Source organism: Mugil cephalus, chromosome 17, assembly GCF_022458985.1.
Source record: "Mugil cephalus isolate CIBA_MC_2020 chromosome 17, CIBA_Mcephalus_1.1, whole genome shotgun sequence".
Classification (NCBI taxonomy): domain Eukaryota; kingdom Metazoa; phylum Chordata; class Actinopteri; order Mugiliformes; family Mugilidae; genus Mugil; species Mugil cephalus.
The window spans coordinates 20,772,667-20,891,885 of record NC_061786.1 but is presented as its reverse complement, the minus strand read 5'-3'; the positions used below and the strand labels follow the sequence as shown (position 1 = coordinate 20,891,885).

General features: G+C 40.0%; 9 protein-coding genes across 32 annotated transcripts; 3 read left to right on the top strand and 6 right to left on the bottom strand.

Annotated features, from left to right (window-relative positions):
* Positions 1 to 1,334: 1,334 nt before the first annotated feature.
* jade1 (jade family PHD finger 1) lies at positions 1,335 to 16,543 on the bottom strand. 15 transcript variants are annotated; one of them, XM_047611667.1, is made up of 13 exons: positions 16,343 to 16,543; positions 15,391 to 15,510; positions 14,820 to 14,902; positions 14,534 to 14,653; positions 14,007 to 14,074; positions 13,173 to 13,330; positions 12,570 to 12,754; positions 10,964 to 11,175; positions 9,544 to 9,711; positions 7,561 to 7,677; positions 5,431 to 6,045; positions 3,938 to 4,055; positions 1,335 to 3,314 (listed from the first exon to the last, which is right to left on the bottom strand). In XM_047611667.1, the coding sequence occupies exons 3-13, from the start codon at positions 14,866 to 14,868 to the stop codon at positions 2,209 to 2,211; spliced, it is 2,916 nt and encodes a 971-aa protein (XP_047467623.1). In that variant the 5' UTR covers positions 14,869 to 14,902; positions 15,391 to 15,510; positions 16,343 to 16,543; the 3' UTR covers positions 1,335 to 2,208. The 15 variants fall into 15 exon arrangements, with proteins under 15 accessions (XP_047467623.1, XP_047467626.1, XP_047467625.1 ...); XM_047611670.1 differs by having other exon boundaries at positions 15,395 to 15,510; XM_047611669.1 differs by lacking the exon at positions 16,343 to 16,543 and adding an exon at positions 16,188 to 16,285.
* A 1,750-nt stretch (positions 16,544 to 18,293) lies between these two features.
* Positions 18,294 to 23,285, bottom strand: asmt2 (acetylserotonin O-methyltransferase 2). Its single transcript, XM_047611264.1, has 8 exons — positions 22,915 to 23,285; positions 22,027 to 22,201; positions 21,712 to 21,841; positions 21,500 to 21,568; positions 21,304 to 21,422; positions 21,065 to 21,202; positions 20,052 to 20,174; positions 18,294 to 19,961 (listed from the first exon to the last, which is right to left on the bottom strand). Exons 1-8 carry the CDS (start codon positions 23,020 to 23,022, stop codon positions 19,750 to 19,752), a joined length of 1,074 nt encoding a protein of 357 aa, XP_047467220.1. The 5' UTR covers positions 23,023 to 23,285; the 3' UTR covers positions 18,294 to 19,749.
* A 2,582-nt stretch (positions 23,286 to 25,867) lies between these two features.
* pgrmc2 (progesterone receptor membrane component 2) lies at positions 25,868 to 32,817 on the bottom strand. The gene is made up of 3 exons (XM_047611939.1): positions 32,446 to 32,817; positions 28,653 to 28,808; positions 25,868 to 26,106 (listed from the first exon to the last, which is right to left on the bottom strand). Exons 1-3 carry the CDS (start codon positions 32,786 to 32,788, stop codon positions 26,009 to 26,011), a joined length of 597 nt encoding a protein of 198 aa, XP_047467895.1. The 5' UTR covers positions 32,789 to 32,817; the 3' UTR covers positions 25,868 to 26,008.
* Positions 32,818 to 34,902: 2,085 nt separating this feature from the next.
* On the bottom strand, positions 34,903 to 63,129 carry larp1b (La ribonucleoprotein 1B). 7 transcript variants are annotated; one of them, XM_047610613.1, is made up of 20 exons: positions 62,333 to 63,129; positions 60,453 to 60,514; positions 57,910 to 57,966; positions 56,761 to 56,992; positions 54,944 to 55,108; positions 52,927 to 53,043; positions 52,666 to 52,834; positions 50,539 to 50,683; positions 49,551 to 49,728; positions 48,631 to 48,827; positions 48,171 to 48,245; positions 47,624 to 47,986; positions 42,700 to 42,814; positions 42,291 to 42,460; positions 41,836 to 41,942; positions 41,311 to 41,471; positions 41,055 to 41,199; positions 39,675 to 39,784; positions 37,948 to 38,075; positions 34,903 to 36,500 (listed from the first exon to the last, which is right to left on the bottom strand). In XM_047610613.1, the coding sequence occupies exons 1-20, from the start codon at positions 62,688 to 62,690 to the stop codon at positions 36,204 to 36,206; spliced, it is 3,351 nt and encodes a 1,116-aa protein (XP_047466569.1). In that variant the 5' UTR covers positions 62,691 to 63,129; the 3' UTR covers positions 34,903 to 36,203. The 7 variants fall into 7 exon arrangements, with proteins under 7 accessions (XP_047466569.1, XP_047466571.1, XP_047466570.1 ...); XM_047610615.1 differs by having other exon boundaries at positions 56,767 to 56,992; XM_047610614.1 differs by having other exon boundaries at positions 42,700 to 42,811; positions 62,333 to 63,128.
* A 1,167-nt stretch (positions 63,130 to 64,296) lies between these two features.
* Positions 64,297 to 72,810, bottom strand: LOC125023391 (phospholipase B1, membrane-associated-like). 2 transcript variants are annotated; one of them, XM_047610622.1, is made up of 16 exons: positions 72,568 to 72,810; positions 72,400 to 72,437; positions 71,066 to 71,156; positions 70,907 to 70,965; positions 70,757 to 70,824; positions 70,035 to 70,078; positions 69,750 to 69,870; positions 69,594 to 69,645; positions 69,446 to 69,526; positions 69,028 to 69,093; positions 66,963 to 67,054; positions 66,635 to 66,716; positions 65,682 to 65,783; positions 65,503 to 65,598; positions 65,331 to 65,402; positions 64,297 to 65,256 (listed from the first exon to the last, which is right to left on the bottom strand). In XM_047610622.1, exons 1-16 carry the CDS (start codon positions 72,620 to 72,622, stop codon positions 65,143 to 65,145), a joined length of 1,233 nt encoding a protein of 410 aa, XP_047466578.1. In that variant the 5' UTR covers positions 72,623 to 72,810; the 3' UTR covers positions 64,297 to 65,142. The 2 variants fall into 2 exon arrangements, with proteins under 2 accessions (XP_047466578.1, XP_047466577.1); XM_047610621.1 differs by having other exon boundaries at positions 64,297 to 65,402.
* A 580-nt stretch (positions 72,811 to 73,390) lies between these two features.
* Positions 73,391 to 77,251, top strand: LOC125024091 (dr1-associated corepressor). Of its 2 annotated transcripts, none has more exons than XM_047611766.1 (6): positions 73,391 to 73,543; positions 73,879 to 73,951; positions 74,334 to 74,427; positions 74,780 to 74,896; positions 74,986 to 75,085; positions 75,833 to 77,251. In XM_047611766.1, the coding sequence occupies exons 1-6, from the start codon at positions 73,502 to 73,504 to the stop codon at positions 75,857 to 75,859; spliced, it is 453 nt and encodes a 150-aa protein (XP_047467722.1). In that variant the 5' UTR covers positions 73,391 to 73,501; the 3' UTR covers positions 75,860 to 77,251. The 2 variants fall into 2 exon arrangements, with proteins under 2 accessions (XP_047467722.1, XP_047467723.1); XM_047611767.1 differs by having other exon boundaries at positions 73,411 to 73,528.
* Positions 76,506 to 82,055, bottom strand: LOC125024090 (activator of 90 kDa heat shock protein ATPase homolog 1-like). The gene is made up of 9 exons (XM_047611765.1): positions 81,840 to 82,055; positions 80,380 to 80,570; positions 80,116 to 80,198; positions 79,909 to 80,026; positions 79,582 to 79,673; positions 79,366 to 79,494; positions 79,142 to 79,243; positions 78,982 to 79,033; positions 76,506 to 77,475 (listed from the first exon to the last, which is right to left on the bottom strand). The coding sequence occupies exons 1-9, from the start codon at positions 81,917 to 81,919 to the stop codon at positions 77,303 to 77,305; spliced, it is 1,020 nt and encodes a 339-aa protein (XP_047467721.1). The 5' UTR covers positions 81,920 to 82,055; the 3' UTR covers positions 76,506 to 77,302.
* Positions 82,056 to 87,846: 5,791 nt separating this feature from the next.
* On the top strand, positions 87,847 to 96,773 carry cdca4 (cell division cycle associated 4). Of its 2 annotated transcripts, XM_047611290.1 has the most exons (3): positions 87,847 to 88,014; positions 93,571 to 93,708; positions 94,027 to 96,773. In XM_047611290.1, the coding sequence occupies exon 3, from the start codon at positions 94,036 to 94,038 to the stop codon at positions 94,984 to 94,986; it is 951 nt and encodes a 316-aa protein (XP_047467246.1). In that variant the 5' UTR covers positions 87,847 to 88,014; positions 93,571 to 93,708; positions 94,027 to 94,035; the 3' UTR covers positions 94,987 to 96,773. The 2 variants fall into 2 exon arrangements, with proteins under 2 accessions (XP_047467246.1, XP_047467245.1); XM_047611289.1 differs by lacking the exon at positions 93,571 to 93,708 and having other exon boundaries at positions 87,848 to 88,014.
* A 4,929-nt stretch (positions 96,774 to 101,702) lies between these two features.
* LOC125024262 (SERTA domain-containing protein 3-like) lies at positions 101,703 to 105,769 on the top strand. Its single transcript, XM_047612028.1, has 2 exons — positions 101,703 to 101,857; positions 102,744 to 105,769. Exon 2 carries the CDS (start codon positions 102,748 to 102,750, stop codon positions 103,555 to 103,557), a length of 810 nt encoding a protein of 269 aa, XP_047467984.1. The 5' UTR covers positions 101,703 to 101,857; positions 102,744 to 102,747; the 3' UTR covers positions 103,558 to 105,769.
* Positions 105,770 to 119,219: the final 13,450 nt, after the last annotated feature.

Below are 119,219 nucleotides of genomic sequence, written 5' to 3'. Positions count from 1 at the left end.
CCCCCTTAGAAAAAAACAAAATAAGTTTAATACTTGAAAGCCTTGTGTATTTAAACGGGGCAAATTTAATGTTTCTGAGTTTTTTTCCTATCGGTATCAAAGTAATTTTGCCAATAAACACATTAACTAACTCCACCTGTGTGTGCTACTAATTTATTTATTTTTTTGGGGGGTGGGGGCTGGTCTGGTCTGGTCTGGTCTGGTCTGGGTGGGGGCTACATGTCTAAGTAACATCCACATGAATGAATGTCAGATCCATAAGTTTCCCAGCAGAACAATGAATTGTCCTAAATTTATTTAAATGTTATTGAACTTCTCCTGTCAGTGGTCATAATGTTGTGGCTGATCGGTGAAAACCAGCTCTTCAACTTCAATCAGAACCAAACTTATTTAGAGTTTTTAAGTGTTTCTGGTTCAGCAGGAGGGATTTCATTGGTTTAGAAATAATAATCTAAAACTTAAAATCTGACGCCTTAAAGCAAAATAAATAAATAAATAAATAAATAAATAAACTTTCTGGACATTTTATTAGTTACAATTAGTCAGAAATGTCTTTTTACTCAAGCATCTTAAATAAATGCTTGTTATAGTGCATATATTTTATATTTAGAGCTTCTTTTATACTTATACAATGACACTTCAATGCAGATTGTTATATTTCCTGTTAGATCGCGATTAATTTATATCAATGTTTAAAAAAAAAAGAAGTTAAATAATAAGTTAAAAATAATTATCCAAGTCTCTGTGCGTTAAAAAGCTTTTATTAACCTCCTGAGAGCCTCATCCGGGGACTTTGGGTTCTAGTTTAGCGGCAGCTTCTTATTCTGCTTCATTTAAACGTGTTTTCCTTGTACGTGGGCGCTTTAGTGATGCCACCTAGTGGCAGCAACTGGTCATTACACTAATCGCTGTAAACACATGATACCGGGACAAAAGTGGACAAGGTACAAAACCTCATCAAGTTTTACATCTGGAACATGTTCATTTATGCTTATTAACTTCTGTAGTTTGATATTACGCTAAAATTGAACAGATTCTATCAATAGTAACGAGCTACAACGTCGCTAATTAGCAAGTTCTCATTTAAAGATGGTGGGAATTGAAATTAATGGTTTTATATTTTTTTACACTGTGTCCACATATTAAGACAAACTCTTTTTTATAAACTACTTATTCCTGTTCAAAGATGATGTTTAGTGTTTGTCCTACAAATCTCAAATAACTAATGGAAAAATTAAAAATATGTTAAAGTTCAGGTATTAATTAATATTTGCATGTTAAATAAAAATCCAGACACAGATTATTTATGTCCTCCAGAGTTTTTATTTCATTCCTCTTTAAGACAAAAAACAAAAAAAAAAACATTTTGCATAACAGTAGTACAGCAGCGGCCGAGGGTACAAAACGCTTTTTTTAAATTTTTTTTTTTTATTATTTGACTTGTTTTTAAATTTCTCAGTGTAAAAATAACTCTACTCAAACCTCCCACCTGTGCCGTCCTCTCGTAGTGCAAATAAAAGTTAGGCACGTGATGGATACGATCGCAGTCCAGTTACATCTATCTCTGAGTACAAATTCCTTTTTCTGCTTCCCCGCTTCATAATCCGTTAAAGCTCCGCTTGAAGACGTGGTGATTCCTTGGAGGAGGGGGGGGTCGGGGGCGGTTTGACTTCCTGGTGAAGCTCGGTTAATTTAAAAAAAAAAAAAAAAAAAGGACACGGGGTGTTTCTGCTTCAGCTTCTTCGACTAAGTGCAAACCGACTCTCGGCTGAGTTTTTAATACTATATCCAAAAAAAGAAATGAATGACACTGAAAAGCTTCTGGTCCCAAGCGACGACGACGATCACGGCTCCGCCCCCACGATGACGCTCGTAAGTAACTAAGCAAGCAGTTTTTTTTTTTTTTATTATTTTTGTTTTGTTTTTTTCTTAAGTGGCAACTTGACATTTCCTCTACGTCAAGGAAGAAAAAAAAAAAAAAAACTAGCTCAAAAATCAAAAATAATAAGTAAAATATTTCCCACTTTTACATATGTTACAAATAAAAAATAAATATCAGCTCTGTTTTGTTTGTTTTTTTTTTAATCTAGGCCATTTTTTTATGATTTAGAGAAAAATAAAAAGATACAAAACGTTCTTTTTTTCCCCGACTCGACGCAGTGCAGCTTATTTTTCTTTTTCCTGTTTATTTTTTTTTTGAAAGTGTCATCAGGAGGCGAGGACTCCTCGCCGGATGATGTCGGAGCCGTAGCGGCGCCCGAGAGACGAGTCTCCTCTCAGCTGGTGGGAGTGGCACCGCTTCAGCGTCTCCAGCTCGCCGTCGCCCGCCTTGGAGTCGGCGGCGAACTCGTCGCTTTCCATCCCCGTGCGGAGCCGCGTCCTCGGGTACGACGGCTCCGGCGTGTTGGTGAGCGGCCGGAGCTGAGGCTTGCGTTGCTCCGACGCCGCCTCCTCCTCCTCCGGGGGCTTCTCGCTCCTCCGGGGGATCCTGAACTTGCCCCAGCTCCTCAGGTGTCCCCCCGCCGCCGCCGCCGCCGTCGCCGGCCCGTTGGGGGCGTGGGAGGCGTCCGCCTGCGTCCTCCTCAGCCAGCCGTTGGGTTTGGCGTCCGGAATCGCGCCGGCTTTGTTGCACTTAGTGTTGCTGCTCACGTCCAGAGACGACACGTTCCTGCGGATCATCCCCCGCTCCAGGAAGAAGTCGTCCGTCTCAGAGTTCCTGATGTCCACCAGCCTGATGGACACCGTCTTCTCCAGGTGTTTGGGCTCCGGCCTGGTCTTCACGACGCTGGAGGGGAAGCTCTCCGCGGCCTCGCTCCGCCTCCTCCGCCGCCGCTGCTCCTCCTGCTCGTGCTCGTTCTCCTGCTTGCGTCCTGCCTCCTGCTCGGGCGCCGGCGGCGGCGGCGGCGGCGCCTCCCTCCGGGGGGTTTTCCTGCTCTCGGGTTTGTGCGGCTTCGCGTCGGACGTTTCCTGAACGGTCTTCGGGGGCGTCGCCGCCTCCTGGTGGCCGTCGGAGCCGTGGGTGATTTTGGCGTCGCCCGCCGCCTCCGTGGCCGCGGCCTCTTTGACCCGGGAGCTCCGGGCGTCCTTGGTCTCCAGCGCTTTGCTCGGATTGTCCTTCTTGTGGGCGTGCGGCGAGTCGGTCGGAGCTCTCCTGTCGCTGCTTTTCCTCCTCACCTGCTTGGAGGAGCCTCGCTTGGTGGTGGTGGTGGTGGTGGAGGAGGAGGAAGAGGAGGAGGAGGAGTTGGAGTGGGAGCCCTGAGAGAATAACGAGTCCAGAGAGAGGAGCTTCTCCAGATCCTTCGCCGATGGGTCGCCTGCAACAAACGAGGACAGAGTCAGGGTCATATCATTTATTTAAGGGTTTTCAAATTAGAAAATGAAGAAAAACTGCATCAAAAATATCCACAGAAGTGCAATAAATGCGAGACACACTTTGATCCAGTTCAAGGTGGAGCTAACAAATTACATTTTTCTCTTAAAGTGCCTAATATTTATAGCATTTGAGTAAATAGTTGTGATTCATGTAAATAAATTATAGAATTTGTTTGTTTTCATAGTTTTGAATATATATGCAGTTATGTCACCAAATTATTTCCAGAAGATTATAAGTTGGTAACGTAGCTCATAAAGAAATGGATCGATCCATTTATTTATTTTAGATATTTGTTAGATATTAGATTTACATATATATTTTATGTTTAGTCATTTTTCATACATTTCCAGACTTGGTAACTTATAAAATCTAATTAAATCTAAATAAAATCTAATTCCACACTTTCCCATAGTTGCATAGAATAAATAAACAATGTCTCATGTTTCACCACTAGAGGGAGACAAACTCCACATGTGAAACACAGACCCACCTCCTTCACTCCAAATATCACTTTATTCATTCATTCATTCATTCATTTATTTATTCAGGAGCCCGTTGTCTCACCTTTGAGCAGCTCGTGGTCGAGGAGTCGGACCTGGTGCTGGAAGATCTGCTCCTGGACTTTCCACAGCGAGCGCTTCATCTTCTCCCTCCGAGTCACCATGTAGGTCAGGTTACGGACCTGAGGAGCAACAGCAGAAAAAAAAAAACTTGAGCCCACTTCAGCTCCTCAAATATGCTCAGCTGATGCTTTTATCCTGTTGTGCCACATCATTAGGTACACCAGTGAAAATGAATGCACTGTATTACAGCAGATTCAGCTTTGAGGCTGTTGTCAGACGTGTTTCTATCATTGTGACGACCTCCTTTTAGGACTAAGTAACCACAGCGACATCTTTCTGACACAGTTTCAACGTAAACTCAACATCATAACCTGCAGAAATGAGCATTAAGAGCGTCAGTTTTCACTAGTGTACCTAATAAACTGGCCAGTCCCTGAGAACTGACCACGTCTGTACTGAAAGGAGCATCGCGTGTTGTCTGTGAAGGTTTCAGTCGGGGAATATGCACAAAATGACTGGTGGGGAGTTTGGTTTTTATTGGTGAGTCAGTGGGTGGAGCCCACCTGAAAGTCACATGACCAGGGTCCGTTAACGAGCAGCCACTCGTTAAACAAACAGATAAAACTCCCCTCCAGTCATTTAAAGCTCGGATGAAACACGACTTCAGGACTCTGGCTACTTTCTGACTAAATCATTAAAGTATTTAAACAATGAACATGTTCAAAATGGACACGAGCATCCAGCAAACAGCATCCTGTTTGTCGTCTAGTTTCACACATCAGTGTCACACCTCTCACTTATTTAAAACACACATCTTCAACAGGCACAAATCCATAAAACATTTGTTTTAAAAAAGCAACGCATGTTGGTTTATACTGATGCACTAGATCTACACATCTACACCGTGTCTGCGTTGTTCTGTTATCATTTAAACGACAGGATGCATCTGATGAGGTCTGAGTAAAACAAACCTGCACTTTTCTGGGAAGGTTTTAAAATAATTTTAGACTCGTTTACAGAGAATTAATCTCAACTATGTTTAAATAATGTTCATAATGCTCAAACTAATGAAGCTAATGAGGTTTTTGTTTTGCTTTTGTGTGTAATAACCTGCTAAAGAGAAGTAGCTTCATGTTTTCTCTTCACGAACTAGATTATTATTTCTTTTGTTCCTTTTTGTTTTTGTTGTTGGAAGTTGATGCAACTTCTACTTGTTTTTAAAATAAAGATCAAATCAAATCAAAAGTTAAAGTCAGACTAAGGCAGTAATTAGTTTTGTTCACATGCATGTAAACATAATGACATAAGTTAATCATATATATAGTGGATGCTAGTGTTCATGTGTCTCTATTTCCTTTAGTCATAATCTTCCACCTCCTGTGCTGCTGTAAACATCTACAAGTGAGAGTAGTTTTGAGTTGAGCTCAGCGTTTTATTTAAACAAACACGTCATCCCCTCCTGTTTGTCCAGACCCGGTCCGGGCGGAGACCTACCCGCTCCAGGTCCTGGCGGAGGTGTGTGAAGAGCTGCAGGCGTCGCAGCAGCACCTCCTGCTCGCGGCGCGCCAGGCTCTCCTCCTCGTCCTTCTTGGGCGTGAGGAGCGGCTGGTTGAAGTTGGCCTTGCGCTTCAGCTTCCAGTACTGGTAGACGAAGTCCACCACGTCCCGCGGCACCTTCAGGCGGCCGGCCACCTCCTCCACCCCCACGAACTGGTAGAACTCCTCCTCCATCTCCTGCAGCTTCAGCTTGCGGAGGCTGACCCTCTTCTCCTGCTGCCGGCTGCTCAGCGCCTCCTGGTCGCCGGGCGCCCGGTCCATGAACGGGCGGACGGCGAAGGAGGACGACGACGAGGCGGCGTCCTCCCCCGCCGCTCTCACCCGGCCTCTCCTCCGGCCCTTCTTGTCTCTGACGGCCTCCTTCTCCTTCTCCTTCTCCTTCTCCTCCTCGGCCCCCGAGTCCCGGGACTCGTCGCCCTCCAGCCCCGAGTGTTTGGGGCAGTACGACTTGAACTTGACCTCGTCGTCCTCGGTGAGGATGGTGTTCATCTCCAGGCTGGCGTGGAGGCCGCACGTCACGTGGAAGGCGGTCCGGCAGTTCTTCGCCGAGCACTGAGTAAAGGAAACGCATTTAAAATAATAAATCGATTACGAACATCAACACCAGGGATTCTGCAGGTTTTAGGTGAAATTTAATTATATTTGGGGTCGATCTGATCAGGAACCGTTTAAAGTCTTTAAATATATATGATTAACTTTTTCTTTTTGGCTTCATTCGGACACAGACAAGGACAAAATGTATGTTATTATTCTTGATAATAGTATTTGATACCAAATGTTACAGAGAACAAATCTCTTTCCAATTTAAGGTCAATTTCATCAGTGAGATTTTATGGTGATCTATCACAGAGTTGTGTTAAAAGTATTCTGGATAAATAAACCTGGGATTTATTTATTTTTTTGTTGTTTAACTGTGATAATTTCCTGGAAATTTAAATTGCTGGTATCCAAATGACACCAAAGTCAAAAAGTATTGGGAAAAATTGAAGGTAACAGGAGGTTTACAACCTGTTAAATTCAAAATAACATAATAATGACACCTACACCCCGACACCTAGATCAGGTTGTTTCTTTTTGGACGTTTGATTCAGGCCAGAGACGTTTGAGATGAGATTTCTTTTAATAAACTCCATCCGTCCAAACCTTGTTTTCTACGCACGTGTTCTACTAATAGTTGTATTTCCTAAAAAACTACGAGGAACTAACTGTGAATGGACGTAAGGATTTAAGACTTGACTAATTGTAATTTAAGACCTAGAATGCACAAAATGTACAATTTTGCATTGACCTACAACTGTATTTTAAGACTTTTTAAGGCTTAAATTGGGATGATCACATTTCAGGCTATTTAAGAATCCGTGTAAACCGTGAATACAGGCTATTTATGTTGTTCACTAATAAAAATGGATTTTAAATATGGAGTTCCACTGTTTAAAATCCAATTTTTATTCTGTTAGTTTTTTTTAGACCATGGAAATTTAAAATTATTTTAGTTTATTATTATTTTATATTAGAGTCAAAACTGGAAGGAAACAACTCCAGACATGAACTAGCTAAACTTTATAATCTATGTACTTTACTATACTATAAATTAGCTGTATTCTATGATACTTTATTTAATCCGTCTCTACAACGCCACATATCGTTCTTTTTCTATGTGCAGACATTTCATATAGTTCATAAATAGTTTTTAAATCGCTGTGATAATAATTCATGTGTCAGAGAGTTAAACAATGAACTGAAAACTATTTACTCTAAGTTGAAGGAAAACACTAAAACGAATCATTTTTGAAGCTTTCAACTAAATGTTTACACACATTTTAACCCGTCAAAAACACAGCAAACACATAAAAATATTATGTATATTTTATAGGTTTCTTTTATTACGTTATTGCCAGAAGTCTCATAGTTGATGGAAAATATAACCCAGCTTTGCCTGATGCGCTGCTGAGCTGTCAAACCAACACGATTTAACTTCTCCATGCACTTGTTTGTGCAGAGCGGACTCAGCGTCCACATCCCTGTGATATCACGTGTCATGAAATGAGTGTGAGACGCCAGCGCTACCTGTATGCAGGCTCCCGTCTTCTCTTTGCACAGGCAGCAGATCAGGGCCCATCTGTTGCTGGGGATGTGCGACACGTTGGTGATCGGCTCCATCTTCTCCGGATTCCCGATGCTCACCTGCAGAGAGATAAATAAATACAAGAGCATCAACACAGGCCCGTGAAAATAAAACCTACAGTCAAATTATCCGTCTGGTGACACAGTCCTACAAACAACCAGATCCTTTTTCCTTGCAAACAAAGACCATTTATCATTTATCACTCTCTGCACTTCTCACCCCGTATCAAACCTTGTTTGAGCCTCACTTTTAACTTTTAACACATTTCCAACTCATTTAAAAAAAAAGGCTAGAGATAATCCAAAGTTTACCTCCAGAATGTGTGTATGATGCACCAGACTGTCCATAAACTAAACCATAAACCATGCAACCTCATCACAATCTTCCTTTTTTATGCACTTACAGCACCAGGAACAAAAACAGAGGCTAAGGTGCACAAGCTTCAGAACCGTCTGCAGAGGATCAAGGATCTGGACTGAGCTTGATGAGAAATTTAAAATGTCACGTTCCATCTCCATTTTCAGGAAAACACTAAAAATTGCAACTCCTATCAATGTGTATTATATTAAATCTGTTATTGAATATTCACTGCACCAACAAATCAAATCTACTTAGATGTTGTTGGATAATTTGTTCCCAAAAGAGCGACTTCAGACCAACTGTCCCCTACAAACGTTGAATCAGGACTCATGAATGCTGATTCGTGTCATGTTAGTACCTTTACAGAGGAGCCGTTTAAGGCAGCAATCAAGATAAAATCTAACCTATTATCAGCGTTTGATTTGATTACAAACGCCCCCCCCCCCCGGGCCTCTGATTAAAGCTGCACTTTGGACGTTTGGATTTGTTTACGAGAAGGAACAAGGATGTTTTCTCTGACATGAAACAGGTTGGAATTATCTTTCATAGCTGTTTTCATGTGTTGAATTAGAACACGAACGTATGTTGTTGTTGCTGCTGCTGCTGTTTGGTTCTTTGAGTTTCTCCAGGCTAGTGTTGCGGGTCGGCGGTGCCGTCTGTGCTCACGGGGGGAACACGAGGTCTCTGGCAGGATGATGGATGGACTGTGGGGGGGGGGGGGGGGTTCACGGGGCCCGGGAGGGGGGGAGTGTGTTAGTGATAAGTGCTCTGGAGATCTGGGATCATATGGACCAGAGTGCGTCACGCTCCTGGGTGTTGGAGTTTACATCCGTCCCTCAGCGGACAAGGAAACACCATCCATGCCACTGTTGCTATGCAACGGACCAAACAACCGCATCACCTTGGAGACTGTGCTGCCAACTACTTTTGTACTTTTGTTCATACGTTTGTCCTCTTATTTCAGTTTACTAGATAATATTTATATATTTTTATTTAATTTTAATCTAATCTTTCTTTTTACTTGTGTTTTTTAAGAGTAATTTTGTTATATGCAACCAGGTGATTTCCACTGTGGATCAAAAAAAAAAAAGTCTGTCCAAGTTATTTTGGGTGATTTTCACTCGACATTAGCGTTTGTGTATTAAATCAGACGATTGTACTTTAGCTACGCACACTTATTCTCTAGTACTGGAGCGTATACAAAAAGTCCTGGAATTTGAATCTAATGGGTTTATTTAGTGAAATGCTTACTGCTAAATATCATTTAGCAGTTTCCATTTCCAAGGGAATTTAGGTGGTCAAAAATATTTTTATATTGAGCTCAAATGTAAATTTCAATCAATTTTTAACCCACTCAAAAAGTACCGTCTCTCCCACAGCTGTCTTCGCTGGACCAGTCTCACGTGTCCCAGGAACAGGTGGACTGAATGTTTTGCTTAATGAATTTACCATTCTTTGTTTTACTTAAATATATTCTGATGAGAAGGACCCAAAGAGATGGTGTCTGATCATAAATCAGCTTCTCGTTGCACCAAACAGCATTTCTAAAAAGTCAAGACTCTCACCTCTGGAATCCACAAGGCACAGCTGACGTGGACCCACTTGGTTCCGCTCCGCGTCGGCTTCATGGCTCCTCCCTTCTTGGGACACAGCTGGCACTTTGGCAGGATGCCGAGGGCGCAGATCCGACACAGCCAGCTGCCCTTGGGGACTTTCTGGATGCCGTAACAGGCCTGTGGAGAAACACAAACAAGAGCGGAGACGGTCAGTGGGTTTGCATGCGCAGCTTAAATTCGACTTTCTGAATGCGGTCATTGTCCCAGTTTACATGAAACGGAGTAATAACTGCTGGGAACATGTCGTCCTCCTCCACACTAGGTGGCGATATGCGTCTTTTCTGCGAGTTAACACGGCCCCTGAAGCTACTTATGGTGCAGATAAGGTGGCGCTATCCCTCAGGTGGTTCTTCTACCAGCTACGTTAACTTTCTTCTTCTGTGATGTTTTTATTCCTGGGTCATAAACCAGCCCAGCGGTTGTGGAGCGTACGCACACAGTTAAAGTCCAATTAAGACGTAAACATGCCGGAGAAAATCGATTTCCAATCGCAATTATCTAGGTGTCTTAATCGGATAAGGAAAACTCTGATTTAAGTCGGAGTAACGTGTTTACATGCACTTAATTTGTCCAGTTAAAGTCAGATTAAGCCAATAATTCTTTTTTTTTTTTTCCACGTGCATGTAAACGTACTGAGGGAGCAACAATCTAAAAAAATAAAGACACAAAGAAGGAGTGCAGCAAAACCGAAATGTAACACAAGTCGTTAACATTTTCACAAAAATGAAACTGTAGATTAATCTCATTAAACCTTCAATGAAATATACATTATACGATGATTTTTAAACATAATTTCTTCAAATTTGTCTTTTACTGGTTGTTTCGCTACCTCTTAAATCAAAACACAATTCCAGGAAGTCACAGATTTTACCTGGCGTCTAATATGGAAGCTCCATTTATCATATAAAAATAGATTTAAAGCTATTTTACTACTTTTTTACTCACACATTTGGTGACATTTCTCCTCCTCTTAGTACAAATAATATGGTGCGATTACGGTAATTTGACTTGGGCTTCTCCCAGAAGGTTATTATTATTATAACATGCAGTAAACTGTAGTAATTTTGCAGGTATTTTGGAAAAAAAATGGCATTTTTATTGTCAAATTAAGCAAAAAAGTGAAATTTCTTGACTTAGAAAAGCATTTGTTGTTGCATTTCAATTATTTCTTTTTATTTGGTACTAGTGCTGTTTTATTCCAATCGGCTAATAGCTAATAATTAAAGAGAGAGAGAGAGAAAACAGGAATCCATTAACACAAGAAACAAAGTGCAAACGGGTCAACTGATCAACACATTTTAAAAGAGGAAAACACTGTATATTGATTAAACAAGTGTTTATCAAACAGCCTCGTGTGTCGACCTCTGACCTGGTGAACGCAGATGTTGCATTTGTCGCAGAAGACCATCTCGTTGTTGTCCTCCCCGTCCGGCGACTGGCAGACGTCGCACACCACGTCCTCGTCGTACTCGATGCCCAGCCCCTCCTCCGTCTCCATGGCGTGGGTCATGTTGTCGTGGCAGCAGCGCTCGAACTCCTCCATCACCCGCTCCATGGTGAGCTCGTCCAGCGGCGGCATAGCTGGAGAAATTAAAAAAAATAAAAATAAAAATAACAGTGGTTAATGGGCGTAATCTGACTTTACAGAGCTGCACGTTTCAATTTAAACATCAGTGCTTCACGGCGAGGTGAGAAGAGGACATCGTTTTTTTTTCCCACAGCCGACAGTTTGGAGACAAAAATTACAGGTTCACGCCCGTAAGTCGTCAAATCTTAGACTGGAGGCGGCAATTCAAGGTCAGAAAGATGCGGTCGAAGCTACTTCAAGATACAATACGAGAGGTTTTTCTTGGAACACAAACTTGAAATCAAAACATTCTGGGAGACTGAATATAAACTACAGATCGATCAATCAATCAAACTTTATTTATAGGGCACTTTCCATACAAAAGATGCAACCGAAAGTGCTTTACATAAAAACAAAACAACAAAAACAAGAGACCACACACGTATGGAAACACAAACACTCTGAAGATGAGGAAACACGAGATAAAAATACCCGTATAAATTATAATTTAGTAATTACTTAAAGGATAAAAATAAATAAAATTCAATTAAAAGCCACTAAAAAGGTAAAAATAATAAAAATAAGTTAAAATTTGTTGAAAGCCAGACTAAAAAGATAAAATGATTAAAAAAATTAATTAATAACCGGACTGAAATGAGAAAAAAAGTAAAAAAATAAGTAAAATTTAGTTAAATGTTAGATAAAAATAAATAAATAAATAAAATTCACTAAATGACCAGACTAAAAAGGTAAATAAAAATAAAAAGGTAGGTTTTTAGTTTGCTTTTAAGACATTTTTTTGCCCCTGATCTGATCTTTTAATAATCAGTATCAGCTGATCTCAGTCTCGATCAGATCTGAAATAAACCAGACTTCCTCTCCTGTAGACAAATGCTTTTCTTTTATTACTTGTTGCTTGTTACTCTCTTTAGCTTCTCTACTCCAGAAACATATTTAAAGCAACCTAGATTTGAGAGATCCTACACTGATTCACAAAACCCTTGGACCGGTTAAATATACGCCACATCCTGCACCATTTCGTTAGAAATCTTTCTGCATCTCATTTTGCACAACAAATCTTGCTTTTACTAAAACATCATCGTCCTCAGACCTTAAAGCTGATTAGAAGGACGACAGAGAAGAGCTGAACGAAAGCAAAGATGTATGAGACATAGTGGAACGAGAGGTTATAATTCAGTCTCTTGAACCAATAACAACCTTAGAGTTGTGAAAATTTGATTTAATCCATAACTTTATAAACTGATATTGAATTGTTATCTAATTGATTCAGTAAATATCCAGCACTACCACCAACAGACGTGCAACTAAGAAAACTATGGTCAAAGGTTTTAGTGGATTCAAGTTAATTGCATCCGATTAAGATCCAAGCAGCTGTTCAGTGACTCACCCATCACTGCAAACTCCTCGTTTATGATCTGCAGCCAGGCCACGTCCTCCTGATTCAGGTCGTAGCGGCACATCCCGTCTGCCAGCGTCCGGATGTCCACGTATCCCAGCGCCTCGGTGCCCGACGTCCGGATCAGTTTCTTTGGTTTGACGAACATGACTTCTTTTCCTTTCTCCGCCAACACCCTGCACAGCACAGACATGGTTATATGTTAAATAGAGATGCATTTGGGTCGTGAAATGCCCTAAAACTGCCATATTTTTTTGTCCTCTTATGCTTTTACTTTGATAGGTGTGACAGGAAGTGAGCTCCTTCAGCGAAACCAATGCACAGCCTCAGTTCAAAGTGTAAATTAACCCCATTTCTAAATAACCTACAGCCTAGTTTGACATTTCTGTCTTATTGACAGGCAGATGCATATATCTGTAGTGCGCTAACATCAGCTGATGCATTGATCTCGCATGCAAAAAGTCCCTATAACAATAAACAAATGGCCATCGGAAACATTTGCACACGATTTTCTGGATTTGCATGACTCGAGCACGTACAAAGCAGTGACTTGAATGAATTTGGGGACTTTTAAAAAGCTTAAAGTTGCCCCACCTGGTGACGGGCTGCGGGATGGACTGGGGGCTGACGGGGACCTGGACGCCCTTCTCCCACTCCTGCCTCCACGGGTCAGCGAGGACGTAGTAGTCCTCCGGGTTCAGCTGATACGAGTCGTGCACCTTCATGGCTGTGATCAGGTCCGTCCTGAACACCTGCGGCACGAAAAAAAAACACCCAAGAGTCAGCTAAACACTTTTTCTGCAGTTAGAAGCTGCACATATTTTTTTGCTCTTGGACTTTAGAATGAAAATACAGTAGACGGATTAATTTATTGAGTATGTAAATGTTTATCCAGTCATATGAGTGTTTATACCTCGAGTAAACATGAGTCCCAGTTTAAACTTCTGCACATCTAACTATAAACTTTCCTCGCTTGCGTGATAAATTAAAGGATTATCTTATCTTCAGCTACATTTGTACATACTATAAATCAACACATGGGCCCATAATCACCCATACATTTAACACCCATGTATTTTTCCATGGTGATAATATATCTCCACGTCTGTAACAGTAGGTCAACACACGGGAACCGGCCAATTGGGGCCCTGCTTTGTCATTGTTTTGGTTTAATTTGATTGGCTGTCGGATCGAAGGGAGTGTACAGTGGCCTGCAGGGACCAAGTCCACAGACGGACAGACTGTGCAGCAGATAACAGCAGAAACGCTTCCATCTCAGAGACCCACTATTTAAAGTGTGACTCCCAAGATAGAGGGTCTTTTTTATGAACACATAAATAACTACATATAATAATGAGCCATTTTCCAAATGACCTAATCACATACTACACATCCTTAAAGAGTTTAATAAGTTTGAGAGAGCCGTACCTCGGATGGTTTCTGTCCCGTCCCCCTCCTGGTCTGAGACGAGTGTTGGGACCAGCAGGTGGAACTACCTGGAGGAGGAGGAGAAACGCCACAGAGCGTTAGACGTCTCCGCATTTTCTTCTTTTCGTCTCGTTCCTGCCGCTCTAATGAACAAACTACACACCCTCTAAAACAACACTTGGGTTTCCCCCGCGCTCGAGGGGAATTTGTTTAAACAGTCAAAACGGTGCAGCAGACATTTTCTGTTTTCAGTTTCATTTTTGTAGAGGATACAAATTTGACTCACTATTTATAATTTATTAATTAATAAGTGCATGGACACTTATATCAACTGTTGCAGAAAAAAAACCCCAATTTCCAATAAGCGCTTTGGGTTTCAAAGTTCAGTCATAGACAACTTACCCTTTGCTCTTTGAATGATGCGGTAAGTTCCAAACTTTTGAAATGTAGAGATAAATGCAACAACCAAACAGTGTTTTTGACATTATTCACCGAGGGTCAGATATGAACCCGTCCATCTGTCTGACCTGCCAGAACGTCACTGTAGAAGAGCCTCCTGTCCCTATTCTGTCTCCTGTCGCTCTTCGTCTGCTTTTCCTGTATCACTGTCCATCTGCTGCCTTTCTTTGACTGTCTCAGTCTCCTCCCTGAACATGAAGTACACTCTTCAAACTGCATTTCACATAATAAAAGCAACTCCAGTTCAAAAGAAGGGCTCTGCTAGTTACAGTAGTAGCACTGTACTGACCTATTTCACATCTATATTTGGTGCTGGAAAGAATGAGTCAGCAGAGTACAATATCTTTTGCTTACTTCCATTGTCCGAGTCATCGCTGCTGCTGAGGTGCCTGCTCCTCTTCATTGTTGTCTGTCTGCGGGGCTCCGCTGGGAAGACACTTCACAAACAACACAGGACGTCAGGCTGCAGAATATGAGCAGCTACAGGATATAACAGGAGTGATAAAGAGAAACGTTTAACATTTGGTGCTAAGATAAGAAGTACTGACTCAAAGACTCGCACATTAAAAAGAAAGTTGAGTCTATTAGCTGTAGTTAGAGGATGATATATCATATATTTACACAATTAACCATAATGAAAGCTTGTAGTGTAAATAAACTAACACTTACAAGCATTATAAACACATGTAACTGTTAAATACTGCGATCCTGAATCACTGACATTTCTAAACAAACAGATCAAACGAAGGAAAGCTCCACGATGTCCTTACACAACAAACGCAGCAAATCGACCATGTTCCAGTCAATATTTATATTAAAAAAAACACGTTGAAAATGGCGAAAATATCCGCTCTTCACAAGAGTGGGAGACGACAGTAAAACTTCTACGTGTTTATGAAACAAATCTGACAGCGCACACACACACCAACCAACTCTGCAGGGATGTGTACACGCCACAGCCACTGCTCCAGCGATGACAACAACAAGTTACCACATGCAGCACAGGCCGGAATCAACACCGCGCAGAGTTATGAATCATCCCACGCTGTGCAAAACACACAAAAAAAATAAATAAATAAAAAAATAGAAGCACCTCCGAGGATTTTACCCTCTTGACAGCTGAGAAATATCTCGGGGTTTTGCTTGCACGCTGAGCAAAACGTGCTTAACCCTTAACACTTAGCTAGGCTAGGCTAAAAGCAGGCAGCAGAAACTAGCGGCTAACTCCAGGCTAACAACTGCCTAGAACAACCACTCTTTAAAGTGTTACTCCAGCAACGCATACACACGGAAACATAACAAGAATTCCGCGTTTGTTATGGTACAATTGCATTTTAAACCCACACAGCGTTTATTTTGTTTAAAGCTAAGTTTTAGGTGGCTGCTATAAGCATGAGTGCTAATCTCCTGTTGCCGTTATACAACATTCGGGCCCACGCCCGGCGCCTCAACCATAAATGTTGGTTATGTTTATTTTTTTTTTTATTTATTTGTCCGACAGATAAATATGCGCCACTTTAACTCTAGAAACCAATTCATACTCGTAATAAATTTAGCATCGCCACCTAGCTTGTTAGCTGGATACCACGGTTTGTATTTAGCATTAGCCACCGCTGCTAACGGTACGCTGGCTCCTCTGGTGCACCCCCTAATTACACCCCACAGCCTCGCCCAGCTATCTGTCAAAGGTTAGGGGTCAGTCATCGATTCAAACAAACTCACTGGAATCAACGCGAACGCGTGAATTAAAACCATTAATTAATGTGAGGGCGTTGTTTCGCTGTGTTTGCGGAGAACCACTGGCTGAGGGTTAATCTTTGGCGCCATTTTAAATGACGATGTCGCTAAGTGCAACCGCACCACAAACACAAACTCACTCAAATGCCGCGACAAGAAGAAGCTCCTGGAAGATACGAACACGCTTCAAATCCGCGCAGTTGGGGGGTGAATTGCAAGAGTACGCACGGAGCACGACAGGCCGATGAGAGCCGGTGGTTGAGTTTGATGTGAAGCGCAGGTTTTTTTTTTTTTTTTTTTTTTTTTTTGAGCCGTGAGTTCCGCTTGACCCGCATTCCACATACACAAACACACACGGCGGGGAGGCGGTTACCCTGCACCGCCGCTAGGGGGCGAGAGACGCCCCCGTGAACCAGCAGCGCCACCATTAATATAACAGAGAAAGAAAAAAGTTTCCACAGATACAAAACAAAAACACCGGAGCGTAAAGTACGAACTTTAACATCATTTTCTTAAACTTAGACAGACTTTAATGATCCACGAGGGAAATTACTTGGTCACAGTAGCTTAGTTGCACATAAAAGAAACACTCAGAATAAAGTTAAAGTTAAAATAATGTTAGATTATTTTTTTTTAAAAAGTATTATCTAGTAAAATAAAATAGAAAACACATCAAAACATCAAACACATAGAAAAAAAATCTAAATATGTACAGAATTAGTATTAGTATTATTAGTGTTAATTTGATTTTGATCTGAAGTTTATTTCAAATATGAAAAAAATATATAATATTAAATAAGAAAAAACATTTAAACATAAGATACATAATACATATTCAAAAAGGAGTGGAAGAAGTATAATTTATAAACTCCAAAAGCCTTCTCCTAGTCTAAATATGCCTGCTACTTACAGATAAATAGAATTTCTTTCTTAAGTTGAATCGGATAAAGAAAAATCTAATTTACATATTCACATAATACAATAATATTAAACATATATCCATATACACACACATATTCATAATATGTGCATGATATAAACATACAGCTGCACATATGTACAGTACGTACACTCACACACATACGAAAAACTAAAAAAGAAGAAGACATTATAAATAAAAATTTACAGAAGTCATGGACAGATGACGATGAGAGGATGTAAGTTGACTATAAACAGGAACTATGCTATAATTTAACGATAGGGACATTTGCAGACAGTACCGTATAGAGTATGCACAAGCCAATATGCTGATTCTGTAATGTGGTATGTGTCCACCATCTGTGAAAACTACACTTTCCAAACCTTTTTATGCTCCTGTGTACACTGCACATTAGAGATGTGATACCACTACTTTTCCTTTCAATCCAATACCATGTAATATCAAAGCTAACGTCCTGATACCTGGAGTTGTGTATTTCTGACCTGTGGAGCTCAGTACTGGATCACATCTGCTGTCATGGTCTCATCAACCTGCCCAGTTTTCATGGCCTCCTGCAGTCACACACTCCCACCTCACTTTTCCAACCTGCCAACCTCTGTCATGTAACATCATCATATTCTACATGTTTGCTTTGGTTAGATGTTTGTTTATCTCGTTCCTCCTGCTGTTCTTCTTCTCTACATTTACATTCTGTACCCAGTCGGCTTTAGGCAGATGGCTTCCTCCATATGAGCTTAAGATTCCGCTCGAGGGAGATTTCCTCATCGTAATCGTCGCATTCATGGTTGCTCTGGAGGCTTCAGGCTGCATTTTCTTTTCTTTTTTTAAATCCCAGTTGCATATTTCATACTTGTGCAAATAAATAATGATTTAGAAATTTTCCAGAAATATTATATTTCACCATGATTATGACCAAGAAATGTTCAGAGATAATTCACAGAGTTGTTCATTACTTTCAACATCACATTGTTTTAGTTATTTTAGGCAGATGTAATCATAAAGCTCGTTAGTACAATTACATGTTTCTAAAAGACAACTCACATATTTTATATTTACCCAGACACGTATGTTAAACGTTGCATGTTATACCAACTTGTTCCAATGTGGCGTTTACTTTGAGGGGAAATATTAAACAATGAGACTTCACACTGTTTATATTACAAAATTAAACTTAAAGAGATGAGCTATTGCAATAGGACATATGTGCTGATTCAGTTTTTATCTGTTTCCGTTTCACATTTTCATGTTTTTTCTTTACATCTCATTAGTGAAGCACATGCAACTTAAATAAAGAAACAGTGACTCCTTCTCTCACACTGTTTTATAATCACCGGTCAAACACATCAGCAGCTGTTAGAAACTGGGATTTAAACTTGTCCCGTTCACATTTACACACGTCACAGAATAAGATCATCAAATGTAAAATGGTGCAGAGACGATTCAAACATCGTTAAAACTGAAACAAGGGTTAATCTGAGGGTGAACCTGAATTTATCACAGTGAACGAGAAAGCACGAACATTTACACCGAACATCAAAACACATCGAAACACTGAAGTTTTGTTTTCCAGCTTAACGTAACTTAACAACTAAAGACTGAGTGATGAAAATGATTCATGATAGTTGGTTTAACTCTCAAACACCTTTAGCCAATTTCATTTCATTCTTCTCCTTTCATGGATAATTATATTCACTTTTCATTGTGTGTATGTAGAGATATTCTGGCTAAATGTCTTCTAAAAAAATGTATACTGTGTCTCAACAGTGAAATTCTATCTTCTTTTAAATAGAAATTACAGTTGTCTAGTAATCATAGAGATGTGTTGTAATTTAAAATAACTGGATTAAGAAAAATCTAACACAAGATTATGAATATAACATGTTCTTCTTCACTATTAATGTCACCAGTGCAATATTTCAGTTAAATTCATGTCAAAATGTTGACTACATAATGGTTAACAAATATCGCTGCAATATTTTACTGTAGAGAAGTGATTAATGACTTCAAACAACATGTAAGTAACACTACGTATAGTCAGACTAAACTTAGTTACTGAACTGTGATTTTTTTCCCCAATAAACATCAGTTATTAGCTTCAATAGCCACATATGTATCACTACAAAGTATATCAAGTAAGTGGTAGTATTTTAGTTGCAAATGAGGAATAAAATGAATTTAAAACCAGCTGCTCATTAGCTTAGCTTAGCATAAAGAAAGGAAAAAGGTCGCAGTGTACAACAACACAACACACAATGTTAGACTGGATGTCTTATTGCTAAGCTAAGCTAATTGACTCTAGAGAGTTCCATCAATCTTTTCATTTAACATCTCAAAAAGCAGAAAAATCCCTTTAATCTGAATTAATTCTTCTTATTTGATCCAATTCTTTACAACTGTGCAGAAATATGTGACTATTACCCAGCAGCAACTTAATCCACAGAATGTTTGCATCAGTGTGATATTTGAAAAACATGTTGATCTGAAGACGTCACTCAGGTTGACCACAACACAAACCGGAGATCTTTGTGCAAAACAGTTTTCCAGTTTCCACAGGTTCAGTTCTCTTAACTCTCATCTAGACTGTTGAGAGTCTGGGTCCGTCCGAGCTCATCTGACGGCCAAGATGGCGTCGTAGGACTTTCCGGTCCGGCACACCTGCACGTTGTGGAAGCCGGCCTTGTTGAGCATGCGGGTGTACTCGGACGGCGGGCGCTCGCGTCCCTCCATCTGCACCAGCATGTTGAGGGAGAAGATCTGAGCCATGACGGGACCTCGTCTGTTCTCAAACAGCAACGCTTCCACCAGCAGGACGCCACCGCCTGGGAAGAACAAGAAGACGACGGACAGTTTAAATATAATGGAGGAATAAAAATCCTTTCAGATTTTCATGTAAACAAATAGAAACTCACCTGGTTTACAGGCGTCGTGGATCTTCTTCAGCAGCGTCAGGCACTTCTCTTCATGCCAGTCATGGATGATTCTGGCCAGAACGTAGAGGTCAGCAGCAGGAATTTCACCAGTGAAGAAATCCCCTGCGTATAGTAGATGTATATTTAAAGTAGGGCTGAGCGGTTTACTGGTTCATACTAAAAATATATTTTTTTTTATTATGATATCAATTTCTAATATATCGGTGAATTTGATTACACAGCGATTCTAAAGACACATGGTGAAGATGGAAAGGTCCAAAAAATTACGTGGCAGAGCTGAATGTGAAGACTTGTACTAAATAAAAGGTGCCGTGTCGGTTGTTTAAGGTTTTTTTTTTCAGGGTGACCAGATGTCCCAGATTTCTGGGGACAGTCCCTGTTTTGGACGACCTGTCCCCCAGCTACAGCTGTCACCCAAAAATGTCCTCTATTTTAGCATTTAATGCGTGAAAAAAATAAATAAATAAATAAAAACGTTGCACACAGACTACAGTTATTACGGTAGCCAGTCGCGCTGCTATTGACATTAAGACACAGCAGTTTATGAATAAATATGTTAAAATAAATTAAACTATAACCGTCACTGTTTCTTCATTTTATCTTGGTGACATTTATTTATTTATTTTTATTTCTGAGCTAAATGTCAGTAGTCAGTGCTAACACGGAGCCATGCAAACCTGTTGTATTACTATCTGTTTATGGGATTATTCTACAATATTTACTCATCATCACAGTAGAATAGTCCATCCTTAGTCAATCTACTGCATTAATTCCTCTCTCAACCAGTAGAAAAATGTTGTGAACATGTGATTATGTGTGAAAAAGTAATTTAAAGCATCAAAAACAAAAAAATAAATACTAAATGGATAAATAAAATAGAATAATGTGCCATTAAATAACATGATAAAATAATATTTAAATATTATGTAAGCATTTACTCATTTATTTATTTGAATTTTTTTGCTTTTTTTTTTTAGTTTTCAGAGTCTCACCGGTTTGAAACACAACGGCGTCGTTCTCCTGAGAGAAATGTTTCTGAGCCGTTTCCACGACCTGCGGGAGGTCGAACACGGTGACGGAGGACGAGGGATACGCCTTCGCCATCTCACGGGCCAGAGCACCGGTGCAGCCTGGGAGTTATACGCAGCACGCGTTTAATTGACTTAATTTAGCATAAAGGCCGAAAGCAGAAGACACGGATGGTTAATGCAGCTACTTTGCAGCCTCTCACCCCCGAGATCAACGATGGTCTGGAAGCCGGAGAGGTTGAACGCCGTCACGATGTCGTGACCGTCAAGAACCCACGAGGAGTTCATCAGACCCATGAATTTCAGCATCTCCTCCTCCGACCTGCGTGGGATGTCACAAAGAATCAGAGGCAGAGTGACGGAATTACACAACAAAGCATCTGAAGCAACAACACCGACCTGTAAATAGCTTGGAAAACCTCCTCCGGTGGAAGCCCAAAGGTCTTTTCATTCTGGTTCTTCCCCTCCCTGCAAGACGGAGAATAAATATTTATAGTTTATGGACGTGAAAATGATGCAAAATGAGTTTGGCCTTAGTCTTCTATCAGTTTTCTCTTCCATCTACCCTGAATAATCTTATCGTCTCCACCATTTGATGCGAACTCACTGACCTGACGGCGTCGGCCATGTTGTTCCACAGCGGGTAGATGGTCTGCGATTGGTAGATGATCATGTCGTGAAGAGACTTGGTGCTGCCTTTAGCCAAGTAAAGGTTTGCCACGTCGCTGCTGCTGTACAAAGCTGCTTCCACAAAGACATTAAAAGTAAAGGATGCAGATGGTTCATGGTCCATCTCTTTGTAATAATAATAATAATATCCCACAAGAGCGGAGGCTGCAGATGAGTGCTTATTAGAGAGTATGCATGCAGGTGTCCACATAGTTATGGTCATGTATATATGTTTAAACCGAGCTAAACGTTCTCACCTGTTCCGTCTGTCTTCTCCACCTCCAGGATCTCGATGCCGACCAGAGCGTCCAGCAGCCTCTCCATCCCGTCCACGCTGGTGCCCAGCTCCTCGGCCACATGCCGGGCGCTCAGGGGATCCTGGGACTTCAGCAGGAGGTCAAACACTCCCAGTTCACAGGCTGAAAATATCACCTGTGAGGAGGGACATGGCGTCACGTCAAAACCCGCCCTTTAGAGATGGAGTCGGCTCTTTATCTTCAGACCAGCAGGAGGTTTGTTTAGGATGTTTCCCTGTTCCCGTAATGAAAGCTGAAAGATTACTCTGTTATTTATGAATCGTTTGCCCCCAAAAACCCACAAAAGCAGATAAAGTAAATACATTTGCGTCTCTACAACCAGGCCTCATCTTCATCTACTGATGATGAAGGTCACGGGAGGCGATGGAAATCTCCAGAGATCCTCTCCTCAGATCAGAGCAGCCACTAAATAAAATAAACCTCTGAAGCAAAACTAATTTCCAGATGTATTAATATTCATACCTATTTGTTGCGAAATGCAGGATTTTGAAGCTTTGATGAATAATCTTCAAATAAGATCCAGAATTATTGATTTATCTACTATTTTTTATCAACTTCTGATTAATTTGTGGTGGAAAAATTCAAAATATGAACTCCCTTGTTAGTTTTCTGTGATGAATAGAATTAACTGTTTGCTTGTTGGTCACAATTCACTGATATTGATGAAGCAAAGCTTTATGAAGCTAATTGATTAAATGACTGGTAGAGGTGGATAAAAGCGTTTATATAGTTTAATGATATAAATCTATGCTTGCAGCCACCATCCACGCATCACTGCAGACTGAGACTTCATTTCTCTACAGAAATAAAAAACCCACTAGCTGTTACCTTTGACACCCTAAAGCCGTTGAAATACTCCAGAAGTTTGAATGGGTAGTCCAGCTCACTCTGGGATAGATGCTCTGCCATGGCTGCACGCTGCACGGACAAGCGCATCCAACACAAAAGCGCTCAGACCCGGAGGAATCCGTGCACGAAGTCCAGTTTTTAGTGAATGGGGATAAACCTCGTTGTTTGTGGATTTGGACGGGAAGAGGATGTGGGCAAGTTGAGAGGATGGGAGTTTGCTAAAAAAAAACAGGCAAGATGTCGGTGGAGTGCGATGGAGCCGTCGCTGCTGCTCCTCTTGCTGCTGCTCCTCCTGCCGGGGTGAGGTCGGTGTGAAATGGTCGTCGGGTCATCAGATGATAGGACGCATCCCTGCTGAGACCGAGGGGTCTGGCTCTGGCTCCACGCAGCGTGGAATAGACGGCGAGCAACAGCAGCGACACGGAGCAGGCGCAGTACCAGGTTCATCCGCAGAGGCAGAGGGGGCGCTGTTGAGCTGCAGTTGATGATGAGAGGTTTATTTTTGGTTTCTTCCTCTCTGGAATGATCGATGCAAAGTCCGTCATTCTGTCGTAAATAATAATAATAATAAAAAAATATGAAATGCAGCGCTTTTGGAGGTTCATCTAAAACAAGAACAGATAATGTGACGTGTTTTTTTAAAATAAATGTAATAGTTGAGTCTATATTACGCTTCTTTTGTATCGTTTTAATATTTTCAATAAATTCATTAATTTTATGGGAATAATTGAAAAAAATAACGTTTTACATGTGGCTAATAAAATCTAAATTATCAATTTCCTTATATAGGCTCATTTTTTTAATTTTTTTTTTGTTCCTTATTTAGAAAAAAATTACATAATTTCCTCAGCTTTTCAGGCTTCAGCTCTTTTAAATTCTCTGTTCTGACCAAAATCTTAAAAAGCACAAAAATATATATTACAAATCATGTAAAATAAGCCTGTTCAGGGATATTTTATATATTTTTTCTAATCCTAAAAATACGTAGATGTGTAAAAATATGTATATATATTAAATGGTTTATCATATACATTTATATTAATATATTCTGTGCATATTAGATGTTTTACTTCACAATTCACAAATGTTCTTCAAATATATGACTGTGTTGATTCATGCTCACTTAATTACAAGAATTATATTAACTTATTGCAAATTCTTTTGGTTTTAAATCACCTTAAACCAGCCCCAGTGTCTTATTTTCTAATAATATTCTCACAATCTTCCATTTTTCTATCTTTTACTGATCAGGTTTTTACAAAACTTTTTGACAGTGTTTTTTTTAAGCTTTTTTTTTATTATTATTTTTTTACTTTGCCATGCGTAATAGAACTGATAATAAGTTCCATTAATTGAACCGGTAAATGCTTTTAATCCCCTATCAACCTTCTTCCTGGTAGAGACTCAATCACGCCGTCACAGACAGCAAATAAAATTCCAGACGTCTTCAATTATTAACCAAATCGATTTATTATGCATGAACAAATCCCTTCCTGCCTCTGTCAACGCAGACACGCACACACACACACCCAACATTTAAATACATGGTGGGAAAGTCGGCATAGCTCACTTTGTTGCTGCACATGCTTCAATAAAATGATAGACATATTTACAGGATAAGCAATGTCTCAGAAAAAAATATTCTCAACGACAGCTCCCGGTCCCGCCCTGCAGCACTTTTTAGCAACACTCCTTTTTTTTTTTTTTTTTTTGAAGTTCACCCACATTTAAAAAAAAAAAAAAAAAAAAAAGTTCAGAACTGAAAGAAAAGAAAAAAAAAAAGACACAAAAATGGGGGTTTTGGCCAATACGACATAGCATTATATGTATATGAGAGTTCATCAACTACATAAATATGGCAGTAACACTGAGTTATTTGTACGGTCTATTTACAGAGTGTGTGAAGTGGGGAAATATTACAGTCTGTGCTGGACGACTGACGCGACGTATGCCTTCTTTGAAGTCTGGGGGACCGAGTCTAGGACAAAAATAAAACAGAAACAAAAACTGGACACCTCCATCCCTCTGCTCACCTCCTCTGTTTAGACCGGTCGGGACCGACACGACAAACAAAATAAGGCACAATTAATACTTGGACCATTTGTCAGGGGGACTCTACAGACTTGCAGCTGGCTTAGTGAGGCATGTAAACAATTGAGTCGATTGATTAGGACTAGGCCATGTCACCTTCCCTTTGTGTTCCCGATCAGTGATACAGTCCATCTGATGTGATTTGAAACAGGTTTCATATGGCGAGGACCTTTAACCCCCCCCCAACCCCTCACTTCAAATCCCTTCGAGAAAAAAAAAAAAAAAAACAAAACAAAGAAAGAAAAAGGAAATAACCCCCCCCTCCCCTCCTACTATGCTACTCAACAAATACAATCACATGGTGACAAACAAAGAAAACTAGTAGTGCATACACTACAAACACAACAGGAAAATGCGACGCCACCTGCCTCTCGCCTTTGGTTTGGCCACAGCGCAGCCCTCTCAACATTGGGTGGTGGGAGGGGGGGGGGGTAATTCGACCAGAAGCAGAAACGTTTGATTGAGTGATTGATTGATTGTTTGATTGATAAACTGTCTGAAGCTGAAGCGATGTGACTGAACCAAAGATAAAAAAAAGAAAAGAAATAACAGATCTGTTTCCCCCATCCCGACTTTGCCGATCGTCTCAGATTGCCACGTTTTCTCCGAGCAAACTCCACCGGTCGCTTCCCACCTCTCAACTAAAATATTTTTGTTTTGTCTAAATGGCACGAGCCCCCCTCCTCCGCCCCCAGACACGTTCGCTCCTCGTCAAAAGGTCTCCGACCGCTCTCTGTTGGTGGTAATATCTTGGCGGGATGAAGAGGGAGGGAGGTCTGGGCATCGCCCTTCCAGAACAGCCGCAGCACCGGACACATTTTTGTGGGGGGGGTGGGGGGGGGGGGGGGGGGGGGGGGGCAGGAGAAAGGGAAGATGGATGGGGGCAGGAAGAGGAGGAGGAGGAGGAGGAAGAGGAGGAGGTCGGGGGCGGTCTGTCGCAGCTGTTTGGGGCTCCTGGCTTTGGTTGGTGTCATGGAACCGCTCAGTCGTGTTTCAGGTGGTCCTTGATGTCTTCCTCGTCCGTGTACTCCGACGGCTCGTCTCCCGGCTTCAGCAACCTCCCAACGTAATCGTATTTTTCTGGAGAGAGGAACACGCACAATTATTTCAGAGCTCAACACACGGAAGACCAATCAACCAATCAACCAACTAACCAATTAACTGCCAATCAATCATTCAACCAATTAACCAATCAATAAATCAATCAATCAATCAACCAACCAGTAAGTTAACCAACTAATCAACCAATCAATCAATCAATCAACCAACCAGTAAGTTAACCAACTAATCAACAAACCATTCAATCAACCAACCAACTAGTCAACCAAGTAACCGCCAATCAATCAATCGACCAATTAACCAACCAATTAATCAATCAACCAACCAACCAACCAACCAACCAACTAATCAATCAATCAATCAACCAACTAACCATTAAATCAACCAATTAATCAATCAAGCAACTAGTCAATCAATCAACCCAACAACCAACCAATTAACTGCCAATCAATCATTCAACCAATTAACCAATCAATAAATCACTCAATCAACCAACCAGTAAGTTAACCAACTAATCAACCAATCAACCAATCAATCAACCAACCAGTAAGTTAACCAACTAATCAACAAACCATTCAATCAACCAACCAACTAGTCAACCAATTAACCGCCAATCAATCAATCAATCGACCAATTAACCAACCAATTAATCAATCAACCAACCAACCAACTAATAAATCAATCAATCAACCAACTAACCAACCAACCATTCAATCAACCAATTAATCAATCAAGCAACTAGTCAATCAATCAACCAAACAATTAATCAACCAACCAACCAACCAGTTAATCAATCAATTAATCAACCAACCACGCAACCGACCGTCACATTCTGATTCTTTGTCTGACCAACGTTTCAACAAACTAATTAATATCTAACATTTATTATCTCAGGACATTTTTTAGCTTGAAAAATGAAAGAAACAAGTATGATTAACTGATATTAACCAAGTCTGTAACTTGTCTGTTTATTAATTCCCTTTCATTCCCCTTCATTATTTTATTCCACCTCACAGACAAAACTAAAATAAGCTGAACTTCTTTGGGTCTGTGCTCTGGATAATCGTCATTTGAACGTTAAATAATCAGATGTTGAAGAAGAAAAAGGCAAATCCACATCCTGCGATGAAATGGTATTAACTTATTGTTTCACCTTCGTCTGACTCAATAAGCAGCGACACACGCCGAGTAATTTACAGACGTCTTCTTACATGATTCAATTCAATCTGACGCTGCCAACTAACAAATCTGCTCCGTGCAGCTTTAAACGGTTACGTGACGGGTCCAGAGACTTTCATTTGAAGCGAACCAAGCCCTTTAGTCAAACAGAAGATTTAGCTCACATCTGAGGAAAGTTTGGAAATTATAAACTGTGTTACACCGAGCGATTAAAGAGTAATCCCTGAATTATGACACTTTGGTTTTTGTTTTCTCCCTGCTTCAGTCTGTTTTTAGTTTTTACTGCATGCCAGCTTTAATCAGGGTCATTCCAGAGTTTGAATTGACTGCACATTTCATTTTCTTTTGGAGCTAAAATCGTTTCCTAATAGTAAAAATGTGCCACACTATTTTTTTGGGTTATGAATGTAAATATTCAGTTGTATGAAAAGAAATAACATAATTACATGTTTTATTTAAGTCACACAACATCAGAAAAACCTGAGGTGGTCAATGTATTAGCTGATATTTTAGATTGTGCTGGATTTTATTTAGCATCATGCAAAAGCACCAAGGACTGCAACTAAAATATGACTTAATTAACTGATTATTTGTTTGACCTGTGAAGTGTGAGAAGAACTGCATAACAAGAAGAAATGCAGCTGGAAATCTCATTTTCTCTGGGTCAGCTGATTGTTCCTGCTCCTTCCTTGACACAAGTCACCGTTTGTGCAGCCGGGTCTGTTTTATTTTAAAGCTGCATCTGAAACATCACTGCAGGAATTAGCGCTGATACATCACCTGAGGTTATTTTCTTTCTGAACCAAGGCGTTTGTTCCTCATCTTCTTTTCTACATTTACTAACCCGTCCATCGTTTGCTCTGTCTATAACCAGGAGTTCCCAAAGTTAAAAGGGATTTCTGTAAATCGCAGAGGAAGTTTACAATGAGACGTGAAAAACGTGAGAATGTGAGAAGCTGTAATGGAGATTAAAAACAACGATTAATGATTTGTCTGTTGTTCTGAATTGATTTTGCTCAATAAATAATAATGTAATGCAGAATAAAACCCGACCTCCGTCTCTTTACAGGCTTTTACCTCATGTTTTGTGGAGCAGAATGCAAAAATATTCCGGGTTAATTGATGTGAACACTGTATTTAACTCGTCTAAACACAGTTTTAAAACTAATATTCAGGTTTTGGACTCAGGTTGAAATAATTAAGACAGTCTGGGATGACGTTAACTGTGTCCTGATAAACTGTTAATGAGTTGAAAGGGTATGAAAAGCAGCTGCAGCTTCACAGATGAGCCCCATCTTTATTTCTTTTGCACTCAGCCGCTCGGTGAGATAAGTAATAATCGCAGCCGTGCAACCTGAGCCATGATCAATATCCCGAGGAGCATTTACCCAGGAACTGCATCTCCCACTCCCTGACGCTCTCCATCTGTACGGCGGTGAGGTCCGACAGGTCGTCGTACTCGTCCCTCAGGGCGTCTTTCTCCAGGCAGAAGGTGGCCAGGCCTCTCGAAGCATCCCGGCCAGCGAAAATGCCGTAAGGACCGTCTGAGGAGTGAAAAAAACAGAGCGGCAAAGGGTGAACAGGAGCTAATCGATCTGCCCCCGCGTTGTGTCATTAAAGTTTCACATGGTGTCAAACTGCTTTTACCCAGGAAAAAATGCGTGAAAAGTGGACGGGTAACGTTTCAGTTAACTCAGCTCGGACGTGCATCATGTGACCGTCTCACATTAGAGACGTCTCAGAGAGACTAATGAGCAATAAAAGAGTTCACGGAGGGACGCCAGAAACATCAGACATGCTTTCAGTTTCCTGGAAGGAGGTGATTGTTTGGCTGTTTCTAATACTAGATAAGGAAGTCAACGGTTTCTGGTCATGAATGGTCGTAAAAGTTTGCGTAACAGTTTAATTACATATCAAACTGAAATGGGAAAGAGAACTGGGTGCGAATATTTCTGAAGATGACAGGCTGCATATAAAATAAATCACAAACTTGGAGGTTATATTGTTGGATTCTTTATCAAACCAACAATTAGAGATCATAAACTTTTGGGAAGAAATGTGCAAAAAGAAATGTCTTGTTAGCAGCCTGTAAGAAAGCAATCTTTCTTTTGAAGCGGATGAGGAAGTGCTACAAGCCATCGACGCAAAATAACTGGCTGAAAATTGTGACAGAAAAATGTGTTATGGAGCAACTGACTCACAAGATAAGGACCCAAGAGGAACGACGCTGAGAAAAACGGGAGAAATTGACTGTTTACACGTCGAGGACAGGACACACTGACCCTAGAACCAAACACACTGCAGAGACGTAATAATCCAGCTTGTAATTTGTCTGACGTTTGTATTTTTTGTTCTGTTTTTGTCAACGTGTCTATGTTGCGAAAGAAAAAAAAAAGCAATAAAGAGAAAATATCAAAGAGATCTGACAATTAATCAGCAGAACATTCATCATTTTAAGCAGAATCTCAATCATTCACCAGTTCAAGCTGCTCAGATCTGATGATTTATCGCTTTTTTTTTTAAATGACGATATATTTCACTGAATATGATACAGGCTGAAGACACTGTTTGAGCATTTTGTTCGTTTAATAACTAAATAAGTCAACCAAGCAAATAACGAAGTGTTCAAACTAGCTTTAAACATGTTTAACATAAAGAGGAAAACTAAACTTCCATCGAAAGCAAAAACAAACAATGAATGATTCAGCTTTCGCCTGTTTGCAAAATAGACTTAATAACACTTAATAAAAACAACATGTAATAGGATCTCAACCTTATAGCTGATTAGCATAGTTCTATAACCAATTAAATGGTTTATTATTGTAGTTATCAGTTTCCCCCTTTGGGTTTTTTGGACTGTAGAAGAAATATTCTGACACTTGTTGCTGCACTGTCATGTGACTTTTATCAATATAAATAATGTGAGTGTTGTGCTATTGAGTGTACAGACGATGCGTAAGACTCGCTGATGCATCAAATGTCTGTGGAAAGCGTTCAACCACTTAGACGAAGACTTTAAAAGCCTAAAAACATCCCCACAGCATGATGCTGCCACCTCCATGCTTTAGGCTAGGGATGCAGTGTTATGATAGCAGCTACTCTGCTGTCCGAAAAGCAAATTTGGACTCTCCAAAATGATTAAATATGAGCTTTGTCTGGTAAATAACACGAGCAACAGATGAATCACATATTCACATGACATAATTTTAATTAATTGGTATCACTCTGTAGAAATCTTTCACTCAGTTTGTTTTTTGCAGAAGACAAGAAGCCAAACTATGCTGACTGTGATTCAGTCTATAAAACTTTGTGAAGAATACTTTTCATAAGCTCTGAATCTGACTTTAATATCCTGTTGATGTTCATTCTCACAAATCTGTCAAACAACCCTCCAGGCTTTTCCCCCCTCAAGTTTTCTCCCTGTTGAAAAAACTTTCGCCATCTTCCAACATGAACATCATCTGACTAGCATGTGAAAACTCTGCAGGCCTAAACGGGGGCGACTGTGAAGGCCAAAAAAAAAATAAAAATTTAGCTCAGTCCAGAGTTGAAAGCGTCGTTAAAGAGTCCACGGAGCACCTTATCGCCCTCGAAGATTAGATGTGCTCCCAGCTTGCACAACCAACAGGGATTTTCACAGATAAAGCTGCAAATGCAAGTTATAGCGAAGCCTGGATGACGCTGCTGCGGAGCAACGCTGATGTTTCCCATTTATACTAGGAATCGTAGCCTCTTTCTAAGAGCTGTGACTCGTAACTCACAACTAAAGAATGAACTACGTCTGAAATGTTGGAGGGCGTCACCTGTAAACGACAACAGTCTCTAGACTTGTGCAAAATGTCAAAAATAAAAGACAAATGCTTCATTTTGTCTGAGAGCCATTGCGAAATAACTTCTCAAACTCCGGAAAACATCTTGAATGATGTTTCCTGCCATCTGATTGATCAGATATCTGTAAATCGACACAGACCCTCCTCTGAAACGCCGTCCTAATGTGGTGAGGTGGACAGATTCAGGCCGGCTTGGCTCTGTCCTGCCGGGTGTGGAATAGCAGACTGACACATGAGCCTGCTGAGAAAAAAAGGGTCTGAATAATAATAGTTTATTACGAGATGACAGGCGACTGTGCCAAGTCGGACAAAATGCTGAGTAGCCGCACAGACGTGTTTTTTTTTTTTTCCAACCAGATAAAAAAAAAGGGGGCGTGTAAACCCTGAAATAACCTGAGTCAAAGTAAAATAAGAAAGTAGAGTTTATCCAATTAGGTTCTTCAGTTTTAAAGGGACTTGTATGAAATTAGAGGTTTAAATAGGAAACTTGCTTGACTGGAAACTGGTGCAAATAATTTCCACACTTTTTTGGATGCAAAACGAACCGCAAACATAAAATAAAAAAAGTGCAACACTTGCCATTTAATATCCGTAGCAATGTTTACTATATATTCAACGTATTAGAGTGAGATTAGATCAGTTTCCGGCCACGAGAAGAGTTCATTGAGTGGTCTTAAACGTTGCATAAGAGTTTAATTACAGCTGCAAATATTTGACAAATAATCAGCAGGACATTCATCATTTTAGGCAGATATCTCAACCATTCACCAGCTCAAGCTCTGCTCATACCTGATGATTTATTGCTTTTTAATTTTAATGACTGAACTTAAAGCAAAATTAAACGTCTTGTCAAAACTCAACAAGTGCAGTTTCGTTTGCAAACGCTTTTTTGGATATAAACCATGACCTGGATGACTGAGAACCTGCACTGACATAAAATTTAAAAAGTGCAATACATGCCAGTTAACATCCTGAGCAATGCTGACTTTATATATTTCACATATAAGAGAGAAATTGGATCATTTAAGGTGAAAATCTTCGTGCAAAGTTTTTATAATTTGATGCACGTTCAGTCCAATAAGTAGCCTGTTAAAACTCAATATACACAATATAACTTTATATTTAGGTGTTTACGAGTGTGGTGTGCGTGTAATGTTATGGTTAATTGTGTTTAAAAAAAAAAAAGCCCAAAGAGGAGCGGGAGTTATGTAGCAGGTAGCAGCATCCCATTCAATAACACGGGGAGCTAACTAGGTAGCTAAGCTAACCAGAACGGTTTGCGCCCAAATTCTGGTTCGGGACAAGTCAGCTCTCAGCCGAACGGTTCGCCTTACACACCCCTCCGACTCACCTTTGCCGTAAAACTTTTTGCCGCTGGTCACGTCGAATATTTTCATGTTGACGGCCATCAGGATGCGCGGGTTCTGGAGCCCGTCGTACTCCCGCAGCTGCTCCAGAGTCAAGTCCCGTCTCCTCATCCTGGGAAGCGCCGAGGCCTCGTCGCCCTGGGCCGCGTCGGCCCCGAGCCGCCTGCCCCACCGCCGGTACGCCGCCAGACACACGGCCGCCACCACCACCAAAATACTGACGTTCAGCAACATGGCGCCGAGGCCGAGCCCGTCCGACTCCTCCGCTGCCCCCTGCCCGCCGCTAGTGTCAACTGGTCCGCTCGAAGTGTCTCCATCGTCCGCCATACTGCACGGTTAGCGCCGACTACCCGCCCCTGGCCAGTAGTGGTGGGCGGATCGATCCAAATATCGGTAATATCGATACCAAACGACGGTGTCGATATAGATCGATACCAACGTGGTGAGACCGATACTTGGACTTTTAGACTTCAGACCAGAAGTGTCAAACTCATTTTAGATCAGGTTTGAATTTGAATTGATTTGATTTTCTCAGACCAACTCCAAACGTTTCCCTTGGTTTTAGTGCAAATAATAAGTACGTTCATTTCGTGAGGAAAAGAAGTGAAATTTCTTGGTCTTAGTGTTGCATCATATCCACAATGTCTTTTTTTTGCTCAAATTTATCCCATACGAGCTGTATGTCTGACACTAGGAGATTTGTTTCCACTTGACTCTACATATATTCATCACAAGAGAAGTTTGGACAAGACAAGATTTCTCTCTTGTGCGACTAAAGTGATAATTTCATACACTTTGTTTAGAAAACAAAACAGAAAAAAGTGAAAGGAAGGGAAATATGTCTTATTGTCATTTGTTTCTTTCATTTGTTTAATATAGCACCTTAAAAGCAAAGAGCATTTGCATCAGATCAACTTATCAATTTATCAAAGAAATAAAAAGTTATTAAAACCCAGAGTGATGAGGTGAAAACATAAACAGATCAAATGCATTTAACATCCATACAGACTAAACATTAATTTATATTAAAAAAAAAAAAATTATTTAAATTCATTCAGATTGATTAGATTGATTGATCGATACCAATGCAATGAGATCGATACTTAAGTTGCAATTTATCTCTAGTACGACTGAAGTTTTCAATCTTTTTCTATTTCTTTAAGTTTCTTTAAGTCTAATTTATGCTGTACAGTTTTATTTTATTTTTTTTACTCTTATTTAAGTCCTGTGTTTTTTTTTTACAAGTGAGCAACGTGACCGGAGTCAAACTTTGCCCAAATTGTAAACTAGATTTTAATTGATTAATAATCCAAAAGGCAAATGATGATGCCTACGTCTAAATTTGTTTTAAAAAAGTATCGAGATCGGTATTGGTATTTACTTGGTATCGGATCGATACCAAATATAGCGGTATCGCGCGCCACGACAAACCAGACGCCACGTTCACGTCCTAGAGGAAATCCGTAAACCCACCAGTTGAGCTAATGTTGTTTAGATCAGTGGTTCTCAGCTGATGTGGCTTCGGGACCCATCGTCACCCCTTAACCCTTTATAAGGTCGTCTGCTCATTGAAATGCCTGGAAATTTACAATTTTAACCCCAGTATGTTATTGTAGGGCCTCACAAGACTGTTTTTTTACTGATTTACTGAAGATTAATCGATACTGTAGCGTATTTGTAAATCTAAAACATTTGAAGCAATACAGTAATCAATCAACTGAGAGTCCAATATACATCCCTCTGTTCTTGGAATTCAATGGAAAACAAAACAGTAAAGCAGTTGTAATAATTTGTATGAATTTAACATCGTAAAATTATTCGTTTTAATGTTTTGACATAAATGACATCTTAGAAGTTTGCTCGCTTCTTCTTGAGTAGCGAGATTTACGGGGTTACATGAAGGCAGCAAGTCACCCGCCTACCGCTGGCTCTGAGCATGTGTTGGGTCATTTTTGTCCACTCATCGGCACCCGTAAACCTAAAATTACCTAAAATGACCCCGTACTTCTGGTATTTTCTACTTTTTCCTTGTATTAACAGATGATTTACACGTTCGTATTATGCTCATTTGTAATTTAAAACCATAATAGAATTTGCATTAAGCAATTTTATAAAGGTTTAGCTTCATTTTGTTGAGACTTTTAGTATCTGGACCAGAGGTTGTGTTTGTATTTCACTTTGAACTTGTTTACATTTTTGTTCAACTGATATTTGCATACTTTTTTTTCACATTTTCCACCCGTTTGCTTGCCTTTATTTAAACAGATAAGCGGTAACTCGCACAAGGTGGCACAAATTTGGCTGAATAACGCCAGCAGATGAAGTTGTGTTGGGAGTAAAAAACCTGTTGATCGGGCTTCGATGACACACCCAGACACAGCAGAAGAGATGCTACAAGGTCGTGAGAAGCGCAAGGAACAGACCACACAAACACGAGTTCATACAATCAACTGTTATTTTATATTTTTTTGCATTTTACAAGTCATTAAACATGCACTGCTTTATCCTAAAACACACTCAAAACCACGCTACCAATAAAACAAATCACTTCTTTAAAATCAAAAGAATAATTGAATAGCAAATGATTTTTTATAGTATTTACATTTTTTTTTCTTTTAAATTCAACTCTAAAAATCCTCTTTTAAGTCCATCGATGAAGTAAAAGGAAAGTTAACGATTCAAGTGCTCTAGAGCACCAAGCCTCAAACATAATGTGGTGAAATCTTCAAGCTAAAATATACTGTAGTTTTATGATGCTAGCTCACACCCATAATTCCAGCAGAAACATCTTTTTTTTTTTTTTTTTTTTAATATCATAGTCAAGAGCGAAAGCCATTAAAAACTGCAACGATTACCTAAGACTATTCCATCAATCAAGTAAATGGAAAAATAAAAACAATAAATTATACTACCTCTGGGGGTACAAAAAAAAAAAAAAAAAAAAAACGGGACTGAAAAGTAAAGCATCCCAGTTAAATTTGTCATAATTCTGCAGGTTTTAATTAAAAACCAACACTGTAGTCGAGCTGTCCCGTCAGTCAGACTGAAAAAACACGTGTTATGGACCAGCAGCTTCGGGGGGTCAGTCCTGTCAAATTCATAAATGCAGCCGTCAAACTTGATTGTCACGATGAAAACTGAAAGAAAGAACCAGCGCGTGGCGTCAGTTTTAAACACGTTTAAGCTCCAAATAACCAACGAGGAAGACTTTGAAAAAAGAAGTTTTTGGATAGTTTAGTCACTGACCGCACTCCTGACGTCCCGGTGAGTAAAATTAAGGCACGCAAGACCAAATGCAGTATCTCTTAGTATCTTGGCAAAACCAGAATCACAGTTTAACAGCTCGTCACAGACCGGAGCAGTTTTTTTTACATCTTGTAGCTTGATACTCGATGAAGAGTTTGGCATCTGTGAGAATAAAAAGGCAAAAAAAAATGCAAGGAATGCATTTTTTTTTTTTTTTTTTTTTGTATGTTTGTTTTTGTAAACGTTAGGAGCGGTCAGAGCGAACACATTCACTGCCTACGCTTGCTTGCTTGCTTTAAAAATGAAATGCACTGATAAAAACAATCAACTTTAAGTCAACCGCGCTCAGTCTCTCTTCAAACTCAAACAGTTTGCAGCTGAAAAGAGTGAACGCTGAGCTGAGTGGAGGAGGAGGAGGAGCCGCCGCCGCCGCCGCCGCCGCCTCGCTCTGCTTCTCTTCAATCCAAACCCGCACCAGGAGGAGGAGGAGGGGGCTTCATTTATTCGTAGAAACGCTTTCCTTCTTCCCGGCTCTGGCGTCGGTCTTCTTCCCCTGGGGGGCGGCGGCTGCTGAGGCTGTTGCTGTTTTCTGGGGGTTATCTTTGGGCGTGGTCTGTGTGGTGGCGGCCGAGGCGGCGGCGGCGGCGGCGGCCGCTTGTGAAGCCGCGGCGGAGGATTTGGAGGCCTGCGTGGGCTTTGAGGTAGTGTTGGAAGGATGTCGCCGACGTCTCCCCTCGTCCCCGGCCGAGGACGAGTGACGTCTTCTCCTGCCTCCCTCCTCTCCCATCGGGGGCTGAGGACACAGAACACGTCCCGTTAAAACACAGCGATGATTACGGTCTAAATGCTTATTTTTAATGCATAATAAGGTGTTTACAACATTTTCTACTGGTTGAAGCGGAACTATATTACTGTTATATTGTTTTATATATATATAATAATATAATTCCACACTAGTAGTAAAACAGGTTTTCATGGCCCCAGAAAATGACGCTGTTTACAAAGAAGAGCCACTAATGATTCTAATGAAGTGAGGAATCAGAATTCAAAGACTTTTACTGTGTAAATTTCACAAACATCTTTTAGAAAACCAACACGTTTTAAGTTTCGAACTTAGCTTTGAGTTTGATTTATTGTATTTATCAGTGTATTACTCTAAGAAACTCATAAAAGCAGAATGACCCATAAATAACGACGACTCCAGATTTGTTTTAGAGCAACAAGAGCAAGTAAATTAGGAGACAAGTGCAACAAACGAACAAGTGCGATTTGTTGATGCATTGATGTCTGCTGCTTGTGGACAAATTAGGAATAGAAGCTATTTTTGCTTGCACTTGATTTTGCTGCGGGTCAGATTCGACCCTCTGGTGGGCCGCTTCGGGCCTGCAGGCCGTATGTTTGACACCAAATAAACTGTTTTATTTACGACTTTCAGGACAAAAATAAAATATTGTGCAGCCATTTCACCCAGCAACGAGAAATACCATTTTCTGATTGGCCGAAAGTTCGCTGGCTCAATAAGCAGACTTCTGTTGCCTCTTTCATTCATATATTACAAATCTCTTTTATATATATGTTTATGTCGTCACTTCTCACAGCGAGAACCCGGCATGAAAAGTAGTGCAACTTTAGCAACACTTGCACAAAATGGTTGTTTGGTCGATTTTTGGAACCGAAAATAAATAAAACTGCTCATCTTTATCACACCTGAAACTGAAAAAGGAAAACGGTCCAATCTCAAACAGTGTCTCGTGTAATCAATTACATCTGTATATTAAAAACGAAAAATATAACAGGATTCGGTGTGAAACGGTATTACGCCCAGGTTTCAAATCTTTTGCAGAATGGTGCATTATGGGTAGTTTTCATGTTCATTTACAGTACGTCTTTAAGAGATTAGTGGCGTAGTGAGCTCTGAATATAAAACCAATGGAGATGCAAAGTGGGTGAAGTATGTGAAGCAACAGATACAGCTGATGACATAAGACCCAAAAATATTTTAGTAATTTTTCTGGTGGGACAACGAGCACCAGATAAAATAATTCCTAGAGGATTTGACTCGTTCAATAATAACTCAGCTTAGCAACAAACTAATTTCCCCTCGAGAAAAACTCTGAAAGACACGAGAAAAGACACTTGAACGTGTCTTTGTCTTTCCAACATACGAAGCTCCTCAAACCGCATCTGCGGTTGCTGCGAGAGGAATTGCAAACATGTGGCCACACCCAGCGGAGACTCACCACCACCCTGAAGTCCTCCAGGTTCTTGAACTGGGAGAGGTGTTCTTGCAGCTTCGGGTCGATGGGCTGGTTCTTCATCTTCGAGTATTTCAAGAAGGCCCAGAACTTCTCAAGTCCGTACAGCTGACCTGGAGCAACATTAATAAATAAATGAATAAATGAATAAATAAGAACAGAGCACAACTGTGTCAAATTACATTTAATCACATAAACCGACTCATCTTGTGTTTGTAACCTTAAGTGTTTCTGAGCTGCGTCTAATCAGCTCTGAGTTGGACGTCAGCCGCGTACAGAAGACATCAAATGTTGCGTTTAATGGCAAACACATGCAAAAACTAAGAGACTTTTTGAAGCTTCTGCGGAGACGTCGCAGGAAACGTGAGGGATAGAAGCAAAGCACCCGTTGGTCACATGGTGCCATTAGATATTTGTTTTTATAACCTGCTGCCAGGATACGAGTGTCATAACGCATCTGGAGTCGGTCAAAAGTAATAAACAACTGGAGGGTAATTTGATTTCTGTTATTTCATTTTAAAAACCCCTGACAGACTTTTTTTTTTTTCTTTTGTGTTCAAAGTGAAGTATTTCAGTGGATTTCACAGAGTTTAGTGCGCACACATGACGTAACCTCCCTCTGATACAAGATCCATCCAACATTCGACTCCGCACCGAAAAACAACTCAAGTGGAAGCAAAAGGGCCGAAGCCTTTTACTGGCAGCTCTCGCTTCTGCTTCGCTGAGTCACCCCTCCATGTTGAAATAGGTTGAGAAACTCATTTAATCCCTCTTTTTTTTCTCAACAGTTTAGCTTAGAGAGAAACTAGAGCTGCAGAATGAACTTCTAGGTCGGGTTAAGTCGGCTTTAAGAGCTTTCCTACGCCGCATATAAGGTGGCATGTTGCTCTTTTGCAAGACAACATCTGCATTTTCAGTTACTGTGTCGGACATCGTCGCAGCCAACATGTTTATTTTAAGGCGGCTCATTAAATAGTTGTTCTAAAGCTGTGACTTACTTATTTGACGTGTCTGGGACTAATATGAAGACGCCTTTGTTTTAGAGTTTAAGTCTAATCAAAGCTCTTATTGGCTTCTTTTACTTTTTATTTGTTAAAGCCTCCGTTTCAATTATATTATTAATACATTTTCATAAACTATATATCACCCGTGCACCATTACCTGGCACAGAAACTGTAAAAAAATCACTTTGTGGGTATTACTAATGTTATTTTAAAGGCTGTGATTCTTGGAAAATGATTCTAAAACGTTGACGACTCATCATGCACTAGGGGGCGTGTCTTATTTTTTCATCCAATGAGACGCTTCCTTAAATTTTAAATTCTATCAAAGTGGACGCTATTACCATACGTAATATATGTTTAGAGGACCAACGGAACATGATCATCACTGGATATAGATTAATTAAATCTAATTAATTTTTTTTAGTGCATGAAAAATCAAACTCAAAAATTAGGAATTATCCCAAAAACTTGTGTTTTACAACATTAAAATTGGGGAAAATTAATCAGCTAAACTTGGATATAGAGGTTTAATTAAAATCAAGTATGTTAAATCAACCTAATTTGGACTATAGAAGCAAATTTAAGTAGAATTACTTACAAAAAACCTTTAACGTCTCTTAGTTTTTACTTGTGTTTCTGCAACAACACCCAGAGTCATGTGACTTTTTTAGTTCGGGGCCAGGCTGGTTTCTTTCAGACGTTCATTACCTTTCTCAAAGTCTCGGAGGGTCTCTTCCTGAAAGTCCTTGAACAGATCTAACCTGAATCTCTTCTCCAAACCGTAGCTGTAGTATCTGAAGAGACACTCCAGTCCATACCTGCAGGGCGATAATCAAACATTCACCTGACCTCACGGAGATTCACAAATCTGGATATTATCTGAACAGGATATTATGCGCTGTCAGTTCCGCGTCTTTTAATCAGTCACTTTCCCATGTGGCTTCAACATTTCACAACAGAGAGAGGTTTAATCACAGGGATTACTGACAGTTTTATGTGCAGCCGACGGGAACCAGAGGAACCGGTTTCTGGATAAATTGAGCGGATGAACGCTGCCGCCGCCGCCGCTGCACGAAAGTCTTGACAAGGCTGCGACGCCCTCAGACTACACTCACTCTCACTTCAACATGTAGGGCTGAGCCACCTACTTATTTAGACAAGAATGTGGGTTTGGCAGGTGGGTGAACGCGTCTCTGGCAGGAACACAAATATGTTACAGAGACGCGAGCTTTTCAAATTAACCCTCTGCTGCTGAACAATGGCGGTTACACGCTTCTGTGGCATCAACTCAAAAAAAAGTTTACATAAAGACGAGTGAGTAATGTTTAACAAAGTAGTCCTGGGTGCTTTCTTTATGAGCTTTAATAACATCTGACTCCTTTTCTTTGTATTTGGTTAATTTAATTGGCAGAGTCAACACTCTGTGTATAAAGTTTATCTTTTATAATCCCACAGAAGCAGAAGCCGAACCTTGTTCAAACACCAGCGATTGAAATGACTTTTCAATTTGTCAATGAACAGAGGAAAAAAAAAAGTTACCAATCTGGATATTTTTCTGCTTTGAAGTCACATAATTGAAAATATATACACCACCGGTTCAAAGTTTTAGACCCGTTTGTCCCCATCAATATATAACCTAAAATATAATATTAAATTCCATTTGTTCCAGTTCATCTCAAACCAGCTCCATGTGGTTAAAGTCTAGAGACTGGGCCATGGTCCACTCCATGTTTTAAAGTTTTCCATCTTGTTTTTATCCTGAGGTAGTTCTGGTAGAGCTTGGACTAAAGTTTTGGGTCATTATCTTGTTCTAGGATGAAGCTCTGACCAACTAAACCAGAGGAGACTGTTCTAAAACCTTTGACCGGTAGCGTGGCTCATATTTCATATCCAAAAACATCCAGCTATGAAGTTATGAACCTTATAAATCAACCATATAAATATCATCAAGTTCAAATAAAATACCAGAGATCTGCAACTAATAATCATAAGTTAAGTAAGTATCCAGCGACTCGAGAAAAGGCCAGACCCCATAAACGTGTCTGCACGGAGCTCAGCACTTGAAACCTTCTCCAAAGTCTCACCGACCTGTAATTGTCTTTGGCGTCTTCCACCGCGCACTGTTTGAACTCCTCGTACATCTTCCTGTTGAAGTTGTCCCTGAGGAAGAAGGACCAGAACCTGAACAGGGTGTTCATCTCCTGAGACTGGCCGATCCCCAACCGTTTCCTCTCTGAGAGCACAGAAGAAGAACAGCTTGTGATAAATATAATTATATATGTATGTAAGTGGAGATGAGCTGTGACGGGCATTTTCTGGCAAAGCTTTTCCTTTCTCTCCGTACCGTTGAGGCACCTTCGGCGGTACTTGTGGTATCCCTGCTGGGTGAAGCCGTTGTCCCTCAGCAGCTCGTGGGATGGATGCCAGAACTTGGGCAGAGACTGGGGGGTGCAGCTATAACCTCCGGACAGCGGCGCCCCCTCTGACGGAGACGCATTAGAGCTGCTGTGGAAGGACAGAGGAGGAAAAGACATTTAAACCCTTGATGTAATCGCTGCTCGTAATATGCATGGATTTTGAGTCAAGTTTGGGAAAATAAACAACTTTTGTTTGTAAGAAAGTATAGATGCAGAAGCTACGGTGGCCTGGAGGTTCAAACCGTTTTGTAGAAAAACGTTTTTTTCTAAAATGTGAATTTGTAACAGTTTGTAATGTCGGTTTGCGCCACCTGTACCTCGCCGTAAGAACCCGATTAGGACATGCGCTAACTGAAGTCACCGACGTGTTTCACAACAAAGAGAGGATGCGAGGGTAAACCCTGGCGAGGTGAAAGGAGGAAGTGCCCTTTTTTTGAGGAAGCTTTACTGACCTGATGGACGCAGAACGCGGCCGGTGTTCACGGGAATCCATCACCCAGCCGATGTGGGCCTCCTGAGGAGGGTTCGAACTGTGGCGGGTCTTCTTCTTCCTCGGCATCTGGGAGGAACGAGGAGGACGGGACGTGGTTTAAATGCAAAACTGGTTACGTACAAGAGGCTTGTGCTGGCGGACATATTGAAGTTTAGCTGTATTTTTAGCTTAAAGAGAGAAAGTAGTGGCGTCTAAATGCACCTTTAAACAACGGCAAGAAGTATTTGCACCTTTTTATACAATGCAACCATGCAAATACACATGCAAAGCAGATAACAGGCAGGATTTATCTGCATGTAGTTGAACACACAGCCTGAACACAATGAACAGCAGGAAACCGGTTAAAATAAATAATGACGACACAATGAAAAAGAAAAACTCCAAACAGCGAGGACAGAGAGACCGCGAGCTCACCTGTCCGTCGATGGCGCCGCTCTCCTTCATGACCGGGTAGAAGCGCGGCGTCTTGTTGGGGTCCTGGCGCCCCGGCGTGCGAGGCGTTCGAGGGGTTCGGGGTTGGTGAGCGCTGGGCGACTCCGGCACCGTCGTAGGCAAAGAACGAGCCAGTTCTACCCCGCTGTCCACTGAGAACATCGACCGCACACAGAGACATGATATTAATGCACATTTACTTATTATAAGACGATACTCTACTAAATATATTCCCTGTATTTATAATGATGTAACAGACTGGTTAAGTCCTATTAGATAAATTCTAACAATAAATCACATTTGTTAAGACACAAATCCTCAGTAATTATTCCATAACTCCACAAATATAGAGGTAGAGGTTTGGTTAAAAGCACAGGAAGCTAAAACACACCTGGCATAGGAGGAGGTGGGAGTTCCTGGTTCGGCTCAACGGGAACTTTAGGGGTGAGTGTGTCGAACTCATCTTTACTGATGACGTTCAGCTTCTTGAAGTTCTCCACTTCCTGCTGGGAGACAAAGACACAGAGTCTGATGTAATAGTTTCAAGTTTAAATTTATTAAATGCAACAACAACAATCAAAGCCTTAAACACATCGACTGTGTTTATCTGCGCAAACATAGGATTTATTTAACAGATCATATTCACATTTATTGGCTTAATCAATTATTTACGTGTTAATTTCTTTAATTTAACAGCACTTTAATAAACTTTAATGCAAAATCAGACTTTGTAAATGAAAAAAAAAAGTGAATATTTATTTGAACAGAGATTAAATAAATGTTTCCTTTACTGAACCCAATGACTTTATTTTACTTTGGAAATCATAATTCACTCTAGTTTGCCTTCTTGTAGAGGAATAAAACAGTCAAAATTCAAAAATGAATAAATAAATGACCCAATAAATACATTTAAATGCTATTAAATGCCGCAGATATATTTAAATATATATATATGTGCCTGCTTTAATTAATTTCTGCTTCTGTATTTATTTCACTTTGAATTATTTCTAATTAATTTATGTTAAAGTGTATATTTTATTTATTAATGACTTTATTTCTTCATTATTTTCATTTTGTGGCTTTGCTTTCTCATATTTTCCTCAAAGAGTATTTATCTATTATTCTGCGGTGCATTGATGGAGTATTAAAGCGTGTCACCGGGTCAACTTTACACCTACTGATCGATCGACGTCAGAGTTTTAATGGTGTACGAATGCTTTTATTGTGTTATATATATATATTAACTTCTTTTGGTTTATGACACTACGCTGTTAGTGAAAGATCGTCGTTGCATCACCTCAGCCGTGCACTGGTTGTGCAGAAATCTCCACTATAAAACAATCTAATCTGCATTTCGCCACTCGAGATATTAAAGCGCGGTGACGCGACCTCTCTGCCGTTTTCTCCGTCGAGGCCGTTTCGACTGATAACAGCGCGACGTGCTGGTTAAAAATATTTGATACGCCGGCGGCTGCAGCCGTGCGGGGAAAGACGGTGTGTGTGGGACGGAGCGCAGATGTGCAGCGGACTTTAAACTTTACACGTCAGCGTCACACGGAGAAGAGAAACCCGCAGGTGCAGCCGATGTGTGTTCAGGCGTGACATTTCCCACATGTGGCAGCTTTCTGACAACCCTTGAGCCCAGAAGGCGCTGACGAGGCTGAAAAACTGCAGATGACGAGCAAAGACCGGCTGGAATCGCTACGTGTTAGACGAGCATTAGCACCATTTATCGTTAATGCACAACTTTTGTGAAGGCAACAGCTAAATTTTAAAAAATCAAGCTTTCATGTGTAGAGGGATTTTCGTGCAGATTGACACTGAAGATGACTGCGGCGTTAAGGTGCATTAAAGGAGCTCTTGCCGAGTCTCGGTCATGAATAAGTACGAGCACGTCCGCTCTATTTTTGGAGATGTGGTGGCAGGACGCGAGAGTCGCTGATGTCAAACATGTAACAGGTTCAAAGGTCAACAAATGGCAGCTTGTCTCACTTCCCCACTTCAAACCTCTGACCCGTCACTTCCCCTCTCGAGTACATGAATTACAATTCATCGTCATTCTGCTCCAAATGCTGCAGAACCGGAGACGAAAATATCGATTTCCTGAGTCAATTCCAAATCACAAAGTTCACGATATTTCAGTTTTTTAAAAGTATTTCTGCTCAGTTATGAAAGAGAATTTTCCAAAAACCAATGTTGTCACAGGTTCCAGAGATTATAATTAACATATGTATTAGTTGAAACCCTCATTTAATAATAAATCATGAGGATTAAACCACATAGAGTCAAGACATTCATAAGAATATATCATTGCTTTGAACGAGTCCTTTTGACGCAGTTGTGAAATAGTCGACACTAAATAAATATTTTAAAGGGTTTTAAAATTGTATCTTTTAGAAAATTGTTCTCAGAAAATGTTTAACCCTCATGCCCTTTCATCTTTTCTTTTTTTTTGATAAATTAGTGGTAGTTCTGTTTTTTGCTATCAAATTTGGCAAAGGTATGTATTTATTCATTTATTTTTTTTAGCAAATTTTGATCATTCAAACTCCCTAATTGTTACCTTGTTATCATTAAGGGACAAAAGTGTTTTATTACATAAATATTTTAAACCACTTCAGTACTGATCACAAACACCAGGGCTTGTGACATCACAAATTATTCGGGGAAAAAAAAGAAATATTTTCGATAATCTAAATGCAAAGTGGATTTTTATTGGGGAGGATTATTAGAGCTTTGGACACTTAGTCAATGTTTAGTAGCAACATGGATTTTGATGTATTTTTATTTATTTATTTATTTTTTGCAGTGCCAAACTTTTGGTATTTGTGATTAGTACTTAGGTGGATTAAAATAATTATGTGAATCAAAAAAATTTAAAATCAGGTTATGATGGTTAAATAAATGCCAAACAAATCTAAACCTCTGATTCAGGGTGTGATACCAGCAGAGAATCACTGCCATCAGCTGGCCTGTTTCATAATTATTATTATTTTTACATTTAATTTGTGCATGTTTTCACTTTACACTCTAATGCTGCACATTCATTTCACTAAAACAAACTTTAATTAAAAAAAGACTTTTAGACTGGTTGTTTAAAATTTGTCTTGCAAGTCTGCAGCAGGACGTAGGAAATAATCTACATTTTAAAGTGAATTTATCTCAGGACTTTACGACTTGATATTGAATCTGCTGATGAGTCAGAAAATCTAATTTAGTTTACATTAACACAGAAAGCGCCTACCGCCATGAGTCATGAGAACTATGTAATACTATAACTGCTGTAAAACTGGGCGGCATATTTACCCAGTGACATCAAGAACTACTACTACATGAATCTGCTCCTCGTATGAAGTGATGTTGTGTAACGCTGCGTGACCTATAACAACGTGTCTCAGCGTGCAACGTTTCTGCACGGGGCAACTTTTCCCAAAAAAGCAGGTCGCTTGGTTTTTTGGGAAGCAGCTGCGTGACACACATGTATATATATATATTCCTGAGGCTCGTACAGTGGGCGATAAATAGTGCGTTTTATTTTTGGTCTGCCACTACACAGCGTGAGGTTTTAACAGCTCTGTCACAAAGACTTTACGACCCAGCGCTCAGATTTGCCGACAGAGATGAGCCGCGAAAGCTTTCCGTGCTGCAGCATCACAGCTGAATGATGCAGAAACTGTGAAAAAAAAAATGCTGCACAACTTTTATGATGCATTTTCTAGATGAAAATATGAACACATAACATATGTAACGTAAAGTAGTTGAAAAGGATTATGCGTTTAAATCAAAATGTCCAATAACTATAAAAGTTTTCTGGACGCATGATGAATTCCTCCAAGTTTAATTCGAGGATACAGTTTTATTTTTCTTCTACATCACCGTACCCAGTGTCAATGTTAGCTTAGCTTTAAGACTGAAGCCTGTCTAAATTGTAAGTGTTGTAATTACGTTTACAAGAACAACAAACACGAATCATGTCAACCTCCTCTGTAAACCGACTTGCTCAGACGTGACCTGCTCCCGGCGTTACACATGTATTCCAGTATTTCAGTGCGTCTCAGCGAAAGGACTCGCTTCGACATGATTACAGATGAACCAAACTGACTTTTTTAATCAACTTCCAACCCCAGGAGGGAAGCACGGTGGACATTTGGAATAAAAAAGGTCAAATATTTGCAATTGCTCACCTCACTTGGGTCATTAATGAGCGAATAATGACTTTGCTTTTAAATACTGAAATCAATTTTGTTAATTTTCTAAATATATGTCCTTTTTTCTGCCTCCACATTATTATAACAGGTGTTTTTCTATGGGAATGGACCCTGGCATGGCACATTCAAAATGTGTGCAGTGCTATAGACCCCTTCATGGCCTCAATCATTGTGACGTCACAACGTTAGCTGGAGGCAAAACAGAGGGAAGCTAGAGGCAAACAATGTCACCATGAACCGTGAAAATGTCGTCTTGCTCTGTTGTTTGGTGTCAAAACTGAAAAAGCAAAAAAAATAAATAAAAAGTTTTATCGCATAGTCGTAGACGACTTCGGTTGAACTCGATTAAAAGAAAATATCGGAGTGAGACAATCACCAACAACTCTCTGTTTGCAGCGCACACCTGATATCAGATAAGATTAATATGTAATGCATCATCATTTTCAGCCTGGAAAGCTTTATGGGTTAGAATAAACCGTGACTGGAATTAAGTTAATCATTATTTCGGGGAATCTTGTTACATGCTAATGCTAATGCTAACTCCACATTAGTTGCATGTTTCAGATGTGTCCAAGCACAAGCTGCATTTACTACGCTACTCTCCACAGTGTTTCCACTTACTTCTTGTAATATCTTTATTAAGGTTATTAATATCTTTATAGGCTGCACTTGATAAAGACAGACCAGACTTCGTCCCCTTTGTGTCCTTTGATCAAATTGTCCATCCAGTGAGTGAGTGTAGGGGTCAGTGAATATAGTCCCATCAGTCAACTTTTTAAAATAAAACGGTCTCGGGAAGTGAGTGTATTCGTATATTCTCTAAAATTTGGTGTTTTCCTCGTCCATTCTCACCAAAACAGTCCGTTGAAATGTGCTAACTGGCGTTTAAAAGCTATAATGTTTGAGATGTTTTGCCTCCAGCTAAGCCCCGCCCCTTTATTTTAACCATTCAAAATGTACTGTGTACAATAGTTGTATATGTTTTTAATCTATTCTACTTTATCTTTTATACAGTCCACTCTTTACTCTTGTTATTTTGATCTGTGAGACAAATACCTGTTTTCTAATTCTGATCAGATCAGACTCTTTTCTCTACGTTCATCTCACCTTGCTGCACTCGATCTGTTCCTCTCCCTTCCACAGGTCCTGCTCGTAGTAGTACAGCCCGTCGTTGATGGCCTTGGCCAGGTCGGTGGTGATCTTGGCCCGGGACTCGTGGTTGCCGGTCCGGTCGCCGCCGGGGTGCTTGCGGATGTAGGGAGGAGTCTGGGTGACGATGAGGATCTTGTTGACGTCCTGGTCGTCCAGCTCGTAGTCCGAGTCGTCCTCGTCCGACCAGTCCGTGAACTTGTTCTTCCTGGGCGCCATCTGCTCCATCTCCTCGTCGAACATGAAGTCCAGCTCCTCCTGGTCGGGTTCGGACTGCGGAGGAGCCTGGTGGCGGGGAGGAGGCGGCGGCTTGCTGTCGCCCTGGACAACACAGAAAAACACTTTTTAACCCCATCATCAAAACGACTTTAAAAACCACAACCCTTGAGTTTAATTGAAGAAGGTTTGAAGTGAGGGATTATACAAGATGTGAGATGTGAAATAAACATAAGGGAGGTAAAGAAGCAGAAGTCGGGCGGGTGAGTTGGAGGAGGAAATACTCAACTGGAGAGGGGAGGAGGTCGGGCTGCAGCGTTGAGGGGGGAGAGGAGCTGACAACAAGCACATCATCAGTAGCTTGCTGTCGGCCAAGAGATGGAGGAGAGAGGAGAGAGGAGAGAGGAGGTGATGACAGGAAGAGGTGATGAGAGACGGGGAAGCGGTGATGGAAGGATGAAAAATGGAAACGTGACGTTGCGAAGTGATAATGATGATTGAACTAGATCCCACCATGCTCGCTTCTAACATCCATTATTTCTTCTTCTCTTATTTATAATTGTCTGAACTGTATGAGACCTCATGCAGTTTGTTCCAGAGGCTCAGTTCCTAAATTAATAGCGACTTTATATGCCACCAAACAGGAAACTCAAGATTTTTTGTGCTATTTGTTGCAGCAAAGTTTAAATTTCTGCCCCCACAACAATAAGAATCCCAGGATTTAAAAAGTCCACGTTGGTCTTCGCTACCTTTGCCTTTCCGGAGGGTGGTCTGTGGCGTTTCTCCACCTGGATCCAGGCGTCCGGGTCGGGCTTGGGCTGGGGCGCGGGGGCGTCTTTGGAGTCCTCCGCGGTCGGGAGCGACTCCGGGCTGGAGGAGGCGGGTTCGGCCGAGTCCTGAGGCGGCGCAGACTCGACAGGCGACTCCTTCGCGGGCGGCGATGAAGCTGGAAATGAGTCCGACACAGACAAACTTCAGCACAATTTAAAAAAAACAAATTTAAAAATCACACATTAATGTAAACTCCAAGAAAAAGTAGTTAGTTTGTTTTTGTCTTTTATTAGTTCATGTACCTTTACCTGCTTCTCTCTGGTTTTCTATATCAAAGCAACTTTACATTAATTATGTACGATAAAATTAAAATGAGAGGCTTAAATAATTTAAAGTATTTAAATTAGTTTGATCTAAAAGTGTTAATCTAATCCAAACAATAATCCTTTGAGAAAGATTTAGATAAATTGAGATAAATTCTCTAATTAAGCTGCAGATTAAGTCAGAAATGTTTGCACAATATAACTAAACTACAGGTGTTAGTCAATTAGGCAAATTTAAGAACTTTTAAGGTATATTTTAGCTTTAAATGTCTGTATTTTGTCACAATTTGTCTGACGGACGAATATTTGACACATAGTCCAAGATTAGAGTTAGAGGATGTTGGTTAATGTTAATATCAACATTAACCAACATCCTTGAATTACTTATTGGATAAAGCAGCAAAATCCTTAACTTGTTTACGTTTGTCTGTCACATAAATAAATAAAAACTCCTCACACATGTGGTTTTATTTAACAAAAAAGGTTCAGTAACGTCAGGACAGGAGGAACAGGCGACTTAATCCAGAAGCAGAAAACAGGTTTTCTTATTGGTTTAAGAAGAACCAAACACTGACCGGAACCTGTGGAGCTCAGCGTCTGTCGAGGGACAAACTCGGGGCAGTTGATGAGCTGGGAGAAGTCGGTGCGAGGGGATCCGACGACGTTGGGGGCGGGGATGGGCCAGCGCTCGGGGTCCATTTTACAGCGAACCCGGTCGTCCACCAGCTCCACCTCTGTGCTGTTCTTCAGAGCCTGGGGAGCAGGATTTATATATATATATATTCACAAATTACAGATCATATTTTCCTGCAGCCTCTATCTGGAATTTATGGCACGGATCATTATCCTCCTGAGACCTGAGCTTTTGTTTGGTGTGTATTTTTAATTTCTCCAAGGTATTTGAGATCAGTAGGACCTGAGAAGTACAAACACTGAGCATCATCTATGAACAACAAAAAGTAGTTATTGAAAAATAAAAATGTCCTCGTATGTGGACACGGGGATTATTTTGCTGTAAAACACAATAAAGTCACCAGTGTGTAACAAAATATAAAACTATTTCAATTCCTGAACATGGCCGTGCAAAAACAGGATTGCAAATCCCAACAAATGAGTACTTGCTAATTAGTGACGTCGTAGCTCGTTACCATTGATAAAATCTGGTAAATTTTGAGCGTAATCTCAAACTACAGAAAGTATAAAGAAGTTACAGACGTAAAATTTGATGAGGTTTTGAACTTTGTCCACTTTTGTCCCACTATCATATTTTTGCAAAGCGTCCACTTGTGAGGACAACAGGTTTAAATGAAGCAGAATATGAAACTTAATGTCCCCATATGAGCACGCAGGGCCTCCGGAGGTGTTTCAGAAAACAAAGAGGTTGAATATTTGTGAGAGCAACTCAGAGATGTTTCTAAAGTTTAATCTGCAATTTAAATCAACGCGGTGTAATTTCTTGTTTTTTTTTTTATAGTGGGCTGACTTTAGCCGAACGCTAAAACTCGTATAACAAAATGAAACAACAAGGTTACAGTTGTGGAGTTGCTGTAATGACGTCGTTACCTCCATGATGAGGCTGACGTCGGTGGTGAGAGCCTGGACTCTGTGGAAGCTGGCGATGAGGGAGATGGGGAGGAAACCTTGCGCGTCCATTTTCCTCCTCAGGAAAAAGTCTCGCTCCAGGTTGTGGAGGCTGAAGTAATACTCGCTGGAGGACGACACACAAACACAACAATCAGAACAACGGACTGAAATATTAGATGAGCAGAGAGTTGAAATAACAGTTTTTAAAGGTAACATTATAAATGTTGTATACAAGCCAGGGGATTCCAAATTTTATAGAGCAGGCAAAGAAAATAGTTGTTTTTGACATTAAACAAATAAATAATAACTATTTTCTGTCTAGTTTAGGTTTAATTATTAATCCTGCCTCTATGAAAACTCCTCAACTCTTCAGCAGGTGCACACTTGCCATTTTATTAGGTACACTAGTGAGAAGAAATGAAGTGGAGAATGAAAAGTTTAATTTTTTTACTATTTTAAATGATAAAGGCGGATTGTGTCATAAATCAGACTAAAATATTACTATTTTATTATTAATCCTCCAAATTTGAAGATGTTTAATTGTCTACAATATAAGAGAAGCAAAAGCCTCAAAAAAAAAAATCTTAATTCTGAAAAGAGGTGCCGTGGATTTTTTCTATTTATGTATTTTATGTCTAATGGAGACTGGAGGACCAAACCCAGACCAGAAAAGCTTTCCCGTCTACTGCCTGTCACAGCACTTAAAGTCACCCCGGCATTAAAGTCACACACGTCGGTGCGTCGCCCGCAGGCAAAGACCACTCGTCGTTTCATGCGGAGCAACGTCGGCTTGGATGAGCAGCCTGAATAACGCCGAGTAAAGACGAGAGACCAGGAGACACACTCTCACCCATCATCACTTTCTTTCTCTCTCTCTTATCCCTGAAACACTCTTTTATTTTTTTTTCCCCTCCCTTGCTCGGGCCTGCTCATAATTCATCGCCTGTCCCCTCCAAAGCACTCGGACTATATTTAGGAGTCCATCTCACCCTCCACTATTCTGATCTGTAACGAGGTCAACGCTGTCAGGCAAGACGCAGAGCTCACGCTGCCCCCTGCAGGCCACACCCGGCGACACACAGGAGGTTTGTTATAGTGGCTGCATGCTTGCTCCTTATCAGACGCTTATTCAGACACGCTCGGTGCGTGACGTTTGTTATCAGAAGTCGGAAATTAACAAGTTCCGAGTTGGAAGTTTCAACTGGAAGTCGGATTTTCTACTCAGAAAGTCGTAGAGTCCTCACTACTCCCAAGTTGAGTTACCAAGATGGCCGCCCCATGTGTAAACACGTTAGAAGCTCCTGTAATATTCTGTTTATTAGCACTTCTGATTAGTTTTTGTTGCATTAAACCGGTCGTACGGACAATATTTTTCCACATACACACGTTCAAATGCTTTTACAGTGAAATTTAAGTTTTTCATGTGTTTTATGGGAACTACAAGCCCATGTCTTGCTAACAATGGCTAAGAAAAATAGCCTTGTAAAACAGATTATCTTGTGAGTTACCTTGTTAGCTCTCAAAATCTCCTTTTCAGATGTAATTTTTCTATCACACCTTAGAACAACACAAAGGTTTTGTCACGTGATTCATTAAAGTAGTAATTTCCTGTAGAGCCTCACAAATATTTGAATAAATAAATCAATTAATTAAGTTTTAAAGCACTTTAAGAGATTTACACTCATCCTTCAAACAGTCTACAGATCTAAACCGAAACTTTTTTACACTCAGGCGCCAATTCATTAGGTTCAAGAGTGAAAATGAGTGCATTTTAATGTACATGGGTATTAAGCATCAGGTCCCAGTGGGAGCGCGCTCAGTCGGACCATGTAATTTTCTTGTACCATGATGCATAATGACCAATAAAGCATCAATATATACTGCAAATAAGGGCAATTTCTGATTATTCTGGTTATTTGTAAAATAAAATATGTCAGTATGTTTAGATTAGCAACTCAAAAGATGGTGCAACACACACAAAAAAGGCTCGACTGTGTTTAATTTACTCATGTTCTTCTTATTATTATGTGGAAAAACACTCATTAAAGGCAAATAAATGAATTAACAGCAGCATGAACGACCTCCTGTAGCGCGTCAGTGACTTACATCTGGCGTTTGATGTATTCCTTAAGGAGCTTTTCATCCACCGTGTACATCTGCACCTTGCTGCCGTCGTCGTAGTAGTAAACCATGTTGGTGCCGAACTCTGAGGGAACCTGAACCGAGCCGTCGGACGACTGAGAGTCCCGGAAGCTCAGAGGGTACTCGTACCGACCTGGAGCAGCGGGATGGACGGGAGAAAGGAAGTCAAACAACGTGTTTTTTTAATATATATCGGTAGCAAAAATATGAAACTAAAATTCCCACCTCGCCCGCGTCCTCTCCCACGTCCGCGACCTTTCCCTCGGCCTCGTATTCCTCCACGAACGCTGCCACCGTCGCTCCTGTTGTCGTCTCCATAGTCCCGCGGCTCTCGTCTCCAACCTGTAGACGAGAAACTCGCACTCAGATACAGAACCGCAAATATTTCACCAAGTGGAAGTTCTCTCGAAGCTCAATTCAGGATAATCTAAAAGTTTTTTACTCCGTATTTATGGCTCTGCTACTTTCCACTTCACTCCACGTCAGAGGACACAAAAAAAAATATAGTTTTAAAAATAAAACATGATAAAACTATTGATCCCGGGGAAGAAATTACAAAACAACCTTTACCACATTTACTGATGAACACATTAATGCTTGATTTAATGATTTCATTCATGTAAAGAGGTCAATGGATCGTCTCGACTATGTGCCCCAACATCTTCCCAAATTTTGATTTTCAGCACGTCCTTCATATTTCTTACGTGACGAGAGGCAAAATAAATCAAACTAAAGTCTAAAACAATAAAAACGCACTTCCCCCCAAATCAGAGAGATGCCTTTTCCTACTGGATAAGTTTTATCACAGGATCTCTATGTTATGAAAAAGCAAATTTGAGGTCTAATTTTCACTTGACAAATAACTCGCACTGTAAATCAGGTTAAAAACAACGTACGTTAAAAACAACGTACATTAAAAACAACGTACTAATATTTGTTGTTGGGTCTAGCAACAATAATTTTAGTAAATTCCAATATTTACAATATTTTTATCCATTACACCATTATAATTATAATTTTAGCAACGTCACAGCAACTAAACTACTTTTTTTAGAGTTAATCAAGCATCGGACTGTGAATCTGCAGATTATTTAAAAAAAAAAAAATTCTTACCGTAATTAGTATTAGAATTGTATTAGTATATATGGAAATATAAATATGTATATGTTAAGAGAATGACATGGATCAAATGAGACTAAAACTTTCTTTTTGTTAAACAATTCTGATAAAACTATTTACAGTCTGTGACTGAAATGTTCCAGGTGTCAAATGTTAACGAAACCCCACAAAAATACTGATAACGCAGCATTTCTTAGAGCTGCCGCGCAGCTTCCTCTACACCTCAATGACAATATCTCCCTCTAACTCAGGTAATTTACATATTTTATTACGTGTAACAATATTTGTTCTTTTCCTCAAGTGCAGTTCACACACACACACACGTCTCTGGTAATTTTTCCGAGTCATATCATTTCGGGGGCCAATAATTCATAAGTGCGACGCCCCTATTGACTTTATCATTGTAATGTGATATTCATGATGAATGTACTGTTTATTCAACCTCCAAAACTTAAACTTTACTAACTTTTAATTTAGTTTATCTGTAGTTAAGTTAGTTTAGTTGGTACCAGCCTAACTTCACAAAATATGCAGCAGAAAGTTGGTCTGGAGTCGTCTGAGTCAATCAGAAAGTCTGGGGCATGTAGTCGCGGGACTATTTAACTGGATGCAAAAGGTATTTATTTCATATATATTGAAATCCACCAGACTGTAACTTCTATCTCTGCACAGTCTTATTGTAATAACACCTACATTTCTCCCAGGGGATCAATAAAGTCTTATAAAATAGGAAAATGGAACCCAGGATGTGGAGAATAATAAAAAAAAAAAAAAAAACAGGCTTCTTCCTTCTTCTTCCAGTTTTTGATGAGTAATGACGGCTGAGTGGGTGAAACAGGTTTCAGACAGACAGCCCGTCTGATGTAAGACGTTAACCAAAATAAATGAGAAATGAGTCAAAGGGCCATGCTCTCGCTGTGCCATGCATTATGGATAAAAGCTTGCGGGATCGCTGCAAAAAGAGACAGATGGCAGCTGGGGCAGGGAGAAAAGTGGTGAGCAAACATGAGGTGATATGAGAGAGGGGGGTAAAGAGCAAACAGCCAAGCCAAGCCAGCAGTTAAAGAGGTTAAAAACAGCCAGAGAGTGATCAGAGAAGAAGAGTGAGCCGCTGGCCACTTACTCCTGCTGCTATCATGAGCCCTGTTATTATGGAGCGTTTGATTGGGCGACGTGGGGTCGGGCGCGTCGCCGTTGGGCTCTGAGTCCAGGCCCCCGCCGGGCGTCTTGTCGCCGTCGTCGTGGGACGCGTCCTCCAGCGGCAGAGAAACCCACTTACGTTTGTTACCTAGCGATGATTGCACACCGGGAAAAAAAATGGCTTGAGGATTTTTGGTCCTAAACGCTAAAAAAAAATATATATATATTTATATATATAAAAAGAAAGATTAAGATCCAAGATTTTAATAGCTTTAATAATAACACTCACTTTAACACGAAGCTCTTTTGTGAATAAGAATTTCAAATAGCTTCGTCTGGAGCAGCCACACTCGGGACTAACACCCTTTTCTTCAAAATCCACCGCATTACTGTGACCTTTCAGTATTATTCATAAGTATTTAAGTCATTTCCGAGTCGGAAATTTCAACTAGAACTCAGAAAGTTGTAGATTCCTCACTTTCCCCCATGTAGAGTTTCCAAGATGGCCGCCACATGTGTAAACACTAATTAGAAGCTCCTGTAATATTCCATTTATTAGCACTTCTGACTAGTTTTTGTTGCATTAAATCGGTCGTACAGACAGTATTTTTAGACATATATATGTTGAGATGCTGTTTTTACGGTGTAATTTAAGTTTTCCATGTGTTACATGGCAACTACAAACCCATGTCGCACTAACAATGGCTAAAAACAACAGCCTGGTCAAACCAAAACAGTGTGATACACCATCCTAGCAAACTTAATAGCGTGTTTTTTTTCTACGTTTAAATTAAACAATTAAAATTAAACAATTAAAACTCATCAGTTCGTTACAGCTACAATTTGTGCAACTTAAATGGCCCAAAAATACATATATATATAATATTATAGCAATAATATTAGTTAATGTCAAGAACTTTTAAGAATTTTAATTTCACTCTGCACTGAAAAAAATCTAAATATCGACCAAGTTATATTCAAACAAGGCTTAGCTTAGCTTAGCTTAGCATAGAGGCTGCAAACGGCTGCTTTTTCATCATTAAATAACCCGTTTCCAATCATTTCCACTCTTTATGCCAAAACTACGCCAACAACAGCCTCTTATTTATCTCAGAGACATCTGATATATTTCATATAAACCTTTTTATCATATATTTTAAGGTTGCTTGGTGGGATGGACCAAGAAATCAACTTTTAAGCCAAACCTAAAAGCCAAACCTCCTACTAAATGTGGACATTGAATTAGGAATTATCTGTCAATACCCAGTTTTTTGGTTAATTTTTAATACAAAAAAATTGTCAAAGATGATTTTTTTCCTACTTTTTCTTTTAAAAAACACAACTCCTCACTGCTCCTCATCCGTTGCGGAGGGTAATGCGGTGGCGCGCCAGGTTCTGTTGCTCCGTTTGAACGTGTACAAAGGCGTTTGGGTGAATAAAGTAAAGTGCAGCACATGAGATTAAAAACAGCAGCGCATGCACCAGTCGCCACCAACAACCAGCGTCATTGATCAGCGTGGTTATCGACATGCGCCTTTCGATGCAGCGGTCGAGATCATAAATCACGAGTAGTCGAGTGAAAACGTGCATCTCCAAACTGGGAAACTCTTCTGAATGAGAGAACATTTAGAATTTTATAAAGAGAAACATGCTGGAGATGCATCATTTCAGGCGACAACGACGAAATCAATCAAAGTCAAAGAGGAGTACAGCCATTTTAATTTAGACCCTTTAAAAAAATAAAATGCAGTTCAGCATGCGTCACCCAAAATAAAAAACAACAATGAGACGACTCCTCACCCTCACCTCCTCTCTTCTTCAGGCTGCCGTTCTTGGCGTCCTGTCCCGTCTTCGACTCTCCGTCTTTGGGCAGCTCTCCCAGCGGGTCGGGCTGAGCCTCCTGGTTCTCTTTGCTCTCGCCTCCGTCATGGCTGCTCTCAGATTTCCTCTCCGGCCGCTCCCTCCTCTTCTCCTTCTCTCGGCGCGACGGAGGCGGCTTCTTTCCGTTGTTGTTGAGGACATTTTGTTGCTGCTGCAACGACAGGAAGACGACACGTTTTAATCGTTTCTTTAATCGTTGCAAACGTTTCTTGTCTTCTCTGCCCCTTATTTAAGTAGGAAATTAAACACTTCAAGACATAAGTTAATATATTCTATAAAAATGTATACACATTTATGTAAAAATGTATTTTTAGGAACAATTTAAGAAATTAAATGTGCATAATGGTTAGAATTTGACAAATACTTTAATTTCAACCTCACATCTCTTTCAGCAAATAGTGATTTTAATATTTAAGTTTATTTATTTAAGTATTATATTATGTTAACATGTTAATTTATATTCATTTTCTTTTCTGAATTGTTGAATAAAGTTAATATTGTTTAGTCTCAACTACTACATTTTTGCATTGTTTGTTTTAAATTAAAGTCTTAAGAAAGAAAAGCCTTAAATCTTGAACGATGAGTCAGATAAATTTAAACAATTATGTGACAGAATTAAGACATTTCCAACTAAATATACATCTTGTTTTCTCTTAAAGTAAGTGACTAACATCTGTATTTTGTTTTGTTTTTTTACAAAATCACTGTTGAGGCCTTAAATCCTGAACGACAAGTAAATATTATTCCGTCAGACAAATTTATATAATTATGTGACAAAAAAAAAGACATTTCAACCTAATAAATACCTTAAATTCGTTTTTTTCTATAAATAATTGACTAACACCTGCAGTTTTTTGGTTTTACATACATACATTTATCAATGTTTTTTTGGATGAAGCTTTAAACCTTCAAATATTATGCACAAAATCACGGTTAAGGCCTTAAACCCTTAAAGCTGCCGTGTGTTTTCATTGCTCCATCTGCTGAGCAGAATCCAAAAAAAGCTCCCGTGAAATCCAGCAATTTCCTTTTAATAAGTTTCAGACACGCTCGGACCTCTCGTCGTACCTCTTTGGCCAGCTCTCCAGGTGTGGGCCAGTTTGTGATGTCGCTGAAGTCACTGGACTGTGGAAAAAAAAAAACAAAAAAAAAACGACAACATTAACAACATTAAATCATAATCGCCGTTATTTTAACGCTGTGTGGTTGGAGCAGGTAGAGACCGGCGGAGAGGAAAAGGAGGTCAGTGCTCCATCTGTGGGGGAACTGCAAACAACCATGATAAACAGACCTGAGTCGCTTTCCAGAGGGGTGAGTGTTGTAAATTTGGACAAACTGATACGAGATCAAGGTCAGATGGACGAGGCTACGCTCATTTTTAGAGACAACGAACTAATACCCTCACCCAAATGGTTTCTGGCCCAGTTCACTCACTCACTAAAAACGAGCACAGAAGAAGAAAATCACCATAAAAGACAAGAGGAACGTCAGCTAATTAATTCAAGAGCATACTTTTAATACCAGGACACACAAAAAAATGTGATTTATAAACAAAGAGTTGGTCTTTTTTATTCAAAGAAATATGAAAAAGACTTTTACAATAACAGATTTATAAAAGAACAAAGTTCAAAGACTTTAACAAAGTTTTAATATTATTTATATCTATGTTCCCACATAAGCTTATATAACTGATTTTATTTCATCATTTTGTCTTATTGTATAGTTATTTTTTATTTTAAACAGATGTTTTATGTCTTTTAACCTATTTTACTTATATTAATGCCTTGTGTGAGTTGTTCTATTTCTTATTTATTGTCTTTTATTTGCTCTCCTGTGCAGCACTTTGGGACTCTGATTGTTTTGAAGCGCTTTATAAATAAAGTTGGATTGAATTAATATAACTAGAGCACTCTTTAATAGGTTGACATCACGTAAAGGACCTTTAAATCAAAATGAAAGCACTGACATGTGTGTGTAACACACTCAAATGCCAAAACATTAGGTACACTGATGAATACAAATGGGTTTATATGTAAAGTTCTACACTTTGAACACTGATTTTTGTCCTTTCTTTTTAGTGTAAAGGGTTAAAATTGTCACTTTTGTATCAATCATCTATTTGATGGTTTAAATGGTCAAAAAAATGATTAATATGTTCTATAAAAAAACAGAAAATAAAGAGCATGTTGTGTATAATTTATCTGCCAGAAGTGACATATTCCCAACTAGTCTCAGTTAATTATATGACATAAAATAAGCTCACATGCCAAAACATTAGGTACACGAGTGAAAGGGACTTTTAAGAACCTCATCTCGTCTTCGTGACGGTTGTGGTGAACGGCATCAGTTAAAATAACAGAGCTGATTCAAACGTTTGTTTTCATTTTGAAGGGTGTGGTTGGTCTTACTACTGAATTGCACTCGCTCCTGTTATTTTGACCACCCAGTTTAACATCCTCCCAGACTGAATCAGCACCTTTCTGACGCCGTTTCAACGTCGACTTTAAAACGGTTACATTACTTTACGTGTTCACAAGTGAATCTAATAAACCAGCAAATGAGTGTGTGAGCACAAACATACAAAATTTGCAAATTACACATAAAATCACCTCAGAGGACATAAAATTAAAATCAGTTTAGAATGAAAGAGATGAAACACCGACTCAAAACATCCTGTTTCACAACTACCTTTATAAAGTTAGTAAGTTTTTTAAGATTGCCTTTCCCCAACATTAACTTTAAAACCACTGGGGCGGAAAAACAGGTTGGAAAGGCAAACAAAAAAAAAAAAAGCAGCAGAAAGCAGCTTAAAGCCGCTAGCAGTTAGCTAGCAGTTAGCTAGCAGCAGGTGTTCATTTCTCATTCAGTGCAGCCGCTGGTTTATTTAGGAGCCAGAGATGCTCCCTGACATTAAAGAAGAGGCAGCACGTGGGATCAATTACCAAGATACACACTCACTTGCCAGTTTATTAGGTACATTTAATGAACGCTTTCTGAGATAAAAAACTAAACTAGCTCCTCGTGCAGGTTTCTGAAAGGTGTTAATTCAACCGTGTTTACATTGTGGAGGTTGTGGTTTGTAGTACGTGTAGTGAGTTGCTTTTGCGTTGTACCGACACATGTTCCTGTTATTTTGACGGCACAATTTTAGTCAATTGGGGTAAAAAACGTCACAGACGACAAGTATCGCTACTGATTTCCTAAATCGATTCCAGTTTGACTCATTAAGAAATGACAGGTTTTTAGAGATTTGTGGTATTTCTACAATTTCTTCCTGCTAATTGACATTTTATTTATGTCCAGAATGTCCAACCACAGAATGCAGGAAAAGCAAAAATCAATCTCAAGATTTTGTGAGACAATATTGAATCCTTCATCATTTTTCATCCTCCAACATGATTATACAGTTGAATTAACACCTTTCTAATGATTTTTCACCATAAACTGTACATTACACTAGTCATAATGGTAATATTTTTTCGTGTATAACTAATTAGGATGCATTTGTCAACCCAGTGCAAACCACGCAAGAGTGTTATTAATGTGCAATAACGGATTAAAAAGGAAGAGAAACTTTTGGAAAAACAATAATGAGAAGTAAAGATGATTACCTTGCTTGATTTTCTCGGTCGGGGTTTGCTGGCTCGGACGACTTTCAGAGCATTTTGTTGTTCTGCGGACACACAATTAATCACTGAGAGGGACATCATCACATCTGATAGATAGAAATCTCTACAAAAAAAATGTGTTTTTAATCCGTTTTAACACAATTTAACATAAGATAAGAGCAGGTCTAGAATAGTTGCAGTTAAAAAAAGCTCTGCTGCCTTTTAGGCAGCATTGGGAGTTTCTGTCACTACAGAATAATTAAATATACTCCCCCTCCAAGAGCGTGAACTTGCCGAGGGTGTTTTGTGTACAGCTAGTAATGGTATGTGGCTGCAGGCTCTCGGAGGCTGGGAGTGGCCCTCTGCAGCCTGACGGTCCCTATCGCTCGCCCTGGGATGGTCGGATTGATAAGAGACTCAGGGCCGAGGCTTCCACATGAATGGGTTCACGCCTGCAGGCTCAGCCGGGGCCGGCAGGCGTCCACCCACCCACCCACCCACCCACCCACCGACCGAACTGGTTGTACAGTAACGGTGTAAAACGATGCCGATTCAAATATAGCTCTGAGCTCTGACACACTCACATTCATGACTCAAACTGAGCTGAACAAGCCTGAATTCAACAGAGCTGCAGCGATCACAACAATCAATCAGCCGCCTCGCGATTAGCGGATTAATCGGGCGATTGATCACATGGACAGAAAGTTAATCAAGCTGTTTATTTAAAGAGGAGCCACCACCACTAATGCAGTATTACATTTCTACAAAGTTGTGGCAGTGGAGAACAGACTGAGAGGAGACTTTACTCCACATTATAATGCAACAATATCACTTTCTATACTACATTTCCCACAATGCAACCGTACAAAGCAGGCAAATTTTACAATTTAAATCAGGGCTGTCATGTTGCCTCCACTTTCTCTTTTTAATTCAGCATTATTCAACTAAAAATACATTTTTTTCAAATGATTAGTTTAAAATGTGGAAAAAAGCTACTTCATTCTTGGCGTTTTTTTAATTTTTTTGTTTGTTTTGGGGCGGTAAATGCTTTAATAATGTGTGTGCAAATTGCATATTCTTTAAGCAAAAACCAAATTTAAGATTTCACATCACTACTTTATATATCATCAAAATCAAAGTGACTTAGTGGGTTTCAGGTGCAGCTGCAAAACTGGAGTTGCACTGATTCAAAGCGATTATTTCTGCAGAAAATAGGGGGGAAACAAAAATCATTAGTTCGCAACCCTGCCACTTTATCTCTCCCACCTGTTCGACCACCTTGTCCACATACTTTCACTTGTGACAAGTGAAGAACTGGCTGGTGGGAGGAACTGCAGGCAGCCAGGCCATTGGACATGTAAAACGTGCCTTTACATTAGCAGCAGCAGCAGCTGCAGTAGTTAGCCTGGCTCTGCTAGCCTCTTTATTTTTTACTGTACAGTCAACCCCACAACACAAACATTTATTTATTTTTTTTTAAACCTGCTCTTGTGCTTTATTAGCCTGACACTAACTCTGGCCCAGTGCCACCGGCCCTTTTTTTTTTTTTTTTTTTTTCCACGAAGAGACAGGCAGCAGGAGTTAGCTGGTAGTGGCTAAAGAAGTAGCAGTTGTCAGCAATCAACACGTGGTGCGCGGAGGGGGGATGGGGGCAAATATGCCACCATCAACACCTCTGGACTGCGCAGACATTCAAGTTTTTATGCTACTTCATTCCAAGTCTTTAAAAAAAAGCCCAAAAATGAAGTGTGGGGGGAGATTTAGAGAGGATTTGTCCTGCAGTGAAGCTGTCAAAACGCTGCAGCAACGTGTGCGTGTATGTGTGAGAGAGAGACCATATTGGAGACATCAATGTGGGATAATGTTAACATTTTTAAACTTACCTTTCTCCGGGGGGGAGCTGATGTTGTTGACCGGCACCCTGCCCGTGGTCCTCTTAGTCCACGGGTTGACTTTGGGTGGAGGAGCCTCCACAACTTTGCTCTTCACCGCCTCGACAGCCGAGTCAGCGGCGCCGCTTTGGTCGTTTTCTTTATCGTTTTCTTTGCATTTCTTGGCGGCGGCCGCCTCCGAACCGGAGCCGGTGCCGGAGCCGGGACCGTCCGCCGGCTGCTTCTCCGAGCCCGTCGTGTGCAGGTGGGAGCCCTCGGACTTGTTTTGGTTCTTGTCGCCCTCTCCTCCGCTGGAACTGGCCGCTGTCAAACCCGAGTCAACCGGACTGCTCTCAACCTCTGTGGACATTCTGCTAGTTTCCTAACAGCGCGCAGTGTTAAATCCAGTGTGAATATTTGGTCCTTGCTCTCTTATCACAGAGAAAAATTAGGGGGAAAAATATCTCGGGGGGTGACCACATCCACAACTTCTCTGGGTAAACAACTTTTGGGCTGGACCTCGCTAGCCAGCTAGCCCAGTAGCTCCCCCCGTAAGCTAACCGTTAGCACGAGTCCGCGAGCCCGAGCTAAATGTGGCTGTTTTTCCCCACCCCGAGCGAATTGTTCATATCAACAAATAATTACCCCCGAGTCCGTAGTTGTCCACCATGTAAACGACGCGAGACGAATCGTTTTTCCTGCGAGTTTTTGTAACTTTTTTTTTTTTTTTTTTTTGGACAACTACTACAGCGACCTCCTCTCTGTGAGTCTCTGGTTTCAGCTCCACGCTAGTGGTGGGCGGATCGATCCAAATATCGATACTTCCGATCAAGACGTGTGTTTTTTAAAAAATCGATCTTTGCGTCAGAAAATATCGATACCAAGTCTGTTTTCACAAGAAGTATCACCGGCGTTTAATTAGTTCAAGTAATAAGTTCTAATAAAGTAAAAAAAAAGCGCGACAAAGATGGAGAACAGGGAAACTCTGTGATGGAAGGTCCTTTAATTCAGAGAAGGAGGCAATATCCGGGTGAAAATACATCACAGTGCCAATCACAGGCGTATACACGTAGATCATGTCAACATGCTGTTGTTTCTTAATAAAAACATATAAATGGAAAATGATAGACAGTGTAGAATGTGACATTTGTTGTCAAAGTTCACGTTCTGTCAAGTTCTAACCTGAAGACCACTCGCTCTGGTCCAAAAAGAATTATATCGATTGTTCTTTAATGTAATTTGCTCAGATTTTCAGTAAACTGGCAGCTTGTTTAATTCTTATACAGAGGTTTAAAATATATTATATTGATGATATGATGCCAGTGTAATGAGATCGATACAAAAGAAAGAAAGAAGGGAAATGAAAGGGGATAATTAGTTTTATTTAATCGTATTCTAGTTTCTGAATAAACTGCCTGAATTTAAAAAAAAATATATATTTTTTAATTGATAATTTTGTTATGTTTCTGTGTTGTTTTTATTCAGATTAATGATGATGACGCGTCCCCCCTTAATTATTAAAAAGTCTCGATATCCGTATCGTCGATACTCACTCTGTATTTAATTGGTATCGGATCGATACCAAATATAGCGGTAATCGCACACCACTAACGGCCAGCAGCTCTCTGGCTGTAAACAGTAACTCTGCTGCCCCCGGCGGCCACGCCGCGGTAGTGCAGCAAAGTAAAAAATAAAAATAAATAAAATAAAATAAAATAAAAACAAAATGTTATATCTAGTAAAATAAAAAAAATAGTAATTAAATACAAGCAGATTATTAAAGTTATAACATTTAAAACCTAGTATCTAGTATTTTTTTAGACAAATTGGTAAACATGGGATATTAGAGCTGTTAAAAATAATAGAGATTCAGTTTATTCATTTGTTTGTTAATCTGAATGTAGCTGAATTCAATGTGCAGATCTCATCTCTTTTTTAATTATTATATATTTAAGCAGCTGAAAAGATAAAACTGGCAGTGTACATGTGAATGTACATTTATTTGTGTAAGTATTTTAAATACAGGTGACATTTTTAAAACATAATGGAAAGAAATGAGAGTTCAGAGACTTTATGACTAACAAAGAGATTCACTATGGTTGAACGTCAAAATTCTTGTTTTTAGTTTGGTTGCTGGGCAGATTTATGTATTTCCGGTTTGCATGGGTGAAATCACCCATAATATCATGACAAATGAAGAGAATATCACTGATTATCTGGTTATTATGGCGCCTAGTCAGTTATATGAGGCAGCAAGTCAAGATTTTGTCCTCAAAATTGATGTTAGATGCAGGAAAAATGTGTTAGTAACTGCTACAACGGACACATGAGCATCAGACCTGGACCACAGAGACATGGAAGGTAGGTGGTCTGGTCTGATAGAATCATCATCACATGACGCTGTGCTCCGAAAATTCATGCGGATGGTATTTTGACACATCACAGCATCACTGCACTCCATGCACGCCCTTTTATAGCAGTGACCCTGAAACGGTTCAGGAATGCTTTGTATTTCCCAGACCTCAATCCCGTCCAGCATCTGTGGGATTTTTCTGGACAAACCTGCGCGACTTAAATGATTTGTTGCTAAAAAAAATCTTTGGCGCCAGATACCACAGCGCACACTGTTAGAGGAGCCCAGGCCTCACTGAGCGAGGGCTGCTTTGGCGGCTAAAAGGAGGATTTACATGTTATTAGACATAATGTTATGGCTGATTAGAGTCCTGGTCTGAACTTTGACTTCTTTGAAAACAGAAAGAAGATATTATAAGATATGATAAGTCATTTCAGTGAGAAATAAACTCCTTAAACCAGCCCGGGAGTCAAATAAATACAGAGAGCAGATACATTATCATCATGACCATCAGCATCGTGATGGAGGAAGGTTTCAGGGACGCGGTGGACGATTCAGGTCTGGTGTAGATGTACGGATGCTCCTGGAGAAATGAAAGCTGATAAAAGCAGCTTTTATCACAAACATACTTGAAATCTTTTTTCTGTTGCGTCGTACCTTCGGAGGACAGATGAGTTCCATCGGCTCTGAAAACGTCTTTACCAGCTGTTTGCCTCCCTCCGGCTGGAACTGAGCAAAACAACCGTTTTTTTTTTGTTTTTTTTTGTTCTTTTCTTTTTTTTTTTGTGATTTCATATTTTGTTAAGCGAGCCACCTCTTGCAGCCTCACCATGTTGTTCCACAAGCCCTTCGCCAGCTCCTCGTGTCCCTTCACTGTGAAGTGGAAACAATCTGCAGCAAAGAAGCTCAGGTCAAGACTCCCGTCCTGAAGTTGACAGGAAGTGCATTAGTAAGCAAAAAAAAACATAAACACACCAAAAAAGTACAAACAAGAAATGCATGTCTTACAGGAAGTCTAGCTGGTTCAGCCTTCTCTAAATAAGGCTGCAGAACAACAGCAAAGTCATGTTTGAAGAACCGGCCGCTGTGAAGAAGCTGCTCTAATCTCTTCTGCAGATAAAACACACAATTCATTATTTTTATTTTAAGACTGCAGCTGTTGACATTCACAGTGAGGAACTCTCGATTTAGTTTTTTTAGTGCTCGACTCAAAAATCTGTCCACCAGAGGGAGTTACTAACCACAGACTGTGTCCAGGTCATGGAGTCTCTTGAAAAACAAGGCAAAAACAAAGGCTTGTGGACATGTAGGCTTTCTCTAAAACATTTAATCCAGTTCTAAAATGACTGGCGGGGAGTTTAGGTTGTTATTATAAATGTCTCTGGATAGTTTGCATCTGAAACTAAAATGAATCCTGGGTCACATCAAAGACCAACATCTCAACAAAGTGTAAAGACAGTTTTGTAAACATAATTCACTTTATAACACTTTCAGTGGGTCAGAAGTTAACATACATGTACAAAAATATCTTTATTTGCAGTAAAACTTTGACAGGCCTCTCAGCAAGGAAGAATCCAGTGTTTCAAAAAAGCCATAAAAAACTCAGGTTATACATATGTGTTAGGAGAAAACAAAGACATAATTATCACCATTACGTCTGGAGAAAAAGGTAGGACGGGGTTTGCAAGGAGAATGACATCAAGGCTCAACTGTGAAGCACGGGGGTGGCAGCATCATGTTGCAATCGGTGCACTTTTTGAAAAACAATGGCATCACGGGGGAGGAAGTTTTGTCGCTAATGCATTTTCTTAACTTACTATGATCCCAAGAAATTCCCCCAAGCTGTGGTTAAATGGAAAAATGGCGAAAAGTACAACAACGTAGGAAGTAGAATGAATCATCTGTAGATTTCCTACAAAAACGTAAACAACGCCAGTCGTCACCACATTTAAAACACGCACCTGGAGTCTGTAGTTAACCTCAACCAGCTCCTTCAGTTCGGCCGAGTTTTCCTCAGGTTGAACGAGGCAAGAGCAGAATCTCCTTTGAAAAAGAGGAGAGAAAATATACAAAGAAAATCTCAACTTATTTTATTGATGAAATTCAACTGCTGAGTGATTTAAGATGTTAAACAGTAAAGTATAATGTAGCTGTTATATGTGATAATGACTGTTTATTCGTGAAGTTTATCTGCAAACACTAATAATCTACAGGAACCGAGAGATCAGACGAAGATAAACTCTCTGAAAACAGTCTAAGGATGCTTGGAAACAATAAATGATGTGTAACTTTTGCAGCTGACAGCCCAGAGTCGGTCTCTGAACCTCCCTGAGCGGCTTCATGGAAAGAATCTGCACCACGTTCACGATCGTCCTGGGGATCTGAAACCAGAAGTCAATGTTTATTAACTTGGAGACTGAATATCTTCCGTCACACCTCATAGGTTAAGTACAAAGCGTAAAGAGAAGGAAGCGTCATAGGTGAAGAAACCGTGAACGCGAAGACCCAGAGCTTAAAAAACAGCCCTGAACATTATATGTAAACTCACACACTACATTTATGTCATTTACTGCATCGTGTTTGTTTTGAACCCTAACAACAAGCACAGGGGCTGGAAAAGAAACTGAGAGTCTCAGCTTTCAGGAGGATCAGGAGGATCAGGAAAGACGGCTCTGACGGCTGCATCTCAGAGAAAAGAATTACAAGTGCAAACAAACGTGAGACAACGTAGATTCAAAGCTGCCACTGTCTGTGCAGAGCTGCAGCTCATATTACATCTGAGATTTAAACTAATCCGAGTGGTTCGGAGGAGGTGGAGGAACGACAGAAACAGTGGTTGTAAACAAGGTGGCGTGAAACAGTTTTTTTGTGGGGGTGTGTCCTGCAGCGTTGGCACTAGTCAAACCTCTTTTGGCGGCTTCAGGTGATTTTACAAGTTGAACCAGTGATGGAACAAGTTGATCCGAGAAATCGCTCTGATTGGATGTTCAGTTAGAGAACCGGAGCACGAGAAGAGAAACGGAGGGCAGTTTGGAGCTCTTCCTGGCCTCCCAGCTAACAGTAGCTCTTCCTAGCCTCCCAGCTAACAGTAGTTGTTCCTAGCCTCCCAGCTAACAGTAGTTCTTCCTAGCCTCGAGGCTAACAGTTGCTCTTTCTAACTTCCAAGCTAACAGTTGCTCTTCCTAGCCTCCCAGTTAACAGTAGCTCTTCCTAGCCTCCCAGCTAACAGTAGCTGTTCCTAGCCTCCCAGCTAACAGTAGCTCTTCCTGGCCTCCCAGCTAACAGTTGCTCTTTCTAGCCTCCCAGCTAACAGTAGCTCTTCCTAGCCTCCCAGCTAACAGTAGCTGTTCCTAGCCTCCCAGCTAACAGTAGCTCTTCCTAGCCTCAAGGCTAACAGTTGCTCTTTCTAACTTCCAAGCTAACAGTTGCTCTTCCTAGCCTCCCAGCTAACAGTAGCTCTTCCTAGCCTCTCAGCCAATAGTAGCTTTTCGTAGCCTCCAAGCTAACAGTTGCTCTTCCTAACCTCCCAGTTAACAGTGGCTCCCTTTTGCCTTCCAGCTAACAGTGACCCTTCCTAGCATCCAAGCTAATAGTACCTCTTCCTAGCCTCAAATCTAGTAGTACCTCTTCCTATCCCTTCCCAGCTAATAGTAACTCTTCCTAGCTGCCAAGATAACTGTAGCTCTTCCTAACCTCCCAGCCAATAGTAGCTCTTTGTAGCCGCCAATCTAACAGTAGCGCTCTCAGATAATAATAGCTATTCGTAGCTTCTTAACCCAGCTAACAGTAGCTCTTCCTGTTTCCCCTTTTGAAAGATGAATGCAGACTACTGCCACCTGCTGGTATGAAGAGTTATTTCCTCTCACATGGAAGCTAGAACATACATAATGTTTGTTAGGGTCAAAGGTCAGCTGGCATCAAATGGAGTCGTATTTATGAGGAAACTCCTTTTAAATTGTCGTCTCTTATGGTTTTCTTGCTAGTGGACATTTTCTGAGAGTTCTGACCCATTTTCTGATATTTTCCAAAGTGTCATGACACCAGTGTTTGTTGGTCAAATCTTAGCCAGTTTCTTCTGATGTTACCAGGCAGTTCTCTCACATAATGTTCCTTGAGAGACAGTGGAGAGAAACCGGAGAAGCTTATTATCATTGTACCATCTAATGTTACATAACCAGGTTCAGAAATGAAGCATGCATCACGGTGACAGAGCTGCAGAGCTTCTAAAAATGGACCTAACCTCTGACTGAGGCCGTTTCACCTTCTAGATAAATCTAAAACCCACATTTAGTGCAGTATAAATGTCATTTTGTTGTGCAAAGGCTGGGAACTGCAAGAACATGATGACTCTCACCTCATTCATCATCATGTCCAGAGCTTCTGTCATGTGGTGAATGAAACTGTCAGGTGAGAACAGAGTCTGCAGAAGTGAAGATTAGTGTTTTAGTTTCATTTTACGACGGCTGTGCACTTAATTCAATCTTTTAAAAGTTCATTTATAGGCCTAATACATCACACATGCAGTTGTTTGACAAAAACACTATATTTGTAATATTTATTATCCTCTAGTTGAAAGTTTCACCACAGACCACGTGCATCCATCACTGCTGGGTGTGTTCGGGCCGTGGTGCAACTCTGCTTTGTTGCACCTGTAACCACACCCAACAGCAATGTGGAGATCTGCACGCGGACACAACTCCCCTGAAAAAACAAGACTTTCAGCTTTTAGTTCTGACTCTTTTCCCCTCGTCTTGACACCAAACTCTCCTCACTTTGTTTTTACAGTAGTCGCAGACGTCGTTCATGCCGATCAGCATCGTCACCACCTTCCAGTCCTCCTGGAAGTTCAAGCCCTGGAAGAGAAGGTCCAGCTCAGTCTGTTGTCGCCTTGCGTGCAGAACGATGAGCGCTCAGACTTACTGGATGAGACCTGAACGCGTCGATCATGTGACTTATCTGCTCAGAGATGTTCCTGTTAAGACGAAATAAAGTCATTCTTTTCATCTTTGAGCTTTGGGGAAAAACAATTTGAAGATATTTTAGCTTCAGTGCAAAGAGTGGACATAAGGGTCTCACAGTGTGTTGTGGCCGGTGACAGCGAAGTTAAATCCGGTCTCGTTGATCGTTGCAGGCCGGCCGTGCATCGTCATAACCGGGGACGGACCGAGCAGCTTGGGATTGAAGAGTTTAAATATATCTAGAAATCAGTGAAAAAGATGCAGAAGCAGAACGGAAGCTGTGTTAACTAATAGTTTGAATATCCAGTGACATTTGAGCTTTGGGTTAATCTTAGTGTTACAGTTAATTCTCCTTAGATAAAGTTGTGGTTTTCAAATATTAAAACATAAATCTGACTCTTACTTGCCAGCGTGATGACATTTTGGTAAGTCCCATATCCTCCAATGCTGTGTTGAAGGAAAGAATAATAACAAACAAACTATAACATTAATAATATAATCAGTCACCTTAACATTACAGGTGATTATCTGGTTATTATTGTACCTGTGTACAGTGCACAGTGGGTGGGACCCTAACCCTATTATGTGTCTATAAGATTATGTCATGATGTGTTATGTATTTTATATTGCAACTTGTATATTTTCTGTGTATTATTTGTTTTTAGGAACTATGATAATTAACGTCTGGGAGGGGGACGACCAGTGTAAATCAGCCCTTGGTTGCATCTACATTTCCTTTCTTGTTTCTTGAAAGAAATGTTCATTGATATACTCTATCCCTGCTTAAATAAATTGAAAATTTAATTGAAATTATACACAAGTTGCATTTGAGTAAATGCTGCATGGTGCAATGTATCATTTTCTTCTGATTTCATTGATAAAAGTCATTCAATCAACCAAAATCATTCAGGATTCAACACATTTTTTTCAAAACAAAGAAATTCAAGTGAACCCAACAACCACTTAGAGTGATTCTGACTTTTGTGATAGAGTCTTGGCTTTTAAACGAGACCATCACCATGAATGAGCTCCAAAATGTTCATGAGCAGCATTCAATTTATTTCGGGTTTGTCCTAAACAAGCATGCAATGATACACAAGACTATGTGAAAGGAAGCTGATTCACCTCCAGGAGAGCTGACGAAATTCAATTGGTACTGAGAGAATCGACGAACCGTTGGCGCCGATGGCCGTCTGCAATAAGAACGTACTCAGTTTAATGTAGATCAAAGGAGTTATAGGGAAATTTCATTAATTAAAAGCAGTAAAGGTTCACAGTTAGTGAGTCTCCCAGAGCGGCGATCACTTTGACGTCTGCAGCTTTCACGCGTTCAACTACAACAACAAGATTAACAGGAAGATTTTACTGTTTTCACATTTCATGTACATGACAAAAAAAAAACATCTGCTTCAAGTTGAATATTCTGACCCTCACCTGACGTGGGGACGGTGGGAGACGGACTCATGTCAGGACAGTGAAACAGAGGATGGAGGCGACTCTGGAGAAAATCTGATCCTAAAACATCCTGCAGAGGAAAAAAGAGAGAATTCATCGTCCCTAGTTTACATGCAGCGGAGAAAATCGAACGACTGACGGGGACATGTCCTCCCCCTCCACACTAGGTGGCGATATGTGTCTTGTCAGCGGGTTAATGCCATGTTAATCGACCCCTTTCTGGTTAAACCATCACTGTCATATAATAAACAAGTGTCTGACCAGCATTTCAAACAACAACAAGAAGGATAATAGCTCAGCTTTTTTTATTCTCGTACATAATGTGCGAGCTACTTATGGTGCAGATAGGTGGCGCTATCCCTCAGGTAGTTCTTCTGCCAGCTCTGTTTAGCTTCTTCTTCTGCGACTTGGATAAGTAACTTAAATCTGATTACTGGTTTGGAAATAGTAACACATTAGATTTCTCGTTACTGGAAAAAAGTGGTCAGATTAGAGTAACGCCTAAGTAACCGGCATCACTGAGACCGAGACAAGTCCTCGATTTTCTTGAGGCACCGAATAAAAGCTGAGACTCTTTACATTAATGGGAAACACATGGACTCTAATTTGGCCTTGATGTGAACTTGTATTCATAGAGGTGCACCTCACAGATCTGTCATTTATCTGGTCTGGTTTTCTTCGTCTTGTGCAAAAATCCGCTGATGTTTTGAATCATTTTTATGCAGAAATGTAGAAAATACTGAGGGGAACAAAAAATTTTAAGTCACACTCTGTATTTCTGGATTTGGAATGAACTTTTACTCAACATAATGTTCTTAAGAAACTACTTCAAAGCATTTTTGGCTGGAATTAAACTCGACTGGATATTTGAGCAACCGAAACTTGCAAAATATTCGTTTTTAAACCTGTCTAAGCTTGTTTAATGTCAGGGATTTAGTCTGCTTTTGTTCTCTTAATGCCCCTAAAGAAGTTTTAATGAAGTAAAACTACTCTTAAGACTGATAATGACCTAAAAGTCTTAAGTGAAAACCTGTTCTAGATGTTGCTTTTGCACAACATGAAAGGTTACAGGAAGATTAATGGAGTTTAAAACTCTGTTATCAAGCATTGAATAAGTGGCAGCTGAACATATTAAACACATTTAAATTACGTGTCAAAGGTTCAAACTCAAATTAGTTGAGGTTGATGAATGTTTATGAAATTTTGCGTGATTCTTGTACTTAAACTTTAGATTATTTATGCATAATGTTAGAGTTTTTCAGCACATAAAGTTTAAAAGTAAAGTGCTCTTTGTAGTGTCGACTGTTTCTGACCTGGTTGAAATCTTCTTCTTCTTCTCTTAAAGTGTATCCTGCATGGAAAAGAAAACAATATTCATACAAGACTGGTTTAAAACTATCTGAGACTTGAACTTTTGAATACAGACCAGACGTTTCACAACAAATACGTACAAGATAAGAAAAATACTGCTCAGTACTCACCGCAGACGTGACGAGGGGATAATATACAAACTGCAAACAAGAAACAGAGAAACATGATTCTCCCTTATTTTAAAATGCAATAAAATAAAAAATAATAACAAGAAATAAAAGAAAGGGTCCTCCTGCTGTTCTGGAGCTTTATTATGTGTTATAAAAATCAACGCAATGAGTAGCTGCTTGCCCGTATCTCTGACCTTTGTAGTCATGTGGGAACATAGGGTCGTGCAGGCAGAGCAATATTCTGTAGATAATGGACATGTAATAGCAGCCAAGTCCAGATGAGAACATCCATGTTGTTGGTATGTTCCTCAGAGAAAAAATGTGAATATAATCTAGTATATGCTTAGAGAGCATATTAGGTGTTTTATTTAAATATCTACACTCAAAGTCAGATCATTTTTTATGTAGTTTGGAAACTTATTTGAATTTTTCATGCTGCTGTTTATTTATTTTTATTTTTTCCTCAAAATGTCCTAGTAGGAGAGGGCTGATTATTTATTGCTGCATTTTTTTTATTTTTTTTATTTTTTTACTGTGTTTATTTACTTTAGTCACTGGATTTCAGAACACATATGTATTTATAATTTTTCTTTTTTTTTAAAATTATGAACTTGGACTTAATTGATGTATAAAATCTGTATCTATATCTGTAACTTTATTTAAATTAACAATAATTAACTCTATTGTAACACAGACGTCACAATACATTTAATGAATAGTATATTTATTTATTTTTTTATTAATTATGACGCGTATCTTATGACGTCATTTTCCGGGGCCACGGGGGGCTGACCTCAGGTGTGCGGTGATTTTTTTTTTTTTTTTTTTTTTTTTCTGGTTTTACTGCTGAAGGTAAACAAATGGACCCGACGGCTGTTTGTTTGCGTGAAAACATGAAAAATGTGGCTGAGCCGCGCGGATTGAAGCGACTAAAATGCCCAAACAGAAGAGGAGATTTAACGTACGGTTCCCCCCCGTAAGTAGAAACTTTATTGCGACGAGTTAAAGCGGTTTAAAAGTCAGATTAGACGAGCTAACGGTGTTAGCCCGGTTAGCATGGAGCGGAGCCCCATTCACGGACTGTAGGAACTTTCGAGTATTAGCGCTCTGTCAAATTACTGGGGGGAAAATACTGCAATAAATCTGAATATTGATGTATTGTAACATATTTGAATTGTGTTTTATATATTTAATGAACTCTGGTGTTAATTTTACCGCAAAATAATTATGTCGTTGTTTAAAAAGCTTAGAAATCTATTTATATTCAGTTTGTTCCGTGGAAATAATCTTATTTATTGTTATTGTTTCCAGAGTCGCATCAAAAAAATCATGCAGAAGGACACAGAGGTGGGGAGGATTGCCATGGCAGTTCCTGTGATCATATGTATCCTTCGTCGGGTTATATCTACCTGTTGGATGTGGACCTGATTTTCACTATTTTGTTGCTAGTCCTCAAACTCAGCATCATCAGTAAAGCATGCTGGGAGTTGGAGTCGTTTGAGTGACCCTGCTCCAAATTCAGAATTGATATAGTTTCCGTTTACGAATTATACTGTAATTGCTACAAAATTATTTATCTTGGATTATTAATTTCTTGAGTTTTAAAAAATACATTTAGTACATTTTAAATCAGCACCAAAAAGACACCTGTTCCTGTTATTCAGTATAGCACACCAAAATAAACCCCACCGGGTGATTTAATCCTTTCCCTGCTTTGATCATGGAGATACTGTGTGAGCTGTGAAATCCTAAACTTCAGAAATCAGCCCGAGCGTTGGAGATGTTTCTGAAGTCTCTGTTGACCAAAACCTGTCTGATAACTCAGTCCAATCTCAGCACCATCTTATCTGTGGCTCACATGTAAGTAAGTCTGCTTGACCTTCATAGACTGTGATGGTGAATGAAATGAGGCTGCATGGTTAAAAAAATAATAATAATCAGGACTAATCCAAGCAACTATAAAACTAAAAACTGCAGTTTCTCTCATGTCCACTAGAGGCCGGCTCCAACAACAAGTCGGTCATTGACCTCAATATTTAATTCTTGTCTTTTTTTTTTAGCTTGATCAGTGTATAGGAGTTTTACTGTGTTGACAGAAATGCTATTTCACAACCTCACCACTAGATGGCACACACTCCTGCACACTGGACCTTTAAGTCTGCCTTCAAATACATATTAATGGCCTCATCACTTCGGATGTGTTATCGTGTAGGAAGCAGTGCATCGAGTCAGAGAAGCTCTTCCACTTCCTCAAGGACCTGGTGGAGGAAGCCACATCTACGGCAACCCAGAAGGACAACAGAGGCATGAGTATATGGCCTTTATACAGGTATGTGGGTGAACTACATAGTGCAGTGGCCCCGTCTTCTTCTTCTTCTTCTTTCTAACATTATTTATGTTTTTGTTTTATCTTTCAAGGAGCAAATGTCATGAAATTCCTGTTAAAAAAACGACTGAAGCTGCAGAAATGGTGCCACGAGGGAGTCTCGACTCGTTTGACAACAACTCAAGCTCCAGCGTACGTATGACTAAAAACACCCCCATTTGTCTTCTGACTTATAAAGTAGACACAAAAAAAAAAAGGCTCCAAGAACCTGTGAGAGCTTAGGTGCTACATCGATCAGCCATAACATTATAACTTTTATTCCTAACATTGATCCAAAACAGTGAGTTGTTCCTGTAGCATTTGAATGTGTGTGTCAGGCTGCTAAAATCAAGGAGTGTCTTTGCTATGGGGGGGGGGGGGGGGGGGGGGGGCTACATTTCTGAGTAACATCCACATGAATGAAAGTCTAGTCCAAATGTTTCCCAGCAGAACACTGAATTGTCACAAAAAGATGATTTGATGTTATTTACGTCTCCTGCCGGTGGTCATAATGTTGTGGCTGAACCAAATTCGTGTCCATATGTGCGGTAACGTCGATGCTGAGCTGTTTGCTGTAGAGAAAGAAAAAAAATCAAGGTGAATGAAGACAATAGTAATAATTATACTGCTGTAAAGAAAAATAATAATTAAGCTAAATGTCGCCCCCAAGAGGCTGCAACGATAACTCCACCGTAAAAAACAATAATTTTGTATTAAAAATTAAAACAACTTCTGTTTAGCATTAGCACCTCAACATAGGTTAAAACAAATCATAGTTTATACTTACTTAGAGAGGAGTCTTTGGTGTCTTACGAGTTAAATAATTTGTCCTTTTTAAGAGGAAAGTCTTACATTCTTGTTGGTCGTTGCTGAGTGACTCACTTCCTCTCCCTCCTCCAGGAGTCGGAGCTCTACATCTGCTTCTGACTGTTCTCAGCCACCAGAAACTGCTGCAAAGCTACAGCTGCACGTCCTTTCATCGTTTCTGTTCACGCGTTTCTTTAAGCTTTGAAAAGTTACTTACGTTATGTGCTACGTTGGATCTTTACGAGCTATATTATTATTTTGTTAGGGGATAAACGAAGGGGTTCTTCTTCTGTTATTAAGCCCTTTAACTTTGTTTGATGGGTTTCAAGATGCTCTGTAGAAAAAAAAGAATGAGCTGTTTGTGGTTTTTGTTTATGTGTAAAGCTGAGAATTAAGAATTTTTAGATACTTTGCATCAGATAGTTTTCCGTTAATTTATTTATTTTCTGGTTAAACTGAACACGTGACCTGCAGCGAATCTTTAAAACCAAACTAAGTGCTTGTTTTACTGAACAGTTGCCTTCACGGCTCCTGTTTTTTAAAGCACTTGTAAATTAATGTTTTAAAGACAAGGAAACATTTGCAAATGAACATAAATAACATGTAAATAACTTTATTTACTGTGTCTGACGGATGCGTTGTGAAGATCAATAAAAACAAATAAGGAGCATATGGAGATTGGTTTATTCCAAGAAACTAATCTTTTTTTTTTCTTTTCTTTTCTTTTCTTTTTTACACGGTGAAAATGAGGAATAAATAGATGGACTCTGTTCTGAAAGCATTTTACTGGCAATGTACATTTTGAAGCCAAATACAGCAAAATGTCTCTAGCCGCTGCGCTCGCGACACGAACTGAAACCGCTACTGGTTGGTTCCCGCCGAAAGGTCGGAGGTGACGTACGGACGCTGGTCGGGTGACGTAGATGCTCGGCTGCAGGTGACAGGAGCTCGCAGGTAAAGCTCAGATCCAGTAGTCGTTCCTCCATCTGGCAGTTTGAAATGAAACATGCAATCGTGGCTGAAAAGCATCTTCACTACAGTTACACCCCAAACAAATAAAATAAGTAAAAAAAAAAACATTCTTTTTTTTATTATTTCCCTCAAAGCAACAATATTTCTTTAAAATAAAAAGAAAACCGACATTATTATTATTATCATTATTATTACTACTATTATGGAGTAATTACACACTTATAGAAGTGGAGGCCAATTTGCTTTAGTGGTTCAACAGATTCCTTTTTGATTTATTTAATCCGTTTTCCATCCAGAGTCCTAAAGGCACAGTCCGTTTACGCTCCTTTGAACAACTGAGCCAAATACTGACGAGGTGGAGGTGGGGGTGGGGGGTGGAGGTTTGGGTCTAGATTTAAATACGTTCAGAAATTAAAACATGTACACACACACAGGTGACAGACTGGCCTCGTCTATATTTTTTGTCTTTACAAAGGGACGTTTTGTGCCAAAAGATCGAAGGACAGAAATGCAATAAAAAAAAAAAAAAAAAAAAAAAAAGGTTCCAAACAGAGGAGGAGGGAGGAAGGACCGTACGACAGGACACCGTCTTCAGCAGAGCCGCGCTCCGTAACCAAAAGTCTGTTTAATAGCCTCAAAGTAGTATCTCTTCCACCCCTCTTTCGTCTGCTCCTCCTGGTGGTCGGGGACGCCTCGGCACTCCACCTTCAGCTCCGTCTCAGTGTTACGGTCCAGGAAAGTCATTGTGATGGTCGCGTAATGCTCTGCGGACCAGAAAGACACAATCACATAATGATCCCCAGCAGGTGATGCTTGAGACGGACCCACACTGAGGTTCAGACCGGATGCACATCACATTTTCATGTTCCACGTGCAAATAAACAGTAGTTGTCTCGCTGTTTAATAACAATCAGTCGTTAGCACAGACTGTATGAAGATGGAGTGAAGCCAAAGCAAGTAGAGCTCCCCCTGGTGGCTGGCTGCAGTATAGGTCATAAGCTCCTCCTCCTCCATGTTAGTGGGCGGGGCTTTGGCCAAACTAAAAAAGTAAGATATTTTTTTTTTTCTAAAGATGGTTTCTTTCATTTTAGTTAGTTAATATAATGTTGATGCATGAGCTTTTTTTTGATAAGTTTTTGCTTTAGGTAGTTCGCAAAATATTTGGTTGATTAGATTGGACTCAATTCTTATATATATTTGTTTTTTGGGGGTTTTTGAATTTCTTTAAATGCACATTAACATAAATCCAACACATTTTAGTGAGACACAATATATGATGTATATTTTATATTTATTTATTATGTTTATGGCAGTTGGATACCCACCCTACTGTTGCACATATTTGAAATAAAAAGAAATGAATATTTGAATCTGTATATTATTTGAATAGCTTAATTTTGAATGCAAAAATGATAATAATGATATATTCAGACATAACACTATAAACACATAAAGTAGGTGGGGGTCCCTACGTAATCTCTCCATCAGTTTGTGGGTCCTTTGCCTGAAAAACATTGAAGATCCCTGGTTTAATCAATCTAATGTTGTTTCAGAACCACAAACCCAGCTGTTTTTTTTGGTTTTTTTTCACGTCACAATATGAGGACACATCTTGGAACAGAAATGCTCTGAAGTTTCTCTCACTTACTTAAATTAGGTTAATATTTATTTACCCCCGAGTCAGACGTTAGCTATTTTAGAGACGACTAAGATTATAACTGGGACCATGAAGCGTCCAAACGTCCCCTCATAAGGCAAAAAAAAGACACTAATTATTATTAACTCCACATGGCTACTTTACATACCTACCCATACCACATGCAAATATGTTTGAAAAGGCTTCATTTGATACTTCTTAATTTGTTATTTAACAGCTGAAATGACAGAAGATTTTAAAAGGCTTTATCACTTAATGCTGCTTTTGTCTTTTCAGGTGTTCATGTCTAAAATAGAGGCAAGCAGACAGGATGTAAGTTGAGTAGGTCCATTAATGTGACCAAAGACCGAACACTGAAAGACTGAGCCCAGACAGATGTTTTCCTAATGCGTCACATCTGCACATAAAACCGTCCACTTACATTCAGATCCATGTTAATACCAGGTCTGATTAATGTGACTCAATGATACTTAATAAGTTTCTTATTCATGATCAAGAGTTACAGGTGATTCATTTGTTCATTTAGATAAGTACAACACACATTTAATCAAATTATCATTGTCTAATCTCGTTATGTAAATGTCGTGCTCTATATAAAAATGACTGAACTTACCACAGGGCCAGTTGTTATACCTCCACTTCATTACTATTTTCTCATCAGGAACCTGTTGGAGAGACAATTCTTTGCTTATTTTTTTCCATCATTACGACTTCTACGACTAAAATGCCAAATGTCAAAATGTGGTGAATAGAAACATGGAAATATTCCTCACCAGCTCCGTGAATTCACCGAAAACATTTCCATCTAGCAGACGGAACTTTCCGCCCTTCTCTCCGTCGACGGTGGCCGAACCGTGTGTGAACGCCTGAACCATCTGCACATCGACGAGACGAGACGAGACGCCCACAGTCAGTCAGACACTTCGCTCTACCACCGCGCACCCGTTAACCCCGTCCCCTTCGGCTGCTACGCTCGTAAATAAATAAATAAACTCACCTCCTGGTTGAGAAAGACTCTGTAGAGATCGGCCGGCGAGGTGAGGAACGTTTCTCTGATGCTGAACTTACAGGTGGGAATCTTGACGCCGGTGTTGACGGGAGCAGCTGTGCTGCCGGAGGAGGAAATCTGTCCCGAACGAGGGAAAGAGATCGGATGAGCACAGAAAAATGGCTGGAGGGGTTACGGTTAATAATTCAGGGGGAGATATTTTACCTGAGTTTTATCCGTTTTGGTTTTGGACTGGGATGTGGTCTGCATCTTGGCCACACCGTTGGCTGTGGGCAGGATCATCCCTTGAGTGAATTCTGTTAGTTAAAAATAAAACATATCAGTGAAAACTGAACATTTTCTTCATCCACAATAAATTATACAGCAATTAAGTTATATTCTAAAGTCATATTCTTGTATATTTTGTATATTCTTTCAGATTTTATACTATCTTTTATTGTTTTTTGTATCTGTGACGAGGTCATTTCAGATACGTGGGATAAACTAACGCTGTTTTATATCTCATTTAAACACCAGACTGGTTTTACTGACCCGTTTTTAGGAATCCGACGTAGCTGCCGAGAGCTTCGCGGACTTTCTCCGCCCCTTTTGTTTTCATCAGCTTGAGCAGCGGCGTGTCGGGCTCATCTTTATTCAGCGATACAGAAATCTGGACACAGGCCACAGGACGGACGTGATTACAACATAACTACACCTCCCAGTCAGTCACAGCCACCAAGCGTCTCTGGTCAAACTTACATCGAGGTCCTCCATGTCGTTTTCATCAGACAGGTTGGGAACCTCAATCGCTCCTTTATATTTGACTCCCGTGTTTGACTTTCCTGGTAAAACAAAGAGAGTAAGTACGTCAGCAGAGATTCGAAGCCTATTTATAGCATTTATGATATTAAATATGCAAAGATACCACTCGTTACTGGTTATTTTCCATTATAAAACACAGATGTAAGGTTCAAAGCTATAATATAGTTTAAGATTAACGAGATTAACAGATGTTTATCTCACCGGTCCAAGTAGCTTTCAGGTTCCACTCGTAGAAGAAAATAAGTTTTCCCTTGCGGTTATTAATAGAGGCCTCTCCTTCCACTTTGCTGACCTCTGTCACCTCACACGTCCCCTCCTCATTCTCCACGCTCAACCCGAGGAGCAGGGATTTTAATTTATCCGATGACCAGTTTGTTGCATCTCGCTCGGTCCTGAAACATGATGAGACACACAAAAAAAAAAACATACCGTCATCAGGACATAATGTATTTCCTGTTTTCTCTAGACAATCATTCTAACAACTTACAATTTTGCTGCAAGATTAAACTTCTGGCAAAAATATATATACTCTACTCTTCAGCTTTTAGATTTCACATCCCAAACCTGCGACAATTATTAAATTACTACCGTAACAGTCTAAATTAAAACATCAAACGTGATAAAACTCATTAACAGAGATCCTGAGGCTGTAGAGATGCTCGTCATAAATACTTTTATAAACAGATCCTTTGAGCGGCAGTCGCAGTTTCACGCTTACTACAACTGAAACCGCTCTCCACTGAACATTATTAGACCGTCATGGTGCGTTTAGTCTGATTGTTGCTTCGAAGAGAGAGCTGCAAACGGATTCCTGCAGTTTTTCTGCACACATCGCATAGATTTTCCTAGAGGGAGGAAACAACCTTTGCACCTCAACATGAAGGATGTGGGCTCTCACACTTAACATGCATGTAACGTTAATTGGTGCTTGAGAGTGTGAATGCAGGAGATGCACCAGACAAGCGCAGCCAGACTCAATTCTTCTCAGAACACGAGTCCGAGCTCTAAATCTATCAATATCTTGACATGGCTGTGTTTGCCTAAGGAAGCCACACGTTACTTCCGCGAAGGAGTCCGATCTCTGATTGACGTTACCATGGTGATTAACGTGGTTACCACTGATTTAACTGCATGGACAGCAAAAACTGTGACCATTAGATGGTATAAACTACTATCAGCCCATCAGCCACGTTGATTCATTCATAATACATACAGCCTTATTTAGTCACGTTGTGAGTGGGGCTACCTCACGTGTTCCATCCGGCCGTAGAAACAGTGACAAAAAGCTAAAACCTACGTAATCTAGTATGTTTTTTACGAGGAAACGTGTATGTTTAGTTTAATAGTTTAATAGCACTAGTCGTGGTGTTGTTTGACAAACAGCAACACATGCACCTGGAGCTTCACTGGCTAGCTACAAGCTAACCGAGAGGCTAGCCAACTATTTGAACCGTTACATTTCAGTCTGAATCAACATGTGACACAACGCGTGTGTGAAAGTGCAAACAAAACAGTCACATCATCCAACATACACAGGCAAACAAGATCAAAATGAAAAAAAAATGCAGTTTTTGACGCTATTACGAGCAGAATGTGTGGTGTTAGCATTAGTCGGTGGCTAGGTAGCTCGTTAGCATCAGTGTCCTTTCATCATATCTCACCAGTGCCAGTTGTTGACATTAGTGGCGTCGGCTCGCTCCTCCACAATCCAACGGGGGTCTCCTTCTCCCCACTTGGCCATTTGATTACAGCTTGATGAAACGGTGAGTGACTGAGTGACTGAGTGACTGAGTGTGTGTGTGTGTGTGTCTGTGTGTGTGTCTGCCGGTGGCTATCTAATGCACGCCGCTGCTTCTAGAAAACTCTGTAGCTGTAGCGCGGTGCTCCTGAGATTATACGCCGGGTCTAGAAAATGCTGGAAACGGAACGAAGAAAAAAAAAAAAGGGTTCCTCCACCGGAAGTGATGCTCTGAAGAATGGTTCCGCGTCAGGAAGGAAGATTGAAATAACTTTGAGAAACACACATAGGCCAATATAAGTTGTGTTTTTACATTGTGTTTTATATATATATATATATTATTTCTCCGCTAAAACCACCAAATTGATTATGGAAACATTTTTAGAAATTACAACTTAATCGTGTGTGTTTATGGTGCAACACATCATTGTCAGCTATGCCAGCAGCATAACCTTTTGATCTTTATAAATTTATTTTAACCTCCTGAAACCCAAGCTTTTGTTTGCTAAGCATTTTTAATTTCTCCGAGGATTTGGGATTAGTAGGACCAAAGACCTATAAAAAACTAAGCGTAATCTTTGAACAGGAAGTCGTTTTTGAAAACAAAACAAACAAACAAAAAAATGTGAGTATTTTATGTTATATTATATTGAAGTGACCAAAAGCAGAACTGCAAACAATGAAATCCTGATGTCCTCAAACAAGTACTTAAGCTGACTAACGAGCTAATTAGTGACGTTGTAGCTCGTTACTATTGACAGAACTTATTAAATTTAAGTGTCAAACTAGAATAGTTAATAAACACTAAAATCAACAAGTGTCAACCATAAAATTTCATGAGGTTTTGTTCCTCATCCACTTTTGTCTCATGATGATCAGCTGTAGAATGAATCCACTGAAATGTCCGCTACCACATTAGTGTATTGACTCTTTGCTACTGCTAGATACCAGATAAACCTGTCCACTTATGAGGACAACAGGTTTAAAAGAAGGAGAACAAGCTTCCTTAAACCTAAAACTTAAAGGCATCATATGTGGACGCAGGGTCTCAGGAGGTTGAGATTTTTGTCTCCTTCGGATTCTTAATTGTAGTGATTGTAGCCTAGATAATGTCTAATAAAGGTTTTAAATAAATTAACACATGCTCATTAGTGTTAATTTTGGAACTTTAATAAGATTTAACCAGGAAATGCTGACATATACAATCAGCCACAACAATAAAACCACTGTTCGGGGGAGTAAATAACACTGACGATCTTGTGACAATAATGTTATGGTTGATCAATGTAGCACCCAAACTCTCACAGGTTCATGGAGCCTTGTTTTTTTTTTGTTTTTTTTTTTTTTTTAAATGTTTTACTTTACATGTCACAAGACAAATGGGAGTGTTTTTAGTCATATATACGATGGAGCTGGAGTTGTTGTCAAATGAGTCAAGACTCCCTCACGGCACCATTTCTGCAGCTTCAGTTGTTTGTTTTTTTTGTTTGTTTTTTTAACAGGAATTTCATGACATTTGCTTCTTGAAAGATAAAACAAAAATATAAATAATGAAAGAAGAAGAAGTCGGGCCCCAGCACTGTGTAATTTAACCACACACCTGTATAAAGGCCAGCCTGACACACACAACAACAACACACAGGAACAATTAAAACGAAAACATGAAGAAACAGATCAAGGTGTTGACCTGGCCTCCAAATTCATTAGATCCCAAACTGATCAAGTATCTGTCGGATGCACAATTTGGTTCCAATGTTTTAACTTAACAAGTTAAGAGTCTTGGAGGCATTTTGTTTGTTGGACCCTTATAGAGAAGATAGATATATATTAATTGTCAATGTACAAGTACAGTGAAATGTAAATGGAGCAAACCCATTAGGGTCCAAAAACAAGGTTTGTTGCCATGTATTCATGAAGGAGATCGGTCTGTGGTAGAAACCTGTACTTTAGTCTGATTGTCTGCGCATACCATGCTGGATGATGTTGACGTTGATGGGGAGATGAGTGTTGGGCTTCAGTCTCCTGAAGTCTAAGGTCATCTCCATCATCTTCGCAATTTTGAGTATCAAGTTGTTGTCTCAGCCCCCAGGTACACCCATCTACCGTCTGGAGAAGTCTGGCCAGAAGTGGTCTTCATGGAAGAGTTACAGCCAAAAATCTATCCCTCTGACATGGAAACAAGGTCAAGAGACTCGAAACGCAATGCACGAAAACATAGGAACATTAAAAAATGTGAAATATTTGACCAGAGCAGAAGGCAGTTTGTTCGCCGAAAGTCTGGAGTCTGTTGTTGAGAGTGCCATTGCGGTTTGTTGTGGTTTGTTGGGGGAATAGTACCAGCAAAAAAGACATCAGTAGGATAAACACATTGACCCGAAAGGCTGGACATGTGATTGGTAGGGAGCTGGAGATGTTTGTCTCAGTGAGAGACAGGAGGACACTGGATAAACTGCTCTCCATTATGGACAATCCATCCCATCCACTACACCAAACACTAGAGGGACAGAGGAGCTCATTCTCCAGCAGAATGATTCAGCTCCACTCCCATAGTGAACTCTACAGAACTTATTTCATTCTTCACTCTATCCAGCTGTATAACAGCTCATCTTTTTGTTTGTAACAATTAAGCTAACTTCACCAAGTAATTTCCCCTGTGGACCACTAAAGTTTAAGTCTGCAGGCAACAGTGAAGCATGGTGGAGGCTTCTTGCATGATTCTGCAAATAGAGTTGGGGACTTGGTCAGGATTAATGGTTGATGGTTGATGCTGAGAAATACCGGCAGATACTTACCCATCATGTAATACCATCAGGGAGGAGGACGATTGGGCCCAAATTTATTCTGGAGCAGGACAAAGAGCCCAGACATACAGCCAAGGTCATTAAAGACTATCTTCAGCGTAAAGAATAACAAGAAGTCCTGGAAGTGATGGCAGGGCCCCCGCAGATCTCAACATCATGGAGTGTGTCTCTGATTATACGAAGAGATAGAAGGATTTGAGGAATCCTACATCCAGAGAAGATCTGTGCTCAGTTCTCCAAGGTGTTTAGAACAACCTACCAGCTGAGTTCCTTCAAAAACTGTGTGTAAGTAGAAGAACTGATGCTGTCTTGAAGGCAAAATGTGGATAAAAATAAACTATTAACACTTGCATTTTTGAAAGCATTCTAACAGAACTGTTCATTATACAGAAATAACAGTAACTTTAGTGATCCATGTAGCTGTTTGCCAAATATTAGACTATTGTTATTCAAGTTATACACTAACAGTGCATGCACATTACAATGATGTTTTGAAATACACACCTGTAACCCAAATAGTGTTTCTGTTTATTTGCATAAAGAGCGAGAAACGGAGATTGGACCTCAAGTGGTGGCTTGAGACGCATGTTGAGACTTACTGTTTTTAAACCTGGATACTTGACTGTAGCAGATCCCTCAGCACGCATGTTAACACCAGGTCTGAACAGGCCGAAAAAGTAAGAAATAAGAAGTGCGCACATGTTTTATTACAAACTAATACACTATAGAGTTGCCATTTAAAAATAGTTTACACTGTTTGCACTTTGTGCTTCCACTCAGTTTATAGTTTGTCAAATCAGTTCTAAACGGGACCATTTAAAGACGGAGCAGCAGAGCTGTTACGATGAAGTCTGTTTTGTAATAGCGGTCCTGAGAAGGTGAACACACTGCGTGAACCGCACACACACCTGGCAGACTGTGGTTGAGATGTGAACACAATGTGAACTCTGCTGCCCCGAATGCGGTCTACATCTGACCACATTCGCATCACACAACCTCTGCTTTGACTTTGTGTGGATGAAGCTCATTGAGAACTGACATATCATCCAGATGTGTAAATGACTTTAAACTCCGTCACATGCGTCTACAAATAAATATGTAAACGCATGTAAAATAAATAACATCTTGTTGTGGTTTAAGAACACTTTTCATACTTTTAGTGCAGTTTTATAATAATTATAAACTTCTCCTTCTCTATATATTTTACTTCAAAAATTGTATCAACAGTGAATCATGTGTATTTATACATGTCCATGTATGCACACACACACACACATGGAATTTACTGAATTGTGATAGATATGATTGGAAAAACAATAATAATAAGGTAGACAGATAGTATGGACAGGAATGTTATGTACAAGGTAAAGGTTTAATAAGCATATATCTCTATATACTCCAATCAGCCACAACATTACGACCGCTGACAGGAGAAGTTAATAACATTGACCATGTTATGTTATGTTGTTCTTATTGTTTTTCATTCCTTCTAGTATTGTTCATACGCCCTCAGTGCTCAGTCATAATCTATTTTATCTTAGGGGTGGGAGTATGCATATGTGTCATGTATGCATGAATGACGGTATGGGGGTTAGTGGTGTTTGTTTTTAAAGTACAGCACTAACAACATTGTGTTACCAGACACCGCAGGACAGCCCTAGAGAAGACCCATGTCCATTCTTTGATATATATATTTAAGATATGCAGGTGTTTTAATATCTCATACTGTATAAAAATATATAGTAGCAGCATGTAGTAGCAGCGTAACCTCAGTCCAGTTGTGACATCATGCACATTTGTGTTCTTGGGCCTTTAAATAGATTGTATCTACTGAAGCACACGTCAGTTTCAGTGCGAGTTTATAGAAGGCTACATGAATGGGAAAAAACAACAGTTCGTTCATAAGAATATACAAAGTAGAAAACTTAAATTTAGTCACTTTCCATTTTTGTTTAGTGCTTGTTTATATAAAACGGCAGCTTAATTGTGGATGTGGTGTACATTAGCAAACAAAAACCCACAGATATTCTTATTTATCTGGCTTTGCCTCGTTTGTCAGATCATTACTATATGAATATCTGACATTTAGTTTCTCTCCACTTTTAATTGAATTGATCCCCCACTAATCTGTTTGCCTGTGTGTTTGTATAAAGCAGTATAAAGCTAATTGTGGACATGGTGTAAATTAGCAAACAAAACCCACATATATTGTTATTTATCTGACTTGTCTTGTTTGTCAGAGCATTATTATACATATAATATTATATATTATATGTATTATTATATAGGTCACTTATGTTTAGTTACTTTCCTTTTTTGTTGAATTGATCCATATTTGTTTGTTTGTATAAAGTGATATAAACGTAATTGTGGAAACGGCAGTTTAATTGTGGATATGGTGTAAATAAGCAAAAAAAAACCCACATATTTTCTCATTTATCTGACTTTATCTTGTTTGTCAGATAGTATTATGTATTATATATTATTATATAGTTAACTTATATTGAGTTACTTTCCTCTGTTGTTGAATTGATCCACGTTAGTTTGTATAAAGCGTATAAACTTAATTTTAAATATGGTGTAAATTAGCAAACAAAACATATTTTCTCATTTATCTGACTTTGTCTTGTTTGTCAGGGCATTATTATATTATATTTTGTATTTATTATTATATAGGTAACTTATTTTTGATTACTTTCCACTTTTGTTGAACTGATCCATTGATCCATGTTTGTTTGTATAATGGGTACAAACATAATTGTGGACACGTTGTAAATCAGCAAACAAAACCCACATATATTCTCATTAATCTGACTTTATCTCGTTTGTCATAACATTATTATATAAAATAACTTAACATGTAGTTACTTTCCACTTTTTTTTTAATTGCTCCACCACTAAAAGTGCCCTTATTTCACAAAGCGCGCAGATTAATTGCGGACATGCGGTAAATTAGCAAACAACGTCCCTATTTCTGCTGTTCCTTTCTCTTGTTTGTCAGAGCATTATCCGGAGAAAAAGCAGGGGGAAATCTGCGGAGAGGAATCCCAGGCATATGGCTGGCCTTTGTCGGCTCCCCTCCCCCCTCCTTCCTTCCTTCCTTCCTTCCTTCCTCCCTCCTCTCCTCCTCTCCTCTCCTCTCTGCAGCAGGACAGACAGAGGTAGCTCCGCTCCGCTCCGCTCCGCTCCGCTCAGTTTTTGAAGCCGTGGCATGAGTGATCTCATCTGAACCTGATCTCCGCTTTCCCTGCCGTCGATCCTATGACCGAGACGGGAGTAAAATAACACAAACACGAGGTGAGTGCGGCGGTAGCCGCTTTTATTTAAAACAAAAAAAGAAAGAAAAGAAAAAAAAAAGAAAAGAAAAGCAGACTCCCGGGTGATGGTTTGTTGTTGTGGAGGGGGGGAACTTAAAAGAGAGCAGCCGTGGTGAAAACTCTTGTTTTTGGTTTAGAGGAGAGGACGGGGTGGGTGGACGTTTATAGCTGATTAACTCTCACTAAGGTTTATTTGATCATTAAATAAAAAAAAAAAAAAAAAAAAGGAGGTTAACGGTGGAGCCGATGGTTATTTTCCCCCCTCTTCACCACCTTTTCATTCCTCATATTTCTATCTTCTCATGCTAGTTAAATAGCCGGATAGCTGCCGCTGCTAGAGCAAAATGGCCTCATTGTCGCTCGGTGGCTCCGAGGCTGAAAAGACAAAGCATGCGGCATTCACGGCCAGCGGCTCACAGCCCACTCCCACGGCCTCTCCCACGGCTCACAAACGGTCTTAACGGCAACCGGGTTGTGGCCGGGAGAGAGAGAGAGTGGGGGAACCGGAGGGATTTGTTTTTAACCCGCCGCTGTTTGTGAGTTTATTTATTCATTTAGCTCGGCGGGCTGTGGAAGTAGAGCTGGGTCCGGCTCAGTGTGCAGTGGGGGATGGGCCCACGGTGGCAGCCATTGACGTAAAGCGAGGCTGCATTTTTTTTTTTTTGTTTGGCTTCTTGCTTCTTAGCATTTAGCAACAAGACAACCAGTATTTATATCCACCTTAACCTGTATATAACCCTGTGTTTACACCACACCTTTTTCATACATTTAGATGTTTTAATCTCTAACCCTACTGCCCACGGACTATTCATTTCCTGGTTTTTTATGTATGTGTCATATATGTGTCAGTGTTTTTGGATTAAATCTCGCTACGAGCCCCCCGAAATTAACACAAATTAACTCTGGTGTGCATGTGTGAATGAAATCCAGACTTTAATTGGACATTATAAAGATAAGTCACTACAATTTAGCATCTGTAGCAGACAAAAACCTGTAAATCATTGTGAAATCAGTAGGAGTTTTTAGCACAAGACGACTAGCTGAGTATTTATATCCACCTTAACCTGTCTAATACTGTGCTTTTAACTACAGTTTTATATATTTATATGTTTAATATCTAACCTCCAACACAGGGACTATTCATTTCCTGGTTTTTGAACATCATATGTGTCAATGTTTTCAGATTAAATCCCGTTAAGCGCCCCCCAAAATAACACAAATTGAATGAAATTAAGGCTTTAATTGGACATTAGCCAGATTAGTCACTACAATTTAGCATCAGTAGCAGACAAAAAACCTGTACATCATGGTTAAATTAGTAGGAGTTTTAGCACAACACAACTAGCTGAGTATTAGACCTCTAACTTGTCTAATATTATGTTTAAACTAAGCTTATGTGCATAAAATTAGTTATCTAGCCTCCAACTCGAGTGCTATTAACTTCCTGATATTTCCTGTAGTATTTGAACATCATATACGTCAGTGTTTTTTTGATAAAATCTTGTTAAAAGTCCAAAAATAACGCAAATGAACACTTGTGTGCGTGTGTGAATGAAACTGAGGCTTTAATAGGACATCATGCAGATTGCAAATACTATAATTTAGCATCTGTAGCAGACGCAAATCTGAAAATTAAGACATTTTCCGCCTTAACCGGTCTAATACTGTCTTTTTACTCCATGTTTTTATACATTTAGATGTTTAATCTCTACCCTCATGCCCATGGACTGTTCATTTCCTGGTTTTTGAACATCATATATGTCAGTATTAAATCTCACTAAATGCCGAAAATAACCCAAATTAACACTAGTGTATACGTGCGAATAAAATTAGGGATTTAGTTGGACATTATCCAGATTGCAAATACTACAATTTACCATCTGTAGCAGACAAAAATCTGAAAATCATTGTGAAATCAGTAGTAGTTTTAGCACAAGTAATATAATACATAACTTCCAGCCCAAGGACTATTAATTTCCTGTTTTTTCAACATATATGTCATTGTTTTCGGATTAAATCTCATTAAGCGCCCCCCAAAATAACACAAATTGAATGAAATTAAGGCTTTAATTGGACATTATCCAGATTGCGAATACTACAATTTATCATCTGCAGCAGACAAACATCTGTGAATCAAGACATTTTCCACCTTAAACTGTCTAATACTGTGTTTACACCACACTTTCATACATTTAGATGTTTAATCTCTAACCTCCAGCCCACAGACTTTTCATTTCCTGGTTTTTGAACATCATATATGTCAGTGTTTTTGGATTAAATCTCATTAAATGCACAAATTAATGCTAGTGTATGTGTGTGAATGAAATTAGGGATTTAGTTGGACTTTATTCAAATTGCAAATACTATAATTTAGCATCTGTAGCAGACAAAAATCTGTAAATCATTGTAAAATCAGTAGTAGGTTTAGCGCAACCAGCTGCGTATTAGGCCTCTAACTTGTCTAATACTGAGTTTGCACTCTGTTTGTGGTACATATAATTAGTTATCTAGCCGCCAACTCAAGTACTCTTAACTTCCTGATATTTTCTTGAGTATTTGAACATCATATATGTCGGTGGTTTTGGATTAAATCTTGTTAAGAGCCCAAAAATAACACAAACTGTCTCTAATGTGCATGTGTGAATGAAATTAAGGCTTTAATTGGACATTATCCAGATTAGTCACTGCAATTTGGCATCTGCAGCCGACGCAAACCTGAAAATCAAGACATTTTCCAACTTAACCTGTCTAATACTGTGTTTGCACCACACTTTTATACATTAAGATGTTTAATCTTTAACCTCCAGACCAAGGACTGTTAACTTCCTGATATTTTCTTTGAGTTTTTGAACATCGTATGTGCCAGTGTTTTTGGATTAAATCTCACTAAATGTCCAAAATATTAGTTATAGGTATAGAATGTCACTAGTGTGCATGTGTGAATGAAATCAAGCTTTTAATTGGACATTATCCAGTCGTGTTAGAGCTTTAACTTGTCAAATATTGTGTTTAAACTACGCTTTAAACTTGTGCGTACAATTTATTATCTCTAAGTAGAGTTCCTGAACACAACATACATCAGTGTTTTTGGATTAAATCTCATTAAAGGCCCCAAATTAATGTGCATGTGAGAATTAAATTACGGGTTTCATTGGACTTTGCCGCCACGACGGTTAATCATCCGTATCGGACAAGAATCTTAAATTCAAGACGGGAAGAGCTGTCTACTACTGTTTACACCACACATGCACAAAATCCACGTACGACGGTCAAATCCGTTGCTCCAGCTCACGTATTATTCACTTCCTGTTTTTGAACACCACGTATGTCAGCATTCTCAAATTAAATCCAGTCCAGAAATAACACCAATGTACTTGTGTGAATGAAATTACGGCTTTTTTATTGGACATGATTCCAACAGCCGCCGTCAAAAAAACCTTGTGGCAGATGGGATCAGTTTGTGAATATTAATAGGTCACGGCTGTCAATTCACAAAATAATTAAGAAAATGTGATAACTAGTATAAAAAAAAAAAAAGAGAGAAGGAAATAACCTAATTTGTCTGCTACAGAATACGCCTTTTTATTTACATTGCGGCAAATACACTGGCTTGCCATAACATTAGGTACACGAGTGAATTCTAAGAAATAAATCCTGCACTAAATCCTCTTTTATGTCAGAAAGGTCGTAATTTAACTGGAGATGACTTTTTTTTTTTTTGTTGGAAAGTGTCTTGCGTGGTGCGGTTGAGTTTCTGTTATTTAGCCCAGCCCACTGACTTAACATGGGTGTGCCAAAATAATAGAAACACGTGTCGGGGTATTACAATTCAGTAGTACTATGAACCACAAACGGCCTCTCTCAAGTTATTTCCTGGAGACTTTAAGTGCAGCTCTGTACCTAATGAACTGGCAAGTGAGCGTATACAATAAAAAAATAAATAAATTTGAGTAATAATTGAGATTTTACCCCCAAAATGCTGAACTATAGGGTGTCCAAAAACATTTATTTCTTAATAAACATGTTCTCTCTTGTATGTTGCAGTTTGCTCTGTAGGTTTTTCCTGGTTGTATTTATTTCTTTCTTTCTTTCTTTGTTTTTCTTTTTAAATATATATTTTTTTTCCTTTAAGGATGTAGGTGCTGCTGTCTCTTGTTTAACAGGTGGCAGCACAAATGCACTACACCAGAAGATGAGAACATATTTCCATAATTGTTTTCTCACCCTTTGTATTTTTAGATCTCCGGGCACCGTCATAAATGACTACTACCCCCCCTCCCTCCCTCCCTCCCTCCCAATCCCCTCCCCCCACCCACCCACCCACCACCACTCCTCCTTCCTTATTCTGTCAGGAAATGTGAGACCTTGAAGTCAATCAGTGTGCATTAGAGCTCCTTCTTTTCCTATTAAAAGTATCACTAGGTTTGCTCACCTGTTTATTTCTCATTAAGTCAAAGGGTGAAACAGAAGGTTTTAGAGCCTGTATTTGATTGTATGTTGATTTAATGTTGCACATCATGAGTCAAAACGACGTCAAAAACGGCCAAAACATTCATTTTAGTTTCATTTTCTGCAGAAGAGAAGGCGGTTTTCTGTAAAAAAAAAAAAAAAAAAAACCTCACTGCTGTTTGATTTCTGTCCTGCTAAACCAACGTGTTTCCATTGTGACACATAGAAACTTTTTTTTTTTAATAAAGCGAGTGGACTCATTGACCCAGATGCCCTGCCCCACAGGTCTAACACAGAGGAGGAAACGCTGTTATTTTCTGTCCCGACGGAAAATTAAAAAAAAAAAAAAAACGCCACCGGCTGCAGCTCAGCGCTCGCTCTCCTATCCCGCTTATTTTATTAATTCATTTTATTTATTCTTTTATTTATTTTTGGGTGAAGTAAAAGGCCTTTTTATAATAATAATAATAATAATAATAATGATGCTGGTGGGAGTGTTGTTTTGCTCCTGTAAGACATGTATGTGTGTTGCAGCGCTGGTGTCTAATAAGGAAGTTGACTTTTCTTCCCCCTCCTCAGTGAAGAGAAAGTGAAAATCTTGTTCTACTAGTTTCTGAAGCGTCGTGTGTGTGTGTGTGTGTGTGTGTGTGTGTGTGTGTGTGTGTGTGTGTGTAGATCTGGAAACCTGATCTCCCTTGTAAATATTAGCGGCTCTTGGTGGTGTGTGTATACATACATACATACATATATACATATATATATATATATTGTACTGTGAATCATAAATGCTATTATCTTTCTTCCTTCTTATCACTTTTACCCCCTTTGGAAGCACCTCATTGATTAGGATCTGATTTTCTTGATCACAGGTGGCGCTTGGGGTTTGGGGGATTTGGGGAATTGGGGGGCGGGAGTTCACCGATCATGTAACCTGAGTGTTTATTTTTTTTATTTATTTTTTTGTTTTCTGATAAAGGTCTTCTGTTAGTCTGTGCTTACTTTGATGCAGCGTCCGCATTTAGTTGGTAACCATGCTATTTTCGGTGGCTCAGTGGTCTGTTAAAAGTGTGGTTGTTCCGCCCAGCAGGAGTCTTGCCTCAGACTGGCCTAAAATGGGCAGAAATGGTGCTGAACAAAAGCTGCTTGTCGCTCGTACAAAAGTACTTGAAGCGTTGCAGCCGGGACCAAGCTGCATTGCTATTGCCTGTGCCTCTCAACAGGAAAGGTATAGCAAACTTTAAGAAAAAAACAACTACAATTCACCATTTACTGTAGCTAAGAGTTTAAAGCAGTAGTTTATAAAGTTGCACACAGCTGCTGCTCAGTAGCCTTAGCTCCCTCACATCCACACAAATACCACACCACATAGCCTCATCACAGCACACGTTTACATCATTAATTATTCTTTTTTTACTATATTAGCTAGTGAGATTCAGTTTTTTTTGTCTGTGTGATACATTTGCTGATGTTTTTTTGTTTTTTTTTCGCCGCCATCGTGTCTCATTCTTTTTTTTTTTTGTCTCCTCCGCCGCCCCCACAACAGAGAGACAACATGTTCCCGAAGGGCACCAAGCGCAAGTTCTCAGACTCCGGGGAGGAGCCAGTCTCCGGTGGCGGCGACGACCAGGGCCCCGCGGCGGCGGCTGCGGCGGCTGCGGCGTCCTCTGCGGCGGTCCGGACCATGTCGTCCTCGTACAGCCTGCAGCGGCAGTCGCTCCTCGACATGTCGCTGATCAAGCTGCAGCTGTGCCACATGCTGGTGGAGCCCAACCTGTGCCGCTCGGTGCTCATCGCCAACACGGTGCGGCAGATCCAGGAGGAGATGACCCAGGACGGCACCTGGCAGATCATGACCCAGGCGCTGGCGGCCGCCCAGTGTCCCACCGACCGCCTGGTGGCCACCGAGGTGCTGTGCAGGCAGACTGACCCGGCGGCGCAGGCCGGGCAGAGCCCCAAGCCCTTCTCGGTGGTGGGCCTGGAGGAGGGCTACCACTCGGAGGAGGTGGTGATGGAGGGGGACGTGGAGACAGAGGTCACCATGTCCACCCTGTCGCCCGTCTCCCCCCAGCTGCCCTCGGCGTCCTACCTGGCGGGGCCGTTCGGCATGGGGCCCTGCTGGGAGGAGGAGGAGGAGGACGGCGAGTGCGAGGAGGACGAGGAGGAGGACAGCGAGGAGTGCGTGTCGGAGGGGGAGGACGGGGGGGACCGGGACCACCTTAGCGCGGACTCCAGGACAGGGGAGCAGGTTTTTGGGACTTTTGAGATCAAGCACCCGGCGCCGCCCCCTGACCCGGCCCTCGAGGAGCTGTTTTCGGACGTGGACCCGTCGTACTACGACCTCGACACGGTGCTGACGGGGATGCAGAGCGCCCCCAAAATGGGGCCTTACGACCTGCTGGAGAGCCTGTCCTCTCACGGGCCCACGACGCTGAGCTCCAGCGCGAGCTGCAGGTCGGACCTGAACGAACTGGACCACATCATGGAGATCATAGTGGGATCCTGAAACATTCGGAACATTCCCCATCCCCGACCCCCCACCCCACCCACCGGCCTGAACTCATCCCACAGACTCTTTTCCAGACTATGCACAGTACACGTGTGCATGTTCTGTATGTGGTATTGTTACACACACGGATTGTTGGAGGTTTTTGGGGGGACAAGGTGGGAAAGTAACGGCGCGCCGAACTGATCCTGGGAGCGGCTCTGGAGTCGAGTCGGCAGCTGCTGTAGGCGGGACCCAAACAACAACAACAACAACAACAAAACTAAAACGTAATTAAAAATTTGGCGTGTTTGAGGACGAGCCATCCCAGCCTGAGGGCGAAGCGGTTAGTTTCCTACTTTGTTTAAGAGAAAACCCAAAACTAGACGACATCTGTGTCGAAGGCGAAGATAATTACCTTATACCTTGATGCATTCTTATTTACGTACTTTCCATGTTTACGTCTGTCATACATTCTGTCATACTAGCTCCTTCTGGTCGTTACTCTCTTCAGCCACTTTGTCCATTTCTATTTATTGTTACATGGACCGAGGAACAATCCCATCACACACACGCACACATATACATACACACACACACACACACAAACAAACACACACACACTACATGCATCAGAAACCAGAACAAATCCAAATCTATGAGTCTATCAATGCATATTTTCCTAAAAAAAAAAAACAACAACAAAAAAAAAAAAGATTTGAGCAATTATGAATGGAATATATGTATATGTACGTATGTGTATATAGAAATATATTTTTTTGCATTATACAGCTGGGGGATTTTTTGCAAGCGTCATTTGATATTATTATTATTATTATTATAATTATTATTTCTTTTTTTCCCGTCTCCCAAGCCGTTTTTAAGATTTTAAATGTAGCCAGACTTGAGACAAGTGTCTTCCCATGGTTTGGTATAACACGTTGACTGTAACAGGCGTCAGGACTTTGTAGGCACTGTTGGTTCATTTTTTATTTTATTTTTATTTTTTTTTCTCAGACGCAGGGCAGGAAAAATTCCTCCTGAACTTTTATCATTTCTGGTAAGTTGTAGATTTTTCCTGCCCTGCTGTCGCTAACAATTTTCCTGAAGCATTCGGAGAGAAACCACCGGAGTGATAACTGCATCAAGAAGCCATATTTCTTTCTCTCGTTTTGTTCTTACAAACGAGGAATTCTGTGTGTTAACCCATCTAATTTATTGTTTTTTTTTTTATTTATTGTATTTATTGTATCTAGGTACAGACACGCCATATTATCAATTCAACCATGAGGCCTGATGAAATTATATTTATCCAAATTTTACCCTCCGTTTTCAATGCAGTACCTATTTATTCCTATTTTTTTTTTTATTTTTTATAATAGTCATAATAATAATAATAACTGGGTTTCTATTCCGATTACTATGCAGCTCTGTCATGTGTTTCAAACTGACTGTATACAACTCAAAAGTCCTTTAATTCCTTTATGCAAACAGTTGCCTTTCTCCTGAATATGTGGAAAATCAAATGCATTTTTTTTTTTTTTTTCCCGAAATTGTTCCTTCTCGTCGCGATGAAGATTAATTAACTCAGGCAAACGAAATGTATTGACTAAAGTACAGTATTACGACACGCTGAATACCTTACCACCACACTCCTGAAGGATGTCACGCTGGTCTGAATGGGAGCTAGAACTTCAAAGACTAATTATCGTTGTAAAATGTATGCATTTTTTTATATTAAGGAAAAAAAAACATTGTAGCATCTTTGTAAATATTTTTTATAATAAAAGGTGCAACTATTGATAAGACGACGTGGACGTTTGGTTTGTTTCGGGCTAAAGTTTCTGTGACTGTTTATATGGACGACGGAGGAGGAGGAGGTGAAATAGGAGAAGGAGAAAGGGGGGAGTAAGAAGTAGAACAGGAAGAGGAGGAGGAGGGAAATGTGTGTAGGTGTGAGGAGAGGAAGAAAGGGGGAGGAGTTGGAAGAGAGAAAGGAGGAGGTGTGGAGATGTAGAGCGAAAAGGGAGGAGAGAAAGAAGGAGGTGTATGGAAGAGGAGTAAATGGGGAGGTTAGTTGAAAGAAAAGCGGGGAGGTGGAGGAGAGAAAGGAGGAACATTAGATGAAGAAGGAATAAATGAGGAAAAAGGGGTCAGAAAGGAGGAGAAGGAAATTAGGAGGGGTAGATTAAGAGGAGGAGAAGGTGAGGAGAAATGGGAGGATGTTGGAGAAGAAGGGGGAGTAAGAAGCGGAAAAGGAAGTGGAGGGATGAGGAAGAAGGAAGTGGGGAGTAGGTATGAGGAGGAGAAGAAAGGGAGGAAGGAAAAGAGAAAGGAGGTGTTAAGTAAGAATGAGGAGTAAGGATAAGTGAAAAAGAAAAGGGAGAAGGAAGTGGAGGAGAGAAAGAAGGAGGTGTAAAGAAGAGGAGTAAATAGGGAGATTAGTTGAAAGAAAAGGAGGAAGTGGAATAAACAATGAAGAAGAGGTAGAAAGGAGAAGAAGAAGAAAAGGAGGAGGAGGTGAGGAGAAATGGGAGGATGTTGGAGTGAAAGCAGACGAAGGGGGAGTAAGAAGTAGAAAAGGAGGAAGTGAAGGAGGTGTTAAGTAAGAAGAGGGAGAAGGAAGAGGAGCACGTGTGATAAGAGAAGGAGAAAGTGCAGGAGAGAAAGATAAGGGAGAAAGGAGGAGGTATAAAGAGGAGGAGTAGAGCGACAATAGTGAAAGGAGGAAGTGGGGGAGAGAAAGGAGGAAAAGTAAAAGTAGGAGAAGGAGGAGGAAGTAGAAACCTGACTGAGGAGGAACGTAAACATCAGTAACGAGTTTAAAAGAATAAAACTACTGGAACACGACAATAATTAATAAGAACACGACAACTGAACTGTTCTATGTTGAACTGTGTTAACACTTTATTAAGTCAAATTAAAAACCTAGAATCCTGAATAAAGAGCGTCCGTCCATCGGTCGGTCGGTCGGTCGGTCGAGGGCGTAGATCAAAATAAAAACTTCAAAAATGCTCAAATTGAATTAGTTGTGCTGCTGCTGCTGCTGCTGCTTGTCACATGGTGACGCTGGACCGTGACATTCTGCATTAAACATGAAGCTACAACGACACAACGGGGTCATTGTGTTCACCACAACACGCAGTCAGAAGTTTTTTATAAAAAAACGTGCCCGAGCTCAAGGTCACATCTCGTCTTGAACTAACAAAAGGTGTTTTTTTTTTTGTTTTTGTTTTGTTTTTTTGTGTTCATACAATTTATGAGCTCACTTCGCACGCTGGCCTGCCGCCTTCGTCTCGGCCGGGGCCTGTAGTTAAAGATTAATGGGCTTCTCGGTGAGTCAGCACAAAAAAAAGAAAAAAGGGAAAAAAGGAGGCAGCCTCAGGGAAACGAGACATCGGAGACAATAAACGCGGCTTCAGAAATGTATCGGGAAAACCTAAAGTTTGGAGCATGTGATGCTGAGAGGACGTGTCCGGGAGCAGTTAGCTCGACCTTTAACGCTCATAATACACCAGACGCACAAGGGCTACACTTGTCTGGAGATCTGTGCACCTTCGGGGTTTAAAAGTACTAACAGGACTCAGTTTTTGGTTCCTCCTCCTCCTCCTCCCCTCGGTTCCCGATATATCCTCCTGAGCGCACACACACACATGCTGCAACAGGAATGCAATTTAAAGAGCTCACGTTTTTTAAAAAAAAAAACAGACAAGGTGTTATAACATCAGACGAGGAAGGAGGAAGTAGATGTGTAGCTGTGCAACCTGGGTGAGGAAAAAATAAAAAAATTAATTAAAAAAAAAAAAAAGGAAAGAAGAACGAAAAAAAAGAAACGGTGAATCAAGAGTTGCCTTATTTGGCGTTTGCCTTCCCCGTCTTTCCGGTCACGTCCTTCCTCTTCCCTTCTGAGTCTGTCCCTTTAAAATGCTGCGTTCAGGTGCTCACCGCAAACACCCCCGGCCTTCTAGATACTTCCAGTGCTGGCACACCGGTGATACTCTCTGGTGTCATACACCACGACGCTGTTACCTGCATCTATGGGGGAATTTAAGTAAAACTACCAAAATAAAAACTATAATTAATAACAACTGGGTCAAAAACTAATAGAAACGTGACACAAACCAGCGATGAATGTGTTCTACGTTCTCTAAAACTGTGCTTTAATAGTTTATTTATTCCATTTTCCATTAATGAGGACACACACACCTGCATCTGTGACACTATTATTTGTGTTTATGAAAGAATTTAAGAAAAACTACTCGAATAAAACTATAATTAATGACAAAACAATAATACAAACATGATACAAGTTTCTCTAAAACTGTCTAATGGAGTCAGGACTATAAGTTAATGTGTTCTAATAGTTTATTTATTCCATCTTTCATTAAAGAGGACACACACACACAAACACGTGCATTTGTGACACTATTATCTACAATTATATGGGAATTTAAAACAATAAGTAATAACAACTGGGTCAAAACATAAAAGAGCCACGATACAAATCAGTGATAAATGTGTTCAACATTCTCTAAAACTGTCTCACGAAGTCAGAACTGTTAGTTAATGGTTTACTTATTCCATGTTTCATTAATAAGGTCACACACACCGGCTTTTTTTGACACTATTATCTGCGTTTATGAAAGAATTTAAGTATTTTGGAACAAGAAGTTTCCCACAAATCTGTTTTAATAAATACGAAGAAGAACAACAGCCTCATTAATATAAATTACCAGCGCTAATATTAAAAATATACCCTGTGTTTGTGTGTTTCTGTGCAATGCTTTCAGCGTGGTGTCGTACATGTCTGACACTGTTTAATGTATGTGCACTTTGTCCATAAACATAATAATAATAAAGTTATAATAATAATAAGACACTTTTTTTGTTTGAAGGACGGAGACAACAAAATATTTTTCTGTTGAATAAATTATCTGAGGTTTAAACTGGCCCCAATCTGATCTGACTGATGTGGTTAAATGAGTTTTTATCCTGATTATTAGAGGAAAACGCTGCATGTGGTAACTGGATGAGACAAATCTGGGCGTTAAATGTGAGTCTGCAGAACATGTCAGGATTCATAAGACACATAGGAACTACGCTAAACGCTTTTTTGACGCTTTTATTGAGCAAAACTAAGAAATTTAGTCCATAACATGTATTTGTCGGGTTGATGACACATTAACTAACATGTGTCACGGAAAAACCAGTTTTCCTTCTTTCCCTGTGAAATTAGTCATTAGAAGCTGCATTTATGTTTTAACTGTTTGTAAACTGGTCGTATATTGTCCTGCAGAATCAGTCATTGTATGTCGACATACAACGACAGCTCAGATTACACACACCTTCCCCGAGACACATGTGTAGGTTCCACATCCACATCCACATACCCTTACACTCCCTGCCCCACCCGGGCACACACCCACTCACTCACGATAAACACCTCCTGTACCTGACAATATCTCATAATACTCATTATTTATCCTCTGGACGGAACACAACACAAGTTTCTGTTACATTTTATTTTTTTTGCAAAATAAAAGCGATATTTTGGAAATTTCAATAATTGCGATAACCCATAGTTCTCTTAAATTCTCTGCGACATCCCTGGTGACAACGGTGAAATGCGGAAAAAAGTGTTTCCACGGCAGTTTTGCGATAAACTTTTATATTGATACGTCTGAAAAACCACCTCATGAGAAAACTTTAAGAAAAATAAGTGCCCAAAGTGCATTTATTTTTCTTAAAGTTTATTAAATGTAAACATTCTGTTATATTACAGGTTTTATTACAGGTTCGGACCCACTTGAGAACAAATTGGGCTGAATGTGGGCCCCCCCCCCGAACCCTGGTCTAAAAGTGACACTGAAGATGATTTTTGCAGAGGGGGTGGGAAAGAGGGGAAACCCCAGTTTCACTTTAAACCTGCTTTTATCAAATATTAGGGCGTAGTCTAGGTTTGAGTGCACGTGTTCGGCGTTGTAAGTCACTGTCCGGTTTTTAGGCGGAACGAGATATGCTGACTTTCCTTAAAACAACATCCCGTCGAACTAGAAACACATGCAGGGCCTTAGTTTGTTTATTTGAAGAGATTTTGTTTATTTGTATTATTCATATAGTTATTTTTATATGTAATATATTTTAAAGATCTATTTTTTATTTTTATTTTTTTATGTTATTAAAGATAATATCAGTTGTACTTTTGAGAGGACATATGCATCGCACAGTTTTCGGTCCCTCAGAGAAATAAGGAGGAAAAATATCGTCTGTAGTTTATATATATCTTAATATATATATTTGTGTTTTGAAGTTACAAATGTGTTTTTTTTTTGTTGTTTTTTTGTTTTTTGGTTTGAGAAATAATCTTTTCAGTCATAACTCATCTGGAAGCTCATTTAAAAAAATCGTATCGTTAACAAAGTATCGGAAACCGCATCGAATCGTGACCTGGGTGTATCCTCACATTCTTATCAAGTGTTGTGCACAGCTTTGAGGGTCAATCCGAGCTCGTGTCCTCGTAAACTCCGACGTTCACGTGTTTCTCTTGAGTTTTTGTGGCTCTGAGTTTTACAGGTCGCTCCTGAACGCGGCAGAAACACGCCGCCGCACACTCGCTGCCCCGTGAGTGGCCGAGGAGGAGCTTTGATAAGCGGCCACTCGGACCAATCGCACGCCGCTGCTCTGGAGCTACCGGCGCTACCCCCCTCCTTTCCTTCCTTCCTCTCTCCTCCCCCCGCCGGCGGCTCCGCCTCCTCCCCCCGCTGCTGTGCTCTGGATGGACCGTACATTCCTCATACTCCGGGTCTTGGTAGCAGAGGAACGACGGAGCGAAAACGAGCCGAGGACACGACGGATTTCTCCCACCTCATGACACTTCCCAAGGACGCGTAAGGTTGGTTCATTCACGTTTGATAACTGGTCTTTCTTTTTGTCGTTTAAAGGAGCTGAAGTCGAGTTTTGCCTTTTTAAAACTCGGGTTTCGTTTTTGTTCCCACTGAAGTCTGGGGACCGTGAAGGGGGTTCAGGCTGTTCTTAGGGGGGTCCTGTTATAAATAAGTGGGTTAAAGAGTGGAGAATGTGGTCGAAATTAATCCTCCTAAATGGAATAAATAAGTTATTTAAGCGTGGATTTGTCTTTATTTCCGTGTCTTTATAAAGCTGCATTGGTTTAGACTGAGCAGCTTCTTCAAATAGGGTCAAAAATTCTCAAAAATTTGACTTAATTTGAAGTAATTTTTGAGAAAATTTGACAGACGGAGATCCGAGGGTATCCAAGTCATGTCTGTGAGGATGAATAAAGTCTGTCAGCCTGAAGGAGTGTCTGACAGTGACTCACAGCAGCTGAAACGTTCCCTTACCAAATGTCTGAAATAACACATTCCTCTTCGCAAACTGCAGCTCTGCTTTTATTAATGTTGATTTTTTTTTATTTTTTTATATACATTTCTTTCGAAGCTTTTGATCTGAATGTGGCAGTAATGTAATGAAGTGGGAGGGGAGGCAGGTCTGCGTTGCTTAGTGCTCTTACATAAACTGGTTTATAACACGGCAATGGAGCCTGATGCACCTGGTCTCAGCGCCAAAAGTTTGAGGAGACGGATTTTAATAGGTTTTCGGTCGCTCTGTACGTGCAGAGCTTAAAATAATACGTGTAAAACTAATCATTAATGTCTCTTGTATTATCTGAGTGGCAAAGCTTAACCACTAGTGAACGACCTGTGGTGTTTTATCAGTAAATTAGAAACTAACTGGAGATGTCCTTGCATCAATCGATCCAGGTCAATGTTGGGTCGAGGTGTGAAGCGGAAGTGGAGCTGCCTGGAGGAGCTGGAGGCCGAGGTGATGGAGGAGAAGCAGCAGATCGGGAAGGAGGAGGAGGAGGAGGATGAGGAGGTGGAGGTGGAGGTGGAGGTGGAACGGGAAGACGAGTTTCTCCCGACCAAACCGGACATGAGCCACCTGCAGCAGCAGCAGCAGCGGCAGCGGGTGCTGGGCCTCTGCCTGGAGAAGCTGCAGCGCTACCAGGCCGGGATGGAGCTCAGCCTGCGCCGCTCGGTGCTGCTCATCAACACGCTCAGGCAGATCCAGGAGGAGATGAGGAGCGACGAGGGGGCGAGGGCCCCCGACGCCGTGCGTCCCGACTCCTGCCTCCTCAGGGACGACTTCAGGGAGGACGTGTCGCTCACCTGCCCCGGGTGCGCGGAGGGTGAGGTCGACGGGGAGAAATCCCCAGAGCTCCCCTCTCAGGAGGTAAACATTTCCGCGGCGGAGCTGCAGAAGCCGCCGCCTCCGCCTCCGCCTCCGCCCGCCGCGACCGTCACCTCTTTCAGCGATGCAGTAAACGCCATGGGCTACCTCAGCGACCTCACCCTGGACGATATCTTCGACGACATCGACACGTCGATGTACGAGACCTCGGACCTGCCTTCCGCCTGGTCGTCGGGCTCTTTGTGGCCCGTCAGCGTGTCGCTGTGGCCGGACGAGGACGCCAAAGTGCGCCCGGGCGGCCACTCCTCAGCCGGGAGCCTCCAGTCCTGCCTCTTGGACCTGAACGATCTGGACCACATCATGGAGATTCTGGTCAAGTCGTGATCAGCGGAGACAAACCCCTCTGGACATTTTTACTGCACTTGGATAAATCAAGGAATCAGGATCGGGAGCCGCTGTTTTTCTCCCGTGAACTTTTTTTAAAGATTTTTAAGGCTCCATCTGACAGTCAGGCTCAGGACGGGTTTATGAGGACGAATGACACACTAACTGTTGTGCACATACCTCTTATAGGAGGGACCAGTCGACGGCTGCACGTGACTCAAGCACCGTGAAACCTCACGTGGTGCGAGTCCAGAAACGATTAGCGGCATTAGCTGATTCATTGTTTAGATTTACAAAAAAAAAAAAAAATCACTCATCAGTTAAACAGCTACCTAAGAAAGCAGAGTCTAGTCTATTTCCAAACTGTCTCCAAACGTCCCATCTATGTTTTCTAACCGCAGCTTCAAAGCATTTCATCGCGCACGCTCAAAAAGATCCATTTCTCCTTTTATAGATCCACATCAGTCGCCTCTTAGTGTTAATGTGCAGTGAGAGCAGAAGCGTCTAGACAAAACGGCGTTGCAACACTCGTCAGGGAAGTGTTACAACGGACGCGGGACGAATCTTCCTTATTTTTGTAAATCTGTAAATGCAGATGGAGCCGTAAAAATCTCGTATTTATTTTTTCTCCTTTTGTAAGTTTTAGCAGAAGCAGCTTTCAGGAAGAACTCAGGAAGAAGGAACCTGAGCCTCCGTGGTCTGTTAGATCAGACCCGGGTTGATTATTAATTGAAAACCCTTCAATTACTCAAGAGGGCGTGCTTCAGCCGGGCCGGTGGGGGCAAAGGCCTCGGGTTTGTTTTCAGGATTCAGGACTGAACGGCACCACCTACCCAGGACATTTAAAATCTATATATTTATTCGAAAAGGCCGCCAGTTGTAAAAGCGAGAAAACGATTCTTATTTATGAATGAAAAGTCCACCACAAACATAACTTTATATGTAGAGTCTATTGCTGGGTGTGAGTGTAACTTATGATTTCTTTTTGACCTTCTGTGTGCAAGAAATTACAGTTTTTGTTTTGTTTTTTTTTGTTTTGTTTTTTTTTGTCCTCTCGAGGCAGCTCGTATTTACGGTAAATCCAACTTGTCATGAAGGCAGCAGAAAATATGTATTTTAAATAGAAATGTTGATCCCAGTCTGGTTTGCGACCGAGGTTGCGAACGGTTGAGTCCCAAAAATTGTAAATGGGCAGCAGACGCCTGTGTGTTTTTATGGCCTTGATGGTATGAATTTTATCACTGCTGCTTCACTGGGAGTTTAAAAAAAAAAAAAGAAGACAGTTTTCTATGTGTTTCTACCTGAGACTCCGACCTCCTGTCCAGTAGACGAGATCTAAGTGAGCGAGCGGCTGCATGAATCTGATTCTGGAGTGTTTGTGGTTTACTCCTGTTCTACCTCCTGTTTGTTGCTGGTTTACCTGGACACTCCTGTTTAACTCCCGGTGAGCCAGACACAAAGCATTTTAAACTGAATATCCGACCATCTCTCCTTCTTCTTCTTCTTCTTCTTCTTCTCTCTCTACAACGTGCCTTACTACTGGACCTTTTATTCTGAAAGCTTCATCGATTAAAAACCTGCGATGAGGTTACATAAAACCTGCTTCTTCTTCTTCTTCTTCTTCTTCTCTGTTCTTGGCCTTTTTCCCCCCTCTGTGCTCAGTGAGTACTAGAAGCACATGAGCTTAATGTATCCTGACAAGCTGACAGCCAACTCGCTGAGGGAGGAGGTGGCCGTGAGGGCCAGGAGGGAGAAATAGGAGGAGGAGGAGGAGGAGGAGGAGGAGGAGGGTGGGAGGAAGCAGAATGCGTCACTCGTTCATGTAGGAGGAGTTTTGCAGCTTGTTTTCGCCCGGACTCAAACCACCGACCAATCGCACGAGACGCACGAGCAGCAGCTCCCGACAACAACTTGTTTTTGCTCCTCTGCTCAGACACGCGACGTGAATCGGTTTGGATTTGAGAAATAATAGTAATAAAAAAAAAAAAAAAAAAACTTTTACACACTAAGAAGCAGGAAGTTGCAGTGTTATTTATACGTGTATGAAAGTGGGGTCTGTGAAGCACAAACTGTGTGTCTTTGTATATGATATAAATGTAACTGAAGGGCGCTGGGTAATAAGATGAAAACTCATGATGTATTGTATTTTTTTTTTTTTTTTTGTGGAATATTTTATAGATTTTATCCGATAAATAAAGTAAAAATACTAAAAGTGAGTCTCTGTTCATGTTTACGTCGCATTAAGACAGAATAAGACTATGATCCCTGTGGGGACAGTGAGAAAAAGGTCAGGAAATACTATATGAATGTAAAACATATATCAAAGCTGCGCCAAGTTTAAGTGGCTCACTACAAAACAAAACAAAAAAGTGAGTAGAGTTCAGTGGAAATATGTTTCTCTGGAGTTTGCAGGCTGGTTTTTATAAAGCGTCTTGAGCCAATTTGTATTGTTATTGGCTCTATATAAATAAAATTGAAATTGAAATGGGAAAGATTGAAAGTGGTTGAATAAACAAACACATAAATATGATACAGATACACAGATATATACTGTCAGTAGTTCTTAAGTCGTGTTAAAGCAACGTCGTCCACACCTGACTGAGTGTTACTGTCTTAAAGAACGATCTCTGAGTCTGTTACTGCTGCACAGCACTCGTGGATAAACCAGGAGGTATTAGTCAATACATGAGTGACTGCATGTGCTTTATGGCCGTGCCTACGTGCCGTCTCTTTTTTCTTTTTTTTGTGCAAGCCACCGGATGCTTTTACCCAAAGCGTTGCCTCCCAGGAGCAACAGCCTGCCACTACCACCACTACTACTACTACTAATAAACAAACAAGCAGAAACAAGGCCAACTCACCAAAGCAGATAACTCTATGGTCAGAAACATGGTTTAAAAGAGTAAAGGAAGTTTTGTTTTAAATTTATGCACGAGTCGTGACAGTAGACGAAGAGGATCAGATCAGATAAATGAGGAAAAGTAAGTTTACTAAATGTTACCAGCAGCTGAACAGAACCACATCAGTGTTTGAGATGTTGGTGGGTCTCACATGAACTGTTTGCTTCTTCTATTGGTCAGAAATGTGAAATAATGTGAATTAACCGTTCTTTTGCAGAATGACTTGTCGTTGTTGGGGTTGTTTATCTTGCTGCATGACCCAGTTTCAACACGTGTTCCCACAACACACAAATTCACATCCTCAGGTTGGAGTCTCTGGACATTAATGGGTCATTACAGTAGCATTCATTGACTTGGGGAAACTGTTTCCTCAAATTCAAAGCAGAAAGCCACACGGATGAAACATGTTCAATAAGTCTAGTTGCCCTAGTTTCCGCTCGACCTGGACGACCGAGAACAAACACATCTAAAAATGCAAATAGCAGAATGTTTTATAGGCAACACGTGGCCTGTGAGGCCGAGCTGAGGGCACATATTCCCCCTTTAACTGTTTACCAAAGGAGGCGGAGGAGTCAAATGGAAGCAGACACTGCCCCCTGGCGGCCGGTTCGCGGAAAGGCAGATGTTTGTGTACAGGGAGCATGACGGTGCACGTTCAAAAAAAAAAAAAAAAAATATGTTCAGCAGTGTTTGTTGATGCTGTAGTCTGGTGCTTCTGCAGCGTCAGCGCCAAAACACGGTGTCACTTTACAGGCAACTCAATCCCCGCGCGATGATTCAGTCGCTTCTCTTTTTATTTGTGTTTCAAGCAACAGAGACTCTGAGACAATGAGACGAGGGAACGCCTCTTAATCATGAGCCCTCATCTCACGATTCACCTTTTCCTCTGCAGAATTACAGATTAATACTGGAGGAAATGCATCTAAAACACCTCTATTGATGAGTTAAAACTATTAAGAGGTGCACTGTCACAAATAAGATTCAGTAGAAATAATATACTGGAAAAACGAACGCTCTGTTAATTCTTATTATAATTTTGGTTGTATATTTTACCTGTTAATCCATTAGTTAAAGGACTTTAAAGAAGATTATTGTTAAGAAAGGAAAAGGAAATCTCTGGTTGTGGTGAAACAAAAAAAGCAAACAGGTCATCCAGGTCACGGTACGTCTAGACAACACTTCAAATCTGTCTCCAGAAAGTTAAGTTTCTGACCGTAGATGGGTTGTTAAGAGAACCACTAATTGTGAGAAAATAGCACAGCACCCAGATTAATGTGGAGAAATCCCTGTAATTGCAGGTGAGCATCTGGTTGTTAGTTACAGGAGTCCCTGAATCAGACGTCTGAAGCAAAGGACATTCTAATAAAAGGACATAGGAGTCCAAAGATTGCGCAACTTTAAAGTGCAACATAGTGCAAGACTAAGAGGCAATCTACTCCTCAATTAGAACTTCTTTTTTTTTTAGTTGCTTTTATTTTAGATTTAGTTTGGCATAAATGTGTTTGAAAGCTGGAGGAGGAGGAGGAGAAGAGCTATTTTCTTCCCTCTGTGGGTCTGATTTCCCCCCAGAGAATGAGACACGAGTGGAGGTAAGTACAGAAGTTGTAGAAAAGGAATTCAGGGAGTGGCAACAACGTGAGGAGGAGCAACACGTGCAACACAAGCAACGAGCTAATATGACCATTTTAAGAGAGCGCACCTATCTATCCGTGTATCTGTCTGCGATGACATTAGTAGCAGCGGGAGCGGAGGTGTGGTGTTGGTATAAATGTCTGCAGAGCGGCTGCGCTGCTGTGTCAGTCTGGGTTTAATGTTTCTCTGCAGGCGGACGTCGGCCTAGTGCTGCTGCTGCAGCGCAGTAAAAACCGGCTTTGGCTCAGAAAGCCTCAGTCTGACAGGCTGACTCAGCACACGGTGACTGAACAAACAACCTCTGCTGCTGCAAAACAATGGGATGGATCGAAGGGGACGGATGGATGAACGGATGGATGGATGGATGGATGGATCGACCCAGCGGCACCAGGAGAGGAGTTAGTGCCAAACAGGCATGTTTTTAATGGAAAGGAGAACATGTTTCACAGTGTATCTGATGTGTGAGCTGTAAAAAAAAAAAAAAAAAAAAAAGGATGCAGTTGATACTGTGTGGATCAGCCACAACATTAAAACCACTAACAGGAGTGAAGTGAATAATATTTCAACCATCTTGTTCCAATTTAAAGTTCTGCTGGGAAACGTTTGGACCTGATATTCACTCATGTGGATGTTACTGTTACTCAGACATGTAGCCCCCACCTAGACCAGACCAGACCAAACCAGACCAGACCCCCCCCCCCCCCCCCCCCAACCCCAAGGCAATGAAGTGTTTCCCACACAATGTCAATACCGTTGCAGCCCCTGTTGCATTTTCTTTAGTATTTGTTGAGCTGAGTGTCAGGAAAGGAGGGAGCTTTTCCTTATTTTCAACACTACCTGGATCACAGAACTACACTTCCCAGAGTGCACCAGGGAGGCAAAGCAGCTGCTCATTTCCTGATCAGTCACTGTCTCTGCTTTGAAACACCTGAGAGAGAATGAAGCGAACTTCAGATAGTAGAAGCTCCAAGCTCCCTCATGGGTTCAGTCCACTGGTCGGTGAAATATTTTATTTACTTTGTTGTTATTTGAAGCGCTGCGTTCAAGTTCATGTTTACATGTGGAAGCATTGACTTCATTGTGAGTTTGCACAAATTAAAAGTATAAACACAAAAGAATAATACAAAGTTAAAAATGTTAAAACTCTATGAAAAATGTGAAAAATTCATGAAATTTAATGTTAAATGTGGGCTGATCTTTAAGCTCGTGGATCAGCTGTTTTTTCTTTAGATTCTTTTTTTATTCAGTTTAAGCGGTTAAGTCGTTTAAAAAGTGAATTAAAACATTGGCATTAAATTTAAAATTCAATTAAAACGTTAAAAACTTTTGTTTCTCTGTCTTTAAGGGTTTACCACCTAAGTTACTATACTGACCAAACGACTGACGAAGAACAAAAGCTAGACTAAAAAATGATTAAAAAATTGGATAAAAGTTGATTGAGTTGCTGATATTTGTTGCTAAATACAATATCCGCGTTATTACAGTGATGTAAAGATGAACTGGTAAAAACAAAACACTTCCTTGATGGCAGCAGCCAAAACCAAAAACAGCTTAGGAACAACTCAAAAAACAAAACAAAAAAAAACATGATGAACAGGACCGAATCAGAAGCAGCTTTACTGGCCGGGTATGTGTCCCTCCAGTTATTTTGCTCATTGGTACAAGAAAAAAAACACTTAAATAAACATAAAAATAAAAGCGTAAGAAAGAAGATGCATACAATGAACTTGAACAGTAGTGTGGTAAGTCCACTGTCATCTCGACAGTCGAAACTGAAGATTTTCATTTGGGATCTATTGAATTTCTAGTGTATTTCATGCTGTTGGGCTTTACCTGCACCTGTGCCTCTTATCTGAGGTCCTGAACATTTACCTACTACATTTTAATGGAGTTTAAACCCCTCAACTTGCCACAGATGGATAAAGAGTAACTATCACAAAGTCAAACAACAGTGTAAAAACCCATCATACAACAAGTGTCCAGCATCTTTATGTGACACAAGAACTAAGAAGCGACTGAAATCTTGTGACTCTGACTTCTCATCTGACCTCATGTGGGAATGTGTCTGAAAACCGACATGACCATGAAGAACAAATTCCTTCTCGTCTGATTACCTGTAAGTGATTTACTAGCCCCTCTAGACGCCGAGTCCAGATCCGAGATGTGACCCGTAGTGAAATGGATTTAACAGGAGATAAAATAGCCTCACATTCATCTATTTTTTTTTTATTTTTTTTTACGGGGGAAACAAATTATCTGCTGGTATGTTGTTTTTCTTGACCGACCCCGCTGACTGACTGGGAGACAGAGACGGAGCTCTTGGGTGATTTGTGAGAACGTGGCGTTCTTGGAAAGGCTGAGACGCCCGACCACGTGGAGTCGCTAATTGAGAGGGGAAATGAGGGGAAGCTAGTGACCGGGACACCGGGACAAAACCCACAGCCAGGTTTTACATCTCTAGATCTGACTTGATTGCATTTTTAAAACCTTATACACAAACAACCTGATTACATGCGGCAAATTGATTTAAAAAAAATGGCATCGCAACTTTGTTTTCATCATCAGAATTACCAGGAAAATCCCCCCTAAGTTTAATTAGCGGATTTGTTTTCAATCTAATTAACGTGAATAACAGCCGTGGAGAGTCAAGGGTCATTTTGAGGTATTTAAGGTAATTACTATTTTATTTATTTTTATTTTCCACTGCATTTCACATTCCAGACAAAAAACAGATGATAGATTATATATATATATATATATTTCTTCACCCTTTTCAATCATGCTAAATAGAAACTCCAAATTAACTGTTTGTACAGATGCTAAAAAATTGTATTTAAGATTTCTATATTTTTCCAAAATGTTTAGAATTCTTCCATAAGACTGACCAGAGATAAGTTATTAAATATAAGTGACAATAAAACTTATGTAAAACTACTGTAAACTGATGCTGCACCACGAAATCATTACAAATCAACTGACTGAACAGTTGGCAGTAAGATGTCAACGCATGGCCATTGAGACCAGAGCTTTTATTTGGTCTGTGTTTTTAAGTTCTCCACGGTATTTGGGATCAGTAGAACCTAAAATATATAAAATCTAAACATCATCTTTGAACAGGAAGTAGTAATTTTTGAAAAACAAAACAAAAACAATGTCCTCATATGTGGACACTGGGATTATTTCATTATTTATATTATACTAAAATCACCCAATGTGACAAAATATAAAACTGTTTATTTTAATATCTGGCTGAGCAAAGACAGAACAATGAAGTCCCAACGTCCTCAGACGAGTACTTGCTAATTAGCGACGATGTAGCATATTGAGATTGATTAATTTGTGCGTCGTATGTAACTAGAAACGTTAATAAATAAGTAAAATGTCATCTGTAGAATGACTTCGCCATCACGTTTGTACACCGACTAGTGTATTGACCCTTTAGTACCACTAGATGGCAGAATAAAGCGTCCACTGATGAGGACAACGGGTTTAAATGAAGCTGAAAAAGCTGTGATGAAACCTAAAATGTAACGTCCCCGTATGAGGACGCAGGGTCTCAGGAGATTAAAACAAAAAAGCAGCAAATAATGAATAAATTCTTAATATAATCTTTTTAGATCTGATTATTTGATTACCTTTTTCAGATCCAGATCACGCGATGATGTTTAAAATAAATAAATAAATGAATTAAGGTTGTAGGATTTCTGCAGCTTACACAATGACAACCAAAGAAATTGAGTTAAATGGTTTTCACATGACGAATGATGATGATAATAATACTAAAAATGCTGATGACGATCAGAATCAAAATCAAAATCAAAATCAGAATAAACTTTGTTTACCCACAAAGGGAAATTAGGAGGGCAAAGAGTGGTACATAATATTAAATAGCAAAGAGCGAATGATGATGATGGGAACTCTCAGCTGGAAACTAACGTCCCCGAACAGGAGTGACACTGTGCCACATGCCTACGAGCTTCAATCTAATTTTCCGCAAATGAACAATAATTGTGAGTAATTAAAGGCAGAGTAGAAGCTATTAGTCGCGTCTCCAAATGCAGATGAGACACACGCATGGGGCAGATTTGCTTTTCACCAGAATATTCTACATGGAGTTCCGTCATGTGGTTAGCACATGAGGCGGGGGCAGAGTTTTGAATGCACTGTAATCACATTGATATCAGCTAAAGACCTCTCAGTTAGTTTAAAATCACTTTTTAATCTTTGGACTAGACTTGATCTCTTAGCCCTAGAACATTAAAGTTATAATTAGTAACGCCATCACTAATGTCGGGTATATTTCAACCCATATAATATATCCAATAAAATATACGTCATCAAAATATAATGAAGTACAATCAATACAATGGTAAACTGAAGTACTTTTATTGTAAACTTATGGGGGCCCATATTAACAAGTCATTAAATTTGTGAAAATCTTTGGTGGATTAGACATTTTTATATACATTTTTTAAAATTGTGCCCTTGTAAACTAAACTTGTAAAGGGAAAACACAGCATCACTGACAATTTTGATTGGTTAAAAATGATGAGCTGTCTATAAAATGTTTTTTTAACCAAATGAATTCCCTTGGAAATTACCACTAAATGATACTGATTCATAAGCATTACACTAAATAAGAATTACATGGAATTCTGAGCTAGCTCTAGTATCAAAGAATAAATATGCGTAGCTAGCGATTGCTTGTGATAAGAATTGAACAGTGTGAATCATTTTGTGTAGGTGTAGTTAAATAGTCCACATCACAAAGGAAGGGAGGTATTTTGGCACCAAAAACTGTACGAAGCAGAGGTTTACTTTACACAACAGGCAATGAACTCACAACCACAGGTTATACACAAGGCTGGGATTCTTAACCTCCTGAGACCCTGTGTCCCCACATGGGGAGATTATATTTTTCGGTATGTGGCAGCTTCTTATTCTGCTTAATTGAGGACAGAAGTTTGATCAGAGGACAGATGTCTTCGCTTTAGTCTGCCATCTAGTGGTAGCAAAGGGGAAATACAGTAATCAGTGTAGAAACATGACAATGTTTCTACTAACAAAAGTGCTAAAAACATCATATTCTACGGTTGAAACTTGTTTATTTATGCTTAATTCAGTTTCTAGTTTAATATGAAGCACAAATTTTACAATTTCTATCAATAGTTACGAGCTACAATGTCGCCAATTAGCAAGTGCTCGTTTGAGGTCATTGTTTGCAATTCTGTTTTTGCACATGCCAATAGTTTTATAATTTGTTACACACTGGTGACTTTATTGTATTAAACAGTGGAATAACACGTATAATCTAAATACCAAACAAAAGCTCAGGTCTCGGGAGGTTAAAGGTGAAGTCTAGACCAGTAAATCAGTTAGCTAAAATGGACACCAACAATAACAAAAATAACAAAAACTAACTGGTTTGGGTTTAAATCATCTGACACAGACACAAGAGAAATAACTCCAAGATACAGATGAACAATCTTAATTAAAAGCTATCTTACATGATTGTGTTGTATTGCATTGTAAGCCTGGGCATCTTCTTCTTCTTACGAGCAATAAACTCCATCCACAGCCTGGCTACCATTTTATTATTGGTAACCTCCATTATGAAGCAGACAACTCTTCCCTAAACACACTCCTACTCCTACTATTCCCTCATTATGAGGTTTTGAAACACATAAACTCCAAATGAAATGGTCTGATGCAACATGAGCATCAAGTCTTATCCTCTTACCACCAACATGAGGTTACTCAGTCTGAAATGGTTGGGAGACACAGCTTCAATTAGCCGAGACAATCAACAAACCTCAACTATGAACATTATTTTGCAGGTATTTTATTTATCTTGAGGAAACGCCCCAGTTTCAAAATCACAGCAATTAACTGGAACCACATTTGTTCACGTTACTTCTGAACAGAATCCTTCCAGCCTCTGGTTCTGTTCTGTAACAGTTGGCTAAGCTAAAGGCCAGTATACATTTTAAATTATTAGATAAATAATTCAATATTCAACATAATTATACAATAAGCGTTCACAGGGCAACAACGTGAATGATCATATTGTGCTCGATAGGTTTTCATGTCCGTGACGAATGAAATTACACTGTCTTCACGAAGATGTAATTCATGAGTGGAATGCTAATCAGAAATGTGCTGTATCCCTCTCACAACACCCATAGTATTTGTATCTCAACATCCAACAGACAGACATTCGCAAACAAATCAAATCAAGAAACATTAGCGTGCAGCTTGGTTAACATATTTCAAATTAAAGGCGACATCTGGCTAGAGCAGTTATTACCAATGACAAAATACAAACATGTCAAAAACGCCAGCATGTGTAGCCTCAAAGGGCAGAGGAAGAGCAACAGTAGTGATAGTGTTGACGATTAAACTAGCAGTGATGGACGAGTTTAAGATACCGACAATGTGATTACATTATCCCATTTTAAAGCTGGCCTGAAGATGATTGGTCCAAATCAGACCAAATCCAAATCTCAATTTAAAGCCATCCACAAAAAGAAGAAAAAATCCCTGGTTAAAAATAAATTGTGTATTTTTAGCGTGAAAGCGTCACTGTTAGATGCAATGGTGTCATCAGCAAAGAAACACGTTTTTTTGGAGTCAAAATAGTAAAAAGACAGCAGTTTGCGTTCACATTAGAAGCTCTATTAGGTTGTACTATGGCACAGCACTGCTGTTAGCTAAGTACTAGTGGTTCATTTTAATGGCCTTCAGACTGACTTCACGTTGAGCTGGCTTAAAATTTTTTGATATCAAGTCGTCATATGCCGCGTTTCCATTCCCCCTAGAAATATTGGAATAAAAAAATGGTAATGGAAACCCTTATATTTCGAAAAACCTCTCAAATATGTCTATGGTATATCATGAGGTGGTTTTTCAGACGAATCAATATAAAAGTGTATCAGAGAAGTGCAATTGAAACTCTTTTTTTTGCATTTCCCCATCACCAGCATCACCGTAGATGGCGTAGGAGGTCATGTGACCAGTCTATTTGAAGTCCATTTTCTCAAAGTGACGAGAATTTAACATAATTATGGGATATCGCGAGACGAGACTTTACGAGACTTACAGCTCATTTGCAAAAGACCTTTCAATGGAAACACGTACAAATCAAAATTTCAGAAACATCGCATTTATTTCGCATTTATGAAATGCAGCTATAGATTTTGACTGTTTGCTGATTAATTTACGCAAGTGAATTAAAATCAGTGTGAGTCCAGTGTAGCGTATGGATCGCTTACAGTCTCATCCATGCACATTCCTAGTGAATCATCCAGAACGAAAAATTTGCAAGTTAACACGGTATAAAGTCAGAGGAATCTGTCCGCATGCTAACTTTGTTTGTGTGTATGTGTACCGTTAACGCCATTGAGCCATGTGAGCCGGTCTCACCCGGTTTTCATTTCACACCGCGTTGCACGAAACTTAACGCCCATCGGGTCGAGTTTCTCTCGGAGCTGAAACGAATTCGAACTTGCACAGATTTTCACGGGAATGACTCCTTTAGCACTGCTTCAAAACTACTTCAAAGTTTTTTGTTGTTTTCTTGTTCATGTTTCTGAAGTCAGACTCATGTACTGTAGAATCACATCTAATAATCAATTTTCAACACAAATAGCAAACATTTGTGTTTTTTATTTACTTTCAAGCATCTACCCTTTACCTCATTCATTCTACTACACAACCAAAAAAAGCTGTAGCTGTTAACTAACTATAGAATAGAATTAAATGAGAATTAACAAATTAAATTACTCAATATGCATGCTTGGTTTGTAGCTTAAAAACAAACAAACAAAAACATATCAGGATGTGGTTACTTATTGGTCACATGAAGTCACGTATGTACTGTAATAATCACCCGTGTCCTCATTCTGTATTTTTCTGTCAAGTTTTCAGGTTTTGAGTTGTAATCTGAGCTTCGTGCAGGTTTCTAAAATAACTACTGTTACGGTGGAGATCAATAAATAAATAATAACTTAATAACATGCATGCTTGCAGTGAAAGAGAAGGAGAGACTTCACAGCCTGTTCCTAAATATGTACCGTCTCCTAGGGCTGGGATTTATCACCAAAAATGTATATCACGGTATTTTTCAAAATTCTGATAATTCCACACTAGTAGTTTCCAAACAGGTTTGTATAGGCATCAATAGGATTTTATTGATAATATGCATATAATTGCAGAATAATGCTTAATTTCTCATATTAAAAAAGATTTGAACGCCCTGTCTGAACGAATGCTTGATGAAGCAGTTCAGTTTTTTTGCACTACAGTGTAATGAATTCCAGTTTGAAAGTGTTGAATCGCATTTACGCCGGAAGAACAATGGGAATCTGAGCCCTTCTCTGCCTCTATTTTCTGCTGCTTACCTTAGCTTTGCATCACGTGTTTGTTCCATCAAAAACATATTTAATACGACGTTCAGCCTCACTTGATTTGATAATCAACTGGACATACAGTAGAGTAAATTAAAACAATGTGATCCTCTGGGCGACATGGTATTACGCAGACAACATGTCACGTTTTTAAACACATTTCTAAGAAGATGGTGGGAAGGGCACACTGTGACTGAAACCTGATGAAAATATTTTCCCTGAAACGAAAATAATTCTGAATAGTATCAGCTGAGAAGTCAGGAAGTCACCGTATTGGAGGCACTCTGCAAGGTAAAAAAAAAAAAAAAGCACAGGGACTTAAGTAGATCGTGGAAAATGGTGAATTATTGGTGTATTTTTGTCTGGACCAACTGGGCAGGCTGTGAAAACATTTGAAATTTTGTAGATGCTGGTTTAGCTTCACTAACCACAAGAGCCTCTTTTAGTCTGATTTTGGCGTTATCCTCTCTGATTTATAATAACCTTGGGCAGTCTATAAAATTTTCACAGGTTTTCACAGTCTGCCCAATTCATACAGCCGAAAAACACAACAATAATTCACCATTTTCCACGATTTACTTCAGTCCATGCACTTTGTTTACGTTGCCAAGTGCCTCCAACATGGCGACTTCCAGACTGACTTCCAGACAGACTTCCAGCCATAAAAACCCTCTATACAATTACGTCACTTCACTGCTACCTCTGCAATAATCTCTTGCCACTTTATACGACAAATAAACTTCTTAAATCTTTGATTTTAGGAACTTTTCAACATTTAGCATATTTAGCAAAGGTGTTAATTCAGATATAGTTCACAGGACAAGGACCAATACATGGATGTTTCATTTCCCCTTAAATTCTGCCTAAGTTGTTTTTCCCTTTCTTAAGTGACTACTGATAAAACTTATTATGAGATTAAAGATTATTATGAATACAAAATGAACTAAAGTGGATGAGAAAAAAGAACACAGCAGAACAGTTTCTGGTAAATATTTCTTCTTCTTCTTCTCACAAACCAGAAATTGATTTTAGGTTTGGATGATGGTTTTTGAACCTGAGCCAAAACTAAATGCTGTGTCACTTCGGCTGCTTATAGCCAGGAGGCAAAGGGATATAAAAATAAAAAAAATAAAAAAAACCCAATGAAATGATCTCATCCGTCTGGATCCATCCCGACGTGAACACAGAAAGAATTTGTACAAAACAGACCCGAGACTTTATCACTTAATTAGTTTAAATGATCGGAGATTTGACGCATAATGCGATAAAATGTAATTAGTCCTTCAGAAATTTGAATAATTGCTCGTCTTCTTTGGCCTGATTGAATTGCTGCATAACTAGAACATAACTGTGTTCCAGTGTGCCTAAAAATATCAATCCTGATATGTGATATTGTTATTTTTGGCCTGCACAATGACACACCCAGCTCATCCAAATATCACAACAGTCCTCCATCTGTGCAGTTTTTTTTTAGTTATTGGACAAGTGCAGAAAAACACATAATTTGAACAACATAAGCTACCTGATACCTGCACTGCCTGTTACACAGTAACGCTGCTTTGCATTTCTGCTGCATTGATTGTATTGAGTGCTTGTTCCAACATGGCTAATGCACCGTTAGATTCCCTCTCAGGTCCAAACGTCACTCGGCTCCAACGATAAACACAAAAGCACAGAGAGAAGGAGCAGATATCAGGCAGATAAAACTCCAAAATAGATTTTTTAATATAACCTGACGCTAACAGAAGAGATGTGTGCAAAAAAAAAAATGTAAAGGGAGGCATCATCCAGCTAAATATATGGTCACATTAGTAACCTCCTCCTCTGGGGCTTTGGACAGGGGCCATGTCTTAATAGCCCATAAAAAGCTATGAACCTGTGTCTTCTGCTGATGTGATCCCTTTTTTCTCTTGACTCCAGGACAAGCAGCACCAAGGAAGCTCTTAATGGGAATAATTAACCATAAAACAATGCAACACTGATGTATGCCGCATTTCTGTGGTTTTATTTCCCCTGAACGTCTTTTAGCTGTGAACGAGAGCTAGAAATCATTCATAAATGTGTATCTAGAATGTCATGTCATGGTGGAAAACACCTGTAACAATTTGAAATCTAAAGCGGTGTACACATCATCAATCAGGCTCCATTTGTAAACCACTTTTCATACAAAAAGTAGCAGTTCTGTATACAATAACCTCCAACACAGACACACAACCACACATGCACAGACAGACACTTAAAATTTCATTATGCAGAATAAATAATAAATGTAATAATAAAAATCAAATGCTAACCACTACGATCTAAGAGCATAAAATGAGAAAATAAATCAATAAATCAAATAAAACTTAAGGTCATAGAAAAACAACATAAAGTGCTAACCACTAAAAAATATTTTTAAAAATAAAAATAATAGTAAATAAATAGATAAATACTTAAGGTAATTAAGAAAACACCATATCAAATGCTAACCACTAAAATGTAAAAGAGATTTAAAAAATAATAGCAACTAAATAAATAAAATAAATAAGCTAAAGCTAAACTACAAAGGTAAGTCTTGAGCAAGGAAGTAATTTGGATTTAACTATGGGGCGTGTTTCAACCAGTGCACAATGTATCCAGTAATAATGTGTTAACTACGTTGTTGTTACTCTGATCTTTGCAGGATCATAATCAGGTCCCAACGGAGAGACTCCAGATCAACTTCAAAAAAATCAAAAAGCCA

What these genes read in the sequence shown, in the direction of transcription:
- LOC125024090 (XM_047611765.1), bottom strand. Translation starts at nt 81,919, where the DNA reads ATGGCCAAGTGGGGAGAAGGAGACCCCCGTTGGATTGTGGAGGAGCGA. An exon ending in GAGTCTTTCTCAACCAGGAG is followed by an intron (nt 79,244 to 79,365) that starts GTGAGTTTATTT and finishes GTCGATGTGCAG; the next exon opens with ATGGTTCAGGCGTTCACACA. An exon ending in TCGGTGAATTCACGGAGCTG is followed by an intron (nt 79,034 to 79,141) that starts GTGAGGAATATT and finishes TCTCTCCAACAG; the next exon opens with GTTCCTGATGAGAAAATAGT.
- LOC125024262 (XM_047612028.1), top strand. Translation starts at nt 102,748, where the DNA reads ATGTTGGGTCGAGGTGTGAAGCGGAAGTGGAGCTGCCTGGAGGAGCTG.
- pgrmc2 (XM_047611939.1), bottom strand. Translation starts at nt 32,788, where the DNA reads ATGGCGGACGATGGAGACACTTCGAGCGGACCAGTTGACACTAGCGGC. An exon ending in CAAAAAGTTTTACGGCAAAG is followed by an intron (nt 28,809 to 32,445) that starts GTGAGTCGGAGG and finishes TTCACTCCTCAG; the next exon opens with ACGGTCCTTACGGCATTTTC. An exon ending in GTGGGAGATGCAGTTCCTGG is followed by an intron (nt 26,107 to 28,652) that starts GTAAATGCTCCT and finishes TCCTCTCTCCAG; the next exon opens with AAAAATACGATTACGTTGGG.
- asmt2 (XM_047611264.1), bottom strand. Translation starts at nt 23,022, where the DNA reads ATGCGCTTGTCCGTGCAGCGTGCAGCCATGGCAGAGCATCTATCCCAG. An exon ending in AACATGGCCGACGCCGTCAG is followed by an intron (nt 21,569 to 21,711) that starts GTCAGTGAGTTC and finishes TCCGTCTTGCAG; the next exon opens with GGAGGGGAAGAACCAGAATG. An exon ending in CCACGACGCCTGTAAACCAG is followed by an intron (nt 19,962 to 20,051) that starts GTGAGTTTCTAT and finishes TGTTCTTCCCAG; the next exon opens with GCGGTGGCGTCCTGCTGGTG.
- LOC125023391 (XM_047610621.1), bottom strand. Translation starts at nt 72,622, where the DNA reads ATGTTTCTCTGTTTCTTGTTTGCAGTTTGTATATTATCCCCTCGTCAC. An exon ending in AAGAAGAAGATTTCAACCAG is followed by an intron (nt 71,157 to 72,399) that starts GTCAGAAACAGT and finishes TTTCCTCTGCAG; the next exon opens with GATGTTTTAGGATCAGATTT. An exon ending in AGGGCTTGTGGAACAACATG is followed by an intron (nt 65,403 to 65,502) that starts GTGAGGCTGCAA and finishes TGTTTTGCTCAG; the next exon opens with TTCCAGCCGGAGGGAGGCAA.
- jade1 (XM_047611667.1), bottom strand. Translation starts at nt 14,868, where the DNA reads ATGAAGAGGAGCAGGCACCTCAGCAGCAGCGATGACTCGGACAATGGA. An exon ending in CTACAGTGACGTTCTGGCAG is followed by an intron (nt 14,075 to 14,533) that starts GTCAGACAGATG and finishes CTCCTCCTCCAG; the next exon opens with GTAGTTCCACCTGCTGGTCC. An exon ending in AGACGGGAGCCTGCATACAG is followed by an intron (nt 6,046 to 7,560) that starts GTAGCGCTGGCG and finishes TCCTTTACTCAG; the next exon opens with TGCTCGGCGAAGAACTGCCG.
- LOC125024091 (XM_047611766.1), top strand. Translation starts at nt 73,502, where the DNA reads ATGCCCAAACAGAAGAGGAGATTTAACGTACGGTTCCCCCCC. An exon ending in ATCTTATCTGTGGCTCACAT is followed by an intron (nt 74,428 to 74,779) that starts GTAAGTAAGTCT and finishes GTTATCGTGTAG; the next exon opens with GAAGCAGTGCATCGAGTCAG. An exon ending in ACAACAACTCAAGCTCCAGC is followed by an intron (nt 75,086 to 75,832) that starts GTACGTATGACT and finishes TCCCTCCTCCAG; the next exon opens with GAGTCGGAGCTCTACATCTG.
- cdca4 (XM_047611290.1), top strand. Translation starts at nt 94,036, where the DNA reads ATGTTCCCGAAGGGCACCAAGCGCAAGTTCTCAGACTCCGGGGAGGAG.
- larp1b (XM_047610613.1), bottom strand. Translation starts at nt 62,690, where the DNA reads ATGTCCACAGAGGTTGAGAGCAGTCCGGTTGACTCGGGTTTGACAGCG. An exon ending in GAATACATCAAACGCCAGAT is followed by an intron (nt 50,684 to 52,665) that starts GTAAGTCACTGA and finishes GTCGTCCTCCAG; the next exon opens with CGAGTATTACTTCAGCCTCC. An exon ending in CACCCTCCGGAAAGGCAAAG is followed by an intron (nt 48,246 to 48,630) that starts GTAGCGAAGACC and finishes CTTGGCCGACAG; the next exon opens with CAAGCTACTGATGATGTGCT.